Here is a 141,687-nt window from a genome sequence, read left to right as displayed (position 1 = left end):
AAACCCAGTTTGCAGTTGGAACATGCAGAGATGTGGCCCTAGAGCTCTGATAGCACAGTGACAACCCAGGCTGCCCCTGGGACAAGGGCTTCTGCTCATTGGTTCAGCTGCAATGGAGAAAGGGAGCTGGTTTCCTCTAACCGGCTGTACCTAACAGCTATCAATACTGCTCCTCAAGTGCATCTCTCAAGGATGCCCACCTCACAGAACAGGCTGTCAGGACTAAAAGATCTGTCTGTAACTATTCTTTCTCCCTTCTCTAACACTGACCAATACAGGAATTGATTCTGGGCATACAACAGCATTAAAAATTCAGCCAAGTGAACAGCATCCTCTTCAACTTCTGCATTGCATGAGAGGGGAGCAAAATGCAGAGGGAGACAGGACAGGCCAAATCTCAGCTTTTTAAGATATGCATAGGATTCATAAAGTCTTGAAAGTCTCACCATTCATTGTTCCACAAAGTAAATCGTGCAACTGGCTTTCGGGGAGTTATGCTTCAGAAACTATAATGGTCTTCCCTGAACTTCCATGAGTTCACAGAAAAGAGACCTCTGCAGGCAGCAATGGAAAAAACTGGGCTGGTTCATCGCTAATCATTATCTGACATAAATGCACGTCTTTGTAAGGAACCTCCACTGGCTTCAGCAGGACATGAACAGAACAGCAAATTATCCAGCAATGGGTCCAAAACTCACATCATCCTTAGGGTGGGCACAGGCCAGCTGAGAGTCCTGTGGGATCTGCATGAGAGTCTTGAAAGGAAATTCCCTGTTTTGGGTAGAAGGGACATACTCCCACTATCCTGGACAAAGAATGAGGAAAAAATATTTCTAAATGAGTCTCTTCTCAGTCCCTTGCATGCTCATTTCTGTGGCAGAAAGCAATTAGACCCTTTATATTTAGGTCAGCAAGACATTTCTTCTATCTTTCACTTGAGACAATGCATTATAAGTATTACAGCAATATTCTCATGAGGTTAAGGAAAAAACTACAAAATTCAGTACTTGGAACAAAAATATAGGAAAATATTAGAAATTGTTTGTGAGGCTAAGTGGAAAATGAGAAGTTTTTATCTTTCCAGTCCAGTAATGTATCTATCTGCTTATTGTATTTATACAAACAAAATTATAAAAAAGAAAATGGAGACGCTATCAGAGTAGCACACTAGACTCTGGAAAACTGTTTCCAGCAGTGCATAACCTTTGCTATGGTGTTTACACCTTGGAAAAGCAGCTTCACTGGGGAGAAGGGCATGAATGACATCCTTACAGGGCACAGGAGAGATCTCAGTCCTTAGCCTGCTGGGGAAGGTCTGTGCTAATTATGTGGGGCAAAGGGATGCACAGCTATCTTAATCTGTGTTGGGAAGGGGAAATCATTGTTTGGGTATGGCAAACACACGCCTCACTGAAGCAATGAGGCTATAAAAAAAAATAAAAAAAAAAAAAGGTTGTCTGGAGCATCAGCTTACATTGCAGGCTGCTCTTGTAATCCACCAAGAAACCTAGAGCAACCTTGAGGTGCCTTTACACTATACCCTTCAGCTATGGGATTGCAACAGCCTGGCTTTCACTCCCTTATGTCTGCCACATGCAGCACACAACTAGACCTATATAATGAGAGGGGTTCAGGTGTACCACTTAAACAGGTTAGTGCTGATACCTCATGTTCAGACAGGATGTTTTACTTAGGGACCCACACAACACTGCATGAATACTAAATACTGCAAAACCCTGTTACATGCCTCTGTAATGGCAAATTCCTTTTATTGCACAGAACTATACAGTCTTGAGTGAAGGTAAGCCCAGTTGTAAATAATTCACCAAAATAATGAAGCAATCTTATGACCCGAGTAGAATGCTTCACGTGCGATTCTTTCATGAAAAAATGGCCTATTTTTTAATTTTCTTTCCAACTTAAACTTATTTTTTTCTTAAAAGCAATGCCATAATTTCTGTCAAAATGCCCCCCAGAAATTACTGGGAGACAAGTTCTTCTCTTAACCATGCAAAATGATGAATCTTTTTGAAAAAAACAGTCCATATAAAAACCACCTTTGGCTGACTTTTCTGAAAGCTTTTGAAAAACCCATTTGCTCTCCAGCTCATCCACTTCAGGAATGGGTGGGCAGCTCAGCAATGTATCCATTGCTTCCTCTGTCCAGCTTCTCACCACTGGTATTGCTGCACTGCGCCACTTAAGTTATATGCAGAGCTGGACAAACTCAGAGGAAATTCACATGTAGCTGGAATGTTTCCACACTGCTTTTTGCCACCATGAGAGAGAAAAAAACTTGCCCCAAATATATTAAGATTTGGGTTCTGTAACGTGAAAGTTCATAAACTCCAACCCTTGGAATATTCCAATGAAATACAAGCATTTTACAGAACTTAGACCAATTTCAGCTTTCACACACTGCTCCAGCAATATCACAGCAACTACAGAGCAGCACAGGGTCTGTGTGTATTTGTACAGTGCCACCATCTCTGCCCTTGGCACAGGGGCAATGTCAGGGATGGGGGTGTGATTGAGGCATTCTGTGCTCCAGAAACAGAAGCAGCTGGGTGGAGCATCTGCAAGAGCACCCACAGGGGCTGCTCTAATTTAAACTGGCCCCTGAGAAGCTGAGGAATAGAAGCAGAGATGGCCTCAAGCCACTGTTGTACTCTCTTCCTGAAACTGCACCTTCTGAAGCACAGCAGAAAATAACAGCAGATTGTAAGAGAGCCAGGAATGAAGCTGGGCAGAACAAACAAAGTCTCCTCACTCAACAAAATCTTTTTTACCCTGACACCAAAACTGCCCCAAAATTGCAGCCATGCTGCAAGCTAGCTTTGCTTGCTGTATCGCATAAATACAGACAAGGAAGAGGGAAATGGCTCAGCTTCTGATTGTGGTTTTCCCAGCCCTAGTACTGAATAACGTCATTGCATTCCACAGCATTGCTTTTGAATTACCCCTAGGAAACCAGGTGCAGCCAGCCCCTCTCAGCGTACAGAACTGATCAAAATTTGAGTTTTGATCTTGGTATCATCCCAGACGGTCAGAGCGATCACTTCGGGACTTTTCCTAATCAGAGGAAGAAGGTTAAAGGGGTAACAAGCAAAGAACTTCACTGTGTCTTACAGTTAATGAATCTTACTCAGGCACAACGCACTGGTGGCAGGACTGCCCATGTGTGACAGATTGGATTGTTTGTGTAAATGAAACCGCTCTTCCTTTAATAATATATGCTCTCAATGGGAAGAGTTGGGAAAGGGATAAGACGGGGGAGAGAGGGGAACAAAGAGGAAGAAAAAAAGCAATTCAACATTTGTCCCACAACATGGTAAACACGCAGAAGCTGAAGCAGGAAGCCGGAAAGTCTCCTGTGTCCCACACCAGCTGTAAGAGTGTCTCCTGGACACTCAGCCCTGCCAGTGAAAGACTCTGGCAAACCCGGAGGGGAGAAAAGCATTCCCTCCTGCCACTACTGACTGCTGTGCATCTGACAGTGGGGCACAAGTTCTAGCTTAGCAGAGTTAATTTCTCATTTGGACTCACTCACTTTTTATCTTAGAATTGAGAGGAGTGGGATGGCCTCCAGATACAATTCAGGTTTGAGGACAGTTCAGGACTTTATTTCAAATCAAGTTGAAGTTAGGCTTCTCCTGTAAATTAAAAGTGATTCTCTGGAGATGAAGGCCTGTAGAGCCTTCTGTGATGCACAGCATTTCTGGGAAATATTGTGTATTCTAAGGCCTAATTATTGACGGATTTGAGCGTACAAATAGATCTCTAGTCTCCAAATAATTTTAAATGCTTGGTTTATTGGCGAAAATAATCTCGAAAACTGAGTCTGCAGTGGTTGCAGCATGCAATTGAAAAAGTATTTCTCTAACTGCCTCTCTTCCCTTTCAGTATTGGTCACCCTGCCTCCCCTTGCCTGCACTGAATACAGATCATTACAAAAGAGAACAAAAACCTAGTGCTGAGCTTTCTTATATGGAAAGCCAGCATCCTGAAACACTCTGGGCTGGCCAGCACATAGACCACACGATGAGAGGGCATTAATAAGCTCCCCATGGAAAGAGGAGCTTCCCTGAGCCCACCACACACCAGGTGTGCACACCAGACCTGGAAACAAGAGGGGCCTCATGGCACCCCATGTCCCTCCTGGAATCTCTTAGCAAGTTATTTACGGAGTTTCTCTGACTCAGAGAAAGAGAGTGAGCACACAGGAACCAGCAGGCATGAAACCAGTACTAAAGTGGTTTTCATGCAACTGGTGTAGACCTCAGTGAAAATCACCTTCTCTTACATGACCTTATTTCTCCATATGCTGTCCCATTGCTACTGTGAGGGTCACCATATTCCCAACCTCACCATGGGTGTTGCAAAAGAAGGTGCATCAAAGCTGCTAAGTGCTGTGGTAATCAAGTAAACAAGTCTTAACTACCTAAAAGACAACAAAAATTTGTATTGAAAGTGGAGTTGGCTTTTTAGATTTATAACAACAAATACAAAGCAACTAAAATGACAATGCCAATTTTTATAGTTTGGACTTGAGGTGTAACTGGTGATTTTGCAAAGACAAGAAAAACTAGAGAGCTATATTTTTAGCCTGATTAATCAAAACTAATGAGCCCCTAAAACCTTATGTTTCTCTCCATCAGCATACTATCAGCAGTGACACTATACTAGCCTTTCTCCATCAGAGAGCAGCCCAAGGGCCATCTAATGACACTCCAGTGTGAGTGACTCAGGGTTTCTCCATAAAGTAAAGCTTGCCTAAGTTTCCAGACCAGATGGTTGAACTGAGAGACTATCCATCAGATGGCTCTGAAGTGTTTAATACAATTAAAGATATGCAATCTGGAAATGCCCTGGGCCAAGACAATTTCTCCACAGATTTCTGTAAAGCTTTCAGAAACAAATCTGAACAGTCTCCTTCTGAACAAGTGTAATGATTTCTTAGCCAACAGCAAGGGAATCGGCCATTAAAGGAAGCAAACAGAACCCCTTGCTAATGCCTTCTTGCTGCTGTAATGGGCAAGACAGCAAAGGAACAGAATATCAACTGTTGACAAACATCATGAAATAGGATCAGTTTCTCAATAGCAAACACTGTGTGCACAGTGCTCTTCATCTAAGCAATGGAAACATTAATTCTCTCTACACTCCTCAAAGACTTGCAGTTATAAATACTGTACAGATAGGAAAACTGAGACATTGCTACATAGCTGTCTCCATCCAGGAGATGGTGGGAGAGTAGCACATACTGAGTCTGCCTGCCTTCTCCTCTTTTCCTCACTCTCTTCTCCCTTTCTTTGCTTTGTATCTGCACCACCATTGGCCTAAGGAAGCAGGTCCCAAACCCCTAACAGTTTCCCAAGCTCAGGAAGACAGCTCGCCTTGGACACTAAGAGGGAGATAGGGCTCCCACAGGAGGTGACAAGCTCACACTTCTCACTTCAAAACAGCAGAACTGAGTGGAGTGACTGTGACCAGAACCACACCAATACGTGGTCCTAACTACTCTTTGTCAACCATTATACCAACAAGAGTATCTCGGTACCAGGAACAGGAGTACCTAGTAGCAAACCATCCCATGTGTGACACCTCTCGCACATGCATTTTGTCTAGTGTAGAGTGAGAGGACAGACTTACTGCCTAAAACATAAGCCCCCAGCAACAGGAGGAGGAAAGGAAATTGATAGAGCAGGGGCAAACTGAGAGGCTGAGCTGCTGTAGCACAAAGCTAAAAATTAGTATCTATGGGCAAGTTCAAGATTTCCTGTTTCCAAGAGTGCTTTGTCATCTGTTAAAGGGCAGCAGGGAGATGATCACAACACCCATAGTGGGGTAAGTCAAATCCCCTCCAGGCAGAGATTCATCCTCTTTGATTCTCAAACAGAAATACATGAAGAGCTTAAGAGTGCTTACCAGTAACTTGAGGTACATTGTACATAAAGCATATTACATGTGTTTCCAAAACAAGCAGTGAAAATCCAAGATATTCAATTTAAAGAAATCTAATTGCGTTTGATCTGGAAAAAAAAAACCACCAAAAAAAAACCCAACAAACAGATAATAATTGCACGGATACAACTAAAGCCTGTAAGTGTCTAGAGTCATGAGCTGTGGTTCTATGACTACTTTAAGCCAGCATAACCACCAGCTGCTGCCAAAAAAATTACTGTCCCACTTCCCACTCCTGTCACTCCTTCCCATTCCCACCAGCAACTGGGAGCTGCATTGGTTTCGTAATGCTTGTGCCAGCACTAGTTGCATGATCAGAGAAGCAGAGATGGAAGTGAAAGGCTGGAAGGGATTGTGGCATTGTCATCCCAAATTAAACTTATCTGCCTTTAAAAGCTACATGTGACTTCTTTTCCTACCCCTCACACTGACCTTGCAGCCCACAAACCTGACTCTTCGTGCCAAAATGGTGTGTGCCACACTGCTTCTGATAAGACCCATCACCTCCTCTAGGCTGTTGTGCAGCCACACAAGTATCATGCTTACTACTACTCAACAACGAGAAGGGAAGAAAACGTGCAACTGCACAGTTGAGAATTGTATTTGTTGCACATGCTCAGATGGACCAATTAAGGCCTTACAGATTAGCTTCAGCTCCTGCACCACCAAACATCTGGATGCTTGTTTTCAAACATTTCTTTTCTGCTTCAGGTTTTCCTTTGTCATCTAATTACCTGTACACAGAATATCCTCTTCCATTGTGCAGGATTCCTAATGTAGCTATTCCTGGTTAATGGCTGTGCACTACACTAGACAGCATAGCTAAAAGCAAGTGAAAACTTCCTACTATGTATTTTATTATGTGTATGTCCTGGTTTAGCCCTACTCAGCAGCTGAAATACCACACAGTTGCTCACTCCCTGCTCACTGCACCCACCCCCACACCAGGACAAGGAGGAGCATCAGGAAAGAAAAGAAGGCAAAACTTTTAGATTGAGGAAAAAAAAAAACTTGAAGGGAACAACAGAGAAAAAGAAAACAGAGACAGAAAACAAACAAACAAAAACCCCAATAACAGAAAATACTTAAGCATGTAATCTACAGTACAATAGCTCACCAGTGAATCCTGATACCCAGCTCCCTCCCAAGTAGCAGAAGGCTCCCCTCAGCACCCTCCTCACTTATACACTGAGCGTGATGTCACAGGGTGTGGACCAACCCGTGGGCTAATTTGGGTGAACTATTCCAGCTGTTGCCTAATTAGTAACCTATCCCAGCTGTGTCCCCCAGCCACAGGTGTCACCAGTTCCAGCTCCTCTCCCAACTCAGGTGAAAATTAACTCTGTCCTAGCCAGAACCAGGACAGTGTAATAAATGGAAACTGTGCCTGTAAGAATAGAGGGGGAAATCTGATGCTAGAGTATGATTGAAGAGCAAGTAGGCTGTAGAAGGTATTTCAGGATGGAAGACCCCATCTACCTAATGTCCCAGAAGATCAGAACTCAGTTCAGTAAGTACATTTAAAAAAACAATAAGATTGCCAAGCTTCAAAATGCAAGCCAAGAGTAACTTACAGCCTTTAAAACCAGGGGTTTGTGGCAGATTAGAACTAAAAAGATCCCATGCATTACTGCCTTAAATATTATGTTTTATATCTCTCAGAATGCTGGGAGGATATGGCATAACTTTCAGTGTTTGGGGTGTTAGGCTAGCTGCGGAATGCAAGCCACATGCACAGGGATGTAACAGGAGCACTTACCAGGAGACTGCATGCCTCCTTGCACTACGCTGCATGTGAGCCCACGTGCATCAGTCGTTAGTTGGAAACCGCACCTGTTCAAGATGAGTTAGCAGCTGACTCAGTCAAAGACTGGATATAGCATGAGCTCCCTTCGAGTTCCTACACCACGAATTCACCATCACACTTTGCTCAAGCTCGCAGATGTGGCAACAGACACAAGAACTGCAGGAGCCATACCGATGAAGTGTCACTGTCCCCACTAGATGACATTCCCATACTTCTCCTTGAATCACTGTTGTACCGGGCTGGCAGGTTTACGGGGGTGAGAAGTGACCTGCTATGACTTTACACAGGAGCAAATGACTCCGTTCTTTAGAGCTATCCGGCAGTATTAAATTTATAGTTTTCATGCAGATTATTTGCAAATGAGTTCAACAGAAACCAGAACTTTCTTTAATGTTACGTAGGTAGTTACACAAAGTTCGGCAGAGCTTGAGATAAATTCTCCAATTTCTCCAATACATACTTGTAATCTTCTCCTATGACCTGTTTCACACATTGCTCACAAGCTCCCTGTGCTCCTCATTCTCACCTCCCAAGATCTCGTCCTGCATGTAATATCTGCCAAAAAAAAACCTACACACAGCTCCAGGTCCACTCTCAACCTGCTATACTCGCTCTCTCCTCAAGATCATGAAAAACGCCTTCCCTAGGCAGCTGTTTCAAAGAAATTCTGGTCTAGAGATGCTTTGATAAACAGCCTGTATTACCAGAAGGATGTATCTATTAGGTAGCATAACTGGTAATTCCAAGATAGGGTCCTCTGGTACACTTCCATAATGTTTTCTTACTGCTATTATTCAGCAGAACTACTGATGAAAGTCAGTGGGATGATGAAGATAAATAGTAAAAGGCAAATAAAGTCTTCATGCATTATGCCATGGTCTTTCTTTCAAAGACAAACAGCAACCCACAAAATGCTGAGCTTCATACTGTATGAGACCCAGTGGATTAGTGACACCATACATTATCAGCTGTCTAGCCCTGGCTGGAGTGTCAGAGAATGACAGGTGGGATTATACAGGAAAAAGACTTATTTGGCCCCTGTGAGTAGTATGGAGTTCAGCAAATCACTTCACCCTGCTCTAAATCTGCAAGGTGTGACGTTTTGGCTGACAAAGACATCTCCCTTGATTTCTTTTTGATAGCAACTTTGGACAAATTATCATATGTGCAGTTTTTTATATCCCAAATCTGCCAGTTTCAGATAATGTCCTTTCCTGCACAAGGATATTTTCAAATCTCAGTGTGTAATTCAAATCTCATAATTTCACTGGACAATTGCAGATCAGAGCTCTGAAAGGGTCTCACTTTCTTCCCCTGCTTCTGAGGCGAAAATGAAAACCAGAGGGGAGCACTCAAAAATGAAAACCAGAGGGGAGCACTTGATGAAGATTTTGCTGATGGGATCACCTACAGTTTACTCTGCTGGTACTGATCACAGCTGATAAATTCAGACATAAAGAAATATTTTTATTAAACAGCATCCCACAAGCCAAATGATTTTTCCATCCGGCAGCAGCTATGTGAGACAGAAAGGATGTTAAACATAAACAATCTGGTTTTAAATGTAAGCACCTCAAAAGAATGTCCAGATCCTGAATTACACAGCTCAAATTGTCATTTGAAATCATTGGCTTAGACTGTCATAGGCTCAGCCTGTCATCTAGACTAGATTAGGACAGCATAGTATAAGGCAAGATCGGGGCTTCACAATGTAAACATGGCACATGACTCGCTCCAACTCGCTCCTAGAAGAAAGAAACTCTGTGTCCTTCACTTCTGTGATCTGCTATGCAGTTGAGGTGAATTGCTCATCCTCCACAAAGTACATCAATTGGATGTACCATAGCTCTGTCTCTAATACAAGAATCTCACAATCAGCCAGAAGAGCTTTGAGAAGCTCATGCCATGTTAATTGAGTAGGGGATTCCATATTTACAATGTAGCATAATTCATAATGCCCAAAGTGCCTTCACCTGTGCCTGTCACAGGAGTACCCAGAATGTAGGGTACACCCACAGGGACCTGCAAGGCAGCCACTGTCAGATAAGGTGATCATCTAAAATCTGACAGCTACATCCAAGCATAAGGAGCACTTAAGGAAGAAGATTCCTCAGGGAAAAAGCATTGCAGCCTTCTGCAGGTGAGGACTGATACCACAAATCTGGGACTCCTTACACCAGCCAGTGCCCACCAGCACGAATAAAACTGATGATGCAGCATCCAAAACAGATGGCAAGACATACACTCTTGCAAACATTGTTCCAGCCTCTGAGGCTGTATTTGGGTACTGTGTACCAGAACAACTTCTACCTGTCAATCCAGCCTGGGCCACAACACACTGAGCCACAGAAAGAATATCAGTCTCACTGATGCTCCTTTTCCAAGCAACGCTTCAAGAGAACATGAGCTTCGAGCTTCCTTCTCATGCACCACAAGACAGATGCTAAAATGGGAACTGGGAGAACAAGCCTGAAGAAGGCATTTAAGGGAATAACCCTAGGTCCGAGGGATGAGATAGAGGTTTTCAGGCTCTGCCAATTCATCTAAACAACACTTGGTCAGGGCCCAAATGCTTTGGGATTTTCATCTACATAATCTTCACATTTATTAGACTGGCAAGTTTTCAGCTTTTTTTTTCTCTTGGCAAAGATGTATTTGTAAAAGGAGGAGTATTCCAAAATAGAAATGAGGTGGAAAAAGCAGTCCCTCCTTGCTTCCTCCCAAATACACACAGAGCACACTAAATGCACACTGTAGGGGCCTATAGCTGGTGTTATCAATATTTTCTAACCCATCCCCCAGCAGGTCAGGTGGAAAGGGTACTGGGGTTTCTTCTGAAATCAAGCTGAAGTTTGATTGATGAGCTCTTGCTGCACCAAATTGTTTCTGTAAGTGCTTCTGCAAACTAATTAAAAAACCCCAACTAGACTGTATTTTGTTTACACATTTAGCTGTGGCACGTGCACTAGCTAAATCAGACTGGAACAAGCACACCTACCACTGGCACAGTATCTAGCAGAGAAAACATATGAGACGTCTTTTTGTTCACAGTTTTTTCTCCTTTCTCTCAAACCCAGTGACCCTCTGTGACAAAGATTTATAGAACTAGCATTCTAAAGGGGGTCATTCCAGTGCAAGCAAGTGTAAAATGAAAATTGAAGAGGTTACTGGAGATTAGCTTAAACCTAGATTCATGTCATGCAATTATCACTGTAAATTCAGGAGTTCAGAGGAGACAGCAATGTGCTGTTACTTCTCACTAGCGCGTCAGAATGATTTAGAACAAGTGACCATCGGTTCAGCTAGAAACAACAACTTATTCTTGAAATTACCTTGACTTGCTACTTGCTGCTTTAAACATGAGCTGCAACAATCCACCTTCCAGTCTGCAATTCTTAATTCTCATGAGGAAAGACAGTAAGATCTGAGATATTCAGCAAATATGTGTAAAAACATCCCTTTGCTGGGACTGCTGAGGAACATTCACTGGGGAAAGAAAAAGGAGAAATGAACACCAAAGAACAGAAAGTCTCTTTGCATTGATTTATTCTCCAGTTCACATTCTTAGGCATTGAATTATCCATCTTCCATACAAAATGATGTATTTATTACTATCTATTTTCCAGATATCCCACAATATAGACCAAGAATTCTCCTTACAGAGAACTCTTAGCCCATGGATGTCTAAGGGAATGGGTACAAGCAAACCCACACTTTTTTGCCTTTCCTTCTCAGCTCAGCACACCAAGGACAAATTGAGTCTCTCTGCTCTTGCTTCCTAGACATGTTCAAGGACTCCAAATGTTAAACATGTATGTGACACATAAGAATGGTTTAGGACTGACCATGTGCACTCCACACTAACAGAAAAGTATCTGGTGGACTGGAAATTAAACTAGTGCTTTTCCATTACTGCTGCTTCTTTTTCTATTCTCCAGAGGACTTTAAAAGTGTATATATTTATTTTGGGAAGAATCCAAATAAGTTTCATTCACTTCACTTCTCCTATAAAACCAGAATAGCTGAGTCAGTCTTTAAAAGCATTTCTCTTTTTAGTGTTGTTTCCTTCATGCAGGATTTATTTATTTACCATAAATAGGAATGGATCAATTTTTATTTACTTGAAGATGCGACCATTTTTTTCTAGAACTGTTTGAAAGAGAAATTTCCCAGTTGTAATCTCTTATACTGTATTAATGGGCACTAGCACCTTCAACCTTGAAACAATGTTACTCCAACTGTATAAGTAAATGAAAAGTTAATTCTTTTTTTTTTTTACAAGAAAACAACAATTCACCACTGGCCAGAATTTTCCCACTGCCAGAACTGCTTCCATCAGAAGAATAGCCAATTAAACAAGAGAGACATGTAATTTTCAGTACATTTTTGCTTAGAGTTGCACTGGTTGAAAGGTCACCAGTGCTAGGTCCTCTGTAGGTAAGACAAATCTCATCCTTTCTTTGGCACAACTTTTCTGGAACACTGATTCAGAGCTTTTCCACCGTCCAGAGGAAATGCTAGTAGGAAAACAAGAATGCTTCAAACACACCCATAACACAGTCCCACAATCCAGTAACGTCTTGACTAAGAACATTTCATAGATAAGCTGCTAAATTATTCCCTACTTTGTAAGGCAAGACCCATTTGATAGCCCAGAAAGTATAAAGCCACTGTAAGGCCTAACAAATACCAGGCAAAGGATGTTTCATGTAATCTATATTTGATTTGCCCTGCTGATAAGGAATGTGGTCTTAACACACTGGATTTCATGCTCTGGGGTACAGCAGATGACCCAGCTCTACTTCACAGCCCGTATTTCAGTGAATGAAGTGATTCCATGTTACTCTCTTCCTTCTCCATGGGAATGACTGTGGAGATAAATAAAAGAAAAAACAAACAAACAAAAAAAAAACCCACAACCAGTATAACAACAAACAAGGCTTCCTGAAGAGCAGCAAGACATTACACCTCTCAAATGAAGACATACTAGAAGGCACAGAAAAGGACTATGGATTTTGTATAAGTCAGACATTTCAGCACACTTCTGAATACCATTGAAAGTGACATCACTTAAATATTTTGCTGATCTAAACAGGCTCAAACTCCTCATCACCTCCTTTCAATCCCACTGGACTTTTAAGTCTTCTATTTACCAATATAACTTGTAGACTGATTTGATTATCATTTCTTTGTGTGAAGTGCCTCTGTATCCTGACCCTGATCACTTCCCACTTCTACGTACACAAAAATATTGACCCAGTCTCTCCACAGGGGTTGAATCAGTTCCACTCCACGCTGCAGAAATCGTAGGCTTGATAAATCCACTGCCCTTCAACCAGTTCTGACTGGAGGTTACAAATAAGCCACTTTTAAATTTACTCACATAATAGCAAAGTAAATTGGAATGAGCATTTACCAACACACTGAAAGCATCAATATATCAATTACCTAAATGAATTAAGATGTTTAAGATACCTTCTCTACCCTATGGCAGGTTGAGGCATCCTTCAATTAAATTTTGGTTAACAGAAGAATTAATAGGCATGTATAAGCTTTGAAAGAGATCTATCATGTATGAAGAAAAGCTGCTGATATTTGTGCCCTACAGGGAGGCTCACTTGGAATTTGATTACAATAGTCTAATGTTCTGATTTGTGAATTACACTCAAGAACAATTTATCCCCTCATGCAGATGCAACCTAACCTCCTCAGTCCTGTCTGACATTCTCAGTGGTGCTTTTAAAGCTTTTGAGCACATTTGATCATAGAGTCAGCCTGACAATTTGGCTTGAGGGGATTTGTCAAAGCCATTAGAGCACAGACTGGATGCCAGTGTCTGAAGGATGTAGTATTACCTGCATTAGCCTTCATTTAGTGAGCTGGATCTCAGTGATAGATAAATCTGCACTATCATAGTGTGAACTAATTTAAAAGAGACAAGCCTCAAACCAAAAGCTCTACACAAAGCTTAATTCAAATCCTCAAGACTCAAAACATTTTCATTCATTCTCTTCTCATTCATTTTCAGCTCTGCATGATGCATTACATTTGGGAAAGGCAAAAAAAAAGGCGGCTGTACTCTCGGTATTTCCAACTCAATCAAAAGCAGGAAAAATGGCAAAGGAGAGACAAATCCGATCACAAAGCTGAACTGTGGGCCCAAGCTTACTCAAAAGAAGGGAGGGTTTAAGGGTCTGCAGACAGTTTGATCCTTCAGAAACAAAGGAGGAACTTGGAAACAGCCAATTATTCACCACTTTGAAAACCTGACAATACTTTGTCAGCAAAACCATACTCTGAAACAGTAACATCTGCCTAAAAACTGAAGGAGGTGAGATTTTCCATGCTCAGTGGGCAGGCTTATGGAAATATTGTCAGAAGATGAGCTGATGACTCAACAGCTGCTCTTCAAACCTTTCCAAAATGTGGTTCAGGAAAGTTTTACAGCAGCAACTTTGGGAGTAGGGGCTTTTACCAATTACTAGCAGAATCGCAGCTTCTCAGCATTCAGGACCAGTCACTTCTCAGATTCTTTGCTGGCTCATTTATAATGGAAACTCGAGCTGAGGAAAGGATACTCTGCTGGTTTACAATCCTAAAACAAAGTTGTTGTTAGATTTTACTCAGTGAGGCTGCAGCGTACCTACATACTAGTTGCTGGTTTTGTTCATTTTAAACTATAGGTATTTGGTCAGAGTACACATAGGACCCTCAGTAGTTTGGCAGCTGAAGACAACAGAAACAGAGAACACAGAACTGCAGCTGCCTGTGCAATCCATTTTCAAAACCTCAACCAGCAATGGGAATCACAAGACTGGATTGCAGAGAAGGGCTTCAATACGACTTGAGAATTTACAAGTGGGTAAGTAAACAGAAACCTTCCATCCATTTTTTTTTTCAGTTCAGTTTGTTCTGACATACGTTGGTCCAGTTCAGTAATTGGACAGACAAATTATTCTCCTGGTAGAGAAAAGCAGAGCTGCTGAGCCACACATCTCATCTGCAGAACAACTGATAGGCCAGTATGTAGGCAGGACCATGCAAGTATGACCATCCAGCTTAACCCTAGAAATGAAGAAGGGAATTGGTAAATTCCCATTCTCATTTGGTGTCCAGGGGCCACTGACCCTACCTGGGAGCTGACATACCTGGTCTGGGTCACTCCTCTAGAGTGTGTTCCTGCTTCAGCAGAAATGTCCCAGGCTGCCCACCCTAGGGTGGTGAGAGGGCTCTGAACGCCAGGAGCTCTGAGCACTACTCTCCCCAGGTACATGAGGAAATGGGGGCAGGATATTCTGAACTAATTCCACAGAAGAATAACATACTGCCACTTTTGTGACTCTAACCCACAAACTCTAGCAGCAAACATATGGCAAAATCAGAAACAGAGCTGGGAACAAAACCATATTTTCAGTTCATTTACTTTTCCCGCGAGAGAAAAAAAAAACAAATCACCTAGCTCCAGTTATCATGTCCAGCACTTAAGCAACAGTTGGCTTTTCACAGTTTATGTATTATTTATTATATATGCAACTTTCCTCCATCTACGTTAAGAGAGCTCCAGAACAAAGAACAATTTATTCTTTGATTAGCATAGAGACTGTCTGCCTTTGGGAACTCAGATGTGTTTCACAGGAAAGGGAATGTGAGCCCTTGAGGAAGGTGCCTGATAGTCGTGACAGGTCTTTTTTTATTTTGCCTTTCCCAGTAATTCAAACCCAGAGCAGACCCACATTTGTATCTCACTTGGGTAGCTGCATCCTTGGTTGTGCCAAAATAGTCAAACCCTTGCAAATAGGCCATGGCTGAGACAACAGCCTCCCATCTACACTGGGACACACTCCCATTTCCCTGTCTCCCACTGAGTGCCAAAAGGAACTCAGTATCTATAGCTTTACCGCTTCTTGGAAGAAACCATCACAAAATGTTTATTTAAAACAAAGATTCCGAAGCCTATTAAGAAGCTTTGTTCCCTATGTCTAAAAACAGCAGCAGAAAAACGAACCTGGGGTTTTTTTGTTTGGTTTTTTTTTTTTTTTTAAGAGGCAGGGAGTTTTGGGACATCCTGTTGCTACATTTTTATTCCATTACAGCCCACTTGAAATCTTCTATTTTTACACTGATAATAATAAGATTCTGCATTTATAGAGCATGCTACAAACAAACGCATCCGCCATCCCTTTGGAAGGCTGGGAGGGAAGTGCTGGGCAGCTATGGAAACAGGGCACAGGCTTTAGTGGCAGAGTCCATGTTGGAGTAAGGATGGGGACTCTGGATCTCCTGGTTCCTCTGCCTTACTCTCTTGTCTGTTTTCCAAATAATTTTAAAAGCTTGCTTGGAAAACATGATCAGTACATTTTTAGCTGGCTTTTCCTTTGAAAAAAGTTCATGTAACCACAGCGGTTGTCAACCCCATTCCAAAGTAACTTTCCAATCTGCTAACTGGTTTCAGCCAAATTTGAGAGGATTAATGGCCTCAAAGATGGTCCTACATTCCTGCACTTTTGCAGAACAACAACTGAGCAGAGGCCTTCAGGTTAGTGTCTCCAGAGACAGAGAACACAGCTGCTCTACGCTGTGCTTGGCAGCACAGACATACATACATGTGTACATGCATACGTAGACACGAACATACATATTCAGCGACAGACCGATCAGTGCATGCACAGCCACAGGCCAGCTATTTCCTGCCTTGTGAACTTCTACAGGGGACACGCAAGGACAAGAAGCTGAGCGATGGCAGCACACAGCTTTCAACGTGCTGTCTCTTTTGGGCAGCTGGCATGGCTGACGCACGGGCTGGGGCCAAGGGGCACCCCGCAGCCGTGCTTTGTCTGCAGGGAGCTCTGGGTAGGTTCAACACAGTTCGGGGAGCAGGGGGGAAAAGCACACCCAGCCAGAGGACAGCGCAGGCAGCTTCACTGGTCAGAGCATGGCTAGACATGTGTTACCGCACTTTCTTCACCCACCCGCTGGCAGAGAGCTGATCCCTGTGGTAGCTCCAGGAGGGGAAGCTCTCGTGCTGTCCCAGAGAGGTGAAGCAGGGGGTGATCTCTCTCTGTCCCATTCCAGCTGGGCTCCAGGAGTGTCTCTGTCTTCAAGGCAAAGGCCAGGGTTGGTCAAGTCTTTTTCTGCACTTTGAAGAACACTGTGTCCTTTGGCTAAGATGCAGACCTCCTAAATGTTTTTGACAAGAAGGAGATCTTTTTGATAGTAACGTAAATAGACACAACTTCTTTTTAATCCAGGGCAGGAAAGAAGAAATATTCTAGCTCTTTCTCAAACTATGTAACTGTCATGAAAACATCTTTCACTTGAGCCAGGTTAACTGAAGCAAGTAACATCTTGATTTTTCAAAGATCCTAAGAATCACCAGCTACCTTATTATCACAATCAGAAACACTTTATTTTAACACATAGCTTCAAATCTGTCCTGGTTTGGAGAAATAACTCTGAAGCAAACAAAATTCTGAAGACAACATCTCTTCTGCGTAAGATGCATATTAGCTTCAAGAAAAAAAAGAAATCAGTATTGTGTTCCGCAACAGGAGAGCACAATGAGGCAGAGACTGAACTATTACTCTGGAGTATGACTTGAGAATAGTGATGGCTTCTCCACAGAAAAGTACTGATGCTCAAATATGAGTGATGAGCACCACAACACCCATTACGTGAGCTGACCTGCGAGCAAATAGAGATTCATGGAATACGATCATCTTTACATTTCTCTTCTGTGCTATGCCACCTTTCTAAAGGGAGAAAAAGAAAAGAAAAGAAAGAAGAAAAAAAAGAACTGAATTTTTAGAGACGCATTCAGTCCCTGGCTCCTTTCCAGACCTGCATAAGATGCTGTTAAAAAGCAAAAATTATTTTTGCATGTGGTAATGGATGTTTGTCCAAAAGAAGAGTATTGAGACTACCAAAGTAATTTTGAAAGGTCACCGTATCTGCTGCGTGTTTGAACTTCTTTCCTAAGGAAAGCAGAGTATCAGAGATGCGGAAGGGTACATACCAGTATCTCATGCTTGGATGGAGCAGGGATGCAAACAGTGCACAAGTTCAAACCTGGAAACAGCCTTCACAACAGCTTATCCAGCCCTCTGCTACAAATGGTAATTGTTAGTGGAAAAATTATAGCAGGTTATTTTTGCTGATTTTTATCTAGCTCTAGCTTTGTTTTGTTTTGCACCCTGTGTTTCAAGGACAAGTGGATCATTCCTGTGTAATCGGAAGAACAATGTTTTTTAAAATGATGGATTGGGTCAAAACTGTAGAACAACAGGATGTTTCCTCAGGCACGTCTCAATGAAACAAGAGTTGAAGCTCCACATGCAGAAGAGAAGACAGGCCCCAACCACATGTTGAGGTCCTTCAGTGTCTAAAATACCCCTAGGACCAGCTCCAAAAGCCACACGAACTCAGCAGGAAGAGTTCTCCTGATGTTGTTAACATTTTGCTCAAAAAAAGCCCCCTTGCATTTGTACAAGACAAAGTAATCCATCAGCACTTGCCAATTAAAATATTACACTCAGACACATTTATGATACTGCAGAGATTCTTTAAGAAACAAAATCAACAGTACTGGAACTATCAGACAAATAAAACCCCCAGAACATCCCATTTCATAAAAAGACTGGAGCTGTGCTGTAAGTCCTTTCTCACAGACGTTGACAAGGAAAGGCAAGCATGCAGGTTTTGCTGAACTGTACTTCTGCTGAGATAATCCCAGGTGCACTAGGCTGCCCCAGGACACAGAATATCAGATATGAAGAGGACAGAAGTAGGCAAGCCACGACAACCTGTCAGCAGACACGCCAGGTCTGTGGAGGAAACTGTCATGGCTATTTATTTCATACCACTGCAGCCCAAAGCGGGTAGCTGGTTTGTGCAACGAAGAACTGAATCCTGCAGAACACCAGTAAAAGTGAATTCAGCAGGAAACTGGATGACAAGCCAGGCAAAGGAGTCTAGAAAAAGAAAATACTGTAGTAAAAGAGAATTTCTAGGGATAATTAATGAACCAGCTGTCTGAAGAGTCATTCCTCTGGTTCGCTTCTCCTGTTAGCATTTGAATGCAAGATATGGCAATAAGATTATATGGAATATCCATGAGATTAGCTCACTGCTCTTAACAATGAGACAGATGTAAATTCACAGCAACACGGTTGACATCTGCGGACTGACACCAGCTTTACACACAGTTAAACACATATTTGTTCAGTGAGGCTGTTAAGGATAGTCAGGGAGCTCACCAGGAACAACTAATTAATTTTAGAATCTATGATTCTGTGATTTTTTTACTAACAGTCTTGGTCCAAACTGAGTGCAAGACTACATCTATTCTTACACTAACCACCCTATTTTCTATCTCAATGCCTATCCTTGGTGTAGAGAAGGTCTAGTATATATCTTTCAAATCCTGCTCCTTCTTAACAGCTTTCCTCAGGAAGGGGAAACTTTTCTGCATTCCTCTCTACCTTGGGAGCAGCTGTCTTACAAAACTCTTCTACATGAAAGAAAAAGCCAAATGTGTTACACCAGCAAGGCAGTTTGCAAAGGGCCTGCCTACTTCCTTTCATAGGGCCTGTACTAAACAGCTGCTATTAGCCCTCCACTTCTGTCAGCATTAATTCACCGAACCAGGTGAAATACCTGCTTGGGAAAGCCCTGATTTAGCAAGGGGGATACACAACACAAGTTTAATCTTACTGCAAATCAGAAATTTTACAGAGCATATATAAACATGGATCTTTACATGTTTACACATCTTCAAAGGTAAATTGTCCTACAGAATTTTTTTAAAAATTGTGTGGTAAAAATTCACTTTTTTCAGTATTTGAAGCCCGTTAAAACGCTTTCCTCATCCTTTCACACAGTACTTAGGTTCCACCTAGTGGCTTTCAACAGCAATAAACAGAAGACTAGATGCATTTTATTGCTTAAATGCTTACTTTTCAAAATCTGTGCCCCTAGTTGCAGAAATATTCATCGAGTCTTCTTTAGACTCTACTTCTTTAGACTGTAATTTATCTTGCCATCTCCTTAAAAATTCTTTTGGTCCTCTGTCGGGGATTTTCCAGCTACAGTTAGTTATTCTAGTTTAAACATCTAAAGCAAAAGGGTATTAAAATAAACTGAAGCTTATTGCTGTGCAAACAAGACTGAGAGGATGGGCTGGCTAAGAACATCAGCAGCTTGCAGACAGGAGCTATGTAGTAGTAGTGCTGTGCCTGTTAAATAAAGCAGCTGCTGTGTCCCTCCCCAGCCAGGTCTCAGCAGGGTCTCTGCTCACTAGCAGGACTTACTTGGTACAAACCCGTCACGCACAGTGAGATGTGTCTCACTTAACTACTGAGGTTTTCAGCATCAACGCCCTTCACAGTCAGCTGGACAACAAGCACTTCTAGACCATGATTCAGATGACTTATTTTAGAGGTTTATCTTCAGGTGAGATTAATTACATCCTAGAAGTGTCTCATTTCCTCATTTCCATTACAAAGAGAAGCTAGAGGGCTTACTGATAGCATGGTAGCTCCATCACACATCTTGAACGCCACACAGGGTGCCTGACTAAGACTCTGTCTGCTACACAGCATGTGAAGTGTAACCCACCTTGCAGTGAGCTCTAAGCGGATAGCAAAAGGAATCTGGAAGCAGGGCAGCCATGGCAGTTACAGACTTTGCACTGAAGTTAAAAACCAATAGTGACAGGTAGCCATACTACCACAGAAATCTTGATTTCAACACTGTTCTCAGAATATGTCTCACCCTGCTGCTCAGCTCTGTTACACTGATAACGGTAAGTTTGTCTTATAGCAGGAAAAGTGTAAGACAGTTCAGCTCCTACCTACTTTAAGGTTATAAAACAAGCTATGCTTCTATTTCAGTTCCTTAAGGCATTAGCGGAACACTCACCACAGACATTTCAGCCCTCTTTGGAAGAGCTTTACCAGCTCTAGAGAGTCACTATCTTCAAAGAGAAGGGAAAAAAAAGCAACCATCAAAGAAATGTGAAACATCACGAATTTATCAGCTGCCATGAGAGGTCAAAAGCGGATATTTTAAAGTAATTTTAGTGTCTTACATAAACAACAAGACAGAGTTCACCAGAACCAGCCTAGTTTGTCCACAGAGATCATATCCATTTAAAGAGAAGGTGAAAATTAAAAAAAAAAAAAGAAGTTGACCAAGTTCATTATTTGTGGAGTGTGGGATGGATGAAAGGTCTTTAACTCCTTAATGCAGCTTTTTCTGTCTATTCTCATTTCAAGGAGCTTTACTTTTAGTCACACACGGTTTGAAGCTTGCACCCAGCAAATCATTTCTGCTTTTCCAGAATGTGACTCCAGTGTACAGCAGAACTGCTCAGATGCATTACTCCAGTGCGAGGGATGTCAGTCTCTTCTCCACAGCTTACCTTTTCACCTTCACCTAAACTTTCATGGAGGAGTTCTGCATGTGACAAACTGGCTCTTTTAATGCAAAGAAAAGGAAAAAAAATCTTCAATGTTTTCAAACTTCCTTGCTCTGTAAAAATGAAAAGGGAAACTAAGGCTACAGAATGCCTCTCTTGCCGTTGGGTTCATATCTTAAACAACCTAGACTTGTGGTTTATTTGTAAGATAATTAAATCTATTTTTCTGTAATGGTTATTTCACAAAACCTGAGAAGATTTACAACATCAAGTTGACTATAATCTCTCTCTGTTTGATCTGTTTGAACTTACTTTTTTTTTCCCCCTCCCCTTCGCACAAAACCATACATTGTATGGCCTTACATCCCAAAATTCTGAATCGGCTCCCACCACGGCGATGAACTGAACCCTCTTTCACAGCACAGCGGACACTGCTGAACAGTCTGGGGGCTGAAGAACACTCTCCAATCCTCTCACAAGCCTCAATTTGCCACTGAGATATTTCTCACTGCAACGTCAGTTTTATTCTAAATTTGCAGCAGGTGCACCTGCTCTTTGATAAAGGGAGGAAGGCCCTCTTGGTTACCCTCGGGCAACGCCATGCGGGTGAAGGTGCCAGGCCATACCGGGTGGGCTGGGATTTGGATGCACACCCCTCTCTGCCATGGGCAGCTTTTCCCATGGAGGAAACAGGTGCGGGGGAAATTCCAGGGGCCTGGCTCTGAGCTGGGGGTGTCATAGGCGAGCTGCCCCCAAACAGCCCCCCCTAGCCCTGCGGGCCCTCCCTTGCTGCTGCGGAGGGGAGTGACCAAACTCGGGTGGGGCTTCCACAGCTTCGCCGTGGCTGGCGCTAACATGGAAGAACACCGGGACAGGGGGAGAGGGGAGGCTGGGGCGATGCAGGGCCCAACGCCTGCGGCAGGCAGGACACGGGGCGAGCGCCGGTCGGCTGCCGCCCGCCTGGCTGGTACCGGGAGCTGGGTAATTTTCTCTGCCGAGACCTGGGCCTGCTCGCCGGCTCACGTTCATACAGCGAGAAGGGCGCTGAGCCCCGCGGCCGGGGACGGCGGCCGCCGCGCTCCGCCGGGAATCGGCCGGCAGCGCGGGCGGCCCGAGGAGTGGGACAGGAGCCATCGGCAGGGCTGGAAGTGATAGGTGGCTCCATAGCTCAGTGGTTAGAGCACTGGTCTTGTAAACCAGGGGTCGCGAGTTCGATCCTCGCTGGGGCCTCCCGTGTTTTTCCCTTCATTTTTTCTTTTTTTCCCTTCTTATAACCAAGCGGGGAGCTCCGCTCCGCGGGCGGCGGAGGGAGAGGGCGGCCGGCGGCGCGGGGTGGCTCGTTCACCGCCGGCGGGAGGCCACGGCTGCGGCAGCCGGGTCCTGGTGTTTGCGTCTCGGCAGGGCGCGTCCGGCGGGTGGCGGTAGGAGACAGGCCCAGCCCTGCCAGGGCCGAGTGACGTCATGGGCTTTGCCTCCGTGTGAGGCCGTGGCTCTGCCAGGCGGAAAAATACAACTTTGTGGAAGAGAACATTTGAGGTTTGTTACTGCCGCCGACCCACGGCCCCTGCAGCACCCTACTGCAGATTAGTTTCAGAGGGCTGCTGCTGCCAAGCTCGACCCGCGCTGCTCCCCGGGAAGAGAAGGGGCTCAGCCCGGGAGAGCTGCAGCCGGTAACCCCGCACCCAGCCTCTGCCCGCGGCCTAAGAAGGACGGAATCCAACCCCCCTCCAGTTAGAAGCCTGAGGATGGTTCGGAGCTAACAGCTCAGCTGTAACTAGCATTTTTGGAGTTGCTTAGTTTCTGTTGTGTCAGTTTTGTTTGTTTTTTAAAATTTGCTGAATGTTTTCCATCTCTTACTGAATCCTTTGAAACCTGCAGATGATCCATACCTTGAATATCGCTTAAAAAGAATCTGCTAATTTAATTGTCTGAAAGACAACTACTCCTAAAATATACTTTAACTTAAATGCAGTGAAAAAGATAAAAAAGAGAAAGGTGAGGTCACGGGCATGTCTATTCCATATTGGATTAAAGATGAGCCTGAAAGGTGGAGGCACTTGGATTTATTAGAAGGACATACACAGCCAAGTCTTACCCGTGAATGTCTAAAGACTCTCATAACTACTTATGTCAGAAAAAAAAAAAATCACAGGAGTATTGGCAAAGAAAGCTAATACTAGGAGGTTTGTGCTGTTAAGGAGTAATAGAACATACAGACTGTAACACTGATATTAATTGAGGTGCACCTGGGAGCACTGGTATAACAAGTCAATGATTACTTTTTTATTTGGTCACTATTAAAGATAATTGTTTCACCATCTTATAAGTGACTTGCTTTTTCTGGGACATCACTGAGCTTCAAAAGATGCTGCTTAATCTACTCTCCCTCTTCTCCATTTTTTTCTTAGGTAGTGTGGCTTTCTTTGGGAGAAGGTTCTTGTTTCTGGTTAGGTGGGAGCTCTTCTTTTTTGGCAAAGGTGGTGCTGGTGTAGTTCTGGAAACATGTGCAGCCTTCACTTTCTGCTTTGGCTTGTGTTGTTTAGGCTCAGCTTTGATTTTCTGTCTCTTTTTACCAGATAGAGCTGGTTTCACTGTTGATGCTTTTATTTTGGCAGATGGGGTCTTTTTAGCTTTCTTAGCAGAAACTGTTGGGATGGCTCCAGTAGGGGTAGAAGATTTCAGTGGAGGCTGGGTTGTTGGAGGTTCATTAAGCAGCTCAAGGACAGTCTCTGAGGAAAGTAATTAATGTGGTTCAGTATCTCTGCTTTAGGGCAAGAGGCTAATTCAGAGATATGACTGATATAAACCTTTATTAGAGCTACAGTTAAGAAAAATATCTGACATTCTGAAAGAAGAAATACAGACTATATAAATCTCTTTTCTTCCATCAAAAGAGGTTTGGGTTTCTTGGAAATAGAATTTGTTTAATTTTAGAAATGATGAATGTATATTTAAGAAAAACAAGTCCAGACAAAATATGATGACACCTTGCACACTTCTCTTTGGCAGACTTAACAGTATGAATTTTTCATGTTACAGTAATATCTGGAAATCCCGGACAAGATAACATCAACTTGCTAAACACTGTTTCTACTCAATAATAAGGTGTAACCCCTGCCCTAGTTGCATGGGAGGTAGGACAGAAAAAGGCCAGGGGAAAGGAAGATTGACTCCCGTAGATTTACGGGGAGGGGAGGAGCTTCTCACAGAGCGAGGGACAGGCACTCAGAACTACCCAGACCAAATCCAATGCCTGAATCAAAGCCATCAGTTCCCTTGTGATGCCCATTTACACTATTACTTGGCAACATTTAGGAAAAAAAATAATCAGAGACAGGGATTAAGAAAAGACATGGCATCTACTAGACAACAGAAACACGCATTAAATGTGATAACCTAACTCCAAGACTGCTCCTGCTCAGTGCTTTAGTTTTTAAGACTGCTAAAGATTTCAGTCACACACCTGCAAGATAGTCATGTTTTGCTCCTCAGTAAAATTAAAGCCTAACAACTTACTTGCACGTGGAACAAATGGTATCCGTTTACTCTTTGTTTTCACTGGAACAGGCTTGTATTTACACTTCCCTGGTGGAGCTCTCCTTGAAAAACAGAAAGCCACATGCAGATATCTGAGAGATTGTTAAGGAAGTTTATTTATTCCAGAGGCACACATCATTTGCCTCTGCTGGAAGAGGCATGAAAGCACTTTAGGCACCTGGACTGCAACATCGGTGGAATTTAAGAGCCTAACTGAGGGCTGCAAACCATAAACCCCCCTGAATAACAATAGCAGCTGGAAGACTGCAGCTTCTCTTCTACCACCCTTCTGGTTAACTTTCTGCCATTAGGCAGCCTGGACTGTCTTTATCCACCATCGGTAGCTGGTTTGTTGGTGTGGGGGATGCTGGCTTGCTTGCGTGAACTTGTAGCCCACCACTGAATTCAAGGGTGCTAACTGGGTGGGTTCAGCTACATGTCCTGCTGCTGGAGGCACAGCAAAATGCTGTTTCTAGAATCCTAGTGGACGCATTGTTTGCACTTCAGGCTGTCAGTCATTGAGTTTTCCTCACCAAAGCTGGCTTGTGCATCCCACCTTGAAGTGGAGTCTCATTTGTGCACATAAGGTTTGTCAGGGACAGAGCTTTCCACTCACTCATGGCGCAGCGTAAGCATCTCTCTACATGCAGCAGAATATTCCCCCCACAGTCCCATGGAAGTCAGTGTGACCTTCAAAGGGTGCTGCGGGGAGGGGGCTGAGAAAGGAAAGGAACAGGCAAGGAGGGAAGCAGCAACAACTGCAAAAAAAAAAAAAAAAAAAAAAAAAAAATGTATCTGCATTCCTCTTCTGCCATTCCCTGACAACTTCCCACAGTACAAAAGCACCCCAAAAAAAAAAAAAAAAAAAAAAGCACATTTTCCTTGCGGTGAAGCTGCCACATGTTAAATGACAGGAAGGGGGGCACAAATAAGAGCAACAGACCTGTGTTTTCTGTAATCCACCAAGGGAACTGCTGTAGGACAAATAAGAACAGGCTCTTCTGATTTGGCATGCTTGACAACACACAGCAAAGCAAAGCATGACCTGAGGCATCACATTTTCTTATGATTGATTAACTTTCTCCTTGAGACGGGCAACAGCCAATACCTTAATACCATTTCAATTAAGAAAAAAAAAAAAGTCACTAAAGCAGGGTTGCTGGTATTGCTTGTAGGGTTTTTTGGGAGGGGTTGATGTGGGGGTTTTTCCCCCCCTCCCTCTCCAAACTTTTAAAGCACAACACCTCTTCCCTCCACTCCTGACTGAGATGATTTGGTACCAATCCAGGCAGGGTCACGCCAGGCACTCTGCTGTCTCCAAAAGCACTGCTGGGAGAGGCAAGCTGAAGTGGGGACACAGGGCACTGCTGCCACCCGTTTTCCTGGGAGGTTCCTAAGGAAGCTTGAGTTGCCATCAGGTAGATGGCGGTGGCCCTGCCAACATTTTGAAGCAAGCATTTCTATCGCTTGCTGCCCTTGCTGGCATGCTCACTGAAGTGTAGTCAGGAATCAGGGAGTATCTGGGCTGGACAAATTTGGACTGCACCCAGAGGTGTCAGAGGAGACAGTTATCCCAGCCACTGCTCACAGTGGGATGGAAACAGGAGAATCCTATAAACAGCATTAAAATGCAAAGAAGAAAGGAAAAATCTCTGCTTGTGATACAATCAGGAGGCGGCCAGAGAACAAGAGAAAGGATCTAGAGGTATGAGGACTCTCTGCTCCAGGGCCAAGCTCAGCCTCCAGAGGAGCAGTCAGTGCTTTGCACACCCTGGACACGCTCGCGAAGTGCTTAAGCAAACATACAAGGGCAAAGCTGAACAGAGCAGCATCTGGGCTAAAGGAGAGCCAGAAAATACAAGAATAAATTCCCAAGAGCCAGGGTCCTGTATGCCAATAAGTGCCTGGTCTGGCTCCAGAAGTGATGGGTATGAAGCTCCAAAAGCAGAGGGAAGAGCTGGCTTCTTTCCAGAAAGCCCTTCTGAGCAGTGAAACCATCACACTCCTGGCAGGGTCTTGCTGCCCCCCGTAGAGTCATCATAACATGCTGTATTACTGCACACCAGTCCTCAGGCAGGCAGCCTCCTGAAAGGCTCCCGCAGGCTGCCTGTGAAACACAAAGCTGCATTTTTCCCTTTACAGCGGGAAAGAGGAGAGGATTTATCATCCTGATAGTCTTCATGGCACATTAAAGACTAGCAGTGGGACTGCAGAGCTTTTTTTTTGTGAAATAGAGCATGCTCAAACTCTCAACTTTTGGACTAGCTCACAATTTTTTTTTTTTTTTTTTTGGAGTTGAAAATGTTACATTTTGGACAGCCACAGTTAATGCAGTTTAAAAGGTCCCTGGCAGACAATAAGCTGTTAAAGGCAGGAGTCTCAACTAGTTACAGCAAGTAAAAGACTCAAGTTCCTATTTGCATCACCTTGGGACAGAGCTTGAGTTAACTATCTAGCTTTGGATTTAACTTCTGGAGAAAACATATCCTGTCTGGTTGTTCTGGTTTTGTTTAGTAGGGGGGGGCCTAAGGTGGAAGCTTCTGTAGGAAACTGCTAGAAGCTGCTCCCCTTTGTTCAGTGGACTCGACGGAGCCTAGGGCGGACCTGCTGCTGGCCAAGGCCGAGCCAATTGGTAGCAGAATGTCCTGTGATAATGTCTCTGTGATAACATCTTTAAGAAGGGGAAAAGAAAAAAAAAAAAAAAAAAAAAAAAAAGGGAGAAGATGTGAAGCAGCTGAGCAGGGGGCAGAGAGGGGGAGGCACGAGCCCTGTGGGCCTTGCAGGCCTCACCCTCTGGCCTCCCCCTGGGCAGCCGACAGGGCCCGACTCGGCCTGGCCTGGCTGCAAGAAGTGGAGAGGAGATGAGAAGCGAATGAGATGTAAAAAGGATCCTGAGAGGTGTCTGCCAGCCTGTTGTGAGGAACGGCTGCAGTCACCAAGGTCAATGAAGAAGGAGGGGGAGGAGTAATGCGGCTCCTGGCCAAGATTCCCCTGCAGCCTGTGGTGACGACCATGGTGGAGCAGGTTGTCCCCCTGCAGCCCATGGAGGGGCAGAGATTCACCTGCAGCCCGTGGAGGACCCCACGCTGGAGCAGGTGGAAGCCTGAAGGAGGCTGTGGCCCATGGAGAGCCTGCGCTGGGGCAGCTGTTCTAGAGGGACTGCACCCCGTGGAAGAGATGACCCACGCCGGAGCAGTTTCACAAAGGACTGTGGCCCGTGGGAGGGACGTCACGATGGAGCAGAGGAGAAACGCGAGGAGTTCTTCCCCCGACTATGAAGCAGCGGCGTAAAACAACACATCATGAACTGACCGCAACCCCCATTCCCTCTTCCCCCCTGTGCCGGTCGGGAGGGGAAGGTAGTAGAGATAATGTTAAGCCTGGGAAGAGGGAGAGGTGGGGGGAGGTTACCTTGTTCCCTGTCTCATTCTCCTGCTAGTTTTAGAAATAAATGAATAGTTTTCCCCAAGTCGAGTCTGTTTTGCCCGTGACGGTAACTTTAAGGATTTCTCCCTGTCCTTATCTCAAACCTTGAGCCTTTTCTCCTTATATCATCTCCCTCTGTTCTCTTGGAGGGTGGAGGGAGTGAGAGAGAGACTACATAGTCTGGTCCTGATCAGGGCTGAACTATGACATTGGTCTATTTTATTAGTATCTGAGATCTCAGCAACAACACAGTGTTACCGTATCTGCTTTACAGGGTGATTTGAAACTCATCTCATGCTTTTTAGCAAGATCCAAAAGCTTGTGAGTGGAAAAAATTACGTAAGCTTGCTTATTATTGTAAAAACAGACTTTAGTAGGGATAACTGCTTAATGAGGAAGAAACATTTTGCCTGGAAAAAGTCAGGTTCAGGCTCCAATTATTATTTGAACACTGCATGAACCAGGAGGTTTCACTTTTACTTCTGAAGAAAACTAAATTGTGGACTGCAATTTATTTATTTATATGAAAGTGCTTCACAGATTTTTGATGTCATAACCCTGAAGGATATGGACTGTCATTTTTAAACCACCACTGTGCTATACCTCAGATATAAAACCAAGGAGACATTATTTTGATCTTTAGTGTCCCGGACCTTTAAGGTATCTGAACTCTGTCTATTTCTGCGTGCACAGATATGATGAATGAGGAATAAATTCACTGAAACTGATTAAAGTTGCACAAGATGTACAGCGGGTGAACAAAAAAAAAAAATCAAGGACTGGATATGGAGCTCAGTAAGATTATGTATCACTAGTACTCAGCATTCTTCCTACTGTGATGGCTGGAGAATATTTAATGATTATGGAAGAATTTGTCATGGAAAAACATCTTTAATTACTAACCTTGCAGGATCAATAAACTTGTAGAGTGATCCATGTGGTGCATAGGCACTGGGATAAGAAGTAGACATAAAATACAGCTCACCTAAATGGAAGTGAAAAAAAGAAAACCAGTTTCAGATTCAAGCACTCAAGCTGAGTCCCAGTTTTCAATTTCCCTCTCTTTCCTAGTTTTTCACTAATTCACATGTCAGAAAATAAAACCCCTTCAGTCACTCCCTCAGTCGTGTTTTACTTTCAAGAAGTGGGCTTTGGTTTCACCCTTGCCTGTGCAGGTGAACTCTCAGGAACACCAAGTGATCTCTTAGTTGCAGCAGGTTTCAACGCAGAACCAGCAGCCCTTGATGGAGCACGGTGCCTGAGCGCTTCATTACCTCATGTCAGTGGCCCTCCAAAAGGTTACTTTGGTCTGTATAAATATGTATTTTTTTTAAACTTGTTTGTACCAAAGCAGTAGCCAGAAGCTACAAACAGAAGGGAAGACCACACAACAACTATTTAGCCATCTCATAGTCATACCAAATTAAAAAAAAAAAAAAAAAAAAAAAAAAAGCCAACAAGAGCCAAAGTGGCTAATCCATGGAAGACAGAAGCTTCTTATTTCTGTATGGTTGCTGAAGAGAGCAACTACTCCTCATGCCTTCCCTTCAGTACCCACTAGAACAATATCCAGGCAAATTCTAGTAGCTTGCAAAAGAGGCAAAACTGTCGTTTTTCAAATTACATGACAACACTATTTGTTTCTAAAAGTACAACCAGTAGAAGAGACATTTTAACATCCACTCATTCTATGTGTTGCCAGAACAGTTAAAAATTGTACGTATTTCACGACAAAACCTGCCTCTCCCTGCATCTTTGACAGAATATGCTACCTGGACAATCTAGGATTTTTTGTTACAAGCATATCTCTTTTCTGCTGAATTGCGAAGCATCAGAGCTCACTAAAACACACCTGGGTTCTCAAAAAATTTGCGGTCACTTTTTGTATTACATAGCTCTTTGTCAAGAGACTGTACAAAAGTGAACAAAGTATGCATTAGTACCTTCACCTTGGTGAGAGATCTGGTCATTGTGACCACAGCAATAATCCTACGCACTGACATTTCCACTCAACTTTCAAATTAGTAGCTTTCCTCATCCCCAGATAAAGCCTTGGTGTGTAATCCACAGTGTGAAGTGCTGCTGTTGTGAGAAGACGATTGAGGAATTTGTATTAATGAAGAGGGGAAAATTCAGATAAGCTGTAAGCACTCAAGTGAGGGTGAGCTGATACAATGAAAGAACAAACTGCATTGATGTAGTCTTTTCATTAATAAAACAGCATAAACAAACAACAACAAAAGGATAGGGAAAGGCTGAAACAAACAGGAGTTCAAACTCCTTAGAGAACCTGGAGCACTCAGACTGCAAGTTCACATGAGGATCTGTCTCCTGAGCTCTCCATCATCCTGATCTGCGATAGCCTCCCAGGGCAGGAGGCCTCTCTGAACCCCATACCTATCCTACCTGCCATACTGAGATATACACAAACCTGTTGTGCAGTGCCTGCTCTCCAAGTAGCATGTGAGGAGCCACGTAATTTTACACATTTGCCCTCCAACAAAGAACGGACAGTACAGTTTCCAGTAAAGATATGGCTAACACAATACCTACCTGCTTCATCCTCAGCAAATGAGATGATGAATTTGCTGTAAGAACTGATTATTCCAGGGAAAGCACAAGCTTTTGTGCTACCAATACAAATATCTTGTTTTTTCCACTTGCTTGTCTTCTCCTCTTCCTGTAAAGCCATAAGTCGACTAGATGAAAAATAAAATCCTGTGTTTTATGTTTCCATTATCAAGATCTGATCCTGTCAAAATCATGCATTACTGGAAAAAAAAATGTCAGTGAGGACCCTGACTGCTGACTGGCTTTAATGTTTGACTTTTGGAAAAACAGACCTGAACAAAAGCAAACCTATCCTGAGGACTCTAAATTGCAGGAGGTTTAGAGTCCAACCAAAATGTTGTTTTAATGATCAAACAGAGCCCTTAATGTAATACACAGACATATGAGATTCTCATTTACTGTAGCTCAGAAGGTTTTGGGATGTTCTGATGTGTTTCTTTGCCCAGATAAGGCAATATGGGTACAAAATGGGAGCTGCAGATAAAACAATTGGTCTCACCCATTCATGAAGTCACCAAAAATATAGAGGCCGTTCAAATTGGGCGACTCACATCCTCTGTATACATAACCTCCAGTGACCGACTTCCCCACATTGCGGCCATATGCAAATATTGGAAGAATGTCATCTGGAAATACAAAAACAAGAAAAATTACATCCAGAAAGCATTAAAAAGCAATTGCTCAATGACATTGACAGGCACAAAAATTACTAGAAGCACCAGTAGAGTTGAACAAACAGCACAGTTAAATTTCAGTGGGCATTCAATAATTTACTTTAGGACAGAACAGACCCAGGGGCTTTAAGGAGCTCTCTGTGAAGTTGCTTATCAAGGCTTAGTCACGACGAGCTTCTGTAACACATAGAACCAAGATTCTCTGCATCAAACAGCAATGCAGCCTGCAGGAATATTATCTTACAGGTTTGTAATTGAACTAATCACTTTAGCAGGGATTGTCTTTACAAATTCTAGTATTTTTAGGAAGATAATAAGATCAAACAATTGCAAGTTAACTCAACATCTTCACAGGTTTGCTGACATTCTCAGCACAGAATATGCATAATGTGCTACCTCCATTTTATGTCATGAGACAAAATTAACATTGCCAGAGGCAAAGCCTTTAAATTGAATTAATCCATTTTTTGGGTTGAATATTAGATCCCACAAAGTTTTAGTCTTGCTCTCACTTTTTTCTCCTGGATCAAGTCTTTAATCTTTAATGAAGAGAATTAAGATCACAAATGCAATTCATTAAAAATTGTAGATTAACAGCAAAATCTAATTCAGCGTTGTTGTCAATTGAGGATTGGACCATTAAAAAAAAAACAAAACAAAAAAAACCCCAAACAAACAAACAAAAAAAACCAACTTGAGAGCCATGTGGGTACCAGCATAACAGAGGAGAAATGTTGATAACATATTAAGCACTTCCCTGCTCGTACAAATGTTCCAGAAACATCTACGTGAGCTTGAGACCAGTTGTTTTCTTCCAACAGGGTAAGGAACATTCTAATACTGAGTTCTTCTACCATGCTTTTCAAAGAGCTTTACAAAGCCCACCAATATCTACTCTTTTTTTAAAGGCAGTAAGTGAGTTTGTCCATCACACCCATAGTCAGACCCAGAGCACAGCTTTTTGGTCTTCTGCTGCTGCACCCTACTTGCCACACTGCCTAGATTTTTTTCAGGGTCTCAGCATCAGCCTGGTCCACTTTCCTTAGCCATGGCTTAGAGCTTCTGAAGAAAACACAATATTGCTTTTCTACTTAAACTCAATCCATTGCCTTCCTAACTTCTCTGGGGAAATTCTGTCTGTCTGCAGGAGGCATAGGCTTTTACCCTAAACACCTTGTCCAGTCCAGTATATGACAGGGAATTCCCTGAATAAGTAGGGCATCATTTCACACCAACACTGCAGGGCTGGGGAGACGGAATATTCTGTTCCTAAGTAGTAAACAATCTCCATTTAACACACAACACTGGATTATTCAGTTTCACTGGAAAAATTGAGCTATAGTCCAGTAAATACACACGTATAATAGAGTAATCTTCTGTAAGAAACTTCTTCCTTACCCAAAGAGGAATTGTGGCAAAGCTTTGTGTCGTAGCATTCAAATCCCTCCTTTGCTCTCCAGCCATAGTTCCCTCCTTTAACAATGATGTCGATTTCTTCAAATCTGTTCTGCCCGACATCCCCACAGAATATCCTCCCTCTTCCCTTTTTCGTGACAGGGTCCCCTCTGTCAACTGCACAGCGCCACATATTCCTGACCCCGTAAGCATAAACCTCAGGTCGGGCCTTGGGATCGGACACAAAGGGATTATCGGGAGGGATGCGGTAAGGCTTTCCATCAGGGCTTTTTCCATCCACATCAATCCTCAAGACTTTCCCCAACAAAGTACTCCTAAAGAGAATGACAGAAAAAGACACATCTCAGCATGAGAGCCAACTGAAAACAAACAATTCTCTCCCTCTTCTCCCTTTCTGAAGAAAAAGTTATCTGCCCAGAAGAGATAAACCAACAGCTGGTATGTCTTGCAACCTGTTTAAGTCACAGAAGACTTTTCCCCGTCTCAACAAATTGTGTTCACTCAGCTTTCAAAATGTAAAAAACTTACATTTTTTAAATACTGCATTGGACAGGCTTGCAGACACACAAGCACTCTCAGGAAATATTTTTACTTCATTCTTCCGCATTGTCTCATTTCCAAACCCTGTGTCTTGGTGGACAAGCTCAAGGCATAGGCATTCAACTGTCCTCGTACTTACTTGTTCTGAGCATTTCCAAATTGCCCAAAAGGGTCTCCAGCTTTCCCTCCATCCCCTGTGAATAGATACATATAGCCATCCACACCAAAGAGCAGCTGCCCACCGTTGTGATTAGCAGCTGGTTCTTCAAGCTCCAAAAGATTCCTAAAAAAAAGAAAAATAACTCCAGATGTAGCTACTGGAAAGGACCAAGCATTCAGGTAGGCTGCAGAAATATTGCATCAGTTCTAGAGAAGAAATAAAGATTTCCCAGCTGTACAGACCTGTTAGCTTTGTCAGCTATGATGCTGAGTTGCATCCCGTTTCCTCTTAGCCTGCAGCATAAGGCTGTCTGCCTGCCTTACAGCAGAGCTCCTTTCACTATGGCATCCCTTGAGGAAATGTGTTTTCCATGAGCCATGCAGTGCTACGGCTGCCCCCTGCGCTACAGCTCTGACCTGCACTGCAGTAATGCCTCTTGTGCTACAGAGCTCACCCACCATCACAAGCACAAGAGCATCACAGCTCATCTGAAAATGTGACTACAAATACATAACGTGTTTGTCTGCAGGGAACGCTTGCTGCCCTTTAAACTTTGATGGCAACAGGTGGCTTCTGCTTTCTTATATGAGAAGCAGTTGGTGAATTTGAGAAGCATAGTGATTGTGAAACTCTAGAGAAAATAAGTCCACTATTAACAATTTTTTCTCCATAACTGAGAACTAGCTTTTTTCTAGCAGGGGGCCATGGCAGGGGCACACATGTCAGATCAAATGAATGTGTAGTACTGTAGTGAAACACCCCTGTTCTCCCACAGTACAAAACACTTTCAGGGCAGATGTTAGTTCCACAATAGGCTTAAAGCTACTACTGCTCTTTAGAAGGCAAGAAGATAAGAGAGAGAGAAGACAACCTGGATGCCTATGGCCTGGGTCCTCTTTTCAGTTTCATTTCTAGTTTGCAGTGTAGTCTCAAACCAACCTGTCTCCAGTAGCTTCAGAGCAGACCAGGCACACCCCTGAAGCAAGGTGACTAAGAATGTGCGGGTTCTGCAAGGGGGAAGGACAGGGACAAAAAAAATAATTTCTCGTCATGGCATACAGTAGCATTCAACAGGAACTTTACCTTTCTGAGAGTGGATCAGCTTTGTTGACATCAGATGCCAAAACCTTCAATTCACTGATCCTAATCTTTTCCACTCGGTTCTTATCCATGTACGAGTAGTAGATATAAAACTTCCCGTTGTACTTGTACCTGGGGTGGAAAGCCATCCCCAGAAAGCCTCTCTCATCCCCTACCCACGGCGTCGCCAGCACTATACTTTTAAGATCCAGAAAGGGCTCCTCCAGCCGGCTGCCATCAGGTAGGTAGACCCAGATCACGCCCACCTGCTCAGCTACAAACATGCGGTGGGTATGGTCATTCGCATGCACCATGAGCACTGGGTTCCTCAGGCCATTGGCGACCTCAGTCAGACAGAGCTGGAGGCAGCCTTTGCGGTCCTCCACCACGGAGCCCAGGTTGCGGTTGAGGGCTGTGTTCTTCAGCACGTTGGGAAAGCAGTAGTCTTCGTCGTGTAGGTGAAGGAGGTTGCAAAAGTGTGTCTTGTTTGTCTCGCAGCATTCTTGGATGTGCTTATCACTCATCAGCAGGCTGATAGCAGAGCGGCAGTTGAAGTGAAACTCGGAGCAGTAGTCAAAACAAAGTCCTGGGAGGTTTCTTAGAGGTGTCCGAGGGTTTTCTGCATCATAGAGATGTGCAGCATATGGAGAACATTCCTAGAAAGTAAAATAAACTAGATATGTGGCTGTGCACAAACATCCAGGAGAAGCCAAGACACCTTAATGGAAGCAAATCAGCTAATAAAATGAAAAATTCATAAGGCAGAGAACATAATGAGTCATCTCTGGAGTAGTGTAAAGTCACTCAGAACACTGCTAAAGGGGATTTAGAGGTCAGTAGTTGTTTCCTTTATCAAAGTAATCAGCTGCACCTAAATTATTCCCAACAGAAGAATGTCTGTGGAGGCTGTGGATTCTCCATTACTAGATGTTTTTAAGGAAGTGACAGGCAATTTCTTTCTGCAATCTCTTCTTACCTTTGCTTTTAGACATTCCCCCTTAGCTTCCCCGAGAGATTTTGAACTAGGTACTTTTTAACCTGTTCTTAACAGATTGAGAGAAGAATCTGTTAACTCCCTCACTGCAGCAGCCCTTTGCACTGTGAAGAATGTTAGCCTTTGCACTTCAGACTTCTCCAGACCAGCAGTGCCAAATCTGGGCATACCTTTCACGTCAGCCAGCATCACTGCCTTTTCCAGATACTTTTAAGATTTTACTTTAAGCCACTTAAGTCCATACCTAGGTCTAACTGAGTGTTAGGAAAGAAAGAAACCAAAACAGGTACAGGTTCACCAACACCTTTAACACTGTCCCTCTTTCCAAAAGTGGAGGGGAACAAATCCACAAGGGCTGTCAGAGATACAGAACAGCTAATTAAGATGGGACTGAGCAGTTTTGCAGGGAGGTGATCAGAGTAGGGTAACAGCCTGACAGTGGTCTGTAAATATCACAAGTGACATTGAGAAGATGCATGTTCATCCTTTCCCCTAGAAGAAAACCGAGGGAGCGTTAGATAAAGCTAGCAGAAGCTAGGTTAAAAAAAAAAAGAGGTGAAACTCTGCCAGATGAAATTGTAGGTGCAAGTTGTACATTGGTTAAATGTACAGGCTAAATTAATCTTTGGTCTAATGCTGTACAACTTCAGCCATATTCTTGCATGCATAGTATCACTGAAACAGACTATAGCTGAGATTTAAAACTATTTCAAGTAAGTAATATCATCTTAAGCAATTAATGTAGCTACCATTGACTCTATATGTGATCCTCAGGAAGAAAATATCGCAGGCTACATTTTCAAATGTTATGCATCGAAAAATTATCTCCCTTCAAATACCATTAAGTCTTTAGCTGTGCAAAATACAGGTTAAATACAGAAAATCAGGCATTGTGTTTTAATTTGTACCTAGACTTAAATTCCTCATCTTGCAAAAATTCTAGGCTAGAACTTCTATAAAATATTTCCATTAAAATCCCACCTCTATTTTAACCAGCACAAAATTGCAGAAGTTAAAACAGAAGGAGCTAAATACTACAGAAATATTATTTTACTGGTTTTCAGGCCAGCAGCCTGAAACAGTCTACCCAGAGTTTTTATTGGGCACATATGTAGGAAGGTAAGTACATCAACAGTTGCAGAATGAAGAACTATTACGTTAGTATTTTTTCCACCTCATTAAACAAGTCTGCTTCATTAAACAAAAGTCATTAAACAAATCTGGGGCAGTTATAAAAGCACTGACTCTTTTTTTGGTGCAAGTAGCAGCCTTTCCAGAATATTTAATCTGAAGGCTACAGACCCTCATTCCAAACTTAGCACAGCAAACTGTTTCCTTTGCTCACAGAAGAGCCTGAAGGCTTTTGGCCATACTAAGAACAGATATGACTTTTAAGTAGCAAAGCCCTTTCAACTCCTGGATGGTGTAGTAAGTTTCTCACTTTTAATTGCTGCCATTTGATTATAAAGCTGCACGGAACAAGTTGGCTTCTGTTGCTTTCACATCGCATCTGTAAGGAACCTCTCCTTCTCTTCCCAGATCAGAAGTCCCCAGCCTGCAAAAGGGAGCCAAGCACCCCAGGCCTGTCCTTGCAGCCTGAGCCCAGCCCCAGATGGCAGAACCACACCATTTTTCCCATGTTTAAGGTCTTCCCAGAACAAGGAAGGGCACCATTAGGCCCTAAGTGCCTTTCTGCTCTCACCTTCTTGAAGGAGAACAGCCTCGGCGCAGGCATTCAGCAACACTTGGCTGGTACATTCCTCCGCTAATGCTTACCAAGTCCATGAACCATCGCTCACCTTCTTAACTTTTGCCAATATACACTTGCACATCCCCAAATGTCTTGAGTTTATAGTTATATGATAGTTTTCACAAAATACAGTGCTGATCTCAAGTGACCGGTAGACCAGGAGAGGTGACAGCCTGATGAGGTGTCACCAAGGAAAGGTGGGGCAGAGCAGACTGAGCCTAACCTGTGCTGCACTTCAAGTCCTGGGAAGTTCTGTCGTTCCCACTAACATCCAGTCGCAGCTGGCTCACAGCTCCCTTGTGCACAAGTCACTTGCAGTCTAAAGCTCCTTTCCGTTCTCTTCAGAAGTGATTACTTTATTAATATCTTTGAAAACATTTTTAATTTCAAGAAGTTAAGAGCAGAGTCCAGCTCCCAGATTAGCAATCTGAGAAGAAAAAGAGAAAAGGAAAAACAGCTTCCTCTGAAACAAGGCATATTCTTACCACTTCCAAGCTCCATTAACATTTTTCTGCCAGTAGTCTGCAGGATAAGGGTCTTACAGTTCATCCTCCTAAATAAGCGCAGCCTCTGAGCAGCTGCCGTGCTTTTCCAGCCATTGGGCTTCCCACAGTGTCTGCCTGGCAAACAATGCCTGCAGCACAGACCCAGCAAGACACACAAGATGGAGGCCATTCCTCAGGATCTACTTGAGCTCCCAGGATTAGGTGGCCTTGCAGTTACTGTTGGTTGTCTGCTTTCACTTCACTGGAACATGCATGAAACGATGCAATTAACCCCACTGCTTTATAGAGCGGAGGAAGAAGAAGCTGCTAAGATCAAGCTGATACTTCTTTGCTGTTTTGTAATTGTTTCTCTGCCAAAAGAGAGTGCAGTCAGCAATCAACTCAGGCCTGAGATTAAAACTGCTTTTAAAAGTATATTGCTTTCCCCACACTAGCTCCTCTCCCATGCGTTCAATTAGCTTGGACAAGGCTTACTTGGCCTTTTTTGGTTTTTTAAGCCTCTCCTGTAGTGATTTTCTGCATAGAGAAATATCCTCTCAGCCAGCGGCCAAGCAGCTGGTCTAGCGCATGTAGCAAGGTTTGCATCCAGGGAATTGTTACGGCCATGCAACTTGCACAACATCTGCGTAAGAACATTACATCAGTTTTTAAGCTAAATCATAGAAGAGCTCAGTTGAGGGTCAGACTCTAAGCCTACAAATGCCTAAAACAAGTGTAGCTAGCAAAAATAGACCCAGGTCTTGCCAGATGCAAACTGAAGCAGCTCTACCAGCAGAGCCAGATTCCTTTAGATGCCTCTTCTAGCTCGTTAGTTTTCAAGAGAAACATATCTGGTTTAGAGTGACAGCAGGAAATCCCCATTCAACCATCTTCTATCTGTTAAGAAACACACAGCTCCACTACCAAGCTCCATGTACTCCATGGCATTCTTCCTGGGCTCTGTGGGACCAGTGAGACTGCTGTACTTGCCAAAACCATCTTCCTCTGTGTAACCCTCAGGACATCACTCATTACCACACCAGGAAGGCTAGGGGAAAAATTAAAAAAAAAAAAAATTAAAATAATAAAAATAAAAAAAACAAAACCCACAGAACACCATAGTTGTCTTGTTTTTACTATCTGCTGGTTTTGGCACTGAAGGAGCACCTGACAATGAGCTGCTTTGTTGCAGAGCATCGCTACTACTCTGATCTCCCTCAAAGATGTGAAATAATGCTGTTTTCACTAAATTAGAGCAGCTACTAATAATTCAGGTTCATCAATAAAAACCTACACCTCTTTCTTGAAATTTGTTTTGTCAAAAGACAAAAGCTAATAATATTATTTTTGTCTGACACTGCTTGCGAGTCTAATCTTTGCATTCCAAGTTCCATACAAATAATATCAATAAAAGCACTTGTTACTGACAGCAGTTTATCTGAAGTCCTGCCATCTGAAGTCCTACACAGCAGAAATAAGCACTTGGCACAATTACATCCTGATCACATATATGCATCTATCTTGTTGTATTTGATGTGGCACAAAGGTCAACGTTTCACGCGTAGTGACTACAAACTATCAGGATACTGTGAAGGTGGTAGAAAAGAGATGTCATCATTTTCCGTCCCTTCCACATCAGTAACAATTTGATCCAGCAAAGTGGCATCACTGAAGCAAAACCATTTGGTAGATCTTTGCTCCTCCATTAATTCAACAGTCAAATAATATTTGCCAGAGAAGGCAACCTTATTTCCATGGTTGTCACCAACTCAAACAGGAAAAGCAACACATAACACAATCACAAGCTCCCCTCCAAAGATTTAACAGCAATCTTACTGTAGAGAGATATGAAGAGAGTAATAACTTACTACTTTGAAAATATATAAGAAAATAGATAGGGTGAGTTTGTTTTTTTGCTACAACAAATGCAAAATTAAATTACGCTCTGCAGAATGAGCAAAGAGGCAATAGGCACATTTTTATAGTTTTTTTTTTTCTACCTGCAACATGTAAAAAAGTCTTCGTAACAGCAAGAATAGTGGTTCTGCTCAGACCTGTAACCCATCTTTTTCTATTTTACCAACTGTAAAATGACTAACAACCCTGATGCCCCCTTTTTTCAGCCCTGGTGCTGAAAGGGTGCCCCTACTCCCACCCCAAGGATATGCCAGAATCCTGTCAGCATCCAAGGAGAGTGGAAATATTTTGGTACACAGATAACATCTTAGGGCTAAGGAAATATTAACAAGAAGAGTTTTATACATTCTTAGTAAGATTATGTGTGTCTTCTGGCTGCTTTGTGTTTTGGCATGCAGTAAGTGCAGCTTTGTGTGACTAACAGTTGTTAAAACAGAAGGTCACTTCTGCCCTCTAATTACAAGAAGGGGAGGAAGCTCAGGAAGAACAGTGCCTTTGGTCTTTTCTCACCACACAACGTCTGTTTCTGTGAGCCTGGTGAACAGAGGGCAGACAGCACTGATGAAAATGCAGTGACTGATGCCTTGGGACCTTGCAGCAGCTGTGTGAAACCACTGCCTATTAAGTTTTGTTCTACTTTAACAACCACACCATTTGGAGCATCCTCAGCAGGAACACAATGAGAACATATCCTTCATGGGGTCCAGAGATCCAAACACTTGGCTTGATAATTCCCATATCATTTGATCCTGTAAAATTTGTAATCCAGCATCTAGTAGCTGCAAGCAGAAAATAAATATTGATCTACAACTCTCTCCTTTGTTATGAGAAAATTAGCAGAGCAGCAGGACTCTTATAATTACTCAAGTTGGGCAATGCTGTCATAAATCATTACTGCTCGTAAACGACATTAAATATTGCCAGATACCACAAAGTAATGCACCTTATGCAAAGCCCTTTACAAAATGCATGCTGAGGATTAGGTACCATTATTCAGTGACCCCACTTTTCCCATGCTCCCACATCTCTCTTTCAGCAACACAGCTAGCTATAAAAGGCTATCAGAACCACAACTGACCCGCAAGTCAGCCCACAGCGTAGGATACAGACACTATTTTTCTGCCCTACCTGACACAGGATATCTTTGATGTACGTTCCACACAGCTTATGCCTCCGGGGATCAATGTAATCCATGATGTCCCAGTATTTTGCTGCAATGCTGTTGTCTCTCTCCTGGTCACAGCAGCCAAAGTTCTCATAGGCAGAGCAGAACTCCAAGTGAAAAGGGGGCTGGAAAGGTGGCCCGTAATCCAGACACTGAGGGTGCCCCAGCAGACCGCCCATCAGGCACAACAAGGAGAAGCAAAGAAAGACACATGGGCAAGAAAAGGAAACTCCAGAACTGCTCCTTCCAGTGCATGGCCAAATATTCACTTCCTTCCATGCAGGTTTCTTGAGGTCAGATGTATACTGGACTACTTCATAGTATGGTTGTTCCATCCTCTCTGCTTTATTAATTGTCAGCCACAGAGCTCAGGATTTACTCAGGTTTGCTTACATTCTCTCTCTCTCTCTCCCCTTTTCTCTCTCAAGTTTACTACTTGGCAGGAGATAAACCCTCCAGGCAGCCTCTTTGGTATTTCACACGTCACATAGCTGAACCCTCCCTTCTGGACATTTCTCATGCCCCTAAGCACTCACAAATCTAATCCTTACATTTTAGTTTAAATTGGCTGAGAAATTCTTCACCAAGAAATATGAATAATGTAAAAATATGAAATATGATACCTATATACAGAACCTGATAATCTCTCCCCATTTACAAAACAAGTGAATAATTTTCAATTGCAAACTACCATTTTACTCAGCTTTTAAAATGCACCAAACTTGGAACTGGTTTCATAAAGACTCAATAGAGATCATAAAATACAGCCAAATTAAGGCAGCAGTTACCTGTAGGTACAAGTAATTTCAGGACAAAAAGTTTTACAGAGATACTGCTATTACCCACAAATCCAGGTATACATTCAGGGTTAAAATGAGAAGGAATGCAGAAAGTGAAGGAGAAAACAGACATTTAATGCACTAGCACAACCTGAAGTAATCTGTGATACTTTGTGGTAATTGTGTACTTAAGTTAATTGATTTTAGTGGTTTTGATTCCAGCTGACATTAAACTGATTTAAAGATGCATGAGATTTTCGCTCACTTTCCTTTCTGGTGAAGAATGCAGGACCAAGCCCTCCAGTTAGTGAAGGACAGCACCAGCTGTGTGTGCAGGCATACCATGTTTATACATGTTGTACTCCATCTGTGTTTCTGACACTTCCCTTACTCTGCTCTTCCACAAGTGGACCAAGAGCACTTTGATCACAACCAAGCTCCTTTATCACTTCACCAAAATCAAATGTTTTCCTTTTATGTCCACATCGCTACTCATAACAACACAACAAACCCCCACACACCCAGATACTCATCACCACTATGCTGCAAGCATCACAGAGCATGAGTTCAGGATCAGCACCACACCAAGAGCCAAAGTGATCCAATTAAGACAATTAAGTCATGCTTCATCTTGCAGCTGCAGGAGTGTCGCAGCCAGTCTGATGCTGTTAGGAAGAGGCTTCAGCATGCACTTGCTCACTAGACATTTCTGTACAACAGAGCTTAGACAGCAAGGCTTTGTGATATGTTCTACTGCTTCTGAAATACCAGTGAGGAACCAAGCAATTACTAAAGGGGAAGAAAAAAGAAAAAAAAAAAAAGGCGATTAGATATCTCTCCTCCCCATAAATCCTAGGAGAAACTATTACAGCCAATGCACAGATATCCTGTCTGCTGTTTCTAGCAGCTTCTTACTGCTTTACCTCCCTGGGACACAGGCAGAGAGTGAGGAAAGGGAAGCTGCAGTGAGAATCTCATGTATAGGTACACCTTCACTCATTCAAAGCCCTTCCCCCTCTCCCCACACATCACCGTTTACTCCCAGGATCTATTTGCATGTAGCTCAAGGAGAAGTCAAAGCTCCCAGTCCAAGCTTCTCAATACAACCACCAGCGTAATATGACAGTGAGAACACTCTATGATTACACATCCCCTTGGAGTCTTTATTAGGAAACAGTTGTTTTAAAAAACCTCTGGGTTTTTAACCATCAACCACCTGTTTTGCTGTGACTCTAACTCATGGCACTTTGACTGTACAGCAGTCTGCCAATAATCCTGTCTCTGCTGAGACTTCAGTGAACTGGAAACAGGCCAGTCACAAGATCCAGCACTGTCATGAGAAAAAGCATTTTAAACCGAAGTACTTAAATCAGCTTACCTCAGTTATTGCTCTTATACATTGCAGACAATCAATGAAATGAAGGGATTACTTCAGCATCCCCTGGCAATTGTCTGATTTTGAAACCACAAAAAACAGCAAGGATAAGCAAGAATATTTGTGTACTCTTCGTTTGTAACTGCAGCCTACAAGTTCCCTATGCTTTTAATTCATTTAGCATTATTGAGCTCTTCAGGGTAACTAACATTATCTACCATTAAAAGAACTTAAGTGCCTCTCTCCCTTTCATCCATCAAGACCAGGAGGCAAGAACACTCCTTGCTGCTCCTTAATGAGGGAGAAGAGATGACATGATTTGTAATTGTGTGTTATCTTTATGTTATGTTTTAATATTAAAAATACCAAAACAATAGGTGGAATAACAGGGGGACAACAGACACAGTCTGTGGACAGAAGATGTGGATTCCCTGAATAAGTTCCTTGCCTCTGCATAAAGGAGATCAGGGAAGAAAAAAAAAAAAAAAAAAAAAAGATGTCATATTTGTTTCACAGAAGGAAAAAAGCCCCAGAGTTTCGCACACAGGATCGAGATGTCAAGTCATAAGAAAACCAAATCTAGACCACATAATTCAGAATGTTCCAATCCAGTAGAAGTTACCTCAAAGTACAACACACAAGCTTGAAAACACAGTATGCACTGAATAACTTACACAGGAAATTCCACTCAGGACTTGTGACCTACAGGTTTGTCTCAGGTATAAGTACTGTGGTGTCAGGAAATAGCAAGTTTCTTGCAGGACGTGAAAAAGCAATGCTTGAGATAAGTTACAGGAAAGCCGGGACGGTGCTGCTGTGCAGTGTGGTACTTCCAGCACTAGGAGAGAATACGACCCCTGGCAGCAACCCTGCTTCCAGAGGTCATAGGAGAAAGCTGTGAGCACAATGGGTTAGCAGATTTTTCAAAGACATCAAGCTCCTTTTTGTCCTCTCATTTTCTCTACCAAATTGTTCTTACCTCCACCCCAATCTCTGCTGCTTTGTTTCACACTTCTTCCTCAGTAAAGAGATGGTTTCTCAGCTGCTGCAAGGCATACGTATCTCCCGCAGGCAGCTAAGGGAACAAAAGGAAAAATATATGGTATCTCTCAAAAAGCAGCAGGGGCTCTAGCTTCCCAGGGGCATGGGACACCTTACGAGATGCAGGGGAAGGACCTTTTGAAACGTCACAATATAAAATTAAAATAGACAAAATTCAGTTGAACAGCTCTAACAAAAAAAAAAAAAAAAAAAAAAAAAGACTATTCCAGAACAAGACAGCAGCATTCTTAGGGCGTCAGAAATAAACTAGCATACAGGTCAGGAATGATGAATAATTGAGGTTTAGTTTTTTTAATAAAATATACAGTTACGGCAGGTAGCTCACTCAATGTTTAAGAGATATTGTCTTAAGGCACATTTCACAAGGCCTAAATTAACCCAGATGAAACTCCCAGATAAACACTTAGCTTTTAAAAGCACAGCTGTACTTATCCATATACTACTTTGCTATTAAAGACATCTTTATCTCATTCCCAGAGGTGGATCAAGCAGTTCATCCATCTGACTTCTACAGACCTTTCATTAAAACCAGAGTAGTATTTGGAAACCATTTTGTTGTTGTTTTCAAGAAAACTGGAATGCTAGTTTGTGACAACATACTAGCATTTGCTTTCCAAACACAGCAACAGTGCACATTTCAACTCACAGGAAAGATGACAAAAATTCTAGAAAGACTCCTCCAGCAGGCAGAGAAGTTTTCAGGAGTTCTGTGCCTTTGCTTTTTCATAGCACTGTGTCACCAGCTTTCCTCTGTAGCCACGCAGCTACAGCAACCTTTCATTCTCTTACCAGTGATGTGAACACAGTCCCCGAGCTGGACACACAACCCGTAAGTATGACATGTGGGAAAACAGTCTTCGAACATGAAATGATTTATCTATTAGAACAAGCTGCGGTAGATCTTTACAACCTATAATTCTTCTCAATATACAATGCAAAAAATGTGACACGTCTCTCCATTTTCCATAGATTTCAGGAAATTATCAGTTATAAGCAGCAAGCTACATAACCTTTACAGGTTGAGAATGCATTTTCACACTGCATCATGTACTGTTCTAGGTTAAGACACTACACTTATTATGAATGCCACTGCTAGTCCTGAATGGATTTTGAACTACATTCCAGCAGTTATTTAACTCACCATTAAACATAATAAGGATCCACTCTAAAATACTGTTAATACAGAAATTCCACACCATAATACTTTCTCAAGATGTATTTGAAATCAATGCTGTTTGCATTTCACACAGAAATATGGGACTAATATTAAATAAATTCCTCAACGTTATCAGTTGATTTATATTCTTTTTATTATAAAATAAATACAAACCAAAACATTTTTAGAGATATATTAAAAAGTCTAGTACTGAGTTGATGGGGTCCGCCTACAAGTTTTAGAATAGCACCAATACAGGAGTCAGTTTCACAGAGAGGAAAAAATACAGCAAGAACCTCAAGGATGCCTTCTTATCAAGGTTGTACAGAGGAATCTGAAAGACCAGATATTCTCAGGTAGACAGGACTGTGCTTATTCACAAACTTCTTCAGTATCCGAAACCTTTTCATCTGAGCTTTGCAACCTTGGTGTGATATATATTTAAAGTACTTGCAATCTAAAGGAGAAAAAAAAAAAAAAAAAAAAAAGCTTTAAGTTATACCATGATACAACCAAATATAAAATGCTTTCACTGTTTAAATAACATGCAGGCATCTAAGTTTTCACTAATGATAGGTAATAAAATAATCCAAGACATGCACCTCAAATCAGAGGCATAGCTGCAGCATTAAATAATCTATCCTCATTTGACCCAGAAAGCGTTCTACATGTATATAACTGTACGCCGAGTCTTGCAAAATATTTTTCCTTTTTGTTTTTACTTTTAAATAGATTAGAAAGTACAATTCCAAGAGTGTAAAGCAGCATTGATTTCATACATTAACTTACTGTATTTGGTAAGGAAAATAGAGGCTTATATAAACACCAGTAAGCACAGAAACTTTAATAAAGAAACTTAGAGCTGGAACAGTTTTATTAGCCATCTGGAAATAAAAGTTGGGAGACATTTGATAACATATTACTGAAAGCAAGAAAAAAAAAAAACCTTTCAACATGAGATATTGTTTTATAAAGTCCAGAAGATAAAGTTATAGAAAAGCTGCCAGCAAACAAGTTGCCTATAAACCAAAAGTCCAAACTGGTGTACGAGCCACAGTCTCCATGCCATATTCTCATTCTCAATTTAGCAGCTGCTTCTTGGGCTGATACTGCCAAAACCAAGTGGAGTATTTCAAAGAATGCTACTGAAGAGGTCATGATCTTCACCTTGTTACCAAACTACTGATGGTTTTTACTGAAGACCTACCTCTCCTCCTCTTTCCTGCATTACAACATCCCACAGTCCTTAAGGACCAGCTGCTCCCCAGTATTTGCTGAGACACTGCCTAAACTGGCATCCAGCAAGCAAACTGTCCACAGTCCTCACAAGATTCACTCAGGAGTGTGTTGTGCATTTTTGAAATTGTAGTTTGAAGGTTAAACACGATAAATAGCAATGTGAATGCTCAACAAGGCCAGATAAAACAGAACTCTAAACCAGGGTAAGACAAGTTATGCAAAATATGCATTACTGTCAAATATCAAAACAATTTAAATATTTTTCTCAAGTTCCAAGACAACAATCTTTCCCAGAAGAAAGAAACTGCCTTTCTTCCAGGGAGTAGACAGCTGTATCCCATCTCATTAGGGCTAGAACTAGACATTATTTCTGTTCTGTATGGTGAAAAGGAAAGAACATTTGGTATTACCCTTTCCCAACAAGATTCCAGCCACCAGAGCTTTTTTGTATGAAAGGCTTTCATTTTCCTGCCAATTCCTTTTTGCCAAGTAACGGCTAAAATGGAAGGTTGGCCACCAGTCCTTTCTGGAATTCCACTCTTGCTTGATCCAGTCAAGGTGCTTCTCAGAGCTGAATAAAGGTAAAGCAAGTTACAAAAAAAAAAAAAAAAAAAAAAAAAAAAAAAAAATTAAATTGAGATTATAAAATTCAGTGCCTCCTAATGATCTTTTAATCAGCTTGCTACAAGTCTCAAATTGCTAGCGTAGACACACTGACGTTACACTGCAGACTAAAACACTAAACAGAAATAATTTTTTTTTTTTTTTTTTAATCCTTGGCAACACTGGTGAGGCAGGAGGTGAGCTCTTGGAGTCTTATTTAGACTTGGCAATAACACAGATTATGGTGTGAAATGAAGCAAGCCTTTGACTTGTGGGCCAGTTTGTCAATAGTAATAAGAAACTTGAAGAAAGTTTGTCAATAAATTAGCAGTATGAAAGGGTTGGTTTGTTTTTAGAAAATGTTTCTGTTACTCTAGGCATACTCAAAGACTAACTTATCCCAAACATTCACCCCGGTAACTGTTATGCAATAAAGAACTTAAACCAAGCATTTCAGACATAGAAACTACCTATAACAGGGAAGTGATATTCCCATAAAACGACCAAGAGGCTCAACATATTTCAAGATACTCTGAAGCTGTGTCTTCAAATACAAAAATGCAGGCAATGTTAGAGTATCATACCATTTTTACTAACTATGCAACAACACTCCTAGGTTTAATCCACTAGCTTCTGGACCTTAACAGCAGATGCTGTGTAGGTGGAGGTGGCAATAAGACAGCAAAATGGGTAAAACTAAGTACAGAATTAGTTTACTGTAAATATATAGGCCTTAAAAAACCACAACATTCTGTTTGTTGGTTAAAATAAAGTCTAGACATTAGAGGCCTTCTGGGCACGAATTGCCCGAGATGGCTCCTTCTGAAATCAGAGGCCATGTCTGTCAGTGTTGGCAAAGACACGTCACTGTTGGCTCAGCTTTTAGGAATATGCTAGCTGGATTCTGTAACAGCTACCACCATCACACAACACACCGGTCTGTACAGTACTGGTCATGCCCCTATTGCAGCCCAGTGATTCTCAAACCCGCTTCAAATAACGCACGTGTAGTCACAGAGCAGAAGACTCAATTTGGGGTTTTTTTCACCCCTGAAAGAGGGAGATTAGTGACAGAATGCTACCTGAACATATGAATAACCTGTATAAGCACATAACCTGGTAAAAAAAACAAAACAAAACAAAAAACCCTGACTTTTTTCAGGCAATGCTAATACTGGAAATTTGGAATTATCTTTAATAATAATTTATTCTTTCCTCCCAGTGAAATCACACTGCAGCCAAGCACTGCCACAGAACTCAGGGTAGGCCAGATGACAATTCCATTCACGAGCAGGGAAGAAAAAGGCTACAGAGCGTTACTTTGTCAATTGCCCAAAGGTGAAGACTTGATGCACATTTGTTTTTAGCACTGTATATCAGATACTTACATTACAATTTGTTTCACCTGTCTTGCCAAACAGCTCCATGCTTTTATATTTTCCTTCCAGCCAGCATAATCTAAGGCTGCAAAAATGACTTCTAGGCCCAGTCGACGTTTTTTTCTTTTCTCTGGAAAAAGATTAGTCTGATTAATGAATTACTTACATCAGGCTGAACTCATTAGTAAGCAACAAGTGAAATACAGTTCTCCGTCCTGCCTCTCCAAATGCTGCTACTGTCCCTGTCACTGAGGGTTCCCCTTATTGTCTTCTGCCTCTTCCAAGAGATAAAGTTAAGGAATACTTCCTGGCTCTAAAGCACAACTCATACCAGAGACATTCTGTGCCTCCTCCCATCCTGCTCGAAACTGCTGGCTCAAGAGGCACACATAAGACCCTTCACTTATCCCACACTGCCTTGCTTAAAATTGTTGGTATTCCCAAAGGTCACCCATCAGTGCTTCCAGTGGGCACTACTGTTCAACATCATTTTCCCAGGGGAAGGGAACACAGTCCCTCTGAAACATTTTGAATTCTGAGATGCCATAAAAAAACCCACCAAAATAAAATCTGGGACTGATATGAATAAAACAAACATTTCACATGAGCAGTTCTGTATCAGAGTTCTTAAAACAACACTTGACCTATCGCAGCAGGTAGATGTGGGAAAAGTTATGTTTCTCAGTATAATTTTTTTCAAAAATCAGATTGCCCTCATTAGCTATGAAAAGTTAGCAAGTGTATCATGCATGAACAGGAAAAAAAGGAGGTTTCAGTCAGGGAGTTGGTGTGTGTGTGTGTGTCCCCGCCCAAGAGGAAAAGCATAAAAGAATAATCTTGATTCAAGGACATTTCACCAATCTGCTGACCTGCTGGAACATACCAGGTCACAGGAAGACAGACAGCTTGGAATACAATTGATCAGCATGGAAAAAAAAAAAAAGTCTCCACATTGGAAGACTTTTCTACTAGCTTGAAGATTAAACTCCCTTGAAGAAGAAGAAGATCTTGTTCTTTGATCAATAACAATGAACTAAAGCATAGATCTATCACAATTCCTCCAGAAGAGAAAGAATAAATAAATCAGAGATCCCAAAAAGGGAATGGAGACCCTGGTATTCAGAGCAGGGTACCTCAAAAAAAAATTAAGTTATTTTTAATATCCTGGTGTTGCCTTAAAACAGTTTGCTTTGATCAGTCTTTAAAATGAAAACAGCATTTTTTTTAGAGAAGTCTGTAAATCCCTGCTCACATATCCCACTTAAAGGTTCCCGTGACTGGAAACTTGGGTTTTTTAGTTGTTGTTTTTTTTTTTCTTAACAAACAAAGCTACTTTGAAAAGCAGAAAGACAGCTACAGAATTATTTCAGAATATTATTCTAGATTAACATAAAGGAAAGGAGCAAAGATGTTTAAAGACTTACTTGATTTTTGAAGCATGGTATTAAAATCTATCATTAATTCATGAGAAGGAACAATATCATGCAAGATCTGGAAAAAAAAAAAAAAACTAAAAGACCCAGATACATTATTTTAACGTGAAAAATTTTGAAGACTTCTACCTGATCAAGAGAAACGCAGGCTTTTTAGTTAGGAAAAATAAGCCATCTGATACCTTACTACCTTGATAAAATAATGAATATCTAGGTCCATTTTGCACATCTGTGACATGATGAACAAAATACCTTGATGGCTGCTGAAAAACATTACATGTGACAAACACAACAGCCTCAAGGGAACAGCCCAAATCCATACCCGGTGTCCCCTTTTTAGAAGGCAATATTTCCTTCCTAGGCCAGTTCTAGCTCACCTGTCTACTGCTCTGTGCATTGGATCACGGTTTCTGGACCAATCAGATCAGTTGTGATTTGTCACTATCTTGTAAGATATTTGTGTATAAAACCGCTGCTCAAAAGTACTGAGAAGATGGAATTTTAGACACACATGCTACAGTTTAAAAGTCTAAACTGTTCTAAAAACTGCCCTAACAAAAGCACATTAGTGCCATCAAGTGGCAAAACAGACTGCAAAACATTGTTTGGAAGAAGCTACCAAGCACAATGAGCAAGGGCAAGGAAAGCAGGAATTTAAAAGTAACTATACAAAAGCTTAATACAGCAAGGCCTTGTTTGCCAACACCCAGCAGAAGTTAACTTCTATTTTAGCTTAAATGCACGGCTCACTGAAAAAAAAGCAGAGAAACTAATTGCTAGACAGGATCAATATGTGAAAGAGCAAGCATCTAATAAGTTATTCAGTATTGTAAAGATCAAACTGTAACAGAAATCAATGCATGTTATGTACAAGACTGCTGATATAGTCTTCTGGAACCAGGTAAACATGTTCTCTGAGCTTGTTTACTGACTTTAATTTATAGAATGTATCAGTTAAAGGCAGAATAAAGACTTAAATTCAAAGACAGTATTGCTCCACCCTTTAGCATACCGCCCACAAACTTCCCTCTAACCCTCTGCTTTCCACAAAGAATACAACAGGAATAATGTAACAGGAGTTTCAACTGAACCAAATTGTCAGACCACCCTGCAACATGAATGGCCACAGATCGCATCTACTACATAATATATACCTTGAGTGTGGATATGAGCGACTTCTTCGACTCCCCATGTCTCTTCAGGAACTGATAGAGGTAAACATGAGCATTGGGGTTAGCAGGGAACTTAGAGTTGTAGGCATATTCATTTAATACTTGGCGGGCTTCATTATGGTCTCCATAGAACTCCAACAACTAAGAGAAGTTAAGTCTGTCATTAGTTTGCCACATATTAGCAATCATATTCTTACAAGTAATTTTGGGCTGCCACAGAACTATCTAATAGCACAGTCTGTATCTAAGAGTGTAGCGTATTAGTTATGACAAACACTAGTGTATTTTCATTTTACTGGCCAATCTCTTATCACAGATAGACAAAAAATTCACACAGAGAATCCACTACAGGAGAAAATTCCTTTAACACTTATTTAATTGTCAAAGAATTACCAGCATTTGCACTGGAACAAGGCCCTGAAGCAGCTTGCCATGTCTTTTGAAGAGAGAACTCAATGAGAGAACTTGGCAGCTGTCAGCGCCAAGCAAAATTCCGTAAGATGCACTCAGAGAAGTCAGAGCTTATCAGCATTTACAAAATGTAAATAATTTCACAGAGATTTTAAGATTAGCTTATTTCTTAATTCCAAATTCTAAGCAGATATTTAACAAAACAAAACACAGAGGGACTATATGTTTGGTGTCTTTAACATTTAGTGTATCCAGAAAAACACTGCCCTGCCAAAAAAAAGAGAACTTGCTTTCAGGAATTTAAACAAAGCAGCTGTGCTCCCATTTTTGTACCAGCGCCATGAATACAAAATATGCAAGCTGTTTGTCTATTTCTATTTATTGGCAATGCATAGATAAAACCCTTTTTGTACTCTGTGCAGGCTCTTTAGTTCTACTAGGAGTAAACTGTGCTCTGAATGAAAGTCAGCAAGATACACATACAAGTGTGTTGCTCTTAAAATATTTTGTTGTCACCCATACACATATAGAAAAGCCACAGGCAGACATCTTAATGAAAATTAGACAGGGAAACACAAGAGGAAGACACATGTAAAACATGCCCTTACATCCACATAGCATTTCACAAAGAGATCCCAGACTCCAGGTATTTTAATAATCTCCTTTAAGTTCACTGCTGCCTTCCGAAAGCAACTGTGCATTTCCTGTTCAACCGACAAGTCTTCAAATCCATCCTGACCTACCAAAACATGGAAGAATGCCAAATAGTTAGTTTTGCTAATCAAAAGAGATCTCAAAGAACTGGTGCACACTAGAGATGATCAAAGTTTGCTAGGCAAGGATTCCAATCAGAGAGCTTTTAGAAAAGAGGTCTCCATTTCCTCAGTATTGGAATAAGAAATTTTCACCGCTCTTCGTTCAAATTTATTATCAGCTAATTCCAACTCATGGGGCATGACGGGCAGTAACCCAAGATAAGACACTACCAGCACAAGGTCCATAAACCAAATTCAATACTTAGTTCTTATACAAACAACTAGAGATCCAATGTAACTGATAATGCACAGCCAGCAGGTATATACATACAAGTAGTAACTTGTTTATCTTTAAAGATACTGAAATTCAAACACAAGTTTTGGGGGCTTTTGCTAGCACTCAAAATTCTAGCAGCAGTCAAGCACTTACACACCTATAAAGAAGTCACTGCTTTAGATTAATATCGTCCTTTGATCGTTGTTTTAGGTGATGCTGCCTGGATATAAAACGTGTGATTCAGAAGGAAAAAAGTTTCAGAATAGCATATCAGTACACTTCAGGAAAGTGCAAGTCAGTATGCCATTTTGGTACCACCATCATTGCTGATACAGAAGTATATACCATCCATAACATGACATTTTGAAGTCCAGTATTTCTCTGGTGCCTTCATATGCAGATAAAGGCAGAAGAGCAGCCCACATGGAAACGGTGTCACTGCAAATCATGGTGTCTGCAAAAAGCAAGTAAGTTGAAGTTTAGAGCTCAATACAAAAACAACACTAGGACTTACCGTGCTCTAACAGGATGTTCTTCTGCTTAGACCAGCTATAGTAGTCCAACAGCCCCCTGTAAGCCTGAATCAGTTTCATTTCTTTATCCTGAATGGCTGTTTGTTCTCCAAACCTCCAGCTTTCTGCCAGGGATAGGTTTTCGTAAGCTTCATCTACTAGTCCGTTACAAAGGAGATGAAAGGTGTGCTCTAAACAAACCTGCAATTCAAATAGTGCATACCACAGTGTTTCACATCATAAATGAAGAGAATCTCAGCAATACTGTAAAGTTCTACACAGATGTACGGGGAAGAAGAGACTCATTACTGACGTGCATATAAGATATTGCAAACACAGTTAGTATAGTATTTTAATTAGAAGAGCATTTTACAGATATTATTTTACCCAAACAGTACCTTTACAAGGAATTTTGGAGAAAAATGCAGGAAATGCAAGCGTCACTAGGGGCAGGGAGATAAGCCAAGAACTGTCTGAAGATGCTGGAGAAATACTAGTCATCAAAAGTATATCTGATACACAAAGATGTATCCCTTGGAAGAGAAAGGAAACCCAGTTGGACTACATTTACCGATTTTTCATTTGGCTACCCAACTGCAGAACACCTGAAAGACGGATGACCTATCACCCCATCATGCTGTTTAGGCACTAGATAAAAGTCTAAACCTTCATCTAGCTCCAGTAAACTCTTGTATAGAATTTCTGATGAAGGCCTTGAACAAATACAACAGAATGAGACAGAAGCACATCACAAGTAAGAAACAGTCAAGGAAACCAAAACAATATAGGTTTGAATGAGGCACCTTGGGGAAAAAAAAGACTACAGCTGGGTGACACAGGGGCCTACAGTAGAAGGTCTACTTGTATATAGATTAGCTACTTGAAAAGTGAGCTGATAACAATGGCAAAATTTAAGTACAACTGTTTTGTCAAGAGCACAGTGGCCAAATTAGGGACTGGAAACAAAACTTGGCAGGTGTTAACATGTAATTAGATGTTACTGGGGAATGCATGAATGAATTTAACTGTTTCAAATTAGAAGATTAATTAAAGGATCTAGGCACTTCTAAGGACTGACAACACACATCTGTGATAAAATATATAGACCAAATAAGATATGGTTAGGTATAGAACAACCCTTAAATTATCATGCAATTGGTAACTCAGATGTACTGTCTTTTCTGACACTATTGTCAATAACGCACTTCAAGAGAGATGGATTCAGAAACTAATACTCAAGTGCTCAGGTAAACATGATGAAAATCATCAAGACTGCATGAAGTACACTCACCTTCAAATACCTTTTTACTCCTAAAGTTTTCATCTGTTCTATAAAAGAGTTGAACTCTTTCATGCTGCTATGGGAATGATGGCACAGGATTTCAGTTCCTATTCTCCAAATAATCTATTAATGGGGAGAAAGATATTTAAAAATAACTTTAGTACCAAAAAATGGGAACAGTCACCATATATACAGTCTTATCAAACTTGTAATTATTGTAACATATGAATAAAACATGCATTTGAATTACAAAAAGAAAAAGAATACTAAGTGTTGTTTACTGCTGGAGTCACCTAGATTTTTATCTAGTAGTATTTTCACAACCATTCAGTGGGAGCATCACAATTGCTCACTATAAATACAGCACTCCAGCAAAGATTATGAAAATTGCATTTGTTACAAGGTTCCCCCTCCTGTTACTGATCAGGATGTTTCAAAGTTACTGAAAAATTATGTTTTCCTTTGATATGTTTCCACTGAGATGCAAGGTATACATAATTCTCTGAACTTGGCACTAAAGATTATTTCCAGTTAGATGTGGCTTCCATCTACATGCAGTTATTTTCTGCCTACAGAATGTAACCAAATATTCCAGCAGGTTAGCCATATTCAAGTACTCTATTTCATTTATTTAACAACTCTGATCCCTTTCCTCCTGTTTCTATCTCAGTATCTGCTAAAGCTTTTGTAAGTACTAGAGGAGCTGACAGAGACCTAAGTAAGCCACTAACTTTCAAACAGATTCTGACTGATGGTATGCCAGTGGCAAACACATCTACTGCTTTTCTGTTTTAGAAGACGACATTAAGATGACTTTTCATAGATAAGCTCCTGATGGAATTATCATATACCAATCCAAGCTCTCATCTGTGGCATCAAGGGCCTATGTAAAAAACAAAACCGAAAAAACAAACAAACAAAAAAAAAACCCAAAACCAACAACAAAAAAAAAAAAAAAACAACAAAACCCCACAAAACCAGCCTGCAAGCCCAGAGAACTTTTCAAGAGCACTCAGCACTGTCAGGAAAAAAATCAGAGAGCACTTCAAATTCTCAGCACCCCTGAAAGTGAGATAACAGCAGAATTCAAGCTCCAGCAAGACTGATTAAACGCACAGCAGAGGCATGCCTGTGCAGAGGTAGACTTTTGGTGAGCAACTGGACAGCATGCTGCCTTGAGCACTACCAGTGATGATGGTCTATTTTCTGCAGCCTGCCATCCCAGAGTTTCTACATCAGCACCACTGCAGTTGCCTACTTGGTTTTGGAAAATCCAATGTCTTTTTTGGTTTTTTTTAAGCAACTAATTTGGTTTATGAAAGTTGCCTAATTTTTTCAGGTCTTAAGCTCTGATTTTTTTTCAAAATAATAATAATAAAAAAAAAAATCAAGCCTATGATTAGTTCATTAAGACAAATGTTGGAGCTGAAGTGTTACAGATGCTTCGTGCAAGTACTGTTTCAGCCGCAAAAGAACTCTGATAAGAGACACTGGCTTACCTCTGAGGGACCCATGTATTCTCTAGAAAAGTCTTTCTCTAGTGACTCAATATAGGAGGTCAGAAACTCCGCAGCCCTTTTCCACTGCTTTCGTAGCATGGCATCCTGCAAGTAACTTAAACACACTTCCTTGCTCTTCTTGAAGTTTAATTTGTGTTCATGGGAAGATGCTAAACAAACAAAACAAACAAACAAAAAAATCAACCAAGCTCACAACTGTCACAGCCCTTATTCAGGTAACAATGTACCATTTCAGTATCTCTCTTATTTGATCTTTCCCAAACACTACAGAAAGTGGTCTTAAGCTGCGTGGTTTGGAAGTTAAATGCACCTACTGGTCTGTAGGGAAGCAACACTACATCAAAAGCCGGAAATACAATATGAAATGGCATTTTCCCCAAGTAGCATACATCTGCAGACACCTGAAACAGTGAAGAGCCAATTATTACACACTACTGCCCTACCAGAATTAGAAGACCATGGTGCTTTGACAACTTCACAGTATGTTTTGTTATATTTTGGGGACTATTCTCTTCCCTTACTAATCATCATTTAGGTTTGTGACCCCACTGTGCTAAAGATTTGCATACACACATACAAACAGGCCATTCCAGTACCAAAGGCTAAGCAATTCCCACTAAAACAATAGATAAATGTAGAGAATTATTATCTTCTGAGTACAATACTGGAAAGAGGTCGCTTACTCTTTTTACATGGATACTTGTTCAACCTCTGTTATAACACAAAACTGAAACCTCATTTCCACATCTGTTTAAAGCTCATGGCTGTCTGCCTCGGTCTAATGTGCCCCTACAGCAATGCTCAAGCTGTAAGAGCCTTCTGTGAAGGACACGCAGAGCTCACCAAACCACCTCCTACCTGGACGCTGTAGGCAAGGGAGTAACTCAAACACTGGCTTGAAGCAGTTTTATCACATTGAATTCAGCAGGGCCTGTTGTAATAGGACGAGGGGTAATGGTTTTAAAATAGAGGGAGGTAGATTCAGACTTGATATAAGGAAAAAATTTTTTACAATGGGGGTGGTGGAACACTGGAACAGGTTGCCCAGAGAGGTGGTGGATGGCCCATCCCTGGACACGTTCAAGGCCAGGCTGAAGGGGCTCTGAGCAGCCTGATCTTGTTGGAGACGTCCCTGCTCCTGGCAGGGGGGTTGGACTAGATGGCCTTTGAAGGTCCCTTCCAGCCCAAACCATTGTATGGATTCTACAAAATTGCCTCTGACCACCCTACCTATAGTCTTCACATCTATTTCTAACCTGCAAAGTTCCAAGTACTAAGAATATAAAACCCACAGTTAACACCTCAAGATTAAGCACACCAAGGACCACGGCCACTGTAGGCAAGTCCTACTGTGCAAGTTGCTGATATGTCATCTAATATAGCCAGGGTTGACGTACTGTGTTTCACCACAAAGCTATGTAGAAACAAAAACTTCTTCAGAGGTTTTGCGGTCACCTGCATGCACAATGCTTTCGTTACCCGTCACCTTATTCTACGGGTATGGCATATGCCTCCTTTAAGCCCCTCGCAGGCTGCCGGGCCGCCCGCAGGCCGCAGCGAAGGGGGAGCGGCAGCAGCAGGGCGGGCGCTGAGAACCCTAAGCCGCCTCCTCGGCGGGAGGCCGACGGCGAACAGCGGAGGGAGGGGGCGGCCCGGCCTCACCGGCGCCGAGCACAGCGAGGGGCAGAGGACGGCCTTCCTCTCGCAAGGCCGGAGAGGGGAAAGGGGGGTGGATGAGCACGGGGAGCCGCGGCGGGACGGCGGGGACGAGCGGGAGCCGTCGGGACCGCGCACGCCGCGGGGAGCTCCGCCCTTACCCGGTTGGTAGAGGTGCGGCGGCAGGAAGGGTAGGTGCAGGGCCGGCAGGAGGGCGCTCCCCGCCTGCGCGGCTGGGCTGCTGCTCCTTTTCTTCTTCTTCTTCGTCGTCGTCGCCGTCATCATCATCGCCGCTTCCTCTAGGAAGCTGTCCATGGCGCCGCCGGCACACCCGCACTAACGGCGTCTCACCACCTCCCCGCCCGCTTACAGCGGGCAGCGGCCACTTTTGACCGTGCAGAGGGCGACCTCGCTGCGGGGAGACCTCAGGAGCCTCCGGCCGCTCCAAGCTAGCCCAGCCAAGCCGACCTCCGGCATCCGGCCATCCCGTGACAGAGCCGGCAGGGCACGCTTAGCCGGAGCTCAGCCTAACAGCGACCGCCCCTTCATGCTGCCAGCACGCATGCGCTCCCCGAGCGTATGCGCCCTGCGGAGCTTGCGGCGACTACCGCCATGATGGGAGAGGGAAAAGCCGACCTTGCGCATGCGCGCTGGGGAAGTCGGGCCGTGCCGCCATGATGGGACGAGGCGGGTTTACCCCCCTGCGGCTGGGAGGGTTCTGAGGCCTCTCCGGGAAAGCGTAGGCGGTTGTTCGGGTGCTGGCTCTCTTCAGCCTGTGGAAGTGGGGGAGTGAGAGGTGCTAGGGAAGGGTAAAGCAGGAGGGATGAGGAGGAGCAGGGGAGGCTGGCCGGCTGTGTTCGTGGCAGAGCGCTGTTCGGTTCTGCACGTGGCACAGTGGGAGCGTTGCTAGAGCCGCGTCCAGGGCAGTGCTTGCTCCGAAAGTGATGGTCAACTCCATCCTGTTGTCTCTTTTTCTGTTAGTTTGTAATTTAGAACAGCATGTTCTGCAGAAGAAAAGGATTCTGAATCAAAATTCTGAGCCTCATAGAGCAGTAATATTGCCAGTGCTCCTGCAGAGTACCCAGATTCCAGAAATTTGTCTGCCTCAACCACGGAATCTAGTTTGTACAAATTTGTGCTGGAACTTGTTTCTTTAAATCAGTTTTGGCAACTGACTTTGCCATGGAGTGTTTTGGTATGTGTAAAGTCCAGTTTTCTGAGTAAGAATTTACAGGTTTTTTTTCAGAACAGCTCTGCGGTGTGAGTAAATAATAAACTGGCTCAGATTAAAGGTTCATGTAATCAGTATCCTGGTTCAGCCGCGATCAATAACGAGTGTCAAGGGAATAGTACAAGGCAGAACAGTTGTTTGTAGTGTCTAAACATTTAACCTCAGTATCATACCTTAATATGACATTTATTTAATAAATCTATGTGGGAATAGAAGAAGCCTCCGTTTATCTTCCTTTTTTTTAATCCAGTCTTCTTCCAATATATGACTAGCACTTTAGTTCATAAGTACATTATTAATTGATAGTTAACTTACCTAACTTGATGATAAACTGTTACATAGCACCACTTCTTTAACAGTGTCATCCTTTGTCCTTTATAATTTGTACCTCGTATGAGTGTCTCATCGATCATTGGTGTTCCCCAAGCGTGGTGTCACTTCATACATTTCTGATCTTTTGTTATGTCTGTACCCTAATTTCACTATCCAGCTTAGCCCATTTTATTTCTTAAAGTTCACACATTTGCTTAGAAGCACATTTACATTTGGCTTGTTATTTTTATCTTCCTCTTGTACATGAGTGAGAGTCTTTGCTGATTCTTGTGTAAACTTGGCCAACTGATCTTGTTAATGGGTATTAGTTATTAATTTGGTAGATACTCTAGTGCACCAGAAATGGGATAACTTCTTTGTAACTGTAGAAGCATACAAAACATTAGATTCCCCATGTACATCAGGACTGCTCTTATAGTTGAATACATTTGTTTCCAAGATTGTGGTTGAAGACTGAAGGAAATTTTGTCTGAAATACCTAAATTGAACTAAGTGAAATATTCCTCTTTTATCTCATGCGCTGGGGAAAGCTGGATATGTTAATAAGTGGGTACATTATTACTCTGAAGTACTTGAAATTATAGAGAATGCTGGACAGTTGCACTGGTAAATTTGTATATATGTATCAACTATGAGCTGCTCGTTATTGCGCTATAAAGGAAATCATTTATGCAAGAAGTATGTGATCTTGTTTCTCCTCACATCTCCCTTTCTTCCCCTTTATCACCACAGACACCATTACTTTTTATCTTGGTCTTTTAATAAAGATAAGCTGGATAACCTCGTACTGATGGGCAATTACCAAACAGCTCTATCTTCACAAGAACTGGACCTAAAGGTCAGGCTGGGAATTAAGCCACAAGAGATGTTACTGTCAAGGGAAAAATGACTTGTCTTTCATTCGTACAGTCATCATAAAATGTGACCTAAATATATATACTTCTGTATTGTAAATTGTGATAAAATTCACCTCTAAATTTTATGAGTTAGGCTTTCTTACAGCTTCTTATCAGCCAATACCAGCAATAGCAAATAGGTATCACCTCATTTTCCAGGATGTGAAATAAAAAAATGTCCACAAAATTCCAGGGAGAATGTCAGCAATACTGCGTGCTACAGCCATGATACTGCACTGGGCCTGGAGAACATGTGCGGGCACTCTGTGAATGAATCGCTGCATTCCTGTAGCCTGCGGATGTTTGCTTCATCTTGGGATGGCCCAGGCTGTAAGAAATGGCAGGATGTCCAAGGTGTGTTTGGCAAAGAGGTACCAAAGCCATTCATTGCAGCACTAAGGAAGATACCTGTTTTTGTCTTGATGCTTTTTCAGAATGTGATTGAAATATTAAACTGCTGTAGATGGGGGCTTACATATTTTTCAGAGATTACGTAGCAGTAACTAAGCGTGGATCTCAGGCCCTGTACGATGGGGCTGTGGAAAGGAGAGTATGTAGAGCAAAAATCAATAATGATGAGGATATGATAAGAACACGAGCAGTGCCTTTAGTGGAATTAGCAGTGGTGATTGCTAACTCTTGTGATGGGAGCTGGCAGTAAGTGGAGCCGTAGGATCAACTGCTTCTATCATAGTTGCAGAACAAACCCCACATGGCTCAAGAGTACTTGCGAATATATTGTTTAAAAGGGCTCTTAAAAAAAACAAACAAACAAACCCTTAGCTGTCCAGAGTTGTCCTTTGACATACACAAAAAAAAAAGTAGAATCCTTCACCTTGACCATCAGTTTTGCCAAGCGCCTATTCATTTTGGGGGCAGCTTCAGAATTTGCCCTTTGGAAAGTGATTTTTTTTTTTTTTGGCCATTTGATAAACTAGGAAGAAGACTATTCTATTACGTATCCCTTCTTGGCTGTGTCTTACATTCTCTTTGTCCAGTCAGGTGCTGTGCTGAAGGAATCACACAGGTCTGAAATGAGGAGGGAGAAGTTTTATTCATTTTCCTTCTGTACATAACCATTGTGACTTCTGCTGTTACTCTACCATTTTAGATCTCTAAAGCAACATAAAGGTGATGGATGTAAAGAAGAGCTAATACAAAAGCACAGGCACAGGTGTAAGTAGCACATCTTTTGCTTTGCAAACATTCATAGGTAAAACGTAGCAGCAAGTGGAAGCTGAAGCTGCAGAAGGGCAAGACGGGGCCTGCTGAGGATCCTGCATTTTCAGCAGTTAGGTGTGCAACCCCTCATTTGCCTGCACTTGATTCAGCGGGACAATGGGTGAGCGCGTTCGTTACAGCCACGTTACCGCAGGTTTAACCTCAGACTCTCAGGAGGTCACCCCGGGGGAGACGAGGTCCTTACCTGGTGGCAATTGCTCCTCTCAAGCGGAGATGTGAGCTTCTCGGTGGGGCAGGAGGGAGAGCAGCGAGATGGACGTTTAGGATCTGTGGCATCCTTACCTTTGGGGGTGGGGGGGAATCACCCCTTTTCTGCACCGTGGTCAGACCGCTGAGCTACTCTTGTTGCTTCAGCGATCCTCTGCTAGAGCAAACCGCCATTAATAAGCACAAATAAGGGGCAGGACCTTCCCTCTCCCCCCTCCAGGGCGGGAAGAGCTCCTCTGCCAGGAGGGGGCCTGAAACAGAGCCAGCCCCTTGCCCGGTGCGGGCGGCCTGGGGTCTTGCCTCCGGGGCGGGATGGGGATGAGAGCTGCCCGCCTCCTCCCCGCCCCCCTGGCCGTGGCGGCGGGGCCGGCCGGGTCCCTCCCCCGCCACATCGCCCTCCCGCCGGCGCTGCTGACGTGTCTCCTCCCTCCCCGCCGCCGGCGCCCGCTAACATGGCTGCAGCCCCGCCGCTGCTGCCGCCGCCGGACCCCCGGCTGCTCCTCGCCCTCCTGCTGCTCCTGCCCTCGCCGCCCTCCTTCCTCCGCGCCGCCGGGACCGACCTGGGCCGCCGCTTCGCCGACCGCAAGCGCTGCGCCGACCCCGAGTGCAGCAGTGAGTGGGGGCGCGGCGGGGGAGGGGGAGAGGTGGCGGGGGACGCCGGCCCGGGGGCGGCCGGCGGGGGAGCGGGAGGTCCCTGCCCGGTCCCCGCCATTCGGCACGGCCGGGAAGCCGCCGCCGCCGGGAAGTTGTTACGGGAAAAGATGCAAACGCCGCACGCCTCGCCGAGGCATTTCCCAGAGCTCCCCCCCACGCTGCTTTGGCACGGAAATTGGGGAGAATCGGGAAAATGGAAACGCGGCGCCGGCGCGCGGCGTGCCTCTGCTCTCGACCAAGTTTTCAGATCCCCGCAGCTCCTCAGGTTTTTTTTTTTGCCTCTGCAAAATCCTCTTGGAACAAACCCGCTCTCTGGGTGTTGCGTATGCGTTGAGTAATTTGGGGGCTCATCTGGAGGACACAGACGTTATTTTTCAGCCCATCTAATTTAGTATTAATAATTAGCTTTATAGTGCACTTCTGAAATGTAATTATTAAGCTTGTCTTGATCAGCGACTTGACTTTATTTTTTTTTTTAATAATTCCTTATTTTAGCTGTGCTTTCAGTTACATTCTTATCTCTTGACCCCGTCTGGAAAATAGGATCCCGTGCGTGCGGGGAGGTCTTGTTTTCTGCCAGTTAGTAAAGGCTCCTTTCATGAAACTGTTTTATTATTATTTTTAAGTTAATACTCTGTTTTTTGTTTTCTTTGGACAGTGTTAATGTGCCGAGGGAAGGCAATGCAGGATTTTAAAGGTCCAGACTGTCGCTTTGTAAGTTTTAAGAAGGGAGAAGCGGTGTACGTGTATTACAAATTAACAGGAGAATCAACCGAGCTCTGGGCTGGAAGTGTAAGTACTGTAAAGCATTTGTTCTGTTTGCTCTTCTTGGCGCTTTCTGTTGGTAATCCTTTTTTTTTTTTTTTTCTTTCTGTTGCCTCGTAGGAGAGCATTCAGGGTTTTGAGCAGAGCTAAATAACATAATGAGTGCCATTTTGTCTCCAGATCAGTGGGAAGTCGGATGCGGCTTGAGCAAACCTAGGGCATTAAGTGCTGTAAAAAATGGGCAATGCTAATGTGCGCTAAAAATTATTAGAAAACTGTCTTTGTGTTGAAAACCTCCCAGTGCAGCCCTGAAAGTGGTGGCCTATGACCTTGCCTGGAAGCTGAGCCTCCCTTCCCGTCTAGGGAGGCTTAAGCCTGTGCTTGTGTTTACCCCTGATGTGGTCTTGTCCTGTGCTCTCTGTAATCCTGCTAAAAATCGTTCCATGTACATGTTTTAATTGCATTTTTCTTCCTGATATTTAGCTGCCATCTTCCCCTTTTTATCTAAGCTGCATGCAGAATTGGAGGAAAAAAAAATAGTAAAAACTAAAAAGAATTTAGGTAAATTTGATTTTTAAAAGGTCGATGTCTCTTTCAGCTTTAGTAACACATTGTAGCAGCTTGCAGAGTAGTGGCCTTGCCTGAGTCATTGTCTTCTTTGGGCAATCTGAGAGGGTGCTGTTAATGGAAAAGGAGGTTCCCCGTACTTGCAGTTATTTCATAGAAAACTTCTCTCAATTTTCATGGTGATCACCTTATTTGCCTGACAGAAGCAGAACTGAGATACCCTGGAGGAATAGCAGTTTCTGTGAGCTTCCCTTGGAAATGCTGGCAGCCTGGAGGTTGCTTAGACCTAGTCCTACGTACCTTTTTGTTTCCAAATTGTTTACTTCAACCTCCTTTCTTACGCTGGTCTGCTACAAGGGATAGACAGTTGCCTGCAGCAGTGGTCTAGGCTGCTGGAAGCCACACCTGAGTGTTGACTGTAGGACTAGTGGTTTAGTGAAAAGCAGGATGTATCACTTTCTCTAACCTGTTCAGGCTGGGTGTGGACAGCCAAGCTCTCAGCAGGAGCTGAATCCAATTAGAATGATACAGAAGAGAGCAGAAAACTGCAGCACGTGGTTATAGAAGAGTTTATAATTGTATCATGCTGGTAATTCCCTTCTGAACACGTACTGTACCATAAATAATCTGGTTAATTAGCCGGTACAGGTTTCCAGGGCTTCCAGTTCTTGAGATGCAGAGTAGCAGCATGAGTCCAATTTTGCCTCTCCTGACAAGGTGTAATGCAGGCTGCAAGATCAGACAGCAGGTTTAAGGTGATTGCTGAGATAATATTCAGTTTAACTATTCACTTATAGGAAGCTCGTGCAACAGTTAGGTGTGTCTCCAAGTTAAAAGGATGTTTGCTTTGAATTTCACAAGTAAAAGCTGAAGTTGGCAGACCTAAACGAATTGCAAAGCTCAATTTTATTTGTTGTCATTTTTAAATTGTGTTACACTATTTTCTGTGTTCCTTTTAGGGCAACGATGACAGACTAATTCCTTTCAGTTGCTGGCTAGAATCCTTATTTTTTTTCCCTGGTTTGATTGACTGCTTGAGTTTTCAAACACTGCAAGGGGGTCAGAGGTGCAAGGGGGTCAGAGGCAAGTAGGGCACTGACATGTGTGACCCTGGCCTTGACTTGCAGATGGTGCTGGGGGGGGTCTCTCGTGCAACATGACTTCCCATGCCAGATTCAGCTGGGCAGCTTGATTTATGCAGACCAGCCGTGCCTGCTGTGTGCAGTCTTGGAGCTAGGGGAAGGCTGTTGCTTGCTAATTAAAAACAGACTACTTAGTGAGGTCTGCGTTCAGACTAATTCCAGTGGGAGGTATGTTACCTTCTGCCACAGCCCTTTTGGGATCTCATTGCATGACTTGGTGTGCTCTTGTGTGCTATGCATCTACCCTACTGCCTTTCTCCATTTCCGAGAATTTTGGGGGAATATATTTATTAGGGCATAATGGAAACTGTGAAATCAAAGGATAACTGGTATTGTCATCTTCAGATAGGGACAGAGGTTTGGGGAATGTGTGTATGAGAAGCTTCAACTACTGCAACCTGGGGCTTGTTTTAAACAAGCTTTAAACACAGGCTGTAATCCTGAAATTGATTTTGAGGAGCAATGAGAAATACAATAGCACTTCTGACCTGAAAAAAAGATGATCTGGTAAGAAAGGAACCTTTCACTAAGGCTGAAAAATCTATAGCAGTTGGGTCTGGGCTTTATTTGCCTTTGCTTTTCTAATTCACTCCGCCCTTTTCAAGCCTTTGTTGATTTTTTTTTTTTTTTTTTTTCCCCCTGTGCCAGCAAACATGCTGTATTTCAACAAAACAGATCCTTTATTTTATCATCTCAATCTTGTATACTTTATGGCTTGCAGAACTTCTGAGTTCACTGAGTATTTTGCATATGAAAAAATTCAGCTGTAATAGATCTTGTATATATTATATGGCATGCGCTTTCTAGCAGTGCTGTCTAAACCTCATTAATACAGCAAAGGCAAATGTTTTGATAATATTCTATAACCATTATTTAATAGTGATTTTATGTTATGAATTTCACGCACACATCAGTTCTAGGAAAATACTTGGTTTTTTTTCCCCAAAGCCGAAAGGTGGAGCACATCTGGTGCTCTCATTGCCCAATCCACAATGTCCTGCTCTAAAGCTAGTCTCTTCTTCAGCATCCGCCTCACATCGTTTACACCATCAAGCTGTGTCATGTAGACTTTCCTGCTATGCATTTCTTCTGCACTCTGCCTCCCGCTTTACTAGGGTCCAAAACTACTTCAGATAATTCCAAGTAAAAGCTGCTACTTTTTAATAAAACATTTCGGCAAAGGCACTTTAAATCACTGCTGCAGAAGATCTTATGGCAAAGGGCTGAACTTTATTCCTTTGATTAAAAGTTGAGAAAACTATTTTTAGCTTCGTGTTACAAGAAATGGTCTTGGCTGCTGGTCATGGGAGGTTGGTTGGTTTGTTTGTTTTCAAATCTTACATACACAGGGTAGTAAAAAAGAAGACAGGAGGGGTAAATTTAAAGTAAGACAGGAAGACAAAATATGTCTGGAGGACCCAGAGGATCAGGGAATTTTGTCATATTGTTTCTGTGTTTTCTTAACAATGTCAGCTTTCAGAAAGGGCAGACAAAACCCACTCCCTTCTTTGACTGATGTTCTGCAGTTTTAGGTACCTGTGATGCCTATGTTTTAGGGATGTGGGCTTGAAGATAAAAAACATTTTAATATCTTGTTTCCCAGCTGTCTGTTTTCTGTCACTGAGGTAGGTAGTGTGAGAAGCTGGTTTCTTGGTTGATGGTGGTTGGTGAATCTGCCACAGCCGGCTGCCACACATGGGCAATGATGAGGACAGATGCTGTACACACAGCTACGTGTTTCCTCCACTCATGGCATTTTTAGCTGGGAAGGGAGTGGAACTGAAGGACGCGCTTTTTTTCTCCCTTATTTACTTGGCATTCATAATGCTTTTCCTCTATCGTGTCTGTAGAGAATGAAGAATGTTTCCTTTATTTGCACAATGAGGCATTTTTTCCCCATACAAGAGAGGACTTGTAGGGAGAGGAGCAGATTAAATTTTGGGCATGCAGATCCCATATGGCTCATAAACCACGTAAGTGGCAAACTGGGTCACTGCAGAGGACTTGTATGGTCAGCAGCTTGGATTACACAAAATGAGTTTCAAATTGTGGTGGCTAATTATAACGGTAGTCACAGAGATTAGTCTGTAAGGAGGCTACTTTGAAGCTTTGGCTTTTGTTTTCAGAAAGATCATTTAAAGCTGGAATAGAAGTTTATAGAGAGAAATGTGCCAATTTAGAATAAAACTGTAGTATATCGCATCAGGACAAGCTTTTGATTTGACTTATCTAGGTTGATTTCCCATTCGCAATAACGAGTTTGCTCCACCAAATGTGCATACGTGATCTCTTTTCCAGACTAGAGTATCTCTATGTGTCTGTGTGTTTACAAAATAGGTGTGTGTCTGTTAATAGATTGGTTTGTTGTTTGGTTTTTTTTTTTTTTTTTTCCTCCTTAACAAACTTAAGAGATCTCAACTATGGAAGGTAGGATTTGAATGAGAAAGAGTTAACAAGGGAAATTCCATAACATATCAGTGCTTACTTACACAACAAAAAGTATTAGTACATATTTACTGGATAGAATTTTCCCCTTTTTTTATGCCATTGTAAATCCAACCCAGGTTAACCTATTTGAGTCATATCAGGGTAAGAATGCATGTATCTACATATCCCTAATTGTTTTGACAGAACTGGTTTCCTTTTTAATTTGATTTTTAACTGAGTGCTCTTCCCAAATAAACTCTTCAAGAAAATTGGCAATTGTCATCGTCCTCCTATCACAAAATATTGAGGAAATGACCAAGGTATTTTGTTTGGGTTTTTGTTTTTGTTTTTTTTAACCTCCAGATATTTTGGTTTTCTAGGAACTCTGTCTTTCTAGGTGTGTCCACCAGGCTCTAATTGCCTGGATTATCTAATCTGTGCAGTGATAGCATGCTATTAATATTGGCTTCTTGACAGCAGCTTTCAGAACTCTCAAGTGAGAGCATTACTGTGTAGATTTTATCTGGTGAGTGATAAGATTCTTGTCTTCCACTATTTGCCTTGGCTTAGCACATTGACTTGTTTGAAAATAGCCATCTGCAACTGATTTTTGCTTGTATTAGTCACTGAAGAGCAGGAACGCATTGGCAGAGGGGCTATATTTTGCACACGTGTTTTAAAATAGATTATTACCTCGAGTACAATTTTGCATTTTCCTAAAATCTGCTTTAAGATTTTTTTTTTTTCCTTAAGCTACAAAGTGAGTGTATTTCAGGCTGTAATATTGTGCATGGATGTAAATCTTATTAGTCAAAGATACTCTTCTGCATACTACTTGAGAAAAAATACTTGAGGCGTATGTGGTGCCATTGAGAGCACACAATAGCAGTTAAAGCACGTAAGCCAGAATACTTGGGCTTCACTTCCAGCTCTCCTAATAATTTGTTATAAGTCAGGCTTTAAAACATAAACAGTAAAACTTACTGACTTCACAAAGGTGTTGTGAAATCTAAGTATAAAACCTCAGTGAAAACTGTTGCATAAACAAGGCATTGCTAATCTTTTTCTCTTATTCACTGTGTTAAACTTCATCTAGAAATGCTTGAGAGTGAGTTTGACGTGTTTGTTACTAGTGTCTGTAATTAGGATTTTAATGTAGTCACATGATTTCAGAACTTCTTTACTGTTTTTTGTTTGCTTCTGTTTGTTTTCCGGCAGGTTGGAAGTGATTTTGGATATTTTCCAAAGGATCTACTTGAAATAAATTATAATTATTCCAATGAGGAGCTAGAGTTACCAACAGATGTAAGTCTTATTTGTTATTTTTTAATTGGGCTGCTTACTGTTTCTTACCTTGGCATTCAATAAAATCCCTGAGGAGGAGAATGGGAATATCACTGATCCTGAGTTACCTTGTGTTAGTAAGCAGCTACATGTGTGCAGAGATGCACATATGTGTCGAGAGGTGGAATCTTTGTGCAGATATGTGTGTGGGTAGGTGTGCAAGCATCAGCGCAGAACATGGGCATTGATCTTTCTTTTCCTCCATATTCTGTTTTTCTTAAAAAAAACCAAAACAAAAACACCAACCCAAAAACAAACAAAAAAACCCCAAGTGTTTGGATTCACCTCTAGAAATGCCCCTACCTGCCCCTCACACATAGGCTCTTTGGTATGTACTCAGAATTCTTTCTTTTCCCAAACTTCAGAAGTTTAAAGTATTATCAGAAACAAACAAAACCTGATACACTGTTAGCCCTTTGATTCTAGAATTGATCCTTCAAGCCTTAACATACATAAATGGTTTTCTTGCACTAATAGCTAGTAGCTCCAGAGCTGTGAGAGTAAGGCCTGTTTGTGGCTGCAGCTTCAAACCCTTAAGAAGTCTTATTCAGTGGCTCGCACTGCTGTTTATTTTTCAGAAACTGTGTGACAGGTAGCTCCTGCTTGGAGAACTTGGTCATTTAAGGAGAGACTAGCTAGAAGAGACTGGGACGAACAAGCTTAGTGACACTTGTTTTCTCCTCCTCGCTGGCATTCAGCAATGGACTTGTTCTTAATTCAGAATGTATGTGATGAGCAAATTGTAATACTGTCAACTCCATTGCTGACTTCCAGTTTGTTTCTTGCTAGCAGGTCTTCAACAGGGCTAACCCATGAACTTTTTATTCAGTTTTTTAAGAATCCTTGGGCAAAACTTCCGCTGATTTCAAAGACAGTTTTGGTTAAGGACTCAAAGAGTTCATTCTGCACAAATAATATAATTTACTTTGCTGCTGCATGTCTATCTAACCAACCAAATGGATCTGGTCTTATCACTGTAATAAAGAAAATAATATTTGTGACTACATATTGTTTTTCATTTCAGGAAACAGACTTTATTTGTTTTGATGGTGGAAGGGATGATTTTGATAATTATAACGTGGATGAGCTTTTGAAGTCATCGCAAGAGATGATAGCAAATGAAGGGGAAACTGAATCAAGGGATCCAGGGACAAAACCAGCTGAAGAAATTGAAAGGGATGAGGAGATTGAACAGGTTGATACAGAAAAGTCCCTTGATGCTTTGGAGACAGACAATCTTGAGCTAAGCACAGAAGACGACCAAGAAGCCCTCGCCATGACAGAGGAAGTAGACAGTTCTGTTACAGAAGGAACTGAAAATACTGGAGAAGACTCCAGTGTCAACAGTCACAAAGAAAACTCTCAGGGACATCAAATTGCACATGAGCACTTGAAAGGAATGCTACATGGGAAACTAAAAGGGCTAGAAAGTGAAAATACCAAAAACAATAGTATTCCTCAGGGTGAAACCAGTCAACTTGACAAAGAGAGCGAAGAAGTCAATGCCTATACACTTCTAAATAGAGAGCTCTCTGTGAACTTGAAAACAAAATTTGGCTCAACTGCTGATGCTGTTGTATCAGATGATGAGGTGACTCGCCTTGTTACATCGCTGGAAGATGAAGATTTGAGCATTAATACTCATGATGCAGAGGAGGAGCCGGACTTTGCCAATGAGTCTGAAGAAATCCCTTTGCTGTCTTTTATGGCGGAGGAAGAAATTACATCCCCAGCGAATTTAGACAATGATGAAAACAATGACATTGAGTCACAAAACCATGAACTTTATGAAGATGCAAAAGGTGCTGCAGAGCTAAATAACCAAAGAGACAATGAGGAAGAACACGATTCAGATGCATTAATTCTTAAGGATGCCTTCAGTAAGAGCAAGAAGACGAGTGACAGTGTAAATGTAGACAGGTTCGAATCTCAGCAAACAAAAGAGAAACAGGATGAGGTGATACTAATTAGTAAAAGAGAAGCACCAGCAACAACTCAACCTGAGGATCTCTCCAAAGAACTTCTTAGAAAGGAATCTGTAGGTGGAGGTGATCTGAGTTCAAAAGAAAAAACAAACGAAACTGAACAGTTTGAAGAGCAACTCACAGTTGATAGAACTGAGTCACATACTGAAGAGCTGAGGAGTACAGCTGTGCCTGATCCTGATGTTTTGCCTAGTCCAGGAGATCTGGAGTCCAAATCATTGGTTAAAAGCAAGCAAGATACTTTAAAACCACCTGTTGCTGATATCAACAAAAGTCCAGAAAGAGTGCCGCTTGCTCAGCTAGAGAAAGATGAGAAAACGTTTGAGGATGACACCCTGGAAGAGGTCTGGGAAAGTGATTTAAAGCTCAGAAAGTTATGGGAGAAAACAAAGGAGAAAGGAAGAGCTGAAGACAAGCCTTCTGTTGATGTTCCAGACAAACTAGTGCAAGAGGTAAAAACTGCATCTCAGAGTGACTTAAGAGATACTGACCTCTTAAAAGAGAAGGTGGAGCATGGAATGTCTGTTGTGGAGAAAGAGCTTCTAAGACATAAAGATGATGTGAAACAAACAGGGGAGACAGATAATGAAAATCAAAAAAACACGTCTCTTAATGAAGAACCTGAAACAAAAAGGGGAAATATGAAAGAAACCCCTACAGGAGAGGGAGACCCACGCCATAGAGGAGCTGTCAAGCAACCTAGCCCATGGGAAAATGAGAGTGAGTATTCAGAGGCAGATGTGAAAGAAGAGCTTTCAAGAAATCTTGGCAAGATGACAGTGTTTGAAGAAAGCATTGAGAAAAGTTCCCCCGAAGGAAAATCAAAAAGCACTACACAGACTCAGCAAGGAACTGCTCGTACTGAGGATGTAGATTCAGACAGTCTTGGCACAAATTTATCTAAAGAAAAAACACGAAGACCAGAATTGCAATCTGAAGAGCCAAATGCTGAAGACGACCTTGACCTGAAACAAGTAGAGGAAGAGCTACTGGAAGATGAGAATGCTGCAAGTGCAAAGCAGTCACAAGCAAAGGCTGCAAATGTACAGGGTGGTACACTAAATCGTATCATTAAAAGTACAAACCCTGAATTAGAAATACTACGTGAAGCTGTTTTGGAAACTGCAAATCCTGCTTATGAAACAGGAAAAGAAACAAACTCAGTTTCTGAGGAGGCTAAAAGAACAATCAGCATACAAGATAAAAGTGAGACTGGATACAAAGAGGTTGACGTACCACTGAGCGAAGATGCTAAAATGGATGAGATGGAACGTGTCATGGAAGATGACAAGGAGTCTTCTGAAGCTGAGGAACCATCAGCTGTGGAAGAACGTGATTTCCAACCTCCTGACACAGAAGACAACAATGACTTTAACCAAGGGAAAGATCATGTCCCAGAGGGCATTTCACATAAAGACTCAAAAGAGGTGCAAAATTTAGAGTATACAAGAAATGACCACCAGCAATCTGCACACTTCCCCAGCCCTGCTGACAGCTCAGCAGACACAAATGACACTGTAACAGACTTCAGTGAGTCAGTGAAGCGGCTCACAATAATGCGAGATTTTCTTGATGAAAAGCGTGTAATACGTCTACAGAAGTACCTTGGGCTTCAACACATGGTTCGGATAGAAGCCATGTTTCACGACATGAAGGTAGAGATGGAGCTTGCTCGGAAGGGAAGCCATAATAACGAAGATAGAGAAAAAGCCTTGGACCAGATACTTGAGTTTTCAGAATCGAGCATTATGGATGTTGTGGGAAAAGTTCTGGATTCCAGAGTGGTGGAAAATAAAGAGGAGGTGGTAAAAGAGATGGATTTGTATGATGAGGAGAGTGCACTGATGGATGATATTCAAGAACTAATATATTCTTTAAGGAGTCAATATTCATCTGCTAGTGAGAGTGTCCCACTTGCATCTATTCCAGAACAGGAAGATGATCAGCTGCACGTTCAAGGTAGGATGTTAAACTAGTTAATAAATAGATGAAGCAGAAGTAAAACCCTATCGCAGACAACACTGTGTAACCCAGAGAAGCTTTAAGAAGAGGATGAGGGAGCAGAATTGAAAGAGGCTCTGTGGAATCTGCTGGGATTTTTCCTATTTTTAATGCATATTTTTGATGTTGTGATGAGTGTCCCAGGGACAAATCCTGAGAAAAAATGTTGAGCTCAGCATGTCTGTTCTTACGGGCCAGGTTCGGTGTAAGGTGAGTGGGATCCACTGTGGCTAGAAGGAGCCATTCAGGTCATGTCTATAACCTGTCCTCACAAGAAACAGGGATTCACATACACTAATGTGCTGAATTTTCTGGAGGGTTTAGAGTAGTCTTTTTTTTCTGAACTAGCTAGCACCTAATTGAGAGATCCAGTGATTAGTGCAAAGTTCAGACAATAAAACCATGCACCTAAAATCTCTGATGTCCCTATCATCGTATTTTTTTTCCACATTCATAAAAGAGTGCTTAAGTAGAAATACTGAACAAACATCTTTTGGTGGGAAGAATCAGCAGTAGATTCTGCTGCAAACTTGCCGGTTCTTCTAATTAATGTACAAGGTGGTAAGATATGCTCTTAGCAAGGCTTCTTTCACAGTAGTGCATGTTAAGTATGAGATTTCTGATAAAGTCACGAGCAATTAAAATATTTCACTATCTGGTCATTTGTTGATAACTTTGCATAAATTCCATATAAACATTTAATTAATGTTACTGAAAGTTAAATGAGAATATACTGGAAGCAATATGCAAGCTGAAGTGTTTTAAAAGTGTCAAGCAAGCTTTGTCAAATGCAGTATTTCACTGGAGACAGCTGTGGGTAAGAAATGCACGTTAGCTCAGTGCTTAATTCATGTCTCCCTGTCTGTTACAGATAATGCAAAAGAGGCTGAATATGACAAAGCTGCTTCCATCAGAAGCCTGAACTACATTGATGAGAGCTATCAGAAATTTCAGCATCTTGAAGATAAGAGGCCAGAACAACCTATTGAGAAGGAGGAGGAGAGGGCTGTTACCGAAGAGGTCAACTTCTCGGATAATAGAGAAGCCGAAGAAGGGTATGATAGTGAAAGAGGATTGCTGGTGGAAGATACTCCTTTTGGGTCAATTGATTCAGGACAGAGTGCCAGGGAAGATACTGCTGCAGGTAACTTTTTGAAATGGGGTTATTTTGCTCTTAAAGAGGAGCGTGGTTTACTGCTTTTTAGGCAAATGCCAAGGTTTTTCACTAATATTTTCATTGTATGTTGCTATAATCCTAATGGCGTTCACTAATCCATGACAGTCCCTCTAGTGGCAGTATTGTCTCCTTACCACTCATCTCAGCAGAGAAGTTTTTCTGCTGTCTTTTTGCACTAAAGAAATAAGAAAAGTTCTCATTTAAGTGTCATAGTCAGAGCTCTGTGCTCAGGCCGGTGACTGCATCTCAGGATGGTAGTGCATAAAAAGCAGAAATCAATGGAAATGCACTATCAGCCCAGGTTTCCTCAGCCTTGCAGGGGAACTGACAGTGTGACTGTGAGGCTATGGAATCATGCGTGCTCTCTTCTTGCTCTTTTTAACCTGTGACTCTGGGCTATATTACTGTCCAAAATACTTCTCCAGGAAAGATAGAGTGTAGCTTCCCTCAACCTATTCAATAATTTCTAGCTAACATGTTTGGAATAGGAGAAACGTTTGAGTCTGTTCTGCTGAGGCCTTCGCCCTCCGGAGCAAGTGTGCTGACTGGTCATTATGCCAACGAGGGATCCTATTGCTCTAATCTTCCCTAGCTCTGTTCTGGCATGAAACTACCTTGGACTCCATTCTCTGTACTAAGCTCAGCTTTGCTGTTCTGCATTCACCTCTGATTATGCTTAATAAAACAAGTTTCACTGAGCATTTAGACAAAATTCAGGCACATCTTGGTTAGCTTTTATATGCTTCTGAGGTAATGTACCATCCCCATAGCTAAGCACTTCTGAGCAGCTTCTAAGTACTGAGGAAAACTTTTGGTTGAACGTAAAGGTACCTAAAGAATTTTAAATAGCTGGTGGATTACTTATGTGGTTAAGCAGTCAGATGTTCAGTTGTATTTTAGACCATCTTCCATTCCTTCATGGTAACTTCAGGTTAACGGTGGTTAAATGCCATTTCCCAGGAATTCCTACAAGGACTGCTAGAAGTGCTGAGAAGAAGCAGGGCAAATGTTTGCAGAACGGCTGGTCACAGAAGCTGTTCCATAATGTAACATTAGGCTGGGCAGGTCCTCAGTTGAATCTGCTAACCTGAACTCATGGCAACAGTAGCCGCAAGAGGAGTAGGCAGGCTTCAGATCAGGGTAGAAGTAAAGATGGTTTAAAGCTTATGCCGTACTAACAGGGCTGTAAGCTTAAAAGATGTGAATTTATTGATTCAGAATCAATAGCACACAGTGTGTGCTTTTTTTTTTTTTGTTGGAGACTCGCTGTTGGAGGAGATGTAGGTGCTGTCTGAGGCAGGCTTGGCAAAGTGACTTGGTGTATCTGTGTCTCTCTCTGCGGTACCTCTTCTGAAGCAGCCTGTGGAACATCGCTGTCCTTTCTAACGACTTTTGCCTCTTTCTTCAGTGCCCTGGAGAACCGGGGACCGTAATATGAAATACTGCCGAAGATGCCGCAGAAACGAGGGGGGGAAGGGAAGGGAGCAGAGGCAGGTTCCCTGTTGCAGCCCTCCCCGGTCAGCCGGCCGCTCCATCAGTAACAGCTTTTTCCTTCTCCCTGCAGACCCCGACGAGGGCGCCGGGCGGCCCGCAGGAGGCGGGGTGGAGCCAGGCGCCGCCTCACGGGGAGCCCTCGGCGAAGCGGCCTCCGCGGCCCGGGAGCTCCTGCGACGGGTGAGTGGCGGAGATGGCGGCTGCGCATGCGGGCGGCGCGCGGCTATGACGCGCGCGCGGGGCGGTGGGAAGGGGGAAGGCGGGGGAGGGGGGGGTGTCACTCGGGGCTGACGTGTGACTGGAAGTTGGCTCGCGCCGCCATGGACCCCGCGGGCGACGGCGGCGGCGCGCGCTCCGTGGAGTCCCCGGCGCGGCGGCTGCTGCAGGTGCGCGAGGAGGCGGGGAGTGGGGCGGGGTGGGGAGCCGTTAACGGCCGGCGGCCCTGACAAGCGGCCGAGGGGCTCCCCCGGTTTGGACCGGGGGACTCAGCGTCCAAAGTGACACCCCCCCCCACCTCCCCGAGGGAGGCGGGCCGAGGCGGATGCTGCTCTGCGTCCCTGGGGGAGGGAGGGGGCAGTGTCACGCCCGCCGCCCACCTGCCCCGCTCCCGTCGTGAAGGGGCCGTTTTTCCTCACCCCCGATGTGGGGCGATCCCGCGGGAGCGGAGGCGTCTGCTGGCGTCAGCACGGGCAGGGATCGCTGTTTGGCCTCTCCCCGGTGCTTGCGGGGAGGAGGGTGCCTGCAAAAGCACCCACTCACCCCTCGGCTGCGCTTTGCGGGGGGAGCTATGCACCCTCCGTTTAATCTCATGCTCCTGCCAGTGGCAGGCAGGGCAGAGGCAGCAGTTTCTGTGTGGCTCTCACAGGTCGTTTCCCAAGCGCCATATCTCTGTCAGCCCTGTAAACTGTACCAGGTGTCCACACCTCTTTCGGGCAGTTGGTGCTCTCTAGTCTTCAGAGAGATGTATGATGAGACACATGACATATGAATGACCCTGTGACCAGGATGACAGCTGGGAGAAGAGCTGAGCTGTGTTTACTGCAGTGGTACAAACATCCAGATGTAAAGCTGTTTTTTTCTCTCTATTTTTCTGCCCTTATAGCTTTATTTGGAAACAGATCAAATAACTACTAGTGCTGTGTAATGCAAAGTGTGTGTATCAGCTTATTTTAGTGTAGCCGTTCTTTGCCAGCAGATTGTTACTGTCAGGTGTCTTCCGGATACTCAGACTTTTGAGTTGAAGAGCAACCATAGAGCTGCTTTGTGGTTTTCTCAATTTTTTTTTTTTTTTTTTTCTGGTTTGGCTCACAGAAAAACTGCAAGGCAGCTCTAGATGGTTCTCTGGTTTTATGAGAGGAATAGAAGCATTTGGCAGGCTACTTATTTTACCTGAGTATTTAATGAAAGCATATTTGTAGTTGTCAATGTTGTTGGTTTTCAGTTGGTTGCTACCCTGCCTGAGGAAATGCGTCCTGGGCCTGATTTCCATGGACTTCCATGGGAGCCTGTTATTATCACTGCCTTAGTGGGAATTGCCACGCTTGCTATAGTTTTCTGGAGAACCTGCCTTTCAGTGAGTATACTTCATGCTTGCAAGCCTGCTGGTATTTCGCTTACTGAGCAGTCTTTTGTATGGTTAAAATCTTTGAGCATTACTGGTAATATGTGTACATATCACCACAAAGCAATATGTAGTCTTTCGCATTTTTACTTTTTCCATTTAGAGCATTAATGTGAACTAAACACTAGGCTGAAGTAAGCTGTAATGTCCTTCAAGCTAAGAAATGTTTCCTTTAAGCTATTAATTTAAGATATCTTAGTAAGAGGCAGTTTTGAAAGCAAAGTAGGGGAGTATGATGTAAGTCAAGAAAGCCAAGGAAGGGGTCAGTATATTCTTGAAATGAGAAGCTTTCTGTGTGCTTAAGCCTGCTGCTGACTTTCTCCAAAACAAGCAGTTAATCCTCCCTGCTTCATATTGTTCAGCTGCTTGTAGGTGCTGCATTTAGGACCCTAAACACCTGATATTAGCTCTTACTGGAGAGCCCCTTCTTCACTCTGCATTTGTCATCCTCTTTCCTACACAGATAACTTTCTGTGTAAGAAAAATACCATCATTGGCTCTCAAGTATACCACTGCATCTCATTGCAATCAATAGATGAAAATCAAATAGGACAGTTTGTTTTACAGCCATCCAGTTCAGTGATGATATGCTCTGGAAACCTGTTGGATAATTTATCTTTGCTTGACAAACATAAATGAAAACTAAATATTATCAGTAACAATATTGGTAGTTTTTTCCTTGCTTAGTTTTGATATTGAATACACTAGGTCAGTTTCACATACAAAATAGTGTTAATAAAAAAGCATAAAAAGAAGGCCTCTGAAATTCTTCTTTAATGGTATTAATTTTAAAATGAGCCACTGTCATGTAAACATACATTGCTTTAAAAGGACCAGAACTCAGACGCAGGTGTTTTTTTGTGTTTGCAAGTTCATGACTGTAGTTTTATGCAAAATGGCTTCATGTTCTTTGTTGCAAATTAGATGTGGGCAGTTACTGCTATTTTTTAAGTGACTAAGTAAGCAGACGTTTACTAAGGCTCTAGGACAGGGTATTAACCTAGAAGCTTTTATTAGAAAATAGCGTAAGCTTGTTTGTAGTGTTATTCAACACTCTTGTTGGCAGCAATAGATGTGTTTTCCATATGCTTCTTTAATCTGCTTATAAGTGGTGACTCTTTTCTATAGGGAAAATCAATAAAATTTTTCACTTACTGCTTTTTATGGCTAATTTTTTTTTTTTTTTTTTTTTTTTTTACACTCTTCTCTAGGTAAAGAGTAGGATATATCAAGGTAAGTTTCTCTGTGCCTTTCAGTGTACTTGATGCTTAGGCATGTAAAAGTTTTGAAGATTGTTTCAGAGGACCAAGTATTCATCTTCGCTCCCTTTTAAGGAGAATGCTAAGTCTAAAGTTACAATGTAAGCTAGACTGGTAGGTGATACTTACTTGAATCTGAGGGTTTCAGTTTTGCTTTTGATAATGCTTTGATTAGGAGAAACAATGCAACTTGCACCTGCAAATTAAAGGGCAAAAAAAAGCTCTGTCTTGTTTGACATAAATGTAATCCATTGGTTTACTGGTACAATGGTAGAGGGGCAGGTTTTTTTTTGGTTTTCTGACTAGCAGTGGATCTGCTTTTGCTTGATGCTTCTGACAAAAAGCAGTAGCTAGTTCCTCTTGCCTTTTTGGATTGAGGGGTGCCTGACACTGCCTGCTGTGCTGTTGCAAAGAGACCTTCTAAATGTAGACCTAAATATGCAGAATTCCTCTGGCTAGCACGTTGCTTTTTACAAGAGCATTTCTCCAGCTTCCAGTATATAAAGATAAAAGCGTACTGAATGGAAAAGAAATAGAATTCAAAGCAGGATGATTGCTGAAATTCATAATTGAATACAAAACAAAAATGTGAGAGAATTGTCTTCATGTGAACTTTCTGCCTCTTTCTTCCTCACAAAGCATACTACTTGTCAGTCATTCCTTTAGTTTCATTGTAGTTATACTGCATTTTCCTCCTATACAATTAATGCAGAATTGGTGAGCTGAAGAAAACCCAGCTTAGATCTGTAAGGTGATTTCTATACTGCAAAACAATTGCTGTTATTGGAGGGGGGAAAAATTGGTATTGGTGGTGTAGAAATTACATAGCAGCCCAGCCTAAAAAAAATGAGGAACATAGGTCTAATCCTTCTCTGCCTCCCAAAATATTATTCTTTATGATACTGTATAGAAACTACTAAGGCTAAGTACAAATAGATATTCTCCAAGCATGATAAAGGTCATGTTGTTATTAAAATTTTTATCCAAAATAGAGGAATGTTAACAGTGTCAAAAGTGCTTTAAAAGATAGACCGTTTGCAGTCCCAAAGACAAAATCTATTATCAGCTCTTCATGACAGTAGTGAATTTGGATGACCAAGATAACGCAAGGATTCTTGCCCCCCTTAAAATGCTGAGAACTGTCTTGTACCTCAGCAGTTGCTTGTTGGTTCCCCTCTCCCCAGAGCAGGAAGGGCTGAGAATCCTGTGGCCCAGAAGCCCTCATGTGGGAGGGGAAGGAGGAGTAGCAGTTGCCATTGCACCCTGTGGGATGCAGTTGGAACAACCAGTGCTTCCTGTTTGTGCTGCAGGATTTGCTGTGAGGCAAATGGGGCTTGGGGTGTTCAAATACGGGGGTGGTTTAGGACTTGAAAAAGAATGACGGTTGGATGTTCTTTAAATTAATTTGCAATAAAATAATTTAAGTATGTTAATGAGTGCTGGTGGACGAGAAGCTCAACATGAGCCGGCAATGTGCTCTTGTGGCCCAGGAGGCCAACCGCATCCTGGGCTGCATCAAGAGGAGCGTGGCCAGCAGGTTGAGGGAGGTGATTCTCCCCCTCTACTCTGCCCTGGTGAGACCCCACCTGGAGTACTGTGTCCAGTTCTGGAGCCCCCAACACAAGAAGGACATGGACCAGTTGGAGAAGGTCCAGAGGGGGGCCATGAAGATGATCAGAGGGTTGGAGCACCTTTCCTATGAGGACAGGCTGTGAGAGAGTTGGTGCTGTTCACCCTGCAGAAGAGGAGGTTCCGGGGAGACCTGATAGTGGTCTTCCAGTACCTCAAGGGGGCCTACAGGAAAGATGGGGAGAGGCTGTTTAGTAGGGCCTGTTGCGATAGGACGAGGGGTAATGGTTTTAAAATAGAGGGAGATAGATTCAGATTGGATATTAGGAAAAAATTTTTTACAATCTAAGTTGTAGAACACTGGAACAGGTTGCCCAGAAAGGTGGTGGATGCCCCATCCCTGGGAACATTCAAGGCCAGGTTGGATGGGGCTCTGAGCAACCTGATCTGTTTGGAGATGTCCCTGCTCCTTGCAGGGGTTTGGACTAGATGGCCTTTGAAGGTCCCTTCCAACCCTAACCATTCTATGATTCTATGATTTTCGTTGAATCCTATGGGTTGATTGGTGGCTTGCTTAGGTTGAGAAAAAAATGCAAGCCTAAAGAACTGTTGCTCTGTCGCAGCCCTCTTGAGGTCTGTTAGAAAGCAGTGCAGTTCCCTGAGACTTACTGATGCTGTCTGCTAGCTGACAGTGTCTTTTCTGTTCCTAGTAGGTCTTCCAGAGTTTTTATCCTATTGTTTTTGCTGACCAAACATTCAGTTTCAGCATATCAGAAAGAGGTGGTTATTAGGGAAGGTGTTGCATCTGAGTGTCACAGGAGCAGTCTGAGACTTCTTTGACATCCTCGCTGCCAGTGCTTCCCTTGAACATACTTCATCGGTGTGTAGCCAGCACCTTACTCCGCTCTGCTGTGTGTTCTCTGACCAGCTTCTGTGAAGTGGATGCAAGAGCTATATGCTTTGTGTCAGTGTTCAATGCATTATTGTCTTGGTTTCAATCCAAATTTTAAATGCAAGCTGGAGATGCTTAGACTCTGCAGAAAGGGCTGACGGCCATGGAATTGACACTATCCTGATTTGTGCTTTAGTCCTTACTTGAAAATGTTCCCTAAAGTGGTAGTAGTGATAGCTCTGATTTTTGGGTTGTTTTTTTTTTCCCCCCAGCATATGAAGCACAGTTACTGTAAACTTTCTTTTTCTTCCTAGTGACTGAAAAGCAACTTGGTGAAAAGATTAAAAATCTTCTGCAAGAAAAAACAGAAATCTTAGAAAAGATGTCAGAATATAATCAAAAGGTATTGTTCTAGGTTCTTGTCCTTTTGCTTCTTAATTTTCCATTATGATTTAATGACACAGTGCAGCAGCTAATATATTTTTACCTTCTATTCTTACTGAATATTATGTTGACAGTTTCCTCAGTTTTGTTTGGTTGTTTCTGTGCTTAGATAAAGGAAGCAAAAGAATCTGTGAAAGTGGCCCAAGATCAAAAAGACATTCTCTCTGATGAAGCTGCAGGGCTTAAGGTTAGAAACAGTTAACTGTCTCTGAACTGAAAGCAAAAAAAATCAATACAATAACTTGCTTTAGTTGGTCTTTTACTCTTTTTTTTTTTCTTAGGACACTGTCAAAGAACTAGAAGAAGCAAATCGTCAGCTAGATGACAAAGTAAAAGATCTGCACACAATGCTTGAAACAGAGAGGAAAAAGAATGAGAAGAAACAGAACAAGGTAAGAGCAATTGCACTCATGTCTTACATTGTCCTTAACTTAATGTGCCCTAAAAGCTCATCACAACCTGATGGGCAAACAGATAGAGGTAGAGCAAATGAGATGAACCACCTCGAAAAGAGAACTGAAATGAAATTTTCAGGTTCATCCCAAGCTCAAAGGGGAGAATCTGCTGATCGTACCTTTTTTTTTTTTTTTTTTTTTTTTTTTTTTTTTTTTTTTTTTTTTTTTTTTTTTTTGTGACATCTTGATGGATTTGTGTGGTTATGTGCTTTCACACACGAACGGGCATGTTCAAGGCATAGGCTAGTCTAATACTTTCTAGCCAGAGCCAGGAAGTTCCTTAACAGTATGAGCTGAAGCTTACAGGTTGGTGAGAGATGTTTTCTTGTACTTAGAGGAAGCATCTAGTTCTATATTATATGTGGAAATCTCTAAGCTGCCCTTCATTCTTGTTGTCCAGAGATGTTTATATTTATTTTGGGGGGTTTTTTTTCTTCTTTTTAAAGCCTGAGTTTCTGTGGTAATGGTAAGCTCCAAGAAGTTCTTTGGTCTTGTTTTGATCAAAGGTTGTTGCTGATGACAACAGCACATTTTACTTTCGTTCCAGACTGTGCAGGTGTACAGGGAACTTTCCCAGCCACGAACAGGCAGAGTCACAGAGGGAAGCTGATTCTAATGTGCTGTATGTTTCTATTGCTTACCTTGCTGATTAAGCAGCGCTGTGTTGCTGCTAGTCTAATGGCTGCTTTGAATGGAAATTTGTTGGTGTTTTGATTTTCCTTTTATGCTTCCACATTACACAGGTAAAATAATTAGACTAAAGCATGTACCAGGCTAATACAAAGTAATTGCTCACTTTTTTTTATATAGATCTCTGAAACCCAGAAGTCCTTGGAGAAACTTCAAGAAGCTATCAGTGTGCATTCTGTAGAGCTTTCAGAGGTAAAGCATTATCTACACCCTCTCAACAATCATAAGTTCTTGTACTAGAAAAAATTGTATCTAGAGTGTAATAGAAGACACTAACGTGGCAGATTCCAGGTTGTTTGTGCATATATACCTTTTCCATTTTGCCAGGCAATACGTAGCTCTTGCTCCTTGACAGTTTGATTTTATATCTTTTTGTTTCACATGTAGGTGCAGATAGCCCTTAATGAAGCTAAACTAAGTGAAGAAAAAGTGAAATCTGAGCTTCATCATGTGCAGGAAGAGAATGCTAGGTTGAAAAAGAGTAAGGAGCAAGTAAGTTATGCCCAGGCCAGGTAATTTTGTTTCTCTTTTGAATGAAATATTGGGGCTTCATTCCTACTTTTCTTGAGTATAACTTCAGCATGTCTCCGTTTTCTTAATATGTCAGAATTCCACATTTCATATTACGAAGATAAAATTTAAACCCCTTGCACCTGCCTGCACAGGCTTTTTGTGCAGGTGAACTACGTCTGCAGTACAAAGGCTTTGCCAGCTCCAGTGATTCAGTTTTTGTTGGCATTTTCACAGAAAGTATGTGCTGGTGTGCTGCATGATCGTGCTACTTGAGATTAGGACTGAAGAAGGTAATGGTAAAGAATTGCCAAAAAGCAATTCTGAAGCTAAGCTACATGAGGAGAACCTTTAGCCCTGAAGTATCATGACAGTTCTTTTACAAATAATTGTAAATATCTAATCTGGCTTTTTTCTCCATACGCAAAGTAAATGGCCTTTTAAGGAATGTGGTTTGATTACCTCTGAACTGCAATTAATTCCTCATATTTTGAAGTGTTCGAGCAGTTTCGTTCTGATGTTGGTGTATTAGCTGAGAAAATGTCACATTTGTAAGATTGCCTAATAATATAAACTGTAGAAAGATTCCCAGCATCCATTTCTACCAATGGACTGGTGATGAGTGTGATAACTGTAGAGTTTACCCTTTATCTGTGACCTGTGGTGATCAGTTATCACCAGAGCTGGCAGTAAAATAGACTTTAATTACATATATCCTGTACTAAAAATAAAACAAGTAATCATCTTGCCTTGGTGCTTCATACAGCTGCTAAAAGAAGCTGAAGGTTGGAGTGAGAGGCATACTGAGCTCAGTGAGCAGATCAAACTGTATCAGAAGTCTCAGAAGGACATAGAAGAAGCACTTGCCTACAAGGAAAATGAAATTGAAGTAGGTTCTTTATAACAAGCTTACTTTACATATTATGCGTCATAAAAATACCTTTAAATACTTTACGAAATGCAGAGCGATTCTTCTTCAGTGAACCTTTGGTTTCATTACTAGGTTTTAACTAACTGCGTTATGCAGCTGAAGCAGCTTGACATGGATTCAGCATCTGAGGCCAAGAAGGATGGCGAAGGGCGTGAATGGAGCACAGGAGACGATCTGGCCAATGGAGAGTTGCCAGGTACAGCAGTCCTGTCTGCTGGCTGACACGCCCAGGCTAAAGCGTATGCGGTCGTGTGTTCATGTCCTGTCACATGGGGAACAAGGGGAATCCATGCATGTAGCTGCCTGTGGGTTAAGAGACTGCCAGCTTTAATTCTCAAACACAAAATATTTCCTAACTGAAGGGAGAAACCGTTAAAAGGGCCAGAAATTGCTTTTAGATTAACTTTTAGGTATGTCTTCAGTGCAATTAGAGTTTTAAAGATTACATATAAAACTTAGTAATTGAGAACATTCCAAAAGCTGAGAATCTTAGCTTTGTTGTTATGCTACATTTATTTTTAATAGGAATTTTTAATTAGTATTGTACTTACCTCCAGCTAGATAACTTATTTAAGTAATCACATGTTTTATATCTGAAAGACTGAAATAGACATTTTCAAAACTGCTTAGGCAGTTTGTCATTCTTGATGTTGCATGGGTATTTCCTGCATCTCTGGTTTTGAAGTCCTCTTTCTTTTTCTTCCTCCCACCCCCTATTTTTTCCTAACTGTACAGTATATGTGAGCTGGAAATTCCCACTTCTTGATTTTCAGATACTATGTAGAGTAACAGATACTGCATTCACATGAGTATTGGTGGTGGCTAGAAGAAGTGACAAAAAGAAATCTTCTGAATACCTCTTAGAATAAATCTAATCAGTTGTGTTGGTCATGGAATTGCTATTGGGCTTTCCCCCCCCGCCTTTTTTTTTTTTCCTTTTTTTTCTTACCACTTAAGGAGAGCTATCCTAGATCAAAGTGTAGGGAGTGTTATTTTTAACAGCTGTAGAGTCCAGGGAATTGGGGTTAGGAAACAGGGAAAACAAATATATTTTTCTCTTTTAGATACTGAGAGCGAGAAGATGAAGACTCAGATTAAGCAGATGATGGATGTCTCCAGGGTATGCTGCACAAGATATCTCATAAATGCAGCCATGTTATTGCTATGCATAAGATTATGACATAAACATTCTGCCTGTTTTCAGGTAAAAACTATGTTATCCATAGTTGAAGAAGACAGAAATCTTCTGCAATCCAAACTGAGTGATGAAGTGACAGCAAGACATGAGCTGGAGGGTAAGCTTAGGAAAATAATTACTTAGGGTGAAATACTGTTTGTGGGTTAGAAAGAAACAGTGTCGAAGTAGCATAACAGTTCTCATTGCAACTTCCTTCAACTTCCTGACCTACCTTTACTTCTCTGACAGAGCAAATTAAAAAATTAGAACATGATTCCTGTTCACTTCAGTCAGCCAAAGCTCAACTGGAAAATGAATGCAAAACACTGCAGCAGAAAGTGGAGATTCTGGGTGAACTTTACCAGCAGAAGGAGATGGCACTCCAGAAGTAAGCCTTTCATTACTCTTCCACAACATAGTATATTACATCATAGGCACTGTCCAAATGTTCTTTGCTCAGAAGGATCAAATGACTTGAAATTGCATTTGGAATGAAAGGTGATGACTGCTGTTTCAGTATAGTTGAAGCTAGTACCCCTTTTTACTTTTTCCACCATTCCAGAGATTCTAAAAAGACTGTCACTTTACACACACAATATTGCCTCCTACTATTAAAAACCAAACAAAGAGAGGAGATGGGTGGCTTGGTCTTCAAATTCTGTGGTTGCTTTGGTACATTGTCCAGAAATACCAGGGAGAATGCAGTGGCCATTAAGAGTTGTTTCAGTTACTCTGACCTTGGTTTGGTGACTCTAATTCCCATAATGTAGAAACTTAATATCTTAGCCTTGTGAGCCTTTCACATTCTCAAAGGACTAAATTAAGGCTGTGTTTATGGTGGCAGCTGAGGTGAATGAATTGTTGGCAGTGAAGAGATAGTTGTGTATCTGTGTTCATTCCTCATTTGTTTATTCATTTACTTACTTAATGAAGTGTCTGTAGTACTATCTCAATGTTGTGGGGAAAATTTGAGATAGGATTCAGGGACACTTTCAGATAAATTCTGTAGGAGAGCTGAAATTGCAGTGGAGAAGTAGTTGAAAGTTCTGAAGCTCAAGTGTGTAGGTTGGGGGAAGCACAGGGTTAGAACAAGCTAAGAAATGGAGGCTATTTCACTACAGCACCTCAGTAGGGAAACTGCCTGACCTTGTAACTTTAGGATCCAGGTATAGTAAACACATAATGGAGAGGTAAAACATAGCTCACCTTTCAAGGAAAACTTCCTCTTGATCTCTCTGAAGGATTTCTATTCCTTCTAAAACTTCCAGGAAGTTGCACTGCCTGTTCCTACTTCATTAGAATGAAGGACTTCCTGCATTTTTTTTTTTTTTTTTTTTCCTGGAAAGCTGTTTCCACATGTAGCCAAGGAAATGGATTACGTTGAACTGGCTATTAACAGTAGTTAACTTACTACTTGCTTAACGGTTCCAATTTTGTGGGATGGCTTTTGTAAGTTAGGAACACGTAATGGACCTCTTACTTCCAGAAAAATGTCAAAAATGAAAACAATAGTGAACCGTGAGGTTATAAAAAGACTTGGAATTGGTCATGTAATAAATTGGTGTGGAGAGTACTTTAAAAAAAAGCTTGTTTCCACACAGTTGATGACTATTGATTATGTTAGTCACCTGGGCCCTAAATTCCCCCTTTTTCACTACATATTGACTTCTTCATTTCCCTTGGTTAGATGTCTGTTCTGCATTTTCCTTGTTTGTACCTTTGTAAATCTGGGTTACCATCTGTAGAATTGGTAAGTAAACTACAGCCTCTGAAGAGATGAACTGTCTGCAGTTGTTAAATTCTGACAAGTCTTTAGATGCTGACAGAACTTCTCAGTCAACTCTGCATCCTTAATTTTCACGTTTTATACACAAAGGGTTTGTTGGTTTCAAAAGACAGTATTTTTCTCTTAAAAAAAGCCCAAACCCTCTTTATTCACTCTCTGTTCTTGGATGTTATGATAGATTCTGATATCACTGTTGTTAGCAGAGGAATACTTTAATTTTAAGTTGAGTAGATGTAGGATGGTGGAATATAGGGTGCTTCCTTTTTTTTTTTTTTTTCCCCCTATGCAGAAAACTAACCCAGGAAGAGTATGAACGTCAGGAGAAGGAGCAGAAATTGTCTGCTGCAGATGAAAAAGCTGTGCTTGCCATCGAGGAAGTGAAAGTGTACAAGTAACTTCAGTTTCTGAAGACTGTTGTTTTCCTTTATTTCAGCTATTGAAGGAAATTAATTTAAACACCTCTTTCCCATCTTTTGTACAGGCAAAGGATCCAAGACATGGAAGAAGAATTACAAAAAACAGAGAGATCTTACAAAAACCAGGTAAACTTCTTGCTTGCTGGTTATTGTGTCACCTTTTACCACATCATTCCAATGCTCTGTAGTGAGTTATTGGAAACACTAGTAGCTGGACAAAATAAACTGAAATGCTTCTTTTCTTCTCAGATTGCTGCTCATGAGAAAAAGGCACATGACAATTGGGTAAGTATGTTCTTCCTTTTCTGATGCAAACAGTTTGTATTTGACTTCAGGCTGGTGCAGTTAATGCAGTTGGCAAAATTTTCCCTAATAGCTTATTGCCCGCTCTGCCGAGAGAGCTCTGGCTGAAGAAAAAAGAGAAGCAGCCAACCTGAGACAAAAGTAAGTACAGTACAGACCATTTTTATTGCTCTTTGACTGTGCTGTGTGTTGCTTGGGAGAGAAGCAGCTCAAACAATGCAAAGTGTTCAGTTAGCCTGCTTGCTCAGAATATGCAGTGCGTGTTTGAGTTACTAATTTTAAACTACTATTAAACTGTTTTGTTGGTTAAAATAAGCTTTCTTGGTGAAAGCTGCAATGTTTTACAATGCAGTTTGCCTTGTTACATTATAACAAATGTAACTCACATGTATGATTAGAATTAAAAACCCCTTTATTTTTAAAAATTAGATTAATAGAAGTCAATCAAAAAATTGCCATGCTTCAAAGACCATTACTTGTAAAGCCAACTCCAGGCAGACCCGATCGCCAAGTCCCACCGCGACGAGGTAAGTGCTGCTGTTTCTCCCAGAGCTTTGGTCTTTGAGTCAGCACATCCTAAAAAAATAAAACTATGATAAATTGTAGAAAAATAAATCACATGGTTTTTTTTGTTTTCTTTGTTGTAGTGCCCTTAAGCAGAGATGGCTCTTTTGGCCCATCACCTGTGAGCGGAGGAAATCCATCACCCACACAGATGATAGAAGTTCCTGCTCGGCCCCTTTCTGCTCCTCAAAGGGAAGGCGCAAGAGGTGAATTTGGTAAGCAGTGAAGCTTCCCTTCTGTGATAGCTGTCTCTTATGCTACAAACCCAAGAATGCTAAGGTCTGGTTCTAGAAATAGTGTTAAGTATTATATTTGCTTTATTAATACACAGATGAGTGGTTGGTTTTCTGGGGGGAAAAAAATACAGAAATATCTCTGGCATGTGTTGATTAGGATGTCTGGGGTTCTTGTTTCCCTTATGGTACAGTGGTAGATGGCCCTCCTGCTCCACGAAGGCCACCAGAGTTACCTGGAAGGATGTCTGTTCCTGGTAAGTTATGCGGCCTGCAACCAACTGCAGCTTACTCAATTATTCTTTCACTTCAGAAATGTAATTTTAAAAACCATGTTCCTTACCCCGAGCATGGTAAGACATGCGTTCATGGCTCTCTCTGCAGATCTCGGGCCTGCTGTGGCATCCCTGATAAGTAGTAGGCCAAGAACCTCCTCCCCTTCCACAGCAATGGATGGAGTGGTAAGCTGAAAAAAACCCAACCTTCAGGAGGCATTTCTAATACATGATTCACTGTACTTCCTGCTGCTTCTTTAACTGTATCATGTTCTGTCTTGTCTATATCCTGTCACTATCCTTATTTGCTGTCCAAAAAAAAAAAAAAAGCAACCCTCTCCCAAAGAGTCTGAAGCCCCCTGTGTATCTACTGATTCACCTTCATCTATTGAACCAGCTACAGTGAGTATTCAGAGGCTGAATATGGTGTTACTCTGCTTTGGTGGAGAGGAATAACAGGTTTGGTGTTCTGAACTTGCTAAATAACAAAATGCTCTGCAAAACTAACCAAGGGCTTATATACTTCTGTCTCAAAAGGTTTCTCTAATGATGAACAGTAGCTGTCTGTTTTTTATGGAATTGAGGAAATACCTGTGGTATTTAAGCACAATTCCATATGTAAGTCAAGGTGCCAGGCCCTTTACCAAAGGGGTGTGCACCAAGGACACTTCAAAAGGGACTGAACTTTTCTTTAGTACAGCTTTAGCTAAAGAAAACTTGTCTTCTCAAAGGGTACACTAAGCACTCACTCCTAGGTAGTGCAAGCAGTTTTCTGGGTGAAGGGACAATAATGGTGCAGTAACTTTTCCCTGTGTTTTACTTGGTTAATATGTTTTGGAGTATGTTTGGTTTTTGGTTTTTTTTCTTTTCTCTTTTGTTTTTTACCCCCCTCTCTTCCATCTCTTGGCCTTTGGGTAAGTGGTTGTGGTGTTCAGCAGTGTCAATACTACTCTGATGCAGTGAATAACACACTGAAGTATTAACCTAATCCTGCACAGGCTAATGCTAGTCCCAAAGGCCCACCTTCTTTCCCTGGGACACCTGTCATGACCTCTCCAGTGATGGGACCTCCGCCTCCACCGCCTGTTTGCTATGGACCGCCACCAGCTCCTCTCCGTGGGCACTTTGGGCCTCGACCTCTTCCTGTGCCCCTAGGTACAGTTGCCTTGCCGTGTGCTGAAACTTTTTTTCCCACTGTGCTTCAGTGTTTCAGAAGCATGCTGCAGAACTGAGATCTGCCATCCATGAGCACACAGCTTTCCCACGCCTCATGGGGTCTGGCTGTCTTGCTTAGTAAGCTTGGACGGGTGGGTTGTTCCAGCTTCCTTAATGCCAAGGTGGTTTTTTCTTTGTTTAGTCCAAGATGGAAACTGGCAGCCAAAAGTCACTGGGACGTAATTCATGGCCCGTGAAGTCCGTGTGTGACAGTGACCCACCTCAGAGCTGCTCCAGAAAATGAGGAACAAGTCAAGAGCTTCACTGTTTCAGTTAAAGCAAGATATCATTGAACTCTCTGTTTTCCTTTCCTTCTAGTTCGTGGTGCTCCCTTGCCACCTCCAGCTGCAAGAGATTTCTTACCTGGCCCACCCTTAGGAATGAGAGATCTGCCTCCTGGCCCACTACCGGCTCCTCCAGACCCCAGAGGCTATGGACGTGGGCACCCTCCTTTTCGACCCCTAGGTCCTCCTGGCCCACGAGATTATCCTCCAGGCCCACGGCTACCCCCACCTGGTTCAAGAGACTATACGCCTTCTCCTAACAGAGACTTGCCTCCGTCAGGACCTAGAGACTACCCTGCAGGCCCACCACCACCACCGCCACCGGCAGGCTCAAAGGATTACACACAGCTTCCAGCGCAGAAGCCCTAACTGCAAGGTCTGGTCAGCAGCTCAACGGAATGGACTCTAGCGCACGTCCTGCAGTCAGGATCTTAGGAAATGGCTCTCTACCTGAAGCCACTTGTCTCATTTCAGTATATTTCAGCTTTTGCAGGATTAATTTTTATCCAATTGCTACAGACATCTTATGTGCATTTATGATCACCTTAAACTCATCCATCCTCTTGGGCTGCAAGAACCTTTTTGTGATGGACTTGAACCTACTCTAAACGTGCAATAGAAAGGAAGTACCTGTGTGGCTAGTTTTAACTAAATGTAGCCTCTGTAACCAGTTGGTGAATGAACTAATTTCGTGAAAAATGTAAATCAAATCATTTCCTGTGGAAATAATTTTTAAGTAAAATGCTATCCTACCTGCCTTCTCCATCACGTCATTAAGCTGCAGTTACTGTAGGCCAGGGGTTTACATGAGGACTGTGAGGTGGTTGTTCTTCGGTTTTTTTTAAGATGTCTGGTCAGAGATCAGAAGCACAAATGACACTGTATTCAAAGGAAAGTTATAATAAAAAAGCAAAATTCCTTTTGCTAAACGGTAGAGGCTTTGTTTCAGTGCCATTTTTTTTTTGTTCAGAAAGGACACTGGTTCAGTAATTTAACCAGAGAATGCTTCAGCTGTGACCAAGTTCAAGAATGGAATCAAGGCTGAGTAACTGCTACTGCTGCACGATTAATGCCTGCTACCCTTACACTGAACTACTCTGACACATTACGGATCTGCTTCACGTAGTGAGGACAATACAGCCCCCCTCAGCTGAAGGGCAGTGCAGAGCTGGAAACCTTTATCAAGTTGTGTCACTAGTTTGGAAACACAGGTGAATGCTCCAGGATTCTAGAAATTAAGAAATTTAATAATTGCTTTCTGCTTTCAAGACTGGCTCGCAGCATTAAGCAAGGTTTGAGAGCTGAATTTTAATCTTACTCAGTATTTAAGACTGGTTCAGCTTCCTTAACCGTGAGGCTGTATTTTTATAGCCTTTTTCACTTACATTATAAAAAACTACTTTTTTTTTCTTAAAGCTGAGTTAGGTGTATGTAAAACCATACTAATGTGCATTGCTTTAAATCTAATGTTCAAGGAAATCCCTAAATGTAAGGGTTAGTACAAGGATGAGTATGTCCCATTTGGCAGAACAGGCCACTGCTCTAGACACTAAGGTTTTTCAGAAATGCTCTGTACAAAAAGTAAGCCTTAGGGAGGAAAAAAAAAAAAAAGGGAAAACAACTAGGAATAACAAAAACCCCTACTGAAAGGCCATTACAGCTTTACTGCCAGAGTACAAGCAGCCATTAAACTTGCCATCTAGGTGTTACAGTCTTACAGTACAAGTATTAAGCTTTAGATTTAAGATGAAAGACAAAATAGAACATCACTAAAGCATAAAACAATACAAAAGCTTGTGGTGTGGGGAGTAGTCCTTTCAGTGAAAGACAGTTCACAGAAAAAACCACAAAGAATAGAAGCAACTGTAAAAATGGTACTTCACACTCTACAGGCATGGATTCACAATTAGTTAAATACAAAGGTCTACTTGTGTATTTAACAAAAATACTTCAAAGTTGACACTTCATATAACTGGAGTTAATACAGACATCTACAAGCTGGAGAAGAGTCACGGTAAGCAGCTGAAACAACAGGTTTGTAATTCAAGTGAAGTGTTCAGTTTGGGTAGTGGCTGAAGACACACATATTGATGAACAGTGATATTTGACAGTCAGGGTCTCCAAGTTCAGGATCTTTCCTTCCCCAATGCCAAGCTTTGTGATGTTTAGTGTCTCCTCCTTGCCCACCTCACTAGCGTTTCCAGTTTAAAGCTGGATGGAATCGCCCTGTGGGAGTCCCAGGAGGAGGGTGCTGTGAATCACAGCAGGGACACACAACTGATGCAGTGCTGTCACCAGGCCATGAGCAACACCAGCAGACACAGGAGGATGGCAGAGCCAGGCCAGAGCCACAGAAACATCCCTTGCTGAGCAAGACTGGCTGTACACGTTGCAGGGACGCTCCGTGCTACAGATTCTTAGAAGGCCAGAAAGAGACCCGAGGCAGCTGGGGACCACTGGCAGGTACCACAGCTACTGATCAAGATCACATTTATTTGCAGCCTCAGACTAATTCTTTGCTCCATCCTTTTGCAGAGTTCAAAGGATGATTATTTATTTATTAGAATTTATGTATCCTCCTTCTGTCTGGTATCCAAAATGCTGCATTCAGAGGTATATCCATAACTCACAGGGATATCTTTTCCAGGGCTTGACATTCAACCGATCAGATGTAATACCAGTGGGGTATTGTAAAGAAAGACCCATAAACAGGAAAATTCAATTGCACTTTTCCCCCCCACCAACCAGTAGTGGAAGTTGAGGAAGTGTTGCTGACACTGTTGTAACACCTAGCTAATGTCGTGCCTAGTTAAACTAGAACAGAGGGAAGGCAAGAAGATTAGGACGTTCAAAAATAACTTTTTATCCTTATCAGTATGGTAAAGCCAAAAATGCTGAACACATGCCTGGAGGCAGACAAATCTCATCAAGAAAACTAACATCCCTGCCCTTAAAGCATAATGTAACATCTTGGGGTTACATGACAGAAAAGATGATACATCTGCATCCAGACTTTTTAAAATAAATCTAATGTTTGACACTATTTTGGGAGTTGGGTCTTCTGTTAGCATAGCAGAGTACTTAGGCACTAGTTAGATATGCAAGAAGTATATGAAACCTTAAAGTATTGTATTAAATAGCCACGCAAATATATGAAAGATTTGACTGGGTTCTACATCTGTCCCTTTATTAGGTCAAAAGATGAATGCAAGTGTGTCATAATAAGCCAATGTCCTGCAGCTTATTACACACTAAATCAAAAATATAGAAAATAAATGATAATCCTATCTACTTACATAAAAAGGTAATTTTTAGAGTAAGTTTCCAGACTTGCACAAAATATGCAGAAAACTGCATACGATCAGTTTCTATAGAACAGCAGTTTCATGTAAAAGGTGGGCTAACCTGCTAGCCAGATCTACTTTACCAAAAGCTCTGGAAAATTGACGCGTCAACACTGAGGGGCCTGTCCTGCTGCCACTGAAATGGTGAAACACTCACCGCCACAAGGATGAAGCCCTGGAGAAAGCCTCTCTCCATCCCCCACCCACCTTTGCAAATCACTCTGTGACAAGATACAGAAAAAAATTAGCTCCATTTAGGGAGTAATGGTGATTTAGAGGATTTTAACATGTATTGTATCCAAAATTCAGAATGAGTGGATCAGGCAAGGCTGTTAAAATCATAGTTGAGTGTTCTCATCTGCAGTTGTCCTCCTCCTGGCCCCACCACAGCAGAACAGCTGACTGAGGAGCTCTTCTGTGGCCACCCCACTTGACCCAGCATCCTCCTCTCTCTCAATTTAAATCACTTCCCACCCCACCTCCTCTTTCTTCCACTCTTCTGCCACCCAGCCTGCTACAGAGGACTCTGAAATGCAGATGGGAGGAACTACAATAGCACAGCAAGCGTAAAAAGTTAGTAGGCCTGCCACATCTTTATTGCTACCAGTTTGGCAAAGGGGCAGCCTCCATCCTGGGGTGGAGTTTGAGGCAAAAAGATAGTAACGATTAAGATAAAAAGTGATGAACAGCAAAATTAGGAAAAGCAGTCGTCTGTCAGGGCTCTCAGAAAAACCTGTATCTGGAAGGTACTGAAAAAATCTTGCACTTGAACGGTAGGCTTGCCTCTGACCCTGAAGTAGTGCTGTGCAGTGTGTGATGGTCCCGTCTGACCTACTGGCATGAATACAGTCGTTCTCCTGCCCCTCGAAGGCTAAGGCTACTACACACAGCTACCATGACTTGTGGTTCAGTTCACAGAAGTCTCACAACTAGGGTCATTCCTTGTGCAATGTTTGATGGAGGTGAAGGTAAAGTGGTTTCTTGGTCAACAGTTGCAATTTCTTCCTTTTAAAGTCAGTGGGTTTTTTGTACCTGTAACCACAAGAAAGTAAATTAATCCAGGTGCTAATGGCTGAGTAGGAAGATGAAAGCATACTAGAAAGCTCATCCTGTACAGATCTTATTAATGTCATCTTTTAAGTACATCTGACAAGACTTACTGGAAGCAACAATAATGAGTAGATTTACAGGAAGAAATTCAAACCAGTATTTTCTCTGGATGATTATTTTAACAAAACAAAGACTTCAATCTTGAAATGAATGTAAGATTTTTGTAAGGAGAACTCCCAGTATAATACTCTGGGTTGTAGGAGATGCAGTAGCAGTTACTCAGTACTTCAGAAGTATTCCAGCTAGCACAGAGTAAGCTCTCTTCCCAGAGATGCCCAGAATTGCAAGGTTCACTTTTCAGGCTCTACCTGAAAAGAAACCCTTAAAAACCTCACTCAGAGCTTCAGCCGCACAGTAAGGGTAGGATGCGCATAACCACTGCAGCATAACCAGCTAATCTATTTCTTTGTCTACTTAGAGTTGGAAAAAGCACAGCCACCCAACTATGTTCATAAAATTCAAATGCAAATCAATATCCCATGTCTCAAATCAGATTTCCTTTACAGAAGTTCTGTACCAAAAGATTGTGCAAGTTAATTTTTTTTTTTCTTAAATATAGCTATTTAACTATGACACTCAAGCTAAGGTCAAAATTAAAATCTCCCATACAGAATTTGTTGACTTCATACAAAGTTTAGTTACAAACACCAGCATTTTATTTGGAAATAGTCTAGTTTTTGAGAAGGGTCTCTAGCCATTTTATTTCCCTAAAAGCATTTTATCTTCCCTTCTTTAATAAAGCCAGAATATTCCTTATGAAAGTCAATCTAATGAGTCCGAGAAACCTTCCTTGATGCAACAAGCCACACACTGTAACTGAAGTCTAGTTCATTTCCTCTGTCATTGGCACCTAAAATTGCAAGTCACTTACAGTTCTATAACAATTGCCCCAGGTTTAATTTCATCCATCTCCATGAAAGCAAAGCACTTGGTGCTAGTAAACCTTTTCTTAGGCTTGTAGTGTTTGAATTCAAAGAAAATAGCTGCACCTAGAGTGGAAAAATGGTTTAATAGAAAAGTTAGCAATTACAAACAATAGTTATCTGAAAACTTGTCTGCCATGAAGATGCTCTACATACATTGGAGGAAATTATCTCCAACACTTGCTATTTACTCAAAAGCTACGCCACGTTCTTACAACGCTCACCACACTCACAAGAGCTTGTCCTCTTCACTCAGTTATTAATATCCAGGTAACAGTTTGTCCAATGACTAAGAAGGTGATAAAGCAGCTCAATACCTGTGTAGCAGAGCAGACTGCTGCATTTTTATCTCTTTTTATTCCTCCTTTGTCTGCAAGTCATCACAATGACCAATTTGAAAGAGACAGGATGCAAAGGTCTATTTTTATTCTTGTCTGGATCTTGAGCCCTGCAGCAGCAGCTCAGGCACAGCCTGTTTATTAGATCAGCAGCAGGCTAGTGTCTATGCTTGCAAAGCTCCTGGGCCCCATTTCAGGTCTCTGATACTACGCACCTTTTGTTAGTTTTTCAACATGTTTCTGAATCTCGATGTCCACATTGAAGTGGACATATGTGTCCTCCTTCCTCAAAGCCACAGGAGTATCTTGCACAGGAGTCAGATCTATCCCATTCAAATCTGCAGGAAAGAAACAGCATGAGAACAGCAGAATCTTCTCAGACTTTTAAGGTCCTGCTTTAAGAGATTTATTAATCACTCCTAATATTGCCACAAAAAATTAATGCACATCTGGATTTTTCACCTAAACTTAAAAAAAGGGGCAATCATGCCCTTTCAGTCAGTGAATTTTCTTTTTGATTACAACATGAAAGCAGGTAAAGTTCTGACAGTATTTAAGATAAAAAATAGGAATTATCCCTCTTTTTATCTTTAAGAGCACATTCTTTCTGCTGCCAGCAGAGGATTCCATTCTCTCTGCAAGCAAGACTCCAGCAGGGCTTCAGAATTGACAGCTGAACCAGCAGAAAGGGATAGGCACCAAAGACCCCCCCTCCATGCAGGGTCTGTGGGGCACAGCTGGCACAGCTGTATATGCCCTGCTTTGCTGCCTAGACTCAACCTGCATTATTCCTGTTGTTTTTGCACAGGCAGAGGCATGGTGGGGCCAGGGATTGGCTGCTCAGGCAGAAGCCACCACAAACACTGTTTCTCACTAAGCCTCTGCTATTTGCAAGGACAAGTGCATTTGTCCTCTTACTCTTTCTCCTCTCATCAGTGATCCCTTTCCCTCAGACGAAGCAAAGTTGCTAACCATGTGGCCAAGGTTACAAGCACAGAGCGTAAGCATTGTGCCTGGGGTACAAGCTGGGGCTGGGGCCCTGTGGCACCACTGATGCGCTTCATCCAGGGAGCGGACTGGGATCACCAGTGTTGCATCAGGAACAAACCTCTCTCCAAACCTGCAGAAGAGCAGCCTGGTATAGAACCAAGGATAACAGCTACTAAGCATCTTCAGACTCCTAATAGGGACAAAATGACTTTTCAGAGTTACTTTTCCTCACCAAAAATCTTAAGAAATAAAGTATAAAATATCACTGGTTAGTAGACTAGATGATAGCCTGCCCCCGCACACACACTTTTTGACCCTGTTTTCTAGGGTATTTTCATTACTTGTCAGCCACCATTTATAGGAGTTTGCAAACAGAGAGCCACATGTCAACAGAAAGACTTGTATATTGCTAGGCTTGCTTTTCCAACAGTCTCCCTTAGCTCCAGAAAGGAAATAAGAGCTAGGTCCGAAAGCAAACAACAGTTTTAACAATATATAATAAGTTAAGAAAGACAAACACTTCAGTGGAAAGGAACAACGAATGTTTGCTTTACAAGTTCTGATAAGTTCCAGGATCCAATGTTAGAACCCCATTAAGGCTGGTATTTTCCTGTTGGCTGAGAAAAACTCAGCAGGAAAGAATTACATTTGATTAAACCCACATCCAACCATCTAGCCCCACCACTGAAGTCACCCATCCCTCAGCTTTCTGGCATACTACAGGCAAAGAAAGATCCACAAGTGACTGGAGAAATGGAGCCCAAATAATAGTTACACAATCTGCAAGTAATGTTGCAAACTCAAGGCAACACCATAAACAGAAATACTGCAAGACTGAAAATGCCAAAAAGCAGTTTCATCAGCCAGGGAATGCAAGAGTCATGCTCCATGTTCCACCCCAACCAGGTGAACTCCTCAAAGGTCCAGAGAAGTGGAAGGTTTCACCATTGAAAAAATTATAACAGAAAGAGAGATTAGATACAGCTTTCTAACTGTATATTTTGACAGGCACCATCTGAGAACATCACTGGGTTTCAAGTGACATTCTATACTGTGACTCTTTACTTCTGCCAAAAAACTTGTCCAGTGAAGGAAGTGCCTCATCACACATCTAACAAGTGTTTTATCCCTATCCAATAGCACATCTAAAGAGGGCACATACAAGGTCACTATCACAACTGATAGTGAAAATAACTGGAGGCTGTTGGCTCAGCTACAAGTTTTTGTATGCTAGAGCAAAAAAAAAAAAAAAAAAAAAAAAATCAGACTTCAAACAACTGTAAAGATAACCAGAAGTCAAGCAGGGCAGGTTAAGGGTAAGCAATTCTGACTACAGGGTCTTCCTGGTAAGGAACACGAGATGAGGAAGAGGCAGATGCTCCCACTAGAAAGAGTCTGAATACCAAAAATCTCAGCCTCAAGCAAAAGCCATCAACCATGCTGTTGTCTGAAACAGTGAGAAATCCTAATGTTGCCTATCCTGGATTGACAGAAAAAGAGGTTCTTCCAGGTTTCTGGAACCTCTCAGAGCATCAGGAGCCATTAGACCGCCAGGCTCTGGCTGAAATATTTCACTGCCAAGGCTAAAACATATTTCATATTTTATTTCACTTGCAAGCTTTGCTTACCAGCTTCATATCCATTCCTCTAAATCTTAAGCTTTAGTGATCTTTGTTTTATTAAAAAATTAGTTTAATGACAGGGAAAGAATGGAGCTAGTGAACTGTGGTTCACCGTCTCCTGAAAGCCCAGAGACCAATATGTGTTGGGGAGCACAAGCTGCCCAAACAGATCTGTACTTAAGAGTCAGCTGAAGAAGCTGGAATAGAGAAGTAAAGTCTGCCAAGTCACTGATACTCAGCTCCCAGCATGGGCAAGGCACCCCAGAGTGCACAGATAAGTGTGTCTCCTGCAGTGATTCACCTCCCAGTATCTCTCAAACACAGAATTTTTCCACCCTTGTTTAAAGCCGAAGCCTAAGTCCACAATTTAAAAAAACAAACAAACAAAAAAACCATGTACCAACAAATATTTTTCCCAGCAGGTTGAAAAATCAATATAGCTTTCAGAAAACACAGTCTCCAAACTAGAAATGAGGAGCCAGGAACATAAATCATTACCCTTTACACTGACTGTGATGTAAGGATCAATGCACTGCCCAGCATCTTTCAGACCAATTTTCTCTATGTTGATGGTGAGTAATGTCATCCCGGGTTCAGATGGCAATCTGGGTAATAAAGTACCTGGAAAGAGTAAAGTATATTATTAACCCTTTGTGTCATCTTACAGTAGAGGCCTTGCTTATCCCATCATCTCTCATGGATGATGCTGTTCTCCCTAGGGAGTTCAAGCCCAAGGATTCATATCCCAACAGTACACAGCACTATGGGAAAGTCTGTGTGCACAGACACACAACATCATTTGACAGATTTCAAAGCTCACACCTAAAAAACCCAGGACTGCCTCAAGTCAAATGAATTCATAAAAAAAAACCTAATGCCATAAGAACAGAGAGGAGCTTTGCTTAAAGTGTTCTTTCTTGCTCCCATGCAGAGTAACTCGTTCATGGAACTCACTTTATATTATTTTTAAGGATTAAATTTGGGAGACTGGATTCAATCTCCAGTTGCAGGAAGTTCAGACACTTAATCAGGAGTTCTACCCCACTGAATGTGACTTGGCTTCATGTTGAACACTTAGACTAGGAGAACAAGAAGGAAAATGGCATTGTTGCAAATCCCACTAGACATAAGGGAACCAGAAGAGAGATTCTTAATTATCTAAGTTCTTCTGGCCTCTACTTAAAGGAAAAAAGAAAAAAAAAAAAAAAAGTGTTTGCATCCCCCAAGTTCCCCTCTGCCTTAAGGCAGGAGTTCCCACTCTGCATCAAGAACATTTAGCATCCAAACTTCACGTTCAGTGTAGGTGAATCCTCACAGTGCTGAGGAAGACAGTGCAGCTGGCAAGAAATACAAACTATTCAAACTCACTAAAAGCCATGGGATTCCGTCATCAACAATGGAGTGGGTTTCTTCATGCTAATTTTAGCAAAAACCGTCAGGCTTCAAGCCTCTCCAGTATTAGATGAGTAAGTACCCAGACAGAAAATGCTTAGACTCATGAGCAAGTCTGATTTAAAGTTTTGATTTTCTAATTAAAAAAAAAATGTTATCCCAAGGCTTGAGAGCTAAACAAAGTAATAGTTTCCTTTGGCAAGTCCAACATGGGTTTTCCTTGATACTTTTTTCTCTCTTGATCTGCTTGAGCAGGTGGAAAGCCAAGGAATTTTTGTCCTATTGGAGAGACTAGCTTTGCAAGAGAGAACCATGTATTCTGCTCTTAGAACTAGAGACACAGCTTCAGGAAGATTTCGTGAGCACTCCCACACCCAGTCCCTCTTTCAGGGTCATCAGCAAGACTTGAATTCACATCTCTGATGCAGTACGTTTCTGTATTTCCTGCCTTGGCTGCTAGCAGACTCATGACCTCCAAGGTACCACGTCTGCAGACACTTCACAGCATATCACAGCAGAATTCGACCCACCGTTCTGAAGTAACAGGACATGCTTCCGACTATAGTATGAGAAATGTTAAAAAGCAAACTTTTTAGAAAGCATTTCTGCAAAGCAGCATACACGCTCTAGTTAATCTTGCAGTCTCTCTTGAACAGATGTTCAAAGACAGAGTTCTTATTTCAATTTAAATGAAAGCCCATCTTCTCTTTGTCAACAAAAATTTGCTCTGTCATCTTTCAGTTGTCTCTTAAAAGCAGCATGCCCCTCAAGAGCCAAGAACTGTAACTTTCAGTTTTCCTATCCATCAAAGGGACCAAGTGTTTGGATACTTGACAGAAAAATAACCTGAAAGATGCATCAGACTGGCATTTATTATAAAAATAGTGGCTTAAGAAAAACTATTCTGTTCTTGAAAAGTGTTCTTCCACAATGTGTGAAACTGCAGAGTTGCAATGAGTTGAAGAGTCAAGCTTACTTCCAGGAGGTAAAAGAACAGTAGGACAGATGGTCTCTAAGGAACACGGCTTCCTTTCTGCCTCAGCAGCAGGAACAGCCAAGCCAGCGATGGACTAAGGCAGCTGACTAAACTGTCTCAAGCGAGCCACAGCCACCCAAGAAAGTCCTTCGCTGAAGCCCTTGCAGTCATTTCACACAGGAGCCATTAGGTGGCAGTAACCTCTCTGGGGTATAACTAGGGCTGGGCATCGCACTGCCAGTCTGCCGCCGTGGCTTGGGCTCATACAGCCTTCGGCAGGCCCACACAGAGGCTTTTCATGCGGAAAATTGTCAGTTATTTCAGATACAACTGCAGGGCAGAAGTGAGCATCTACAGATGAAATGTGTCCTCCTACAAATACATTTCAGATACACAAACGTGAGCCAACCCCACAGCTCGCTGCCACCAAGATACAGGCGTTCAGCCTCTCTCTTCCCAAACCTCAATTCAGAGAAAGGGGAAAGAGTGACAAGTCTCCTGCTGGGTTCACAAAAGAATCTATTGCCAGCACAGCACTGGAATAAAGTAGTATATAACCAGGAGAAAGGCAAGAAACCTTTGCTGTTAGAGGTAGCAAGCCATTGGTCAGTTCAGCTCCATACAGCACAAAAGTCTAACTACCTAAGTACTCTTTGTGCAAGATTTCCCATAAAATGTGTATTCCACTAACAAAAATCTGACTACACCTACCTTTGGCTACACTGCACGTCTTTATGAGCACAGCAGGACTCCTAGAGAGCTATGCAAGGTGTGTCACCACATATGACCTTCCCTTTTTCTGGTACTGAAGGCAAATGAAAGTCAGCACGTAGGTGCCTAGTACTATGACGGTTACCAAAGATCATATTTTGAGGGTTGAAACTAAGAGCTGAATGGAGAACATCACAGCTACATGAATATGATCAAAGGAATAACTGTATATACTAAAAGGTTATCATACCTTCATTGGCTCCTGGGTTAGATGAATGGTGCAATGTGATAACGATGAAGCCATGCATGTAGAAGACAAGACCATGGTCAGTTAGACAATACAGTTATGCACTATGGATTAAAGGCATATAGAAGCAAAGAGTGCAACACAGTTCTATCAATTCAACATGGAAAGTCTACTTTACTTAATAAGGCTCACCCCAGAAGGCTGCAAACTGCTTTTGTTTAAGCCTCATTACCCAAAGGGCAGCAGACCAACCTCCAGTTAGGTAAGAAACACCCTGCTAATTTACATTCAATGGGGAAACAAGGTCTCTGTTCAAGTAGTACAAAACTACTTTAGGGGTTTAGATTATTTTAGCTATAGAGAAGTTTACCTTAATGCAAAAAAAAAATTCAGAGAAGTCAGATATGCGGTTTATTAAGTAGATGACAATGTAAAATACCAGTAAGTTCAGGAGTGGTTTTCACATCCTCTCAAAAGCATGCTCTTACTGAGGAATAATTCTATAAGAAAGTATGTGCCCCAAACCTCTCCTCTTTCCAATTTGGCTACTCTACTTCTTTGAAAATGATTTAACTGTAAACTCAAACTGTCTATCATCAACTTAGATTCTTCCTTAAGCACACACACAGCTTCTATGTCCGCTACATGCATACAGCTCTAATGGGTTGCAGAGAGGTAACTGTTGGCACTGTGGTAATGGTCACGGCCTTAGTGATTCACCACCACACCAAGAGCTCCTCCAGGTCTCACTGCTGTACTTTGGACAGACAGAATGCACCCTCATAAATGGATTTATCATGGTGAATAAGAAGGATCAAGGTAGTAAATGTCAGCAATAAAATATCACAATATGTTATAGCCTATTTGTGAGCTTAGCATAAACAACTGCAGATTGTGCATATCTACATCAGTACAGCCCCCAGGGATCACATTCAGTAGCATGCATTGGCCCCAGTCAAAGGACAGAGACATGTTTTCTCCAGGCATAAGTAATGCAACACCCCAGGTCTTTTGACCATAATTCCAGTACTAGTTTCCCTACGTGTTATCTCCTTTCTGAAAAAGGAAGTTTGCCAACCTGCTCTGAAATGAGAAACTACAACAGGAACCAAAAGAACCTCTGTTGGAACATCATACTTCTTCACCCGGTAAATTGTCAAAAGCTGAAGTTACAGGAAGGCCTTCTCTAGAATCTGTAGGTATATCCAGTTCTATGAGAGCTTTTACACGGTCAAGAACTTAAGCTATCAAAAACCAAAGCTACCCCCTGCCCCTCTTTATCCTCTCAGAACTTGACTTTAGTCTAAGCCATCGTCTCACCAGACGATGCAACACAAAAATAACCAGCAACAATTTATCACATTTCTAACAGGATGTGATGCTCCTCACAGGAGAAACACTGCCACAATTTACATCTGAACGCACCTGAAAAACTTCACATAGTAGAGTCAGGAAAGTGCATGGAATGAAAATACTGAGTTTGAACAAGTAATAAAGGCTAATTATTTGAGGTAGACGGTACCACCCTCACAGGTTATCTATACAACTGTTTTCAACAGTTTTGCAATAAGATATTGTTTGCTGAGAAAAAAAAAAAATAATGGTCACCTTTGTGGTTCTCCAGTACAACATTAAAGTTTATACTAGCCTGTTGCTCCTCACTCCAACTTTTCAAATCACAGGTGTATAAAGAGGCTTCTCAGAGACAGAACTTACACATGCTACATAGGCTGGCATGGCAAGACTAGTGCCCTTACCTGGAACTCTAGCAGGAAAAGAGTCTGGAGACCCTGCTCCAGCTCCTCCTTCCTCATCATCCTCCTCAAACTCCAAGTGTTCCTCTTCTCCAGGTGCTAAAATCTTCCTGTAAAACATGAGAAAGAAGAATGAGACCAAAGACCATTCATCATCTGGCTTTCAGCTCACAAGTCAGCATCTGAGTATAGAGCAGGGGCAACATGCTTTAATGTCATTTCATACTACTTAACTACTGCCTGTACCTATAGACTCTGACAGAGACTGCTCAGCCCAAGAGAAAGCACAGAGTCTAAAACCAAGAGACAATACTGGCAATTTCAGAGAGATGTAGGAATGTACCAAGTCCTGATTTTACCAAACGCATGGGCTTGATTTTTAGTGGTACCTAGACAACAATTCAAAAGTTCTTTAATTAACCAGCTTACACAAAGTAGGTGGCTCTAGAAATTACAGTTTTTCAGATGTATACCAGGTCCCAGGCTATGCTCCCTTTCAGATATGTATCTGTACACATGGTGACCCAGTTCTCTCTTACCTGAGCGGGACAGGCTGAACATCAAAGGGGAACTCCTTATTGTAAGTGAGGATATTCTTTAAGACTGCAGATAACAGGGGGAAAAAAAAAAAAAAAAGAATATATATCCATAAACAATCATTGATTCTACTACTTTGCACAGCTATGTCCATTCTCACAGCATCTTCACACATACAAATATTTAAAAAATACTCAGATCATAGAAAAAAAAACCTTCTCTCATATTTTAAACATAAGAGCAGAGCTATATCACTATAGCATTCAGAGAGGCTAACTCTAACTCCAGTACATAATCACCACAGCCAGGGAAGATAAAAATGTCAATAACTGAAAGCATCACGAGAAAAAGCTACAGGCCCCAGAGTAATGGCAGCAATCTTTGGTGGCTACTAAGAGGAGGGTGATGCTGTTACTGGCATCAGCTCCAAACAGACTGAAGTCTCCAGAACAGACACACTTAAGCACACATGTAGGCTGCGCATTCAGACAGCCACCATGGGAGTTCAAGCATGCTGCTAACACATAGCTTAGTTAAGATTTCCTGCTTCTTTATGCACGTGTTTTGGGTTGGGCTCTTTTTTTTCCCCCGTGGTGCTGATGGGGTTTTTTTGATTGTTTTTCTTTTTTTCTGCCCTCAGATGTCTGAGTAGATTGGCAAAATTCAGAAGAGATACAGTGCAGCATCTGAGCATCAAGCCCCAGAGACACCAACTATACTTCCCAGCATTCAGTGGAGAGTGGCTTTGCCATTTGTATTGGAAACTTACTCAAGTTTTAGTAACCACAACTTTAGCTGTCATTTCCAAAAGCATTTATGAGTAAAAGCAAAACTTCCAAAAGCATGTGAAAGAAATACACATTTCATGATGGCTAAAGGGTCTAAAAATTTACAAGAGAACACCTGCAGGGAGAGGCACTTTCCTACCAAACAATGAGTATTCCAGACTGGGTAGGGGGAGGTAGAAAAACCTGAGTCCTCTCACTGAGCCTCACTTTGCAATAAGCTCTTTCAGAGCATGTTTTGAAAAATCTCCCCTTAGGACTACTGAATGAAAACAAAACTGTTTTAAAACAGTGTTAAGATTACACAGATACCCAGAGGTACTTAAATACCAGTTAAGTTTAAGGAACCACTTCCAGGCCCCTCTACGTCTGCGCGCTACAATTCAGCCAGTGTAGGACAGCTTCCCTGTCTGTCTTCATATTCACATCACTCAGCCTGGGCTCCATCATTAACTTACCAGACACCATCTGAATGCTACAACAAATAAAGAATCCTTCAGGGAAACTATGAAGAACCCAAAAAGTCTTTCCAGTCTTTGCTCATTCTGATTTTTTTCCTGATTTCTGTACTGCCACCTGAGAGGTTAGGTACTGCCTGATTCCAGCTGGACAACACATATATACATAAAAAGCTTTAAGTTGCCTTTTGTCAGAGATATGACAGACAAAACTGGTGCCAAGTCTCTCTCTCTCTGCAAAGACTTGTGCTCTGAGGGATCAGCAATGCAGTTCTCAACATGGTGGCAAAGAATCACAGCCAATTCTCAACAGAAAAGCAGCTGATTATTAGCAGACAGCCACCTTCCAGTGCAGCTGAGGTTCAGGAAAAGAAGGGGATTTTTATCACTCTCAGAATTCCCCAGCTCTTGGATAGCTACATCATAAGGGAGACAGAAAGTGAAACTGCCCCTGGCAGAAAAATCTCAGTAAAGCAAGATCTCTTACAGTTCATAGGCACGTGATACAGAAGCAACAGAAATTACAGTAGTTCTCCTCCCACCTCCCAAAGGTTGGTAAGCACCAGATTCCTCTCTTTCCAGTAACCAGTTTCTCTCACTACGTGAATGAACGTGCCCCGAAAAAAAACCTTTCTAGTAATTCACTTCAGTCATCACTAGAGGGCACAAAATACTCCACCGATGCGAGCACAGGAAAAAGGCAGTTTTACAGCACCTCAAATCTTGATGCTGCCTGCAGGCAGGACTGAGCATACGCCCTCCTGCCACAGAGCTGCAGCCACGCACACGGGTGTTGGTACCAGACCTGCCCACGGGCGTGCGCTGCTTTCAGACAGCCTGGCGGTGTTGGTAGCAAAATGGTTTGGGCTGGAAGGGAGTTTAAAGGTTTAGTCCAACCCCCCTGCAAGGAGCAGGGACATCTGCAACCAGATCAGGTTGCTCAGAGCCTCATCCAACCTGGCCTTCAATGTTTTCCAGGGATGGGGCATCTACCGCCTCTCTGGGCAACCTGTTCCAGTGTTCCACCACCCTCAATGTAAAAATTTTTTTCCTTATGTCCAGTCTGAATCTGTTTCCTTCTATTTTAAAGCCATTACTCCTCATCCTTTCACAACAGGCCCTGCTATAGAGTTTCTCCCCATCCTTCTTATAAGCCCCCTTTAGGTACTGGAAGGCCACTATAAGGTCTCCCCAGAGCCTCCTCCAGGCTCAACAGCCCCAACTCTCTCAGCCTGTCCTCATAGGAGAGGTGCTCCAGCCCTCTAATCATCTTTGTGGCCCTCCTCTGGACCTTCTCCAACAGGCCCATGTCCTTCTTATGTTGGTGGCTCCAGAGCTGGATGCAGTACTCCAGGTGGAATCTCACCAGAGTGGGAGTAGAGGGGCAGAATCACCTCCCTCAACCTACCGGCCATGCTTCTTTTGATGCGGCCCAGGATGTGGTTGGCTTTTTGGGCTGCAAGCGCAGATTGTCAGCTCATTCTATGATTCTATGTTGAGCTTCTTGTCCACCAGCACTCCCACACCATCCAGAACCACTTGCCTTTTGCTGCAGAAAGCTGTGGATCGAGTTTTTAGAAGGCCTTCAACTCTGTCTCATCACTAATAACAAATAATTTTGCAAAGTTATAATATGGTGATTTACTGAAGTGCTCCTTTAAACATTATCAGGGTAAGAAGTGTATCTACAGCACTCAGACTGGTGAAATACTTTTTCAACATCACAAACAAAAAGCAAACCAATAAAACGGCAATGCAACAATCATTACTTGAGGAAAACGAAAATCCTCTTTACACCTAAGTCCACCTAAGTGGATTTAAAAAAAAATAACCAGATCACAGAAAAAGCGCAATAGGTTACAATAAACAGGAATGAATCTCCCTTGCAATACTGCATAAGACACCTAAGCTCTAAGAGATTGGTTTGGGCTTTTTTTTTTTGTTTTCAAAAACATATCGCCCCTGGGAGAAAGCGCACTTCCCCTCTGTAATGCTGGTGAGAACATGATTCACAGAAAGCTCTCCACCTGTGTAACTAATGGGCAGATCCTGGCATCATTGCCTCCATTTATGTTGCTTTTCTGATAGAAATCTTTTTAAAACACTGTTCTTCAGGCTCTTGTGCAGAAGCTGCCTTTTCTTTTGTGACACTGGACAAAATCACATCGACTTTATCAGCAGTTAGCTCTCTCTCAAAAGATTTTAAAAGAAAGTATCAACATGAACAGCATATCAGTATGTACCAACTTGGTACCACCACTGTCCATTTAGGTTTTTAGTGACAGCCTATGACACCTGTGCCAGTTTTTGTTTGTTGGGTTTTTCATTTTGTTTTTTAATAGACAACACAAAATAATTCAGATATCGGGCTCCTCGGTACAACCCAGCACGTACTTCTCTTATAACACATATACACTGAGTTTGAAACTAGTCCCTTAGTGGCTAGATTTATCACACATGAACACAGGCACATAGGATGTCCCAGCCTATCCATTTGAAATGTGTATTATAACATTGGTATAAGCTTCCACGAGAAAGGATTCGGGAGATACAGTGTGTTAGCAATGATTTCACACAGTGTAGTCTCAAAAGAACTATTTGTATGTATGGACCCTCCTGTAGCACTATTCTAGCACAAAAGATTCAGTGACAAATCCTATAAAGAAACAAAACCAGCCAACTGCTTCCCTTTCCAAGCAGCACGAAATGCAAGCTTAAGTAGGAAAAGTTAGAACTTGACAACGCAAGGGAAAAGAAAAAAAAAAAAAAGTTAAATCTAAGGGCCTTGGTTGTTATAACAACACCCAAACCAAGTTTCTCTGCCACTTTGACAGCTTCAGGCACAAAAGTAATTAAAACAAGCCAAATTGTGTGAATAGCTGTTTTCCTCCCACCCTAACAGAATGGCTTGACCTAATAAAAGAACCACTTATTTGCATTGCCAGCCCAGATTTTTTTTTAGCTTTTTCTGGTGGAAGGCAAGAGAAAATTGACTGCACACAAATTAAAACACTTCATAGTGTATTTTATGAAATGGCTAGTGTTGGCCTGATTTAAGATTTACTCTATTCAAGATATACTTAAAAACCACAAAACAAAGGCACAATTCAGACAGAAAGAGGCCAGAACAATCCAAGTCAGATAGCAGCATTAAGAACATCAATGTTCAATTGTTCTTGTAGCAGCACTGATTCTCCTCCAAGGAAAATAACTCAGTGTCTTTGAAAACTGATGGCCAGGAACTCTTTCTCAGTTCTAATATAGATGCTTGTAGTATGAGGCGTGGGGCTGAATGCACTTCACACTGTTAGACAGGTTTTTTTGACAGATAAAACACAATTCTCTGATGGAAGGCAAGACAAGCAACAGGACTGTTGTACTGTAATTGAAATTTTGCCTTTTAAGAAAAAGAGGCATTCTAAAGAAAGCTTTAAGTCTGTCGGCAGAATGTAAATTCTGACTAAACTCTTCAATAGTCACTTCCTTTGATTGGTAGAAGTTTGATCAATTAAAACATGATTCCTCTCTCTCTTCCATAGTTCAGTCACCCACAGGGCATTTGCACAATGGAGTCTAAAATCCAGTCATTAAATTATCACAACACTTAAAATACTTTGTAAACAGAGAGCAGGAGTATCTATACAAAATAATCCCAAATCAGAGGATGCAGAGGCCACATGCAATATGTGGATTGAGAAAGACCTAATAGTTCCAACACATAGTTAAGGCCTTTCCTGAGTTACAGTCTTCACAGACTAGCGGTCATGTAACACACCTTCACTTTCAATTTTCAGGGAACAGTTGAAAAGCGTTTGGACTCTATGTTTTGGTAGAGAAATTAGGAAGCTCAATTCAACGCCCTGCTTCTTGACAAGCTTCCCTGTAGGATCCTGTGCCAGCTACTTAGAGAACGGGACTGCAGACAAGCTCAGCTTATTCATGAAGTGGAAACACTTGCCTGCCCATCATGTTTATCCCCAAAGCTCCCCTTAATGATACAATTGTGACAGGAGCAAAATAAAACCAGCTTTTGCCAGCATGAAAAAAGCTCTTCCACATCTCCTGTTCCTCAAGAATAGCAGTAATATTAGCATTCAGGATAATATTGCTTATATGTGGAAGCTCTGATCAGAAGAGTGCTTTGAGAATAAAGCAGCCTGTGTTAGGGGAAGGAAAATGTAGCTGATCAATAGATACTTCCTACATGAGAAAGTTATTTCTGGATTGACATACCAAGAACTGACCCAGGATCAGTTGGGAAAAAACAACATCATACAAAACCCTTCAAAGACTGACTCACATCCTCACTTTTGACTCCTAACTTTGTTAGTCTGGTAGCATTACAGTGGTAGGAGACAGGTGATTGGTTACCATGAGCACAAGTTAAATATTTTCAGAAGAAAAAATAAAATTTGTGCTGCAAGGAGGAAGACCGCAAAGCTTTGAAATTCAGTTCAAATAAGAAATGTGCAGGTAAATTTTCCAGCTGATTATATACTGCACTACTGATAGCTTAAATTACTATTTTGTGCAAAAATTAGCAGCACCCAAAGAATTACTTATTTAAAAACAGAGACAAACACATTATCTGAAACATTAGGACTACTATAATTTTAAGTTACCCATGTTACTTTCCTTAATACACATCAAGTTATGTCTATGTGGTAACAGTTATTTGGAAGAGTCACCTAAAATCAGCATTACTGTCAAACCACATTGTGGTCACTCAGTATTCATGATGCTGTAATGATAAACGTCACTCACTTAATAGAAGACACTACTTACTTGGTTCCAACTTCTTCAGATCCTCAAGCTTAAATTCATCCTGTGATTGGGTGGACTAGGACATTACAAAGAAAGAGTTAGAAGTTAGTGTGCACCTTCCCCCCAGACAGAGCTACTATATCGTAGAATAAGCATGCAAGCTGCTTGCTTTGTTCAAGCATACCAAGTTACTCCAAAGCTACATCCTAAAAAACATCAAAATCTCCCCAAGAGAGGTTAGGTTCACAGGTGAGGCAGAAAGTTTATTGCGAACAAACTTATCCCATGTTCCAAGCTCTAATGCAAGATAAATAATTTTAAAGCAACTATTTGGTCTTTCACACTTACTACACACAGGAACATTAAGACAGAGGGACTTGTTTTAATTCTTCCCCAATCATGTTGTTCTGAAGCTGCTCAGCTGTAAGACTGCACTGCAAAGTGATGCTCCAACAGGAGCATTCACAGTTTGAGACACACATCCAACACTGTAACACTGGCAGACATCAGAGTATACAGGATGAGCTTGACAAAACAATCAGGTAAGAGCTCACTGGAAATTGAAGAGGGATTCTCATCTCTCCTTTCTCCTGTTCTGATGATGCAGTTTCCTCACCTGGCTGTAGCATAGGTCTGCTTCTCAGTAAGCCTATTTGTCTTACTAACTCAACAGAAAAGTTTTTAATTTTTTTTATTCTGAGGTAGTTCACTGACAGTTTGGCAAGCTGACCTAGCCTATTCTGAAATGACAAGTGGCAGAACTGGCGTAAGAAAAGTGGTGCAAATGAGAGAATTGACACTGGACATCCTCTTCTAGGCAGAGGATCAGGTCTTTCCTGTTGTGCAATTGCACCCTTGGCAACTCTTAAGATTACTCATTGTTTTCAACATTTCTTTAAGGCCTGATAGATTTTTTTTCTTGATTTTGCCCAAGTGTTGACAGGGACCTTCTGCAAGACTACAGAAGGACAGTAAAGCAGCTATACCCGTACTGTTAGAAGAACGGGAAAAGATGACCACACTCATTAGATGCTTTAATCTCTGCTAAGAAATCATAACAAAACTGCAGCAAGTAAAATACTCCCCAAAGTGAAGTGGATGAGAAATTCTAGTATCTTCACACGAGGTTATAAAATCCTTGAGTTACTGCTGGGGAACCAACATAAGGAAGGCTGTTTTTGTAAGACATTGTCTCTTCAGTTTGGCAAGTTATGAGATTGCTGCTGCATCTTCTGCTGTTGCTCTGAGATGTGACCTGACCCACAAAGCTGTCCCACAATCAAACATGCCTGCCCTCATCACAAAGTCACAGCACGCAGAACAAGTGCAATGCTGTTCAAACATCCCAGGTTAGATCAAAATAGAAATATAGGTAGAGCTAATCAAATAACTCTTCAAGCACGGCACAGCATCGAGACCAGTCAGCCCCCACCTCATTAGTCCAGCTCCAGCATGCTGCCTAAATTGTCACTGTATCCCAGCCTCTCAGACAATTGAAGGCAGCACAATGGAGCTGCTGCACCTCGTACAGCAACATGAAGTACTCGGGAACGCTGTCATGAGTAACCTGGTGCAAAATTTGCCTGTCACCACTCTTTGTATGTAAAAAAGTAATTTGGTTACCCAAACTTTGCTTTAGTTGATTCATCCCTCCCCCACCCACACTCTTTCGGAAATGTCTCTCACTTGCCTTTTGTTCTGGGGATAAGATTGTGCTGAGAGAAAAAGAAATTAATTTCCATGACATCTACTTTCTGTCCAGAAAAAAAAAAAAAAGCACAAAGAGTAGCTTCTAAATCATTATTTTCACATATTTGCCTACAGCACTTCCCATTTTTGTGACTGCTGCAAAGTAATTTTTATTCTACATAAACATTCTTCCTTGTGCTCTATGATGATTTGTGAAGCGGCTGAATTAGTGCAAGGGTCACTCAGGAGATCTTTTTACCCTTGCACACAGGTTAGGAAGACAAACTAATCAGTTCTGAGGGAGGAAAATGAGGCAAAGAATCAAAGATACAAAACTTGCGGCTGAATTCCTGTACAAACCTTAATACATGCTCATATAAGTACTTAAAGGTTCTTAAGGCAGCCACCTGCAGCACCATGTTGACAACCTAGTAAGTCCAAGTGTTCAAGGGTTTGTTCACTCTGTTTTCAGAAGTTTTGGCTATGCCTGAAGACACAAGTTTTAAAAAGCTCTACAGTTACCTGAAATATGAAGTCACATAAGAAAAATAGCTATACCTGTAAAGCTGCACTTCTCAGTTCCAAGCATGTTGCAATTTTAGCTATGGTTTTCTGAAAAAAAAAACAAAAAACAAAAAACAAAAAATCATACCTTAAATTAGTACTGAAACTACATCCTTTCATATTCACATTTTGTAATATAAATTAAAAATTGCTTTTTCTTGTAGAAGATTTCAGATCTATTATTCAGTACCGGATCATTCAGCATCAAAAGCTTTTTTATACACAAGCAAGATTTTCTGAAAGCGCAATAGATGAAACAGACATCTGCCACTGAACTCCCCTCCCACAGCTCATCAACACAGATGGGGGGTCATTCACTCAGCAGAAACTGTAATAATGCCTACCACATCATAAATTGTTTATAAACTCAACTGCTTTGAGGAATAGGGGAGAGGAAAAAAAAATCCAAACCAACCAGTGTATTAACTTCTGAGAACCTGAGTGGTTTGTTCTAATTTGCTCTTTTAGGAGTCATGCCTACAGTTCCTCTATCAAGCTTACAATCTCAGCAGACCAAGCCAACCCTCCCTAGAAGTTACAGAAGCCCAGTATCTCAGCACTGAAAAAACACAGTCTGCTTTTGTGGGTTTTGGTGGGAGAGGAAGTATAAAGGCGGATTATTTTTCTAACTTTCTATTTTTGTAATTTTAAGACATTTAAACTCTAAGTGAAGCATGAAATATATTCTTTGATTCAAACTTGTCAGCTATCTAAAATATCCCTGAGCAGAATAGTAATTTCTTATTTTCATTTAAAAATGTAGAAGAGAGGGAAAGGCTTCAAAGTAAGACTGCTAGCAGTGGGCTATTTTGAAGACAGTGTTACTTAAGCTTTTATGTCTCACAAAATAAGAAGCTCGAGAAAGTCACATTTGTTTCTATTATAACCAGCTGAAAGGAGGAGTTAAGACTTCTATTACTTGACATCAAGAGGACACAACCGCACAGTGTATTTTGCTTTGCCTGACCATCACAAGTTTGTTCCTTAACTAAAAGGTTTTAGGGAAGAAAAACTAAGAGCCCGTGCAGAGGTAAGGGGCAAATATAATCCAAAATGCTCTTTGGAACATTTTTAAGGCAAGAAAAACAGCAACAATGAAGCTACAAAGAGAAGTAGTTTATTCTCAAAGTAACTTTTCTCCCAGAAGGAAGATTAAAGTTGAAATACACACCTGTAACTCATTCTGTCCTTTTAAATCAGGCAGGATAAAAACAGCTCCCCCTCAAGCTGGATTCAAGGGGAGGAAAAGATTTCCTAGAGTACAACTCTTAGCATCAAACAACTTCAAGAGCGTGGGCATCTGGCAAGTTCTGTGCTACTAGTCAAAAGACAAAAAAACTTCCCTTTAAAGGAGGATTACATTTTAGGGCTCCAAGAGGTTTGTAGCAGCAGATGAAAACTAGGCATGCTTTCACAGCTACCTTCCCCAGTCATCCGCCCTGACTCTCCCACAGAGGGGTGTCACAACTCCTCAGTGAGCTCCTGGGCCACCACTAGTTTTGAAAGACTGAGCTAAAAGCTAAATGGCTTCCGTTTCAGTTCACCTTACACCACACTGAAAGTTGAAAGAGTTCAGGAGCTGAATCATAAGCAGAACAGACATCAATACCTCAAGGGCAGAGCCAACAGCTGGAGTGTGTAAAAGCCTCAGATACTTGATTTTGATCTGCCACCACAGGCTCATCAAAGCTTTCACAGCCATTTCTCCCCAACTGGTATATCCTCTTGTCTTAAATGCTCTTTCACATTAGCCCATTAGCCCAGACTTTACATCCTTGTAGTTTACATTACTGTCCATTGCATGGAGGTCTTATAAAAAATTCAATTCTTTTGAGCACCTTCCAGGAAAGTAGTGAGTGATGCATATTAGCACAGGACACACATTGTTTTCTCCTCCGCCTAGGATGCAGCATGTGCAGCAGTGTGCAGTTTCAGAATTCTAATATAGAGCAACATGACCGTATGCTTGCATGCAACACAGCAGAGTAAAAATATTACAGCTCCATTTCTGTGGGCATTCATTTTGTAGTCTAGGTTCAGTCAACAAATTTCTACCTCCCCAAAATAAATTCTGCTACATAACAGAGACCTGTAGTTGGACCTCCAGTATAGCTTGGAAAACCAGAGATTTTTTTAAAAAGGAGTACGTGCAGTCCTGGATTCATTTTCACACTTTCAGACCCACATTGTGTTGTGGATTTACATCTACCTTCAGACTGGATAGGAGGACACCAAGCAGTACTAAAGGAGAGTCTCAGGCCCTAGGGTGAGAATGCATCCATCTAATCAGCTGCAGCATAACAAAAGGAATTCCTTTTTATATTCGAGAACATCTGGAAAGGCACATTTGCAAAGGTAGAATCTTTAAGAGGAAGGTGTGAAGTAATGGGTAAAAGAAAGGAATCCAGAGGTTCCCTAGGGAAGGGAGGGGAAACCTCTGAGGTTTGACTGCAGCTCTAACATTTCCAAAAACCCAGCTGTTCCGATGGTTTGGGTGTTGACTGCTGAGCAAAGAGCATGCCCATTCCACATTAGATGAAAACCCCTCTGACTGCACCGCAGAAAGAGGCCTACGAGTTCGCAGGGTCCTAGCACACAGTCTCTGTGCCCCACCAGGCAATCAGAACGTAAACAGATTTTCATGTCGCTCTTCACCTCCTCATCTCACATGCAGAGCATTAAACCCACACCATAAATGAGGTCTCAAGAAGCACTGCTCAACCCTTGTCTCCTTTGTCAATTCACTGATAAGCTCAGCAACAAGCCTGTTCCCAACCTGCTGATTCGTAACTGTGTCTTCTTAAAACCGTCTGAACTAGGTACCTCCTTACAGGACAAACAGCAATACAAAAATGTGTGTCCTCTGGCACCTGGGTGCTGAGGGGCAATAATGGCTATAGAAACAGATTAATTGAAGAGAATTTTGGAGTCTTAAAATAGTAAAGAATAGGTTTTATATGGAATCTATTGAAATATGGCAAGCTCCCAGCAGGCATTATTCATAACTATTTTTTTAAGGGACCACACCCAACCCAAAAGTTAAAAATGCAGCTAAACACTGCTATCATTTTCAGCTGCAGTTATCCCATGCAAAAGCTCCTTTTTGCAGCAGGGAAAACATTCTGCATCTCATTAGAAAGACTGAAGCCATAATTAACTTTGCTAGTTTAAAATAGTTAAGACTCAGTTTTATGTAAACTCATGATTAGAAAAAGTCAGTTGATCTCATAGTCAAGGTTTCTTCAGTGCAGTTGTGTGAGTAATGACTGTGCTAACTGTAATGCAGTCAAAGATGTTTGCATAAATACAGAGCCAGAGCAGAGTTTGGCTTTAAAGAGAGGTCTAGGCTGTTAGGAGACCAGTAGTTTAATGAATCATGCTAAGACTGTTCAACAGTGCTCTTGTTTCAGCAAGTTACCATTGCATTAAAAAAAAAAAAAAAAAAAAAAAAAGCAGCATGATTTTCTAATACTGCAGAAAACTCTGCCGAGCACAAAAACAGTCACACTAGAAGCAACAACTGCGGTTAGAAGAGGGCTTTAAAGGTCACATTTATTGCATAGAGAACTGGGTGAGAGTAACTGTAGCTGGAGGCAAGCTGATAACCACGGCCAAACCCAACTGGAACAATTCATGTAGCAAAACACAGTGGCTGATCATGAATGAAGACAGGATTTTTATAGAATTAAGGTAAAATAAAGAACAGCAGGATGCAGATGTGAAGACTAAGGTAAATTCATCAGTAATCATATCTGTTACTACTCCATACACACAGCCTCTACGTGATTAAGTTGTTACACAGCCTCCTTAAAGCTGTTGTGGGGTGACTAGATTTAAACAAAATGATTTGTTGTTTACAGTATTTATCTGCAGAGAAATTCTTCAACAAAAGTCACAATCATTAATGAAGTTTCAGCACTGTCAGCTACCCAAGTCAAGACAGTGCCTTCCCTAAGGACTAAAACTCTAGAATTACGTTCAGCAGTACATATAAGACAACAACCCTGCAGAAGCTGAAAATCAAGAAATGAACAGCAAATTCTGGAGACTAGTCTGCTCTATTAAGGGAAGTAGCATACAGTGTTTCAAACCAGACTCTTCAGCTCAAGAGCAAAAAGGCAAGATATTAATATTTAAAAGTCTGAAATCTTACTACAAACAACGCATTTATTATAAGACAAATGATAACTGGCTCACAGTACGCCTAGAAAAGAAATTGGTGGTATCTGTCAAGCCTTGTTAGATTACCAGACTGTATGATTACATTAGCAGTAACATACCATCAATTATGGTGTGGCCATATCTGCACTGTAACACCACCTGTGATGCATGAAATAAACCCAAATATGGTAAAAGTTTATACTGACAGATGAGGCCAAAGATTTGAGCCTAGCCTTGTCCTTTACCTGTAGCTGTAAAGCTAGTCGTTTTCCCTTGGCACAGAGGAATTGCTGCTGAAATTAATTTTCCCCACACAGTATGTCGAGTAAGAAACAATGACAGCCTCATAGTAATTCTCAGCAGTACGTATGGTCCTTGAGAAAACAGCTAACTGTAAATCTACACAAAGACTGGAATGAGGGTAGATCAAGCAACTGGAAATCATAATTTGCTTCACAGCCTTGCCTTCTCAATCTATTAAATTCTGTGCGCAGCCTCGGTCATCAGATAAACAAACCCTGAAGTTTACATACTGTTCTACATTCAGAAAAGTAAAGAGGTGGCTCTTATAAGACATAAAGAACCTCAGAAAGACAAGATATTAGAGAAAGAGACTTTCCAGAACCAGGAGGAAATAGCATGCCGGTGGATGCATTGGCAGGAACTTAGCCGAACAAAAGTAGCTGTTTCGGTATGTAGATTTTTTTGAAGGGTGGTGAGAGAGAAGATACACTTCTATTTAACCAAACTGCTTGAAAACCCAGAAGCATCCTAAACTACTGCTACACACCAAGTGAATGATACTAGTGATGACAGTAATTGGTCACGATCACTAGATTATACTGGCCGAGGTCCTGCAGAAATAGGGAAAACCAGAACAGCAAGGAGCTTAACATCAGACTCAAAGATTTTTGCTGTACAGAGTTTTAAGTGCTTCTTTCAAAGCAACAGCAAGACACTTATTTTTGTTGTGACTAGTATTCCTCATGGTAGCAGAAGGAAATAGAGTGTTCTCTCAAAATGCTGGGGAATTCAGCTGTGTACGTGGCTAATGAAATAGGCATCACCATTTGAGAATGAGGCTCAAAGTTTTACCGCATCAGCCCCTTGCTGATCACAGAAAAAAAAAAGCAAACTGTGTAAATGTCAAAGTTATATCAGCTTTAGAAACAGGTATCACTCTGCAAGGATCCAAAACAGCCACTCCTTGTTTTTTCTTTTCAGAAGACTGTTGCCTTAAGACATGATCACAGTTGCGCATCTAACATCTGAGGTCAGTTACTGCTGCTTCCTGAGCCCCCCAGGCCTTCCGTCACTGCTGACCTCACTCACTTCCACAGTCTGGTCCAAGGTCCTTTCCACAAGACTCAGGGAATATCTGGAAGCAAAGTCCTGTGTGGTTCTGGTTCCCTTACTCACCAGAGATGATGCCTCCAGAAGTGAGATTACCAGGTTTGCCTTCATGAAGTAACCATATTTTTTAAAGTATCCACAGAGGGGAAACATGCAGTAAAGATTACTATAGCTGAGAATGATGCAGAACGCTACCAGCAAGGGATAAAGAGCAGAAACAATCAAAGAGTAAACAGCTGTCCAACATTAACAAAGCTCCCAAGCCTTCAGTTCAGGAAAGGCAGACGAAATCCTTCTCCAAGATTTGGAGAATTACTAGGTTTAAGACTATCATGAGCCTCATCTTCTTTGCAGAAGGTAAACAGAACATAGAAAACCAGCTCTTTGCTTTTCTTACTGGTACATGTCAAGGAAAGAGTTACAAACCTCTGTCAGACTCTATGTAAAGGCGTATTTCTTTGTAATGAGTTTCTTTAGGCGCATCAAGATCATCACCAATTTCTGCAGCCAGGACCTGTTTTCGGGACCAAAGTTTCCAAACACAGATCCCATTACTCTAGCACCCGGTTAACATAGGTGAGATTCTGGGCTAGCAAATGTCAGTTTTCAGGCAATACCATTGCTCAAACAAGTGATCTTATGACTTGGAAATCTGGAAATATAGGGGTTCCCTAATTTGGTATTCCTAAGAAAAACATGCCTTTATACAAGATATGAAAATTTATCAGGGCCTCACATCTCAAAAGATTTTATTTTGCTGAAAATGCTTGAGTGTATGAGACCTCAGCTAGCACTTTCCTCTTAAATCCTGTCACAGAATTGCATTAACATGATGCTGAGGCTAGAAATAGTTTTCAACTGAGGGGCGGGAGGAGGGAGTAAAGTAATTTCAGTATTTTGAAAGATTATAAACAAACAACATTCTAAGAGACTATCAGGGAGTATTCTGCCAGGACTCTTCCCAGTCAGGTGTTACATGTTAAGCTAACATCCTCCTCACACACCCTTGACGTCTGCAGTTCAAGATGTTTTGTATTCAGACTTCACAACGTAAATTGTGCTAACGTTGTATAAGCAAATTATCAAAAGGTCACCCAAAAAAAGAAACACCCAGGTTATGAAGAACTCTGGCTGGCATGGATGACATTCAATATCACACAGTAGAGCATCTGTCACATCTAATGACAGTAACTGTTTTACCCATGCTGGGATCTGTTTCTGTTTGCATATATTAAGGGAGGAAAAAAGGTCTCATAAGGCTCTGGTCTGTGAGATAAAAAAAAAAAAACAAAAAAACCCCACATAACACACATCAACAAGTCAAGCTCCTTGACTGAGCAAACAGCAATACTCACCTTTTGATCTTCTGTGAATTCCGAGTTGTTGTGCTGAGACTGCGCCTCTTTTTGTAGATGCCTTGCTAATCTGGATGGGAGTGAAAAAAAAAAAAAAAAAATTGTAGAGTGGAAACACAACACAGAAACACACACACCCTCCAGTCTCCAGAAAACCTATCAGCCAGAAGGTCCACAGACTGCTGCTCCAAATGGTTTGTTGTTGTTTTTTTAACAAAGATTTCTATAACCATGGAATGCCATACTTAAAAAACAAAAAACCAAACAAACAAACCCAAAACAGAAGATGGACAAAGTATGCAACCACATTAGGCAGGAAAAACTACATATATAATGTATCATGAAGGGAGAACAGGTAAGAAGGTCCTTCTAGCCAACAGGCCCTTTTATAAGCACTGACCTTTTCCCTTTCCTCATCCCCTTATTTTATAACAACAAACTGTACGCCCTGTGAAGGCCCACTGTGGTACATGCATTTATTTCACGGGGAGAGTTTGAGCCAAGGTGGCTTGCCAGGAGGCATGGCTGCGGGCATCCTAGGCGACGGCCACAAGCTCTCCCAGCACTGGAACCCAGGCGCAGGGCAGCTTGGCCCAGGCTGCCGGGGTGCATCAGCTCACATTTGCCCTGTCAGCATCACATGTGGAGCAGAGACCCCACCCCTTGTCACCACGGAGACAGGAGTACCAAGGGGTTTGGAAAGTAGCAGTAAGCAAACAGCTCGAGAAAGCGAAAGGAAGCTAGAGAGGGAAGCTATGGGAAGAGTTACAGTTTCCGTCCGGGGAGGAAGGAGAACATTAAACAAGCAAAACCTCTGCGCAATTGTTGCCATTCCCTGTAAAGAATTTAGAAAAAAAAAAAAAAAAGCAGAGGAGGAGCAGGGACGGGGGTGGAGGGAAAAAACAGGGACACCAGCAGTACTCGGGGCATCGCAATACACTTCCATCTGGAACCTCACAAGTCTGCATTGTTAAAGGGATTCAGTGGGCATTAGCCTGTTTTTTTTGGGGGGAGGGGGTTAAAATACATACAGCAAGATGCATACACCAGAACAGATTACTGTCAAAGCCTGTGTCAGAAACAAAAACCAGAACTCAATTATTCCTTTGCTTTTCCTAAAAATAAGCTCTATTAAAAAGATACAAGGATTGAGGCTACTGCAGTTTTTAATTAGCAGCAGAGAAAACACACCCAAACAGGACAAGGTAACTACACAACTCAGTGGTGTTGTCTCCCTTCATAAAGGGGGGAAGATGGTGGCCAAGAAAAGACAAAAAGCACAAACACACTTGAACCTAAATATACACTCCTTCCCTATCACCCCGCCGACGTGATACACAGGATATGCAGTCAGGGCGTTTAAAAGCAGCGATTTAAGAAAACATATCACCATAGCAGCAATATGCCATCCACAACAGGCAGCATCACAGTATTAAAATTTCCAAAAGCATCAGTAACACAACCCTCTTTCCATTTGTCACTAATTAAAAAAAAAAGCCCGCTCTAATCCAAATAAACACTTCTGGCATCTCACTTGAAGCTTGTTCAAAGTCAGATCAGACCAAATTCCACAGATGGAGACATTCAACAGGGAAGGCACTGCCGACAGCTCGGAGGGGTCTTGCATGAGTAAGCACCTGAATGAAAAAGAGCCAATCTTTGCATCAAGCTTCCTGCACTTCCAGGAGTAACAGAAAGACCTGAGCAGAGGTAGGTCCCTGGACATGGGAGACAAATAATTGTGTTTTTCAGCAGCCGTTAAATCCATGGAATGAACTAGTTTAGACACGGGAAGATCTTTCTCAGTGTCAGCAAGCTCACTGTAACCAGCTTTTCCCCAGCCTCCCTGTGTTGACCAGTACAGATGTTGCCAACACCAGCAGCGCCTGTCCAACTGCAGCAACAAACTTGTTCATCCCACCTCAGGTTGCCATTTGAGAGGGCAACACTATAAAGTCATGCTGTTATGTCTCTCCAGAGCTACAGCCAAGTATGTAAGTGCTTCTTATTTGCAGCTTCTACCCTATAGATTGAAATAGTTATTAATTTATGCCAGCTGTATGTACAAGAAGCAGATATACACACTGAAAAAGTTCTGCTCCTTCCTAGGAAATATCTCTCTGTTATCCTTTGATCTTCTCTCCCCTTTCTTCTCCCTCTTGGAACCAGAGTTCATCTGCTGATGACTACTCCATTCAGCAGAAACTCACTGATAAGCCTTGCAGGAGCAGCTTACAATACTACTACCCAAGAGAAGCCTTCCTACAAAGATATCACACTGCTCCAAAGTCAGAATAAAGCACAAGATCACCTCAGTTCTTGTCAGATGCAAGAGATCCCGGGAGGAAAAGAACAAAAGTTATACTTCAACTCTCAAACTGGACTGTGAATGAACATTCAGTGACCTTACTTCTTAATGAAGTGAGCTCAGAATGAGAAGCCTGAAGACTTTTCATTCTGAAGAAACATCATTACATGAAACTGACTGTTGAGACTGCCAAGATGGTTTGAAGCATTAGGATCCTACTGGACTCCTTGTAGATATGCACATAAGGGCAATTATTAAAATTAACTTCTTTTACTTTCCAATTATTCTTTTTTTTTTTTTTCTTCTGAGATACAGATCTGGGAGAGGACTTCTTTTCATCCCTGTGCCAAGGTTTGTAGTAACAGCTTGCCCTGCTCTAAAGACCATCAGCAAACTACAAATAACTGGACTTTAACGATGAGATTATAGCATCTCATGACTATGCTGTACTTGGCCAGCACTCTAGTTATTCTGAATGGCCACTGAACTGGTAGCCAGTGTGGTTACAGCCCATAACTTGGATAGTTCTGAATAGCACTAGAAGATCTCTCAGAGAGCATCTTTTCGGCTGACTTTCTCTTGGGGAACATGTGCAAACCTTCTGGACTTCTCTCAGAAAATTCACCATAAGAAACTTAGCCCGCAACACTCAGATAACAAGGAAATAGCTTTCATCTTCATGGTGAACAGAGTACTGTTGCAACAGGACAAGGGATAATGGTTTTAAATTGAAGGTGGTAGATTCAGACTGGACATAAGGCAGAGATTTTTTACACTGAGGGTGGTGGAACATTGGAACAGGTTGCCCAGAGAGGTGGCACGTGCCCCATCCCCAGAAACATTTAAGGCCAGGTTGGATGGGGCTCTGAGCAACCTGATCTGTTTGGAGATGTCCCTGGTCCTTGCAGGGGGGTTGGACTAGATGGCCTTTAAAGGTCCCTTCCAACCCTAACCGTTCTATGATTCCACTAGAGGAGAGCACTTGGCTAAAGCTACCAGGTATTTTTCTAAGGATACCATCAACAGTGCCCTACAGTGCTAATACTTGTCTGATACCATGGGGTTCATGGATGCTGTGGTCTCATCCAGTGCAAGCCAAGCTAACTGGGGCTGCGCCAGTGGCTGCCCTCCCACCATCGAGTTCCCTGCTCTCCCACTCTGGTTTCATCAGGGGCAGAGCACACAAGCGTGGAATGGACCTATTTTCAGCCTGAAGGGTTCCCTGGGGTTTTTGAGGGTAAGGCTGATGCTTCGGCAGTCCCTTTGCCTCAACCGGGTCCCTCCTGCGCCCCAAGCAGATGCCCCGGAGGACAGGGCAATGGGATGGGGGTACCCCGGGACACGGGTGCTCATCGCCATGGGGCTCCACCAGCCAACCGCCCCGACGGCCCACGCCCGGGGGCCCCGCAGCCCCACGCCAGCCGGTTGCCACCCTCGCAGAAGGGCGGGCCGCCTCCCGCTTCGCCCCTCGCCACCGACCGGCGGCCTCGGCGGGGCGGCTCCCAGAGGGTTCGGCCGACCCCCTACCCCCTCGTATCCCCCGCCCCTCCTCGCCTGGGGGACACCCCGACCCACGGCCTCGCGCCTTATGTAACGGCGGGGGACCCGCCGGCGGGGCCCAAGGGGTGAAGGGGGCCGCGGCCTAGGCCCGGCGGGGGCTCCCCCCTCCCTGCCCCGCCCTGCCCGGGGGCCGCTCCCCGCACCCCCCGCACGGGGCTCTGGGGCCATGCCGGGGACCGGCGGGGCAGCGGCGGGAGCCGCCCGCCCCCGCACTCACATCTGGTACTCGTCGATCGCTTCCACCAGCTGCCCCCAGGAATCGAAGTCGGTGCCTTTCCTGAAGCTGGCCCCCCAGCGCTGCAGGAGGCTCCGGGCCGCCTCCGACATAGCCCCAGCACTAGGGCACCATGCTCACCCCGGGACGGGGCACCGCGCCGGGCAGCCGCTCCCGCCGGGCAGCCGCTCCCGCCAGCCCCGCGTCCGCCGCCGCCGCCGCTGCCGGCCCGGCCCAGCCCAGCCCAGCCGCCGCGACAACCAAACACGGCGAGCGCCTCCCGCCAGCGCCGCCCAGCGGGATAGGCTGCGCCGGCCGCGCCCGCCCGCGCCATCGCTACCGAGGCGGTGCCGGTGCCCGCCCCCTCGCGGCTGGGGGAGGAGCCGTGACTTCCGCCTCGGTATCTGTCATGGCGGCAGTCACGTGGCTCCTGAGGGAGCACCGCCCTCCAGCTGGGTCCCGGCGGCGGCGGCGGCGCCCGGGCGGGAACCGCTCCTCCGCTTCCCTCTGCTGTGCTCCCGGCCGTGCCGCCGCGGGACGACCTCTCCCAGGTAAGCGGCGGCGCCCCTTTGTAGCGCTGCAGGCGGGTCACCCGTCCTCTGGGCCGCGTTCCGTCCCACTCTCGCCTCTGTTTGTGGCGTTGAGGGGTCCCTACCGGGGGAGGGCTGCGGGGCCTGGCTGTGCTTCCGTCGGCTGTCCCGGCGGGAAACACCAGCGGCGGGGCTGGCTCCCGCGGCCTGCGGGCACCCGGCGGGGGGGAGCGGGGAGGATAGCCGACGGGATCGATGCAGTCGGCCCGCCGTACCGCGCGGGACGATGACATCCGCTCTCCGCTGGCGCTGCCTGCGGCGGCGGGTGTGTGACGCACCGCCGGGAGCCGGGGCAGGGCTGTTACCGGAAGTGGCGGCGGGCCGTGGGCCATTACCGGGAGGGTCCCGGCGCCTGTGAGGGTCCCCTGTACCCGACTCCCCGGTGTCGGCGGGGCTCGAGGAGCCGGGCGGCACCGCAGCGGCTGCTGCGAAAGGGGCCGCACGCCGGGGCCGTCCGTCGGTCGGTGTGTGCCGCTGGCGGCGGGGCGGCCCGGAGGCGGTCGGCACCGGGCAGGCTCCCGCCGAACAAACCGCCCTGTGCTTTGCCGGGTGCGGGGGTTACAGGTGGTTTGGACCCGGAAGATCTCTTGCTGAGTGCCTGTCAGGCTGTCCCCCCGGCCTCGGCTGTGGCCGAGCCGTGTGACAGCAGCTCCCCTCTGTGAGCCGCGCCGCTGCGCAGGTGGGTGAAGATGTCGCCATCGGCGCTGACACGACAGACCAGCGACGACCTGGTCCGTGGCAGGGGGGCGCTGCTTGGCAGATCTCCTTTGTTCAGCTAAGACGCTGCGTGTTTTAAAACGATGAACTTGGAGATTCAAAAAGGTGAAATCGTAAGGTGATCGAGGTCTTGGAGGGTCTCCAGTTCAAGGTTCTGCTTTACCTGGTGAGACCTTGAAAGCCTTTGGGATGGAGACAGCACAAGCTGTTTGGGCAACTTGTTTCTCGGTTTGACAGTCCTCACAGTGAAGAAGTTTCTCCTTTTACCCAGTACAGACTTTCCTTGTTTCGGCTTGTGCCTGTTATGTTTCATCCTCCTGCTGTGCATCACTGTTGAAAGCTTGGAAAAACATTTCCTTGGAATGCTTATGCTGTATATGCTCTCTAAAGTAGAGGTAGAAGAAAAAAGATGATCTGTTTCAGCTGTACTCTACCGATTTCCAGATCTGTGGCATGTATGTAAATACATCAGTGTTTTCAGCAAGGTTTACTGTGTAATTGCAGTTTCATCTATATCCGTGGTGCTGCGATAAAAGCTGCTAATACATTGACCTGGTAGAATGTAACAATCTCAGTGAAGTGAGATGTACCTGTAAATGACATGGCAAATATTCAGCCCTACGCAGGAGGTAACAGTTGTAGTTTCTTCTAATGAGAAAGCATACAGTAATGTAGGACAAACAAGGTTATAGCTTTTTGCTGAGCTTGGAATAGTTGCCTCAGAAAACATATATTTCAACAGAGTGAAATTCTCAAACTAAGCATGTGGATGATGAAGACAAGGCCTATGAAAACTTAGTGTTTCAAATGGGAAAAAAAAGTAATTTATTCTCTGTATATATACAATGTTACAAATGAATTTATTTCCTATTGTTTACATTTGGAATATATTTTTGTGAGCATGACATAAATAGTACCTCAGCTGTACTTGTTCCTACAGCTCTTCATTTCTTTCCACACCTTAGATTTGGCGTAAACAACACTACAGAGAGAAAATGACCCACTGGTTTCATCGCAACCCTTTGAAGGCTACAGCTCCTGTTTCATTCAATTTTTATGGGGTAGCTACCACTCCGGCTGCGACAAAGGTTTGCAAGTAAGCGTACTTGTGATTAAATTCACTCACTCTCTTACAGTTTGGAGGACATCCTTAAAAGTAATGGTCAATCTTCAGTTTTTGTTCTGAAGAACAAACCTAGAAACATGTAGGCTTGGAGACAATAAGACACTGACGACACTGAACATTTAGTTACAAGGAATGAATTATCCAGTTTTCAATGTCTTGAGTGGATAGCAAGCCATTTTACAGAGGCAAAAGACTAAACATGTCATTGTCTTTCTGATGACTGTGCATTCTTCTGCAAAAGATTACTTGAAGTAATTTCCATAAGTGAATAAGGCATGAATGTTCTATTGTAGATAGGAATATAATGAAAAGAGATCTCAGCTTATTTTGCAGATCTGTTCTTATCTCTTCGTATGCTCATCCTATTCTAATGTTGAAGAATGTTCCTGCTTGTTAGTTGTCTTCCCTCCCCTTGCACCCAGCCTCTCTGTAGATGAAAGCATAGTTATTTTAGTTTGTGTTAGAACCATAGATTGATAATAAGTACTGATTATCCATTGCTGTCTGTCCAAAATGCATTGTACTTTAAACTAGAGTCAATTGTACCTACCCAGAGGGGAAAGGAGGATTTTTCTGTATTTATTGGCATAATTCCTCATAAAGTACCTTGCCTTGCCTTAAGATAACTAAATTAAATGCCTAGCTTCGCCTTCTTAGCCAACAAGGTGGTGGTATACACGGGTAGGTACTTCCCTAACAGTACATTTTTGGGTAGAATTTCTTTGGTTTACTTTTTCTTTTTTTTTTTTTTTTTTTTTTTTTTCTTCCCCTCTATACAGTGATTTGAGGTTGTCTCGAACACGACTGTTGGAGCTGTTTACAGACTCAAGTTGTAATCCGGAAATGATGAAGAATGCAACTGACTTGTACTTCTCGCTCTTGCAAGGTAGGAACATTTATTAGCAATACTGCAAATACATCAAAAGGTATATAATTTAAGTTTTAATGACACTTCTCAGAATGTGTCTTCTGCTAATCTTCTGTAAAGAAGCTTTGCGCTTCTCAGGAAGGAGAGTATCTTCATGGGTTCCGTGTTTGACACCAGTCATGGGTACTTGCCAGGCCCTTTCTACAAGTTTCAGTGTCCTTTGTGACCCTGCCAGTAAGTGCTGGCAGCCCTTTCCTCTTGCTTATAACCTCATTCTGCTTCCTGCTGAAGGAGAAAATGTTTATTTGTCGCTTTGATTGGGATGAATTGCTCCTTGAGTATAAATTTAGTCTGTTAATTAGTTTATAGGAGTCACTCTTCAGTGTAAACTTCTGTTTTGTCTAATGCTGAATAATAGACATGTTGCAAGTTTACACCTCTGCTGCTGCTTGTCTTAGGTCTACATATATATATACGTACTCATTAGTATAGTATCTACATTTTCAGTAGATGGTCACCTATGATGGCACATTCCCTTGAAACCTTCCTCCTGACAATATTTTGATAACTTTCTCTTAGCAGTCAGGTACTCAGACAAGTTTCTTAGGACTGAGTTTTCAGGAATCAGATGATTCATGGAAACTGTGATCTTTCAGTCTGTGGGAAGTGAGGCGGCCTTGAGCTGGTTTAGTTCCCTGAGTCCCTGGGAGGGTGTAAGCTAATGCAATATTCCAAATAAAGGTAAGATAACAGTCCATGTTGCTGCAGACAAGATTTGGAGAGTTTCTTCAGGAAAGCATCATGCTTGGTCACTAAAATCTTCTGCATGTGAAAGGAACACATATTTTCTGTCTTTATGAACGTGTGATGGCACTTAGAGCTATAGCCCTAATAGCTGCTGTTGCAAGTTTTGAGTTCTTGAAGTCTGTAAGACCGCATCAGACCACGGTCAGTCTTACCCCTCTCTGAAAAACTCCTTGGATCTGCATATGCTAGCATTTGAACGTTCCATAGCTTGAGCTTCATCCCACTGACTGCTGCTTTCTGGGCTACTGGGCATGAAGAACCAGTTTCCTGTAGCCCTGGAGACAAAAGAGATTATAACTAGATGAGTCCGTGCTTACAAGCTCTTTTCCCTCACCCTGTTGACCAGGCAACTTCTCCTGGAATTTCTCAATCACCACTATGGTGGCAGGGACAGTCAGTCACTCACCTCAAGCAGCTTCCAGCATCCTGTGCCTGGGTCAGTCCAGCTCCCAACTAGTCACCATATGGGACATGCAGACATCTGCAAGGTTTTCTTTGAGCAATCAAAGCTCAAGGATTGAGTTGGTAACCTGCTGGGCAAGGAGTTTCTTACAAGAAACCAGTAACCAAGTAACCAGTTCAGTTTTTTGCGCGTCTTCCTCTCAGGATATTGAGGAATAAAAGCCTCAGGAAATAACAGGGGTTTTTGAGTGGTACAACAATAAACATTCCCTTATCTATATCTGTATTCTCCTTGATTCCCGTTCCTTCATTACTTGTTTCTTTTTCTTACTTTAAGATTGCCTTTTGGTACATTTTCTTATTCTATAGGTTTTATCCTTTCACTGGATGACTCCTCCCAAGAATGCAAGTTGCGATACATTCAGAATTTCAAGTGGACAGACACATTACAGGGACAAGTTCCAAGGTATGTATGCTTTTATGATTACAGGCCCGATCGGGACCAGACTACGCAGTCTTTCTCTCACTCCCCCCACCCTCCAAGAGAGTAGGGGGAGATGCTATAAGAAAAAAAAAAAGGCTCGAGGCTTGAGATAAGGACAGGGAGAAATTCTTAAAGTTACCGTTATGGGCAAAACAGACTTGACTTGAGGAAAACTATTTATTTATTACTAAAAACAGCAGGATAATGAGACGGGGAACAAGATAACCTCCCGCCACCCCTCCCTCTTCCCGAGCTTAACATTATTTCTACTACCTTCCCCGCCCCCGGCGAGCGGCACAGAGGGGAAGAGGGAGTGGGGGTTATGGTCAGTTCATCACACGTTTTTTCACGCTGCTGCTTCGTCATTGGAGGAAGAACTCCTCACATTCCCTCCCCTGCTCCTTCGTGGGGTCCCTCCCACGGGCCACAGTCCTTCGTGAAGCTGCTGCGGCATGGGTCATCTCTTCCACAGGGTGCAGTCCCTCTAGAACAGCTGCCCCAGCAGGCCCTCCATGGGCCACAGCCTCCTTCAGGCCTCCACCTGCTCCAGCGTGGGGTCCTCCACGGGCTGCAGGTGGATCTCTGCCCCTCTGTGGACCTCCATGGGCTGCAGGGGGACAACCTGCTCCACCATGGTCATCACCACAGGCTGCAAGGGAATCTTGGCCAGGAGCTGCATTACTCCTCCCCCTTCTTCTGCACTGACCTTGGCATCTGCAGCCATTCCTCTCACAAGAAAAATTCTTCGCAACAGGCAGGCAGACACCTCTCAGATTCTCTTCACATCTCATTCACATCTCATCTCCTCTCCAGCAGTTTTTGCAGCCAGGCCGGGCTGAATTGGGCCCAGTCAGCCACCTGGTGGGAGGCCAGAGGGTGAGGCCCACAACGCTCGCGCTTCCCCCTCTCTGTCCCCGCTCAGCTGCTTCACATCTTCTCTTCTCTTTTTTTTTTTTTTTTTCTGTTTTCCCCTTCTTAAATACGTTATCGCAAAGGCTTTATCACGTAACATTCTACTACCAATTGGCTTGGCCCTGGCCGGCAGCGGGTCCACCCTAGGCCCAGCTGAGTCCACTGAACAAAGGGGAGCGACTTCTAGCAGTTTCCTACAGAAGCTGCCACCATAGCCCCCCCCCACTAAATAAAACCAGAACAGATAAGCAGCTATTTTCTTCTGGTCTGTTAGGTATATGTACATGTGTGAGCACAGATGTGGAGGAAAACTTAGAAGTGTAGCAAAATATTGGACACAAAGTAATTTCCAAAAACTTGTTCCTTTGCATTTTTAATATTTGCCATACTGCATTAGGTGTTCTGAAGCGTGTGTTGCCTTTATGTAAAGGCGTGATAACGCATAATCGTGGTAGGAGGATCCATTGTGTCTTAGTTGATCTACAAACTATATCTTACAGTTGGCTAGAGCAGCACGAAGAAGAGTCTTGAGAGTATAGGTGAATTGAATATGATAATGTAGATTGCTACAGTTTAAAACTTTGTCATTTGGTACTATTGCCTGACCAGTATCTTCTGACTTTTTTGAAGCACAAATGTTGCTGAAGTTCTGATTTTGTTCTTGTCCTCTGAAGCTCCTAGCACAAGTATTCCTGGTACAAACAAACAAAGCTTCTGTTTTAAGTAGGAATATAGATCTGTAACCTTCTGGATTATTCAGTCGTCTCTTGCTATTGTAGGTAATTGTGTTGTATAACCACACCTACAAATTTGTCAAGCTTTACCTAGAAGAAGTGCTCAATTTCCTCTAAGCTTTTATTCTCCTTGGAAGACAATCTGTTAAGACTCTCTTCTAATTTTCTCATGGTCATACACGTTTGTTCTTGTGCCAACATTATTCTTCCCACTCCCACACCTTTCTTTTTAATGATTGTTACTTCCTAAGCTATACTTAGCTTGCGATTGCAAATTCACTCTTTTCTAAGACCATGTTTTTAGCTTCTGAAATTTCCTGCTATTTGTACATACCGTTTTACATGCATAAAAACTTGCAATAATAATCATTTGAAGGAGATATAATAGACTCTGACTTACTAACTTAGCAGCTACAACTTTAAAGTAGACGTTCCAGAGCAAAGTTTTCCACAAAATGTGCAATATTAAAAAAAAAAAAGATGGAAAAATGTCAGCCACACCCAAAACTAAACAAATCTCAAGTTACTGTTTTAAAATAAAAGTTCTCAAATGGGAAGGATAGGCATCTGAATGTGGGAAATTACAATTATGAGCTCTTAATGGGAATAAGTTAAAGTTGAAGTATCTTTTAGGCAGTTCAGCAAGTAGGAGGTTCGGAATTGGAAATTGTTGACTTCTTAAATGAAAAATATTTTATGGAGAGAAATGTTGACTTGTGCTATGTGAACTATCAGCAGAGAGAGCTTGTTAGAACAAAATTGAAAGCATTAAATTGTTGGGGGGGGTTGTCTGTCTTTCTTTAGTGCCCAGCAGGATGCAGTGTTTGAACTGGTTTCCATGGGATTTAATGTAGCTCTGTGGTACACAAAATATGCATCAAGACTCGCTGGAAAAGAAGAGTAAGTGTTTTTCTTTTCTTCATAATTCAATTGCAGCAATATTGCACCAAAAATTTTAACAAGTTCTGAATTTTGACTGCTGTAGTGCATGTCCAGCTGAGACAGTAGGAGTTCAGGGAGGCAGTTGACCATTCATGTGCTGTAATGTCCAAGTGCACTTCAATCTCTTCTTGCATCCATGAGCAAAGTGTACTAGTACCATGTGACTGTGGTATAGAGAAAGCGTCAGTTGTGAATAAACCCTTCATCAGTCCTACTCTAAATGTCCAGGTACAAAACTGAGATTCTCAAAATCACAGCTCTGCTGACTTTTATCCCTACAAATTTCTAAACACTGAGGCTACCTTTTACTTGAAAGTCATTACAAGGTCTTACGTTTCTTTTTTCAAGTGAGTTCTATTTGATTATTTCATCATCAGACACTGTAAGAAACTTATTTATGTTGAGGGTAGCATAGCAGTGGAACAGGTTACTTAGAGAGGCAGTGGACTCTCCATTCTTGAAGGATTCAAAATTCATGTAGACAAAACCATAACTGACATCATCTACTGTTGGCGATAGTCCTGCTCCAAAGCAGGAGGTGGGACTAAATGGCACCTAGTGGTCCTTTCTAACTAAAATTTCATTGATTCATTCTATATTCTTAGTATAACAGAAGATGAAGCAAAAGATGTTCACAGAAGCCTGAAGATAGCAGCTGGGATTTTTAAACACTTGAAGGTAGAAAAAAATGTCTTTGTTGTCCATTCTGTGAATTGTCTCCAAGTACTTGACTTTTAGTCTTAGAAAAGCCTTTGCTTTTCTGACAGGTTACAAAATAAACAAATACCTCAGACTATCTGAATGATGCAAGAAAAAGAAGAGTATTATTATGTTGTGCTACCACTCAGTCCCTGCTGCTCTTTCCCAATGGCAGTGGAAGAGTTATCAGTCTGTCTGCCCAGTAGCACATGCAGCAGTGCTGCTAGCTGTCTTGAGACTTTCACTCAGTGTCCCATCTGTTTGGGAATAAGGGACTTGCTTTGCATTGACAGCAGTGGTATTAAGTCTAAACTAACTTTGAGACTTGCTTTGTACTTAGGAAAGTCATATTCCAAAATTGATTACACCTGTAGAAAAGGGAAGAGATTTAGAAGCTCGACTTATAGACTCTTACATCATACAGTGCCAAGCTGAAGCTCAAGAAGGTATCTTCAAATATACATGTTTGTTGGGGATGGGAAATGACAGTCTTTGTGGGTTTTGTTGACGTCTTGTGAAGTCTGCTTGGCAGCAATGCTAGCTTTTTCTTCTCCTCAAGTACTGTGGCTTAGTGGGGTGGGTTGTTTTAAGGAAACTTAAGTTACAATTACAGGAGGAAAATGCCAAAAATCAGTCTGATATTACAAATTTAACCACTTTGGAAGCACTTGTTCGTGACTTTCCTCCCCTCTTCTTTTTTCCTTTCATGCAATCTCTTCACCACCATGCTTGCCTAACATAAATTCCCTGTTCCTTTACTTCAAAATAGTTGCAGCTTCTGTTTGCTGGCTAGTCTTCAGACTAACCTTCCTTCAGCTTTTCTATTAATTTGGAATTATTCTATCCAAGAAACAATCTGTCTTTATTCTGCAGTTTGCTTGACTGCATAGTACTTGTTTTCTGCTCAGGCAGGGATTTTAAAATGCTAAATGCCTCTGCTGATTTGATGTGACATTTTCAATTAAACTTTAATGCTGTGGTGTGGAATTTTTTTTCAGTGACAATTGCTCGGGCTATTGAGCTGAAACACAACCCAGGACTAATAGCTGCTCTTGCTTATGAAACAGCTAACTTCTACCAGAAAGCTGGTAAGTGTCTTGTTTGGTATCCTTAGTGACCTGGTTTACGCGTTCTTGCCAGCAGACATACTTCACCCGCCCGTCAGTTGTGATATTAACACTGTTTCTCAGTGGATATGCTTTGTATGTTTAGCTTCTATTTAGCTCGTTTAAGGCTTCAGTTATCACTGTAACAGATATATTTTGATAAGGCCTTTTGTTTTTATGGGAATCTTTTTGTGCAGCTAGTAGTTTGAAATGTTAGTGAGGGGAGAGAGAAGAGAGAGAATGTCTCGAGAATATGTAGTAACAGCAAAGAAATGGCTTGATGTAAATGGAGTGTGTTTCAGCTGTCTTTGGGCAGTAGATTGTGATGCAGACTGTAAAGCGTGTAGCAGGTTAGTTATGTACGTCCTTCCAAATGAGTACACTGATCTGTGGGCTTGCTGAGGCAAGTGGGAAGGTCCCCAAAATATAAGAGATGGAATGTTGTAACATACATAGACTTTTATAGGTCATTACTTGAAACTAAACTAGGAACAAGCTTTGAAATGCTGCCTAAAAATACTTAGGAAAATTAGCCTTCCAGACTTCGTGGACAACAGTTTCAGGGATTCTAGGGACAACTGCATATTGATAGCAATATGCTCAATAAACGGCATATTTTTGGTTTTTTTCCCTCAATAATTTATCTGTGCCTTTGCAGGACTAATTTATGTCACTTGTTTACTTTTTAGTTAAGATCCATTGCTAAGTTTAAGAACTGTGGTCTGGGGGCAGGATTTTTTTTTTTTTTTAAATATCTTAAAGAATAACTTTACATATGTGTTCACAGATCAAACGTTATCCAGTTTGGATCCAACCTATGCAGGTAAATGGCGGAAGTACTTAAACTTGAAGACCTGTTTCTATATGGCCTATGTAAGTACTTTGGTTGACATCAGTCACAGTTTTTAATATTGTCTAAGGACTGGATAGGGAATGGGGGCTAAGTACTGCATTAACTTTTTTCCCATGCTGTGAAAACAGACTGTGCAGTGGCATTTTAAGTGTTTTTCTTGACCCAAGTGAAATTATTGCAGTGTGGAATTTATTGTGAATTTACTGTATTGCTTCTGGATTCAGTGATGTTTGTTGCAGATTCCAGATTCATTTTTTAAGTGTTCAGGTAGTTTTAGTTTTTAGAGTCTTTGCTTTGTAAATTTGATTTGGGTTCATCCTCGTTCTGTGATGGGTCTTAATGCTGCACATTGGTACAGTGAAAGAGAGAGATTTCAACTAGACCATATGCTAGTGCTTCTGGTAAAACAGCCTTCATGAAGCTCAGAGTTACTCTTGGCTAGACTTGCGACAGCTTGCTTCATCCCTGCCTCACAGTGTTTGTGTTGAACGGCATTGTTCAGTGAATGCTGCTTTGACTGGCATTCCCAAATTTTCAGCTATCTGCAGGGAGTGGCAGCTTCAAAGAGATGCAACTCTGATGTAAGGAAGAGCAGAAGTGAATTGGTGCAGGAAGTCCCCAATGACGTTGGTAATGATTTTGTCCTCTCCCGTTAGGCATACTGTTACCATGGTCAGACTTTACTGGCGAGTGATAAATGCGGGGAAGCAATCAGATCTCTGCAGGAATCGGAAAAATGTAAGTGTGACTGAGACTGGAATACAGGGTCTGATGATGACACGCCTGTTTTATTTTGCTGTATTGTGTTTATTTGGTCTCCCATAAACTTAAAATTTTATCTGTCACCTGATGAAAATCCAGCACACTTTTGAATAGAGACAGTATGTATTTTTTTTTTCTTACCAAAGACTGTCTTTCATAACACTGCTGCAGAAAATTTCATCGTCACTGCTCAGCCTGTTAAAGGCTTTGAACTGCCTGCAATACAGTGTAAAAATCAATTGTCTGGTCATCATGTTTTCTGGTCTGGATGTTAAGTTACTGCAGCCTTTTCTGCTTTGGAGGTTGCTCTGTCTTAGATTGAATAGTAAAGCTAGACCACATATGTATGTATGTTTGTTTTTAAACAGGTTTCAGTAACTTATTTCCTTTCTATTAATTTGAAAGGTAGATTAAAGGAAGTTAGCAGTAGTTCAGGGTTTTCTGCCCATCCTTCTCTCTTCAAAGCTATTGTTACCCCAATGGCCTGCACTGTGTGACTTTACCACAATGTGTAAAAAATGCTCAAATCATCAAACTGGAAACAATATTAATTTTAAAAGTAACTAAAAATAATTTAAAACAAACTAAGTTGAATTACTAGCAGTAAAACAAATTCTGTGGTTTTTACTGTGCCTGCTGTTCAGAGAAGAGCACTTCTTTTCCCACTCCATATTAAGTGGTGTTTATTTTTGGGCATCAGCTGTGTATGGCCTCTCTTTTGCCCTACCACATGGCACAGTTCTTAGGCTTATTGTTACATATTGCCCCACACATAAGAATGCTTTCCTGCATCTTCCTACCCAAAAAGCTGTCTTTTTTTTTTCTCCTGTTCCTAGTCACTTTTTGGATGCAGTAAATCTTGGCTGCAAGGGCTGCCTTTGAGCTAGTTTATTTTTCTTTGTAAGAAGCAAGAAGCCTGAATGGATTCTGGTATCTTCTGAAACCAAAGCATTGTAGATCAGAACCATGATTTAATAGACTCATGTAAATTATTTTTATTACGTTTCTTTCTTGCAAAGTTTTTGCCAAGGCTGAAGCATTGTGCAAAGAGTATGGAGAAACCAAAGGGCCTGGGACTACCGCCAAACCTTCTGGACATCTCTTCTTTAGGAAATTAGGAAGTTTGATTAAGAACACACTAGAAAAATGCCAGAGAGAGAATGGATTCATGTAAGTCATTTGTGGTTGGTACGGTATTCTGTGTGAACCATTATTACTTCATTTGCCTTTATTTCAAGCTGGGATGGTGAATTTTACTCTCCAGTTTTATATTCATTTAGAGTATGACACGTAACTTAAAGGTAAATTTGCAATTCTGTAATTTTCTCTTAGCAGATTTGCTGTGGCTCTGCGCTATCACCCTCTCTGTGTTCTGTGCCACTTCAGCAGAGTAGGTTGGACTGGCATGCTGGAGAGGTTAAGCAGTTTTCTTCCTTCATTCCTCAGCCACTTTGTTTCTTTTCCTTCTGCACAAGAGAAGGTCCTTCAGAGCTTGATGTGTGGCTCCAGCGTGCTCTTCCAAGCTCCTGGGATCTAGTAAACAAAAGAGGACCGAAGGGAAATGAAGAAATTGAGTAGCTGACTCTGCTTTGTTAGCACGGGAATCAAAACATAGTCATCCCTTCAGTGAAGAATGTGCTTAGGGTGCTAGGAGCTTTACCAGTCTAAGTATAATTCATACTGTGAATAGGGCTTTCTGTTAGTTAATGCCCCTTCCAAAAAGAGTTTGGAAGTAGTTTAGAATAGAAAGATTAGTTTGGCTTTAGAATTCTTTTGCTCATTTCTTTTTCTCCGCCCCCCCCCCCCCCCCCCCCCCCGCCTTATGATTTGGTATTCCATAATAAGTTGGTTATTTCCCTTTTTCTGGTGTTTAAAGACCTGCATAATAGGGGAACTCACTAAACAAAAAGGATTGTCAAGCTGAACTGCAAATAGGAAAATAAATACTCTACCCTGCTTTGGTTCCAATAACTGTTGTCATAGCTTACAACAGTAGCATACAGGAGATTTCAACAAATCCATGTCCCTCTAGAAACAAACTTTGAAAGAGAAACCAGATAACCGGTGACTGTTTTGGGATATGTGTCTGCCACAGAGCTCTGCTGCAGCATGAGAAGTAAGGTAGCGTGTGCCAGTATGTGTCAGTTTTCAGCTCTTGCTGGTTTGCCGAGGGTAGATTTATACCCTCATTGAGGCTTTGTGTTGTAGCAAGTCTTTTTGGGTGTTGCAGTGTGGTTGCTATTATGCACATTAAGACTGATTTAGGAAAAGAACTGTCCTCTTCATCTTTCTTGGGAAGTATTTTAAATCCTCGTTTGGGTTTTGAAGGTCTTTTTGGACAAAAGGTGCTCTTCTCATTGAAGCACTGTGAATAATGGTTATCAAGTAGGAAAAAAACTCACCTAGTTATTAGAGGATGAATACCAAGAAGGAATTGCTTTTGTTCCTGTGAATCTTACTGACAGAATGGACAGTGCCTTAATGAAATGCAAGAGAGCAGCAATGATTGCCACTGTAAAAAACGCAGATTGTATTTCTTTAGAATTGCAAACAAGACTTGCAGAGATAGTAGATTGTGTTTTAAAAATATTGCTGTATTCTATTATAGCTATTTTCAGAAGGTGCCAGCAGAGGCTCCCCAGCTGGAACTGAAAGCAAACTATGGCTTAGTAGAGCCTGTTCCTTTTGAATTTCCTGCCCTGAACGCACATTGGACTCCTGAAACACTTGCAGCATTTGATCTCACCAAGAGGCCAAAGGATGACGCTGTAAGATAAGCCTACGTACTGTTCTTTCGCATTAGCTTTATTCTGTGCATAATATAGAGTTACTGTTTTGCTCTCCTGTAATGCTCCCCAGCTCAGTGCAGGACGTAGACACAAGGCTAATGCTCAAGCTCACGTTTCCACTGTATCAAGAGGCAAGTCAGTTAACCTTTCTGCCACACTGTCAGCATCTGGAAATCAGGAGTCATTTTTTTCTAAGTCCTTAATAGGAGGAAATTCTTTAATGTGTCTAAGATGCTGAAATATTACAGGAGTGAATGCTATAGAAAGATTCTTTTTTAGAAAAGGAGTCGTTTAAGGATGCTGAAATAGAGAATATTTGGCTTTACCCCCTTGCTTGAGGCTTGCTTAAAGTCTTCAACCTTGGAAAGAGAGGAGACTGTTAGATTAGAATGTGTAAAGTGAGCTGTGCAGACACAGTGGTTTGTACTTGTGGTATTTAGGGTTTTTTTTTTCTTCTTGTTTGCAGGCTAAACCAAAACCAGATGAAGAAGTAAAACCTGTGAAGGAACCAGATATAAAGCCTCAAAAGGACAGTGGATGCCAGATTTCTTAAATGCCATAAGTGCTTTTAATTCACTGTATTAATTGGACTATGGGGCTTTAGTTCTGATCTTCCTTTTTCTGATTCTTCTTTTTTAATTTAGAAGACTAATTTAATTTACTTTTGTTAGTATGCGTCTCTCTTGCTTGAGAATGTGGTGGATTTCTAGGAGTTTATTTATATCTGACTTATTTTTTGGTTTAGTGGGATCTCATAGAATGAGTGGGTTTAAATGTTCCTATTGTGCCTCTAGAGAGTTTCTTTTTGTGGGTTTAATTTCTACCCACAAATAGCAAAGGAAGTATCATTATTGTAACACTTGAGGATTTTTCCATTAAATTATGTGCTATGTAATGTCAAATTCTGCAAACAAAAGTTTGCATGAACGGTTACATTTTTTCTGGTTTTCTCATTCAGGCTTAACACTCTTGCCATGTTCTGATCCACTTAATTGTATTAACTGAAGAAAATCTGGGTTTGGTTTCTAACACCTCTATGGTATTTCACAGGACTTTCACAGAACTTGGAAAACCTTACGTTCTGCATAACTGGAGCACAATTTATCTTCTTCTGAAATAACTAGCCTCTGTTCTTTCCCCTATAGATTAGGGCTCCGGTATCAAGTATTTGTAGTAAGGTACTTTAGTTTGTCCTTAAATTAAAATCCTTTAATATCAAAGTGTATGTGAAAGTGATGCAGCAAGTAATATGAAAGTGCTTAAAGGTCATGCATCACAATGTCATTAATTCAACATTTTTGAATCTTGAAAGATTGGTAAGTTTTAAAGGTGTGTAGACGGTTAAAATCTCCTGGCACTAGAAAAGCTCCATTTGAATTCATGAAGTTGTCATGGGTAAGGTAGTGGAATTGTAACTAAGGTGCTGTGTTTCCATCTGGGTAGTGTCTATAGGAAGTTGTTAGGAGAACAGAGAGTAAAGATGAGCTGGAGAGCTGATGGCACAACTGGGAAACCAAGCTCTAGATTTCCTTTATGCCATATGTAAGTGTAGTATTGCACCAAAACCAGCTCCTTATGAAGAGAACTTGTTAAAAGCCAAGCCCAGTCAAGACTGAGACGGTATTTTGTAGAACTTGCTTCTTCCACTGCTACCTACTGTGGAAAATGTGATAACATTCTGTAGTGATGAGCACTTCAGAACACCCATGTCAACAAAAATACAGCCTTTTGATTTGCTGCAAATGTGAAAGAATATGATGGATGTGTTGAAGTGAGGCCGTACAGTCTCTGGGTACAAGTTGCTGCACTTCCCTTTACCTGAGAAAAAAACTGAACAGCCTGAGAATGTTCCCATTTCAACAAAATATTATAGCATATGCACTTACCATGACGTGTACTCTAAACACATTCCTCACTTCGTACTGTTTGGATTGGTTTATCTTCCACTGTAATGTAATTCAGTGCTTCTATTTGAAATCTTTCATGGGACTGAGAGTAACTTAGCTTAGAGGGCAGGTGTGTAGCTCCTTGAAGGCCTGTGGAAAAAGAAGCTGTTGAGGAGGCTAATAGGAAACTCAAGACTCTTCCCGAGGCATAGAATTAATTGCTGCAAAAGGCAAAGAGCATCTTAATGTTGGCTGTTGCGGGTGAATCAAATGCAGAACTCATTGCTTCCAGTGATGGATTTTTCTTTCAGCCAGTTTTGCACACAACAATAAGTGTAAAATCAGCTGAATTGCTTTAGAAGAAGTTTCGGTTCTGCAAGTGATTAAGTGGGTAGAGGATAATAAGTATCAAGAAGAATGTATGTATAAAATTGGTCCATTTCTTCTGATGCTGCCCAGGGGCCTGGGGTATGTTTTATGAAGAGTTGGTCAGATCTGTTCATAACTTGATCAGCTGACTTTTTAAGACTTCTTATGTTAAAAGACCAGCTTAGCTTTTGCCAGAATGGAGCCTGGAGCTACTTTGCCTATGCATACTTTAATTCTCCTAAAAACCTACTACAGCTGTAGTCATCTGCCCCCTTTAAGGATCAAGATGCAGTTTACTCAGTTTCATAATCACGATTTTTCAGTTACTCATTGTTTTTCAGATGCCCATGTGTGTTAATATGTACATGTCTCAACCTAATTAATTTTCTTTCTATGCTGACTGGATTCCATTTTCCCTCCTCCCCTCATTTTCCCTTCCCTCTGCTGCACACTGTGGCACAGACTGACCCTTGTTTGCTAATGCATGTGTAGGTGTGGGACTCGTTTCCAGTGAGGCTTTTGCCCATGGGTGTATTTCAGTATATGAATATCTTAAAATAAAATGAACAGATCATGACTAAATCATTCCCAAACAGCTTCTTAGGAAAGACGATTTTGTGGACTTGCAATTCTTAATTCTTTGGATGCTTTCTCAGACCAAGTGGTTTGTTTCAATCAAATTCACTGCTAATAGTTTGGGGCATGACCAAGTGGATTGTGTCAGATTACGGCATTACTTAAGCCTAGCTGTGTAACCTGTTATGCCATAGCTGTTTCAGTAAATATGATGTACTAGTTTAAAAATAGACTAATGGAACAAACTAATTCACTTAGCATGTGTTGCTTTTCAAGACAAACTTTATTTACTCACAGTTAAAATCCTATGGCAAACATTGGATAATTTTGCCCCAAAATAAGAAACTGGACCCTGTTTAGTTTGTGAAGTATAGAGAGCTGTGAGTCAATGAACAGTTTTCTCTTTGGTTTTGTTGGGTAGTAGCAAGAATTATTGTAAATAATATGTAGATTAACTGTCCAATGTGGTTAAGAATATGGGTGAACTGTCAGGGAGTTTCACTTAATCCGGAAACCTAGCAGCCATGTTCCTTCTGTTATTATTTCCTTTAGTAATTTTTAAGAATGAGATATTTTGAATGGTGACTTTTTAATACTCTAATGCTGCAAGAGCCTGTTTTTGTGGCCTCTCTCTGGTTTTAGAGGCTCTCATGGCTAAACCTGCAAATCTTCTTGGTGTAAATAGTCTTTAAAAACTTGTGCCCAGTCTGAACTAGGACAAAACTGCAGCTAAATAAAATACAGAGGGCCATATTTTGTGCTTTTAAAAATGTGATGATTGTCTTTAATCTACTATAAAGCAAACCATTAAGCTCTTTGTAAGATTTCTTTTTTAAAAACCTTCCTTCATGTATTTAAATATACTTCCTTCATGGATTTAAATATACTTCCTCCATGTTTCGTGGTTTTGGGTTTACAGTAGTTAATCTCCATCCCACATATGACACTCCTAGAACTGAGGGACTAAATCTGGCCCTTGGAGGCTGATGCGTGCCTCCCACTGGATTCAGTAGAGGAGTTTTTTCTGTCAGCCTAAGGATGGCGTTTGGTCACTTAAATGTTCAGCATGAGTATGTGGTGCATCTGTAACGATGGTATTGGTTCACAGTATAAGGAAGAAAACAGATCCCTGTGTCTGTGTAAAATATAGCCAACTTTGCACTTTAGAAATTTCTGATCTTGCCATTTCGGTACAATACACTATGGTTGTAAATACTCCTTGCTGCCATTTATTTGTGTTGCATTGATTTCAGTACTGTGCTCTTGGTAGGATTTTTATGGGAAACGTTACTAAAATGTATTTTTAATTGTCTGTGTATAAAAATAAACTCATGAAGCACATCTCTGCCTTTAGTAATGGGAGAACATAAGAGGAGGCTGTAATTTATCTGCTTTCCATGTCAATTCAGAAAACTGAAAAATTTCTCTCTATTGGCTGCGAGGTGATACGTTTCATCCCATCCCTGCACCTAGTGTCTGAACTGAAGTTTCAGCATTAATATAAATCTTATTCATGCCTATTAATTATCCCTTAAAAAAAAAATCTATCTCTAAAGATCACTGCCAAATTATCACAGCAGCATAAGCTGCCTTATTTTTCCTTTTTTTTTTCCCCCTAACTGGCCCAGTTGAGTGAAGAATAAAGTACAGCGAGTATGACTGGCAGGGAAAAGCCTCTGTAGTGGGTACCTGTTTCCAGATTCTCAGTGCAGCATAATGGCTTTTCTACAGCAACCATTGGATTAGCTCAGATCTTTCCCCGCTGGTGATGCTCTCAAATTCAACAGATGCCACATGGTAACTGAAGGGGACCTTGATCAGCTTTTTATGTGGGAAAGCCTGCCTCCTCTGGTGTTGGTGCCTTCACAGATTACAACCTTCTTAAAGCCATCCTGTACTCTGAATAACCAAACTTCAATGGAAGTGGCTCTCATGAGATTGACTGAGCAGCCTTATTTTGTGCAGTCACCATGCAATCTTAAGCTTCATAGTTTGAAAATTTGTATATAACCACGAGTTTCAGAATTCCATTTAAAATAAACAATCTTAATGTATCAGTTTTTGTTTCATCATTTAAAATCCTAGTGCTTGCAAAGGTCTATGGCATTGTAGGATATTCTGTGTACTACATGAAGGGATTATTTGGGAAGTGCAGTCTGCAGGCCACCAGCGGGTGGCAAATAGATTTGTAGGAAACATGGTTTTTCATTTTCAGAGTGTGGGAAAACAATAGATATTATGGGGGTTGGATAAGAGAACACCGTTCCCCAAAGTTCAGCTCACATCCTGACATAGGCTACAGCAGCCTTA

The 141,687-nt window shown here is 42.1% G+C and overlaps 5 protein-coding genes, 1 long non-coding RNA gene and 1 other non-coding gene across 18 annotated transcripts; 3 read left to right on the top strand and 4 right to left on the bottom strand.

Moving 5' to 3' along the window:
* The first annotated feature begins 22,342 nt into the window (after positions 1 to 22,342).
* TRNAT-UGU (transfer RNA threonine (anticodon UGU)) lies at positions 22,343 to 22,415 on the top strand. Its single transcript has one exon. It is a non-coding gene; the product is annotated as a tRNA-Thr (tRNA).
* Positions 22,416 to 23,233: 818 nt separating this feature from the next.
* HHIPL2 (HHIP like 2) lies at positions 23,234 to 41,235 on the bottom strand. Its single transcript, XM_086744123.1, has 9 exons — positions 40,864 to 41,235; positions 34,593 to 35,245; positions 33,489 to 33,632; positions 32,792 to 33,123; positions 31,219 to 31,345; positions 30,702 to 30,847; positions 29,052 to 29,133; positions 24,702 to 24,784; positions 23,234 to 23,914 (listed from the first exon to the last, which is right to left on the bottom strand). The coding sequence occupies exons 1-9, from the start codon at positions 41,233 to 41,235 to the stop codon at positions 23,544 to 23,546; spliced, it is 2,310 nt and encodes a 769-aa protein (XP_086600249.1). The 3' UTR covers positions 23,234 to 23,543.
* A 3,533-nt stretch (positions 41,236 to 44,768) lies between these two features.
* On the bottom strand, positions 44,769 to 58,088 carry TAF1A (TATA-box binding protein associated factor, RNA polymerase I subunit A). Of its 2 annotated transcripts, XM_086745578.1 has the most exons (11): positions 57,673 to 57,803; positions 56,166 to 56,256; positions 55,835 to 56,004; positions 54,345 to 54,458; positions 53,056 to 53,254; positions 52,118 to 52,248; positions 51,081 to 51,239; positions 49,918 to 49,984; positions 48,503 to 48,623; positions 46,922 to 47,082; positions 44,769 to 45,729 (listed from the first exon to the last, which is right to left on the bottom strand). In XM_086745578.1, exons 2-11 carry the CDS (start codon positions 56,224 to 56,226, stop codon positions 45,587 to 45,589), a joined length of 1,326 nt encoding a protein of 441 aa, XP_086601704.1. In that variant the 5' UTR covers positions 56,227 to 56,256; positions 57,673 to 57,803; the 3' UTR covers positions 44,769 to 45,586. The 2 variants fall into 2 exon arrangements, with proteins under 2 accessions (XP_086601704.1, XP_086601703.1); XM_086745577.1 differs by lacking the exon at positions 56,166 to 56,256 and having other exon boundaries at positions 44,775 to 45,729; positions 57,673 to 58,088.
* A 3,770-nt stretch (positions 58,089 to 61,858) lies between these two features.
* On the top strand, positions 61,859 to 90,534 carry MIA3 (MIA SH3 domain ER export factor 3). 6 transcript variants are annotated; one of them, XM_086745883.1, is made up of 29 exons: positions 61,859 to 62,032; positions 62,733 to 62,866; positions 68,194 to 68,280; positions 69,344 to 72,263; positions 73,177 to 73,449; positions 75,047 to 75,156; positions 76,418 to 76,549; positions 77,809 to 77,830; positions 80,632 to 80,720; positions 80,871 to 80,948; positions 81,043 to 81,153; positions 82,027 to 82,098; positions 82,294 to 82,398; positions 83,183 to 83,305; positions 83,420 to 83,543; positions 84,412 to 84,467; positions 84,552 to 84,642; positions 84,774 to 84,912; positions 86,600 to 86,695; positions 86,792 to 86,852; positions 86,976 to 87,011; positions 87,103 to 87,170; positions 87,459 to 87,556; positions 87,677 to 87,808; positions 88,021 to 88,083; positions 88,211 to 88,287; positions 88,432 to 88,503; positions 89,100 to 89,256; positions 89,635 to 90,534. In XM_086745883.1, the coding sequence occupies exons 1-29, from the start codon at positions 61,873 to 61,875 to the stop codon at positions 89,967 to 89,969; spliced, it is 6,021 nt and encodes a 2,006-aa protein (XP_086602009.1). In that variant the 5' UTR covers positions 61,859 to 61,872; the 3' UTR covers positions 89,970 to 90,534. The 6 variants fall into 6 exon arrangements, with proteins under 6 accessions (XP_086602009.1, XP_086602007.1, XP_086602010.1 ...); XM_086745881.1 differs by having other exon boundaries at positions 86,600 to 86,701; XM_086745884.1 differs by lacking the exon at positions 88,432 to 88,503 and having other exon boundaries at positions 86,600 to 86,701.
* On the bottom strand, positions 87,423 to 88,294 carry LOC147601308 (uncharacterized). The gene is made up of 2 exons (XR_015258298.1): positions 88,170 to 88,294; positions 87,423 to 87,605 (listed from the first exon to the last, which is right to left on the bottom strand). It is a non-coding gene; the product is annotated as an uncharacterized LOC147601308 (long non-coding RNA).
* A 710-nt stretch (positions 90,535 to 91,244) lies between the features above and the next one.
* Positions 91,245 to 122,949, bottom strand: AIDA (axin interactor, dorsalization associated). Of its 2 annotated transcripts, XM_086745888.1 has the most exons (11): positions 122,759 to 122,949; positions 118,674 to 118,743; positions 111,799 to 111,852; positions 109,573 to 109,627; positions 103,547 to 103,610; positions 103,011 to 103,117; positions 101,257 to 101,268; positions 98,426 to 98,548; positions 95,531 to 95,653; positions 94,926 to 95,043; positions 91,245 to 93,976 (listed from the first exon to the last, which is right to left on the bottom strand). In XM_086745888.1, exons 1-11 carry the CDS (start codon positions 122,866 to 122,868, stop codon positions 93,880 to 93,882), a joined length of 933 nt encoding a protein of 310 aa, XP_086602014.1. In that variant the 5' UTR covers positions 122,869 to 122,949; the 3' UTR covers positions 91,245 to 93,879. The 2 variants fall into 2 exon arrangements, with proteins under 2 accessions (XP_086602014.1, XP_086602015.1); XM_086745889.1 differs by lacking the exon at positions 101,257 to 101,268.
* A 220-nt stretch (positions 122,950 to 123,169) lies between these two features.
* Positions 123,170 to 141,434, top strand: BROX (BRO1 domain and CAAX motif containing). Of its 5 annotated transcripts, none has more exons than XR_015258026.1 (13): positions 123,170 to 123,306; positions 125,028 to 125,158; positions 125,968 to 126,074; positions 127,635 to 127,731; positions 130,200 to 130,295; positions 130,943 to 131,015; positions 131,377 to 131,482; positions 132,035 to 132,124; positions 132,930 to 133,015; positions 133,652 to 133,733; positions 134,777 to 134,927; positions 135,790 to 135,873; positions 136,366 to 136,469. XR_015258026.1 is itself a non-coding variant. In XM_086743701.1 (13 exons), the coding sequence occupies exons 2-13, from the start codon at positions 125,058 to 125,060 to the stop codon at positions 137,097 to 137,099; spliced, it is 1,236 nt and encodes a 411-aa protein (XP_086599827.1). In that variant the 5' UTR covers positions 123,170 to 123,306; positions 125,028 to 125,057; the 3' UTR covers positions 137,100 to 141,434. The 5 variants fall into 5 exon arrangements, 3 of the variants coding, with proteins under 3 accessions (XP_086599827.1, XP_086599829.1, XP_086599828.1); XR_015258025.1 differs by having other exon boundaries at positions 135,790 to 135,878; positions 136,366 to 136,461; XM_086743701.1 differs by lacking the exon at positions 135,790 to 135,873 and adding an exon at positions 137,013 to 141,434 and having other exon boundaries at positions 136,366 to 136,525.
* Positions 141,435 to 141,687: the final 253 nt, after the last annotated feature.

This window comes from Chlamydotis macqueenii, chromosome 3 (genome assembly GCF_036417535.1).
Source record: "Chlamydotis macqueenii isolate bChlMac1 chromosome 3, bChlMac1.mat, whole genome shotgun sequence".
Classification (NCBI taxonomy): domain Eukaryota; kingdom Metazoa; phylum Chordata; class Aves; order Otidiformes; family Otididae; genus Chlamydotis; species Chlamydotis macqueenii.
This window is presented reverse-complemented; position numbering and strand designations above follow the sequence as displayed.

What these genes read in the sequence shown, in the direction of transcription:
- HHIPL2 (XM_086744123.1), bottom strand. Translation starts at nt 41,235, where the DNA reads ATGGAACAACCATACTATGAAGTAGTCCAGTATACATCTGACCTCAAG. An exon ending in TTGCCACAATTCCTCTTTGG is followed by an intron (nt 31,346 to 32,791) that starts GTAAGGAAGAAG and finishes TTGTATTTCCAG; the next exon opens with ATGACATTCTTCCAATATTT. An exon ending in ACCATTTGTTCCACGTGCAA is followed by an intron (nt 23,915 to 24,701) that starts GTAAGTTGTTAG and finishes TACTTTCCTCAG; the next exon opens with AGACTGTCCTTGAGCTGCTT.
- TAF1A (XM_086745577.1), bottom strand. Translation starts at nt 57,826, where the DNA reads ATGGACAGCTTCCTAGAGGAAGCGGCGATGATGATGACGGCGACGACG. An exon ending in TTGTGAAATGCTATGTGGAT is followed by an intron (nt 51,240 to 52,117) that starts GTAAGGGCATGT and finishes AACTTCTCTTAG; the next exon opens with TTGTTGGAGTTCTATGGAGA. An exon ending in TGGAATCTTGTTGGGAAAGG is followed by an intron (nt 45,730 to 46,921) that starts GTAATACCAAAT and finishes TTTCTCCTTTAG; the next exon opens with ATTGCAAGTACTTTAAATAT.
- MIA3 (XM_086745881.1), top strand. Translation starts at nt 61,873, where the DNA reads ATGGCTGCAGCCCCGCCGCTGCTGCCGCCGCCGGACCCCCGGCTGCTC. An exon ending in TGATCAGCTGCACGTTCAAG is followed by an intron (nt 72,264 to 73,176) that starts GTAGGATGTTAA and finishes TGTCTGTTACAG; the next exon opens with ATAATGCAAAAGAGGCTGAA. An exon ending in ATGAAGCTGCAGGGCTTAAG is followed by an intron (nt 80,949 to 81,042) that starts GTTAGAAACAGT and finishes TTTTTTTCTTAG; the next exon opens with GACACTGTCAAAGAACTAGA.
- AIDA (XM_086745888.1), bottom strand. Translation starts at nt 122,868, where the DNA reads ATGTCGGAGGCGGCCCGGAGCCTCCTGCAGCGCTGGGGGGCCAGCTTC. An exon ending in TCTGAAGAAGTTGGAACCAA is followed by an intron (nt 103,611 to 109,572) that starts GTAAGTAGTGTC and finishes TGTTATCTGCAG; the next exon opens with TCTTAAAGAATATCCTCACT. An exon ending in GGGGCAATTGTTATAGAACT is followed by an intron (nt 93,977 to 94,925) that starts GTAAGTGACTTG and finishes TTGTGGTTACAG; the next exon opens with GTACAAAAAACCCACTGACT.
- BROX (XM_086743701.1), top strand. Translation starts at nt 125,058, where the DNA reads ATGACCCACTGGTTTCATCGCAACCCTTTGAAGGCTACAGCTCCTGTT. An exon ending in GCTGCGACAAAGGTTTGCAA is followed by an intron (nt 125,159 to 125,967) that starts GTAAGCGTACTT and finishes CCCTCTATACAG; the next exon opens with TGATTTGAGGTTGTCTCGAA. An exon ending in TAACTTCTACCAGAAAGCTG is followed by an intron (nt 132,125 to 132,929) that starts GTAAGTGTCTTG and finishes ATGTGTTCACAG; the next exon opens with ATCAAACGTTATCCAGTTTG.